We start from the raw sequence: 123,612 nt of genomic DNA on the forward strand, positions 1-123,612 counted from the left end.
ATGTGGGACATGGAAATTGTGCATATTTATAGCTAGAGAGATCATAGGGCTAAAATTTCTTAATTAATAGGTGTTAAAAAGGCATAACAACATCTCCAGTGGAGAGATGTAAATTTGAGAATGTAAATGGGGTTTTCTACTCTATTGGGAGAGAAGTAAATTTGAAATCCAATTTAATTTTCTTTTTTAATTTGCGGGACACACCCAAAAAAAATGTAACAAAATATGTATATATAAGTTTTTATTTATATTTTTTGACCATATGTATATTTTGCATCTCTCCATTGTAGAATTTTAAGGCCAACCAAAAATACAAATACACATTTAAAAGTATTTTGCATCTTCTAGTGGAAATGCCCTAATAAATGGTAAGGAACAGAATCTCAACATTCAATGCTGTTTATGATATTCCTTAGATTTGGTCAAAAATAATGAAACGAAAGCAATTTCATCCTAATATTAGGGGATTTTTGGGTTTAATTTGAATCCGGTGTCTCATTATTTTCTTTTTGTTATTGAGAATCAAATTTGCTTCTTTAAGTAATTGAATACAGTAAAATGTTAACTAAAAAGAATGAGGTGTACTTTGGTGTAATAATTAATATGAGCAATTGGTAAAATAATATTTATCATAATGCCATATTGGCTGAAGTTGGATAACTGAAAATGTTGAAAACATAATGTTTGTGGGTTATGGCTAGAAGGAATTTTGCTTCAAGTTACATAATTATTTATGCTTTTTAAAACTTTATTTGCCCTCATTACAAGTGTGCAAAGAGGAATATGCCAACAAGCTTCTAGGATAAACGAAGCCTAGCGACTTGTTATTGTTCATCAGCGTCTTGCACTTACGAAAATTAACCGAACACCGAAAGAAGGTTTACAAGAAACTCAGGGACTCTAAAAACCAAATCTGCAGTACTTTGGTTTGTAGATTTTTGTATATAAAAATAATGTATAAATGGAGCGGATTTGCTAGAATTGTAGACGAAGAGATAAACAATGAATTGATGATATCTCCAACTTCGCAGAATAAATACAACTTTATAGAGATTGATATATCTCTTCAAATGAGTCATGCCCATTCGAAAATACCAGCCACAAGTAACTGGTCATGGTGTTACGATTTTACCCTACACATGGCGGCATCCTATTGGCCAAGGTTTATAGAGAGAATATTCTCCAGATATTAAATAGAAAATAATATCTTGAGATAATGGTGTAAATATCTCTAATTGGTTTAAATAGGGATTACTTACTTGAATAGAGGTCAATCTTCAATTGGGAATGTATTAAAGATAGGATTTGGGTAATTAATCCTTAAATGCTTTGACTTTTCCTTGTCATGGGCAGGTGAGTTGTGGGCAGTCATATTTAGTTGCTTGGACCTTCAGGGGTGTTGAGCTGCACATAGGATTTTATGAGAAACTTGCCCATTTAATAAGGGCAATCTTGTCTTTCTCGAGCAAAAGTCCACGTTTCCCCTCTAGAATTTTTGGGATTCTTTTAAGCTCCACAAATGCCACCACACCTGGTGGGCTACATTAGAAAAAAGACGGTAGGTGTATAAGTCCCAAGCTGCATGGGTGTGTAGAGTTGTTTCCCAATTTCATGTAACTTGGAGGAAACCAATTGCCACAACACCTATTTAATTCAACCTTAAGCAGAGGATTAAATAAATTTGGAGAACAATCTTCATCCCAACAAGGTATTGAGAAACCACAAAAAAATTGTTCCCCTTGCCCTAGCTCTCTTCTTCTCTTACCCTTACAAAGAGTAATTTCTTGTTGTTACTCTTCTTCTTCGTGCTGCACCAAATTAAGAAGAAATTGAATTTTTTCTTCTTCGTCTCAGGTGGTGTTACCGCGGGGCAGTTGTTGAGGGTGGTGCAGTACGTCGGCTGGCAGGGGCCAGAAGTTGACTCGATATGGGCCGATGAGATAGCGTGGAATGGGCCACGACTTGGGCTACTTCGATCAGTTAGGGCCAAAGACGGTTACGCAGCTGAAGCCACTGCTTGAGGTGTTAGGGCATAGTACGGAGAGAACCACAATGCTTGAGCTCTTTCTGGGGGCTGAATCTGACATAGGCCCGTCAGGTATACTGGATGTTGTGAAGTAGCTGAGGTCTCACCATATGTTGCTTGACGGCTCGAGCAAAGATGATCATTAGTGAGCAAGGTGAAAAACGTACTGGGCGCAAAGCTGGGCAAGCCGCGAGGCTCTAGCCCTTCTATATTTGGGCTTGGTAGGGCCAAAGGCAGACTTGAGCCTGCTATACCGTGGAGGGAGAGAGAGAGAGAGAAAGGAACGGGGTGTCATCTCTCTTTCTTGTGACTTGGGCTACGGTCTGGGCTTCCTAGGCCAGAAATTGCATGGCTAGGGCCACAGCTTGGGCACGAGGCGTTGTACTTGTCAGGCTGGGCATGGGCATGTGCCATTAAAAAGAGAGATGTGGGTCATGCCCATGTGAGTCAAGCGTCAGTTGGAGAGAAAATGGGACCAGGTCATGGGGCCTGGCATATGTTGCTGAAAAGCTTGTCATTGATTTGACTTCTTTCATGTGGAAGAAAAAGATTATTGAGTCTAAGCTTGTGAAACCTACTGGTCCAAAGGTGGCCACGACCATTGCTGAAAGGATTATCCAGCGAAATGTTCGGTGGTGGCCCAATTGACTGGGTTTATATCGAAGCACGCATCAAGAGCTAAGTCCGGTTCGGCTTCTAAGAAGCTCACCATTATAAAAAGTGAAAAGGTGGATTATGTTGCTAAGATGGCACCTGGGCCCGTTCCTCCTTCTGCTGCGATTGATTCGTTCGCTGAGAAAATAAAGTCTGCTTGCATAGGTAGTTGTGAGATATCCACCGAGTCTGGTTCTGAGGAAGTTCCCAAGGTTACTAAAGGCTGACCTGCTTGAGGACGTCGATGCATGTGCCAAGTTTGTAGATAGCGTTGGGAAAGTTATCCGCTCAGACTTTTTTGTGAAGTGTCCTGCCTACTCGAAAGGCTCCTCTTTGCATGCTACAATGCAAAAGTCTTTGATCCTGGTAGCTGAGTCTATGTGCTTTGATTAGGATATTATTAAGTGTGATAAGCAAGTCGAAGTGGCATTGATAGCTCAACTTCGCTTGGCTGCTGAAAATATCATTCAATGCCTCTGCCTCCACTTCTGTGTAGCTGGAGACCGTTCATCAAAAGGTCGTTGAATTGAAAGATAAGCTTAATGTAACTCAGGCGATGTTGGAAGCTACAAAGAAGGAAGTCAATCATGTTTTACCAATGGTCAATGACCTTGAGCATGTCAATTCGGAGCTACTATCTACTTGTTTTTCCAAGGACGAGGAGCTTGTCTTCATAGATGGTGAAGTGTCTCATCTCAAGGATGTTTCCAGTAAGTTTAATTCTAAGAAAATGGATTTGCAAGGTACGTTGTCTCCTATCGAGAACCTGAAAAAAGAACTGGAGAAACTGCAGGATGCTCACATTGGGCTTGTTGAAGGGAATGCGCAATTAGAGAATGAAAGGGCCGATCACGAAGTGTCGCTTGCTTTCTGTTAAGCTGATTTCTACAACCTTGGTTATGTAGTCCATCTCCAGGGTAGGCTGTCAGATTATGAGTTTTTCAAGAATGACTATGAGACTTACTTCATTTCTCTAGTTGATCTGCTTGACTTCTCGTTTGAGGTTGCCTTTGGTAGAGCAACCGAGGGTCAGTCTGTCCAAGCAAGGGCAGCTGAGGTTGAGCTGATGGAAGCTTCAGCTGCTGAGAGTGGTATGGCTGCTAAACGCGTGGCAGTCGAGGAACTAGTGGTTGTGCAGGCTGCTGATGAGTAGTCTTTTTAATTAGACTTAGGAATTTTGTTCTTTTCCTTTTTGTTTGCTTTGTTTGAACTTTGTCGACCTTCAAGCCAGTTTATCAATTTGCTAGAAATTTAATAAACAGTTTTCCCTACTTTCCTTTATCTTTGCTATTTCACCATGTCTTTTACAAAACTTTTTCCTTGGATGGGCGACTGGTCGAGCTGTTTTGACAAAGCAGTCAATCCCATGTCGTCACTTAGGTTTTAGTTTTGGCTTCGGGGCTTCCGGTGCCTTGCCTGCTCAAGGCGACTTGCAAAACTTTGTCGTAGAACAGGCTACTAGGTTGGCTATTTTGATGAAGCAGCCAATCCCATGTCGTCACTTTAGGCTTTAGTCTTGGCTTTGATGCTCAATGAGCTTTACCTGCACAAGGAAATAGGCAAAATTTCTAACTTATAAAGTCGGCGGCCAGACACATGCTTTTCGTAGAAAGCAAAGGAGTCCGCATAGCTATTATAATCGTGAATCTCGGCTTTAGCGATTTCACGAGCCTTGGCCCTTCTGGGGCATGTTGCGAAATTTTTCTTATAAAGCTGGCAGCCAGACACGTGCCTTTCGTAGCATGTTGCGAAATTTTTCTTATAAAGCTGGCAGCCAGACACATGTCTTTCGTAGAAAGCATAGAAGTCCGCATAGTTGTTATAGTCGTGAATCTCGACTTTAGCGACTTCACGAGCCTTGGCCCTCTCAAAGCATTTGTGAAATTTTTTTAACTTATGGAGCTGACCGTCGGACACATGTTTTTCGTAGAAAATAGAGTAGTCTATATAGCTATTATAGTTGTACATTTCAACTTTAGCTCTTGCAAAAACTTAAATAATAGACCATCGGTCGAAAACACTGCTTTTGAATAAATAGACGGGTCCACATAGTTATAGTAGGTATAACTCTCAGCTTACAAATTGCCTAGTCTTGCTAGCCGTTGCGTCGTCGACCGAGCTTTTTACTTACAAAAGCAGACGACCCACGTGACCACTTTAGGTATTAGCCCTGGCTCTCGGAGACGTTTTAGGCTTAAGTTGCATATGAAATCACGATTCAGTGGCCATATTCTTCCGAGCTACTGGTACATTGATCTTCTAAGATGCACGTAGCTCGATATGAATCTTTTGGGCTGTAATTGTAACTGATTTCACAAGTTGCTTAACTAATGTTGCAACACTTTAGAGCCGAGTTACGTTCATGAGGATTGCACGTCATGGGCAGACAATCTAGTCACGTGAATATTTCATGGGCTAGGATCTTACACTCAGCATCTTTTTCGGTTAAAGACCCAGGCTCCCGTAGAATTGAATCTTTTAGTCGACTCAGGCTTTTTGGAAAAGACTATTGTGGCCAATTCTGAAAGTGTTCTAACCCAAGCTATCGAAAGCCTTTAGGGTATCTGAGCACTCTAAAACCCATCCACGTCTGGATGTTCTAGAGCAATTTAACCCCTGTTCATGAGAAAGTGGACCCATATGGGTGTCAAGGAAGTAGTTTACCCTCTCGTGACAGAGAGCAGACCCTCGGGGAATTAGTTTACCTTATCGTGTTGGAGAGCAAAACCATATATGTGTTAGGGAATTAGTTTACCCTATCGCACTGAAAAGCTAACCTATATGGTGTTGGGTAATTAGTTTACCCTTTCATGTTAGAGAGTAGACCTAGATGGGTGTCGGGGAATTAGTTTACCCACTGGAGAGCATGGAAGAGCATACTTAGATAGGTGTCTAGAGATTAGTTTATCCTCTTGCACTAGACAGCATGGAAGAGCATACCCAGATAAGTGTTAGATGATTGGTTTACCTTCTCACACTAGAAAGCATGAAAAAGCATACCCATATGGGTGTTGGGGGATTGGTTTACCCTCTCGCATTGGAGAGCATGAAAGTTGCCATTGTGAGTACAGCTGAGGAAAGCTGGACTGCTGAATGACTAAAATAATCCTTAGTTTGTAAGGTTTTGTTCAGCAATCTGCTTGAGATTTCAAAATGCTTATGGAACCCACCTAAGGGTATAAGTAGGGAATGTCATGAACTGCTCCCTAACTTGATCCAATAATTGCGTCATCCTTGGATGTTTCATCGTGTGCTCCTTATAAGCTTTATTGGTAATTAGCTGTGAATCTAAATGGATTGCAAATTCTTCACCTCTTAAGTATTTAGATAGCCAGAGGCTGATAATAAGGCCTTGTATTCTACTCTGTCATTAGATGGTTTGAAGTTTGGGATATTGTTGACCTGATCGGCACGACAAGAAGCCACGAAGCATGGGTTAGCATAGTGGGGAGTCGCGGGACAAGTTTGTCATGGTTGGGAGCCGTTGTGCATGAAAGGCGCAGCTGGGAGCAGCGGAACTAAGGCCAACTGGGGCCGTGTTATGTACGGCAAAAGGCAATACTCAACTGCAGGTATTAGGCCATTCTAGGGCTGAGTTACTCTCAGCGGGATGCAATGCTCAACTGCAGACATTGGGCTACTCTGTGTATGGAATTGTCTAGGTAATGAGGATAAGGCGTGTTTTTGATCCCTAGTAGTTGGAGGAACTCTCCTGCAAATTGGGTTGATGTGTCTTTTTAGTGCTCGTCGACCCCTAGCATGCATTCTGGCTAAGTTAATGCGTTCGTCGAAATGTTCACTATTGTCTAAGCCATTATCATCACGCGTTTGGATCGTGCGAAATACTACGTCATGATGATGACTGCATGCATCTGAAGCTACAGCTTGAGCTTCGTCAATGGTTTCAATGCGCTAGAATTCATGCAGCTACTTTGCTAAAAGCCTTTGTATTTCCTTTTGGATTTACCTTTGCTGGGGCAGCGGAGCCTTCAGTTGCCCCCAGTGTTGACCTGCTAGCTTGTGTTGCTCTTCCGTATGTCTTATTCGATTGTCTCGTGGCTGCTGTGCACGTGGCTTATTTTTTACTGGTGAATGAGCTGCTCACTGTCGTGTTTGGCAAAGCCTGCTAGTTCAACTCGTGCTGGACTGCTTTTGTGCTCTCCTCGGTCTGTCTTGCAGCTACCAACTTTGGTTCCTCGCATGAGGATTTCCTTATGTGTCTAACCTAGTGTGTATGCTTTGCCTAGAATGTCTGGAGTTCTTGTCGGAGTGTAGACCCAACCTCGAATGCACACTAACTCATTAGCCAAGTAGGGAATGAACATTTCTCTGCACACTGACGCAGGAGAAAATGTTTTCCTGAAGGCCAAGCTGAGAGTGTACACTACTCAAATGCACAGTTCGTGACATGCTAAGTGATTGCTTGTTGGGATGTCGTTGGAATGAGTCATGATCATCTACCCTTGCCCCTTGCTTTGAGACACCTCATCTAGGGTGCGCTACATCTCAATGCGATCAAAGAGCTGATTCACCAAGGTGGTCTGATAAGTGAGGGCGATGGTTAAGTCAGTGACTTACAAAGGTAGATGATGTTGATCATATGGGTTGCAAAAATCTGGATGATAGGCGTCTCCATGTGTGGTGGAATTTTGATGGACTATAAGTATGAAATTCAAGCCTGGAGCAGGCATTCTTGCTAAAACATGGGGTGAAAATATCCTTGGGTCAATTGTCAGGTCAGTGGTCAGAATCGGAATCACCTGAATTGGCCTCGAATTATACTAGGTCGCAAGTTGGGTGGCCAGAGCGAATCACAAGGCAAGCCAACCTGGCTGGATGGACAAAGCACATGTGGGAGTTCACTGGACTCGCGTATATGGTGGCTGGCCTTAGGCCAACGCTTGCTCCTTGTGAGCTTGGGCTCAGCTGGAAAAAGCTGGGCATGGGCCGCCTGATAAGATCATATTTATGCGACTTTGTTATCTTATTTCTTTGCATTTACTTAGTTAATTTCCATTTATTATAGTAATTTAAGTTATTTTCTTATTATTGTAGGTCAGTTCGTAAAGATGACAATAAATAGTCAAATGGAGCAATTTGGAACAATTTTGGACTTGGACTGGATAGCATGCGTGGATAGTTGACAAGCTCATATTTATATATATTTTATATCAAATTCACTTGTCTTTGCTTAATTAGTTCTTTATATTTTTGAGCTATTTACTTTGTTTTTGTGTTTTGTAGTATTTGTCAAGCAAAGAAAAGAAAAATAGCACAAGTGGGATTTTAAGTAACAAATTCGTCAAAACTGCCTGTGCACATCAACTGACTTTGGAAGCAAGTTGCGAACAACTCAAAATGAATTAGAGAATGAGCCTTATATGGTTAGAAAGCTACGGATGTCTATTTTCTAGAGCATTTCATGGATTGTTAACACTGAAAGATTTCCAAGAGGTTGAGCAGTTTGTGACTGACAAGAAAGCATTGAAAGCAATAAATCCAACAAAACTAGCAACCAAAACTAATGCAGCCAAGAACAAGCCAGCTGACACCTATTCAAATATCAGAGGAAATGGAATTAAAGATGAGGATTAAGAGGGAGTTATTGGCATAAAGGCTACCCTAGGAGTTACAATTGTTTCACCATTTCCTCCCATTTATTGTCATTACTAAATGGCTATTAGTGGGTGAGTTAAGGAGAAGAAAGTGATGCAGCAAGAATTGGTTTAAAAGTAGTGTTGGGGAAAAGGGAAAATGAGAGCCTTAGTCGATTTTTTTTCGGTTCTATTTTCTCAAACTTATGTCTATCTTTTGTTTTAACTTAAGGATTGTGTAACTAAATTTTTAGTAGTTAGGGGCTGTTTGAAGCCCCGAATATGATTGCAAGTTTGTTATGACATTTCATTTGAATTACTTGTATGAATGGATGAAAATTGATTCACTACTTGTCTCATTGATGAATTCTTTATGTGTTTTCTATGGATGCATACTTAGTAAGCATATCTAGGATTCTAATGCTATGAATATGTGTGTGCCTACCCTTGTCGAATGAGGACCTACATATGTTCTAGAGTAGTACTTGTTAATTGCGATTAACATGTGAACCAATTTCTAGGATAAGTAAGACAACGCCAGTACTTACGATGCCTTGTGATGACTCAAACTCTTTTCGTTGCTAATGATTTCTACTTGTTAAATCTATGAACACACCATTCTAAATTGCATGTTAGGGACTAAGTTAACTTGAAAACGCCATTCTTTTAACATACTACATAAGAAAGAGTAATAGGTTGAGTTCTAACATTGAGCCAACTTGAGCATCTTCATCCGAAAATAAAAGGAATTTGAATGAAACATAACATGTTTGTATAATTATTTGGTGGTGGATAGCAATTCCCCTAACTCGTTTTTCTTAATTTGTGAACTACTTAAAAATCTGTTTTTGTCCTGTTTTTGTTCGATTTAATTTAAATAGAAAATCAACTCCAAAAATCCCAAAAATTTGTGTGAGTGTAGCTCTGTGTGTCTAGTATCTGCATATAAAATTTCGTAGACTTTAGATAAGTGTAAGTTGGTCTATTAATTATTTTTTGGTGGCTGGCCAGTAGGGACAGCAGCCCAGTTTTTGTGACATTTTAAGTAGTTAGATAAAACAATCTTCTACGGGAAAGACCTTTATTTTCATATGCTACAATTGACAAATCTTATTGTTAATAAGGAAAATTAATAGGACATTTGTGTGCTACTTTGTGGTGTGCTTTTAATCCTATCAATAGTATATGGGCTGGATGTTTTTGGTGTTTAAAAGGTGTTAAACATGTTTTTGGTGTTTAAGAGGAATCCTACTTGGAGAGAAACATTATCTTATCATATCTTATCTTATCACCAACTGCAAGGAAGAATCCAAATCACATTCCAACACTTTTCACATGTTTCTTAGAGTCCTAAAATAATTCAAAATGCCTAATCCCTTTCCTCTTTGGATTTAGTCTCGCCCTATATATATAAAGTGTCCTGTTGCGTTTGAGGAGTGTGCCACACCTACCATTCATCTATTAAAGTTGCTAGAATTTTTAGAGTTCTTTCTCTCTTTGTTTTACGTTTCAATGTTTATTTTAGATTGCTTTTCAGTTATGATGAAGTTTCTTTTTAGCTAGAGGTGAATTCAAAGCCATAATCATGTGTTTTATAGAAATTGATTACATCCAGTTATTGTTTCATAAAACATGAATGCGATTTACTTATCTGCTTTATAGAAAACTTATTCTTGTATGTTTATTAAGGATGCATACTTAGTTTGCATGTAGGGATTTGATGCTAGAATATAAGGGAGTTTCACCTAATCGTAATGAACTTATATTTGTAAGTAGTAAAAGTCACTAGTCATAATTGAGTTAAGTAAATCCTTGGCAAGAGTATCATGCTTTTCATAGTTATGAATGCTTTGTCAATGCTTATGATTTTCACAAAATTTAATGATCTTCGAGATGTATCTCTATCATGCCTTTCATAGTTAGGGAACTTGAGAAGAATAATTTGATTGCGTCACTGAGTCTAATTCAATGAACTTAGGAAAATTTGAGAGTTAGTGTTGTTCATAGTTGATTTGGGGCATTGTCATTCATGGTTTATAGGAAGAATAACTGGAAATCGATTTGCATGCATATGATTCATGTGTGAAGAAGAATCCTTTAGCTATCCTTTCATCCATATTTCATTCATAACTTAATTTACTTGCTGCCATTACTTTTGTTTTAATTAAATTCGTCCAAAATCCCCCCAATCATTGTTTTGTTGTTGGTTTAACTTAGTTTTCAATTTATTAATTTTAATTTATGTTGATTAGCATCCCTTCTAATCCTCGGAATCATACGATCTATACTTACTCGTACTACGATTTCATAATTTATAGGGTTTAATTTGTATGTTAGTTTCTACCACATCACCGCCTACCCGTGGACTCCTCCTACTAGCTAGGTTATTGCCTACTCTTCACGATCCTAGGCTGCCATCGCAGCGAAGTGGGCTTGGTTCTGGGCCTGATGTGCGGCAAAGGTGGTTGCTGCAGTGGGTTGGGCCTCTTACCTTGGGTTTGCTGTGGCAGTTGCCACGTTGTGGGCCTTCTGCCCTTGGGTTGTGGACTCCGGCTTGGGCTGCTGTTGCGGTGGTCTTTGTCGTAGGCTACAAGGTGGTGGCCGTGGCGGTGGTGTGGCTCTACAGCGGTAAGGTTCCTTTTGCCGTCACGTTGAATCTTGAGGATCACCATTGTGAGGCTATGTCCTTGGCTCCGCTTTCCAATCCAAATCTTTGTACGTACAGGGTTTCATTTGTCGTGGTTTCTGTACTTCCTACCATTTTATCCTTTCTCCAAGGATTGATCAATAAAATTTTCTAGGAAAACTTAATTGATACAGCGTGTGAGAAATTCAATGTAACAGAAAATTCAAGAAACCAAATGCGAGTCTTCTTCGAGTATTTGAATCAGCTCTCAATGAAAGCACCAATATGTCAATGTAAATTTCCACCATCTTCAATCTTGATGAAAATGCACCTGCAAAATAATCAACACATTTGATCAAAGACCTAAACCTCACGCGCCCACGAGGTGAGGGGGTTAGGCCAATGGATCTTCGATGCCTAAGTTATTTTCTCTAAAAAGTTCAAGTGTTTAGGGCTTTTAGGGGTAGCAAAAGCTTACTGAAATTTGGTAGAGATTGATGTATATATAAGGAGTGATTGGCCATGGTGTTAGGACTTTGCCCTACACATGGTGGCATCCAATTAGCCAAGGTTTATGGAGAGAATATTCTCAACATATTAAATATGAAGTAATATCTTGAGATAATGGTGTAAATATCCCTAATTTTTTTTTTTAAGGGAAAAACGATATTCATTAAAAAGAGAACACGTACACAGACATGGAGGATAGGGTGCATACTGGGCCTCGATAAAAACCTTGACGGGGATTTCAACCCGAACATAGGGAAAAAGAGTGTCCCGCACATTCAAACAAAGATAAATAACTTCCAAAAAGTATAATCAAATCAATTATTATCTAGGACAATCTTCCAACAAATCATCTATAGTTAAATCCGGCAGATCTTCAAACCACACCATCTCAGTATCACTACCAATTCCAGCGTGTGCTAGTCGATATGCCACCTAATTGGCTTCCCGTTGAACATGGAAAGCTCTCACCTTGGGAAATGAAAGTAACAACCGCCTAATGTCATTGATAATTGGTCCCATAGTGGACACATCCTCTTCTTGTCTCTTTATGGCAGCGAGAACAATAGCAGAATCTTCTTCAAAACACACAAGCCCCCCATCTAAGATCAACTCATTGGCAAATAATAGAGCCCTTCTAGCCACCAACAACTCCACCTGTAACGGAGAGGCAACATGTGCAATTTGGACCGAGAGTCCAGCCATAAACTCACCCTCTTGATTCCTAAAGACGACCCCTACTCTACCTTTCTGTGCACTCTTCACCCATGCACCATCAAAGTTGCATTTCACCCAAGTTGGAGGTGGAGCATTCCAACTTTGCAAGCTATTAGTCCGAGGCTCCTTACGTACTTTATGGCATTGATGGTAGGACGCAAGCCACTCCTCCACCCTAAGAAACACCTCCCTAGGTGTTGTTTGTGTTCCTTTCCAAATCAAATCGTTCATAGCCTTCCATAAGCTCCATATAATCATCAACATTAATTAGAAAACTAATCAAGAAGAGAATAAGCCAAATGAGCAATCCAATATTTTAGTGTCATACCTTCGAGTTGTCCTACTCTTAACCCTAGTGTAGAAAACCAAACGGCAGCCGCCAAAGAACAATCCCTTAATGCATGCTCGACTGTCTCTACTTGGCCCCCGCACACTAAACACTCATTCACTACCAAAATACACCTTCGTTTGAGCTTTCGTCGAGTATGCAGAGCATCCAAGCAACCTCTCCACACACAAATTTTCACTTTCCCAGGAACACATGCATTCCATATATTCTTCCATAACACCATGTCAGCCACCTGCAATCCCGATGACCCTTCCGTTACCCTCACAATAGTAACATCCTTCCTTGCTAAATGGTATGCACTTCTAACCGGGAACTTACCATTCTTTTTGAAGTGCCACACTATATGGTCTTCCACATTCCGTGAGCTTAATGGTGTATTCAAAATAAATTCAGCTTCCTCCGGACAAAACACTTGCTTGACCCATAAATCTCAATACCATGTGTCCTCCAAAAATAAATTATTAACAGTGGCCTCACTATTCCAGCCCGCCAGGATCATACTCACAACCTAAAAGAAATTTTCCGGGGAAGCCAACCATCTTTCCAAATCCTGTTAGTAGAACCACTCCCAACTTGCCATCTTATGCCCTTACGAATCACGGTTCTTGAAGCGGCAATACTCCTCCAATGCGTTTGTAGTCACACAATCACCAAGAAATCTGAATCTGGAAAGTATCTTGCCTTAAAAACTCGATAAGCAAGTGAATCTTGCTTGGATAGGAACCACCACGCCTGTTGAGCAAGTAGTGCAATGTTAAACGCGTACAAATCCCTAAAACCCAGGCCGCTTTCGGATTTTGGCTTACAAAGTGTTTTCCAATGCGTCCAATGGACCTTTCTTCGCCCTGCGTCCCCATGCCACCAAAACTTAGCCACTAACTTATTTAACTCATCATAGAAAGATTTGGGAAAGATGAAGCATTGCATGGAATAAAAGGGCAAGGCTTGGGCAACTATTTTGACTAATATTTCTTTACTTGCACTACTCAACAACCCTCATCTCCAACCATTTAGCTTTTTCCACAACCTTTCTTTAATATAAGCAAAGGTCGTTTTCTTCGCTTTTTGAAAGAAGACCGGCAATCCCAAATATCTATCATAGAAATCCACTTTACAAACGCACAAACAATGAGCCAATAATTGTTGATCCACTGGAGCTAAGTTAGGGCTGAATGCGACACAACTTTTAGAAAAAATTAACTAATTGCCTTGAAGCCCCTTCATAGATTCTCAACATGTTCTTAATGTTTTGACACTCCTCTAGTGTTCCTTTAGCAAACAAGAAACTATCATCTGTAAAGAGAAGATGACTAATACTTAGCGCTTGTCGACATACCTTAATACCTTGAATTTTACCAAGATGTTCCTCCCACTAGAAAAGGGAAGAAAGACCTTTGGCACAAATAACAAAGAGGAAAAGTGATAGGGGATCACCTTGCCGTATACCCTTTCAAGGATGAACATAACCTATCGGTTCACCGTTAACTTTAAAAGAATAAGTCACAGTAGACACGCAATTCATAATCATTTGAATTCAAGTATTTGCATATCCCATTCGCCACATAACTGCTTCCAGGTAATTCCATTTGATTCTATTGTATGCTTTACTAATATTGAGCTTGAGATCCATCACATCATTCCAACTTGAATTGCGTTTGTGCATGCAGTGGGCTATCTCCGCCACAACCAAGCTATTATCGGAAATCAGCCAACTAGGGACAAAGGCACTTTGAGTGGGTGATATAATTTGGGAAAGAATGAATTTCAATCTATTTGTCAAAACCTTTGCCGCAATTTTATACAAAACATTGCAGAGGCTTATAGGACATAACGAAGACATCTCTGTAGGGTCCTTCACCTTAGGGATAAGAGTAACGTGGGTGAAATTAATCTTACACAAAATACATCTGGAATGTAGCATAGATCGAATAACATTGCACACATCTGAACCCACCAGATCCTAATGTTTCTGATAAAACACCGGGGACATGCCATCTGGCCCCGGGGCCTTGGTTGGGTGCATTTGAAATGCCGTTGATTTTATCTCCTCATCACATATTGGACGTATTAAATCTTCATTCATCTCCTCGGAAACCACTGGTATTATATTAGTTAGGACCTTTTCCATGCCATCCCCTCCCTGAGACTCAAACAACTTTGAAAAATAATCCACCACTATTCTCTCCATCCCATTTTTGGACTCTTGTCACACTCCATGTTCATCATTGAGACCGAATAACTAGTTCCTCCGTTGCCTACAGTTAGCACGTTGGTGAAAATACTTCGTGTTTCTGTCACCAAGTTTTAACCAATTAGCCCTTGCACGCTGACGCCAAAATGATTCCTTTTGTTCCAGGAGTATGTTAAGCTTGGACATAAGAGCTTTCTTTTGCCCAATTGTCTCATCCGTAAACGGTAAGCCCAATAAGCTCGTTAATTAATCTTTAATTTCCTTAATTTCTTGAGGACCATGAAGCACATTTTGTGTTCCCCATTTCGAAAGCAACATTCTCATCGCTTTTATCTTCTCAGTAACTTGGAATAATGGTAAACCAGAAACCTCAGTAGCCCACCCTTGAGCCACTACATCTCAACACCCTTCCACGTTATTTCATCCATCCTCGTAACGAACTGTTTTTTCCAACTATACTTATGTTTACCGCCCCAACTTATTAAAATAGGAACATGGTCAGAGGTAGATTTGTTCATATGCGAGACCATATGATTTCTGAATAAATCCATCCATGATTGTGTTGCTAGGGCTTTATCCAACCAGACATTGATTCCACCATCCTTTATTGTGAACCATGTAAATTTATTGCCACTGAAACCTAGATCTCGAAACTGACACCAAGTAACCACTTCTCGGAACCTATCCATTTGTCTCTCACTACGCACATACCTCCTTCCTGCTCAGTTGCTAAGAGGATTTCATTAAACTCTCCTAAGCAAAGCCAGGGGCCATCAGACGCCTCACATAATTGATCAAGAAGCTGCCACGACTTATAAAGATCTTGAACCCTTGGAAAACCATAAAAACATGTCGAACGCCAATAACCATTCTCACCAATGCCACCCACATCTAGGTCCATGTGATTATTAAAGTATGAACAAAGTCCTAGATTAGCCTTTTCCTTCCAAAATACACACAAACCTTTGGACCTACCCCAACTGGCAACTGGAAAACTTCTAACAAATTGAAACTTAGCTCTTAGCATTTCCATACAAACTACATTACTCTTAGTTTCACAAAGAAAAACAATCGTGGGATCTTTATTAAAAATTAGACACTGAAGCACCTGAACTACACGAGAGTTCCCCAAGTCCCCTGCAGTTCCAACTCAAGCAACTCATTGATGACGGCAGGACTGATCCTCATTAATCGCCGCTGACAACATAGATGAAACTCCACTGCGAACCATTCTACGCCGAGATAATGATCCATCACTAACATTCTCGTCTTCACGAATACATCTCTTGCCCAAGAGGGTATTAGCACTACCATTTGAAAACGTCTCTCTACTCACGCTAACCCTCGTATTTTCACTTCATCTTTTGCCTGCACGATGCTGCTTCTTTTTTCGCCTTAAATTTTGTTCAATAATAGGCAACAAACTAAATGGATCAAAGCCTAAAGGATTAGCTTCCATAATTATGTTAGGCACCAAAATACTCAGCCCACTTGCTTGTTGGTTTGTAGGATTTTGGCCAAAGTCCAGCTGGGAAGATTTGGTTGGTCCCCCTCAAGGAAATCTCCCCATTAACTAAATAATTATGGGCACTGACATTCCCCACTAATATACTAAGAGTGATGGATGTTCATCCCAAAACTAATGGAGTCATTAACCATTGGGACACCAAATAAATGAGGCATATGTGGGGGTGTTGACCCATACCCATCTAAAGCACATCCCCACTCCTGTGCACTCAAATTCGAAGTCTCCATTCTAGGTGAATCAATACCGAGATTAGAGTAATTGGGGGGTTCAGTTAATCCTCTTAAATCCCGCTCAGAATCCTCAGTGTCAACTATCTCATTCAAATCAGGCAAATTGAATCTTTCATTATGTCTTGCCATACTAGCTTCAGCATCGATTCTACCGTCATCCATCGCAGACCTCTGTCCTTCACCATCCTCTATCTCCGACTTAGACAATGGGATTGGTACCTTCGGATATTCATTGCCTTCCTCGAGCAAGGTAGCACTTATTGACCACCATTGAGGAGAATCTAACCCAAAGCGTTTACCTTTTGGTTGTCGATAATCTGCACTTAACACATCCTCTTGAAACCAACAACCATAGGGTTTCGCCAAATCGTCATCATTCTTCCCTTTGAACCTAGCACATTGATCCTCCATGTGATCCACCATGCCTAGTAGTTTATCGTAACGCACCGCCACTTCCAACACCTGATCTTCTATCATCAACCTTAAATTGTGACAAATGGCTTGGAGATGTCAATTGCAGTACGAACCCGCAAGATACTCCCAATCACCTCTTCTCTCCTATTTTGTTCAGTCACCACGTAGGTCCCCAAACTATTCCCTATCAGTTGACCCATCTACCGAGACATATACTGGAGGGGTAAACCCTTAATCTGCACCTAAAACTCTTGGTAGCTTAACGGAATCATTGAGGGATGAGTAAGATCATCGGCTTCCGCCAGCACCAAAAGGGCTCTATCAAATAACCATGGCCCTCCCTGTAGCACTGTTGTTCTATCTCGTACATTGTCGAACCCAAAGGAGAATAGATCTTGCTCCAATTCTACAATCGTAACCATCACCTTCAGTCTCCACAGAAATTGCATCTGTTTTTTAAATCTCTCCTTGTTATAGTATTTATGCATTAGAACTCTTCCAACTAAGAACATTTTGGAAGAACGCAACAACGGACCAACAATGGTCGATTTCTGCAATCAAATCAGAAACCTGGAACCTTCGCCGTCTTTGGCCGCCTATAGAAAAATCTCTCCTAGAGCAAGCCCTAGAGAAAAAAAATTTCATATCCCTAATTGATTTAAACATGAATTACTTACTTGAATAGAGTCAATCTTTAATTGGGAATGTATTAAAAATAGGATTTGGGTAATTAATCCTTGTCTTTCATGCTTTGACTTTTCCTTATCATGGGTAGGTGAGCTGTGAGCAGTCATATTCAGCTGCTTGGACCTTTAGGGGTGCTGAGCTACGTGTGTATATGAGAAGTCTACCCATTTAATGAGGCAAATCTTGTTTTTCTCAAGTAAAAGTCCACGTGTCGTCTCTAGACTTTCTGAAATTCTTTTAGGCTCCACAAAGAGTTGTTTATTTTCTGAACAATATAATGGCCATTAGATTGAATTACATACAAGATCAAGGCCATTATTTAACTACCAAAAAGTACCAATTTGGGATACATCTTTCTGCATAAGTTCTAATCGGTGGCAGCCAAATAAACCAAGTGATGGCTGCCAATTATTCAAACGGTGCTGCAACTTGAATTTCAAATTCAACGGTTACCAACGTAACCATCTCACCATTCCAATTTCGTTCCTCCCCAATTTTAATCATGTTTCGAAAATCATTCCTACAAAAAAAACTTTAATAGTGCATAACTTGCCATTAAACCATGATAAGTAGCACTAACACTAAAAACTTATCATATGGTAGGCTTCAAGTATAATTTTCTGCCATAAATTTAGGATTTGGATCCTCTCCAGATCCCCTCCCTGAGGATCTCGGGGATCAAGGCACAAGGACCGTTCATCAAAGATTGTGTAGCCACAATTAAATGTTTTTTATATTTTTAAAAGTAAAGCATTCTCGTTTTGCGTAAAAAGCATTTAATTGCAGCCGCACGATCTTTGATGAACAATCTTTGTGCCTTGATCCCTGGGATCCCCAGGGAGGGGATCCGGAGAAGATCCAAATCCATAAATTTATATTCAAAGTTCTTACGGTTAATAGACACCATTAGATTCATTTAGCGGCCTATGTTTTTCCTCTTTTTCTCCGACTCTTTTTCCTCTATGATTTCACCTATTGCTCCCAAGTGTTGGTCCGGACCATTTGTAGGTGAAGTGGACAGGATCAAGAGCAGGTATTGACAGTAGCACGGAAGGAATGAGAAAGGAGTACGGGAGAAGCAGAAGTGTAGGATTTAGGATTACGTTTTCTAGCTAGGTTTTCTTTTCCTTTTCGGTTTTTTAACCCCTTCAATTGAATAAAAATTTCTTGAGCGTTGAAGATCATGTGGTTGTCCACCACCTTAACTGCCACATGATATAATTGGTATAAGAATAATTGTGATGTTCACCCTAGTGAGGGTTTAATCTCCACCGATTTCGCTCATTCTTTACGTTATTTAATAATTTAACCCACTAACGTTAAGATAAAATTGTAATACAAATGATTAGGTGCTTGATTAATTTGATAACTCTAACGTTGTGGTTTTCCATCCAAAAGGACATGTTGATTAGGCGTGATTATGTGAATTGTCCCGAATGAATAGAGTGAGATGGCCTCACCCTAGCTATATTTGTGGGAAACGTTCACATGACTGACAAATGTATTAAATTTTCTTTATCACAATGCAAAAATTCTTAAATGTTTTAGAATACCGGATATTCTGAGTGTTTCAACCGTTAAATCTTTATTTTTTTTATTTTTAAACAAAAATCTAACGATTATAACACTAAAGTAATTGGCACCATCAGAAATGGCATCAAATCATTCAAAAAGTTTCTCCAAAACAAGAAAGTAATAAATAAAAAATAAAAATAAAAAAACCTAAAAACTAGCAAAACCATTTTGGAAATGCAAGTTGTCACCTTTGGTGCTGGAAATTCTTACATGTCAGTGATGTCACTATATGTATATCCACATGTGCGTATAGAAAGATGATTATTTGGTACTTCCCCAGCTAACAAGCCTAACATGATTCTTAATGGGAAATTTTATTTGAGCTTATGCAACTTTTTTCTACATCTAGCTTACTCTTCACACCTATATTATTTTTAACTAAACTATCAATATCTTTTTAAACCTAAATTTACTACCTAAATTACCCTCATCACAAACCCAATTTGATAGGTAAATTTATCTTTACACCCATTTTCAAAAAGTAAAACATCTAAATCAAAGCATATGTTTTCTTCAGGCCTAAGCAATCTTGTAATTCTTCAAGCCCTTTATAAGCAAAACGATATTGAGGGATTGAAAGAATTGTTTGAGGAATGGGATCCATTTGCTTTAGTTTTCATATGAGGTTGGCAAATGTTGCTATATGCGGGTAACTCAGTCAGGGCATGCATGAAGAACCAGAATTGATCTTTGCAAGTGCCTGTAAGAAGACTAAAGGGTCTTTCATGAAAGCTCGGGAAATGCTCATGGCTCACGCCTTGAATACCCGTAAGGTGGATTTGGTTGTAGCGAATTGGGAGCTGCTATTTCGGAAAGCAAGAACGAGGAATTGCATCCATCCCCATATACCAAAGTTGCATTTCTCAAGTATTTTGAGGATGAGAAAGATGTTGACGGTGCTGATAAATTTTGTGAGATTCTGAAGCGTCTAGGTTGCCTCAGTTGCAATGAGTATTATTTGCTGCTTAAGACTTACATAGTTGCAGGAAAATCAGATCTTGAGATGCGCCAAGGATGGGACATCGAGTGAATTTTTTCTTTGAGTTCATAAAATAATTAAAATAAAATAAAAACTCATAAATCGATTCATACTTTAGTTGGAAGATCAAAAACTTCAAAATCACTATCTATTTGTCAAAAAGAGCTTATTTTCTCTATGAGAGCGTATTAAGATTTTAGCCAAAATAGGACATAAGAGAAAGATTGCATAATAGTAAGATTTGATTATTAAATGTGGGTTTATTGATACATTTTAGTTTTCTTGTTAATTTTATCTTATACTTTATAGTAATTGTGCAATAGGATAAAAAAGACACTTCACATTTAAAATTTAAGTTAAGTGTAGAAAGAAGTTATATGAATTCAAATAAAATTTCTTTTTTTAAATACGTGATCTGTTTACTCTGCTGAGAATTTTGACATCTTTCAATCGAAAGAAAACTAATTTCACGCCCGATGGGATGCCAACATTGTAGTCGATACTCGATGGACTAGTTCAATTAGCCATTTATTTCGAGCACGATGTATTTTGGTTGGAGAAACTACCGGATCTCGTTCGGACGCCCTACTTGTAAATTTTAATATTTTGTTAGTAATAAAATGCTACCGTTTTTGCTTAAAAATAGAAAGAAAACTAATTTTTATTCGTTAATACGTGAAAGAATGTTTCTTATAGAATATTCAGCTGTACATGACCATCAACAAAAACCAATGCTCAACCAAAAATTCATCAAAAATAATTAATAAATTAAACACATTTGCCAACCAATAATTGACACTGCACGAACAAAAGAACTACGTACTCCACACATATAACAAAATCAGCATTCTTGCGCTTTGAGCATTATCTCGGATTATCCCTTTCTCCTCCCCAGTTTTTCCAGTTTTTGGTACTAATTTCCAGTTTCTGTACGAATCATGCAATCTCTCTCTCTCTCTCTCTCTCTCTCTCTGTATACATATACATATACATATACATATACATATACATATACATATCCTTTTTGAGAACTGTTTATTCATTTTTTTTCCAGAAGTTCATTTTCCTGAATGTACATTTTTATTATTTCGTTTGGAAAAAATTATATTATTTTCCTCATCATTACTTCGCATTTGGAGTAGGAGGAATGATCATATTCATATACAGTTGATTTCTACTTAAAACTTTTTCTTCTTCTTTTTAAAAATCTTAGGGAAGACTTGCGGTCTGAAACAGTGCATTAATTTGTCAATTAATTAAGAATATAAACTGTTAGGTAGTGAGGAACCAGAGGATGTCAACTACAAAATTATATCTTAATCTTCTGTGATTATTTCCATGTTCCTTCATGAGATTCCTAGGGCAATTCATACAATTCGCCCTAAATTATGACTAAATGCAAATACCAATATCAACTTCATTTCTATAAATTGTTGCAGCATATTGTTAAGACCTCACTCCACATTAATTTCAAGACGAAACTTTGTAGCTATGCCTTCTTCTTTGCAAAAGATTTCTCAATCTGTCGAAAGGTAATTTACTGGTTCTTAATTATTTGTTATGGCTTAATTAATTTTATGAGATATTTTTTTTTTCTTAATTTCTTTTTTCGTTTTCTCGTTGCAAATGTAGTCGCAGTTCGGATGAAAAGTACGCTGATGTAAACTGGGATGAGCTTGGATTTGGAGTAATTCCCACTGAATTCATGTACATCATGAAATGTTCCAATGGAGGTGAATTCTCACAAGGCCATCTCACTCCCTATCGAAACATTGAGCTCAGCCCATCTGCTGGAGTCTTGAATTATGGACAGGTAACAATGGTACATTTTGCATGCTTTGTTGCTAGCTAGGTAGCTTATTCAGTCAAATTCCATTACTGTCGTGGAGAAATGTTATCTTGTTAAACTGTGAATATTGACCATTTGTTAAGTAGATTCCTGCCAAGATGCCTCACTCATATTCACTTTGCAACAACATAATATTATTAGACCATCTCCAAATGAGATGTCAAATCCTAAGTGGAGTGTCACACAATCAAATGTGAAAATAAGAAGAAATTCCAACCGATATGTCAATCCTACATGGATTGACATATAAACTTTTGATGTCAACTTTGACATATGAAAAAGTTGATGTCAATTAATTTTTTTTCATTATTTTATTGTATGGGTCTTATAAATCCACCAAATATAAATCTTGAAAAAGTCTGACATTGTCACCAGTCATTAAATTAACATTTGACATTTGTTTTTTGATATCTTCGTTGAAAATGCTCTTCTGTTATTACGCTATGGAACTTTTGGTGACATAAATATGTGCATTGCGGTTTTGTCAGGGTTTATTCGAAGGTCTTAAGGCGTACAGGACAGAAGATGATCGATTTCTGCTCTTTAGGCCTGAAGAGAATGCTTTAAGAATGCAGATGGGGGCAGAGAGAATGTTAATGCCATCACCATCTACTCAACAATTCCTGGATGCTGTGAAGCAAACAGTCCTTGCCAATAAGCGTTGGGTATTCACGTTTTCACTTTAGACCTTACACTCTCGAATTCACAACTCGACTAGTTTACATGTTCAACATAATTGCAAAGAAGTATTCCCAATGCTGAAATCTGTTCTTGATCTCTCGGATATGTACATGTACAGATACCACCTCCAGGGAAAGGAACGCTGTATGTTAGGCCGTTGCTCATTGGAAGCGGACCTGTTCTTGGCGTGGCACCGGCAGCAGAATACACATTCCTCGTATTTGCTGCTCCAGTCGGTATTTATCACAAGGTGTGGTTGAGCAAAACTAGCTAGAGCTGACTAATTGCATACACAATCATGATAAAGGGTACTTAGTTTTTTGGTTTCTGTGCATTCGATAGGGCCCAAAAGGCCTGAACTTATATGTCGAGGATCAACTGCATAGAGCTACTCCTGGTGGAACTGGAGGTGTCAAGTCCATCACCAACTATTCGCCGGTAAGCATAACTTCTTAGTTTTCTTGGTCAAAATATAAAAAATTTCGATGTTTCAAGCGCAGCAGCATGTACCAAAGCAAGTCACAGCTTGAAAGTAATATATCATCCACACATAAAACTAAAATAATGAATTTACTCCTACTAATCTTGAGGTATACGCATTCATGAGCAACATTTTCCTCAAAACCATAAGAGGTGATTACATTGTCAAACTTCAAATAACATTGGCGGGATGTCGCTTTATTGTCAAAGAAACCTTCTGGTTGTTTCATGTATACCTCCACTTCAAGATCTACATTTAAAAATGTTGTTTTCACATCCGTATGATGTACTGTAGATCAAAATGAGCAAATAAAGCCATGACTATTCTCGATGAATCCTTCTTCGAAATCGGAGGGAAGGTCTCATGGTAATCAATGCATTCCTTTTTAGTTGAACCCTTAGCTACAAGTCTAACTTTATATCGTTTAATACTACCTGATGCATTTCTTTTAGTCTTATAGACTCATTTATATCCAATAGCCCAAACTTGATTTTTAGCCATAGATTCCATTTCATCTCTCATGGCATTATACCAAAGATTAGAGTTTGGTCCATTCATGACTTGGAATGTAGATATCCTTATCTCTACTCCCTATCTTTTTGTTTTGTTCATTTTGAGCAGTAGGTTCCACATGAGCTTGTTCTTCAAGGAGTGGTTCCACTTGAATGGGTTGTATTTCAAGAGTATTAATTGAATGATTCTCTTGAAAAACAACCAGTTTTCCTTTTCTCGTAGAAGACTCATTGGACTCATTAGTTTCCTCAGTTTATATATTACGAGCAGATTCACTCCCACTGAGCTCATGATCTACAACAAATTTAGCATTTCTAGCTTCAATAATCCTTAAGATGGAGGGAGACTTGAATTTTTGATCATGCTCCTTATCATGTCCATAAGTATGTAGTTCCCTCTTTCGGCTACACCAGTTTGTTGCGGTGTGTGCCAGGCATTGTATGGTATGCAATAACACCTTCTGCTTCAAGGAACTTAGCAAATTGACCCGGCATTTGTCCCCTTTCTGTGTACCTTCCATAAAATAGGGTCATAAAATAGGGTACAAGTTGATTGAGTTCAAACTGTGCTTTTGGGGTTTGTTCTGTAGGCTTACCTAGCACAACAACAAGCAAGGGCCAAGGGGTTTTCTGATGTCCTATTCCTGGATTCTGTGACCGGAAAATACATAGAGGAGCTGACAGCATGTAATATTTTCGTTCTGAAGGTAATGTTAATGAATATTACTGCACTTTTACTCCACAATTCCAATTCGAAATCGTAAAACTGCTTCGTTGTTGCAGGGTAATGTTCTTGCAACTCCAGCAGTTCATGGAACTATTCTTCCTGGAATCACTCGTAAAAGCATCATCACCATCGCCCTCGATTTTGGATACCAGGTTATATTATTACTCTTCATTCTTCATCTAGAAAGCCTATCAATAAGCTCTTCATTCTTATAGTTTTTGTATAACAAGATTTAATAAGAGCATGCATGGCTTTCTTCAATCAGGTCGAGGAACGTGTAATTCCGGTGGAGGATTTGCTTGAAGCTGACGAAGCTTTCTGCACAGGAACTGCTGTTGTTGTCACCCCAGTTGGTGCTGCAACTTATCAAGGCAAAAGGTACGGAGATAATTGAACTTGTTTCTCTTTTTTCTCTTGTTTTTTGGTTTTCTGGTTTAATGTCCGGATGCCACGACGTTGCGTTTGCAGGGTTGAGTACAACACAGGAAAAGGAACACTCCTTCACAAACTGCGTGAAACCCTAACAGGAATCCAAACAGGGCGTCTGGAAGACAAGAAGGGATGGACCATGGAGATCAATTGAGTTTTCTCCTCCGTCTATAGATCGAACGTTCCAAATCCGAATAGTTAATCTGCTCTTCTTTTCATTTTTTTTCTTGGTTCAACCTTGTTGAATAATTTGATGGTGTAAACAGAACTAAACCTTGCTCATCCTGCCCCTATTTTAATAAAATTCCGGAAAAAACCAGCTTTGTATGATCTCATCGTAATAATCCGGTAAACGGAGCACGTTCAAAGTGGGCTTAATGGGATGGAATAACTTTCGGGTGGTTAGAAAGACTTCTTAAAACAGAATATATAAGACAAGCAAATATAGAACATTACCATTTACTCTCAATGCCGCAGTTTGGGTGGCAAAGCCATCAAAGCCATGGCCGGAATTTTCCTCGTGTTCTAACCAAAGTTGCCTCCTGCGGATGCAACATTATGTGGTTTTCAAAAATGTAGCACTGAGAATAAGATGGGATTGTGCTGTGAAAGTTGAAATTTCAGATGAAAAATAAGGGAAAAATCTCAACATGAAAATAATTCATTAATTTCTACTTCTAATGATGTTTAGCTGCTCTATAAATAAGTCATTCCAACTATCTGTTAATCCTGGCAAGCACCAGTGCATGCAATCGTCGTGCTTCTTTCCCCCGGCAGTGGATGGATGGGCATCTGCTCTGAACTCACTCATGTGGGTTATGTCCAAAATCTGGAAACTTGATCCTTTAAGGGCCTTGTAGAGGTGTTGATTCGCCAATCGTGCCTCCACGTTTGTACCATTATTCTTCACTGAGAAGAGTTCTTCAACCTGGAAAACAAACCGTAATGTTATACAAGAGCTTAATTGAAACAACACAAAGAAAGTAAAAGGTGTTTGTGCTAGGGTACAAATCATAACATTCATTTTGCTCAAAAGCAAATACAGACATAAGATCCATTCGGGTTATTATAGCATCATGCAACTCACCTGCTCTACCGACAAAGGCTTTAGCCGGTTACAAGAGCCACCTTGGTCCCAGTCACCCCCTTTAAAATGTCTAGGTGATTGAGTACGAAACAATTTGACTGCACCTGGTTTCGTTCTGTTCTCCACAAGCATTACCTACAATGAACGAATCCATCAAAAACATGATCACCATAATACTCCTCTATATTTCTCATGGAACATAAAATTAAACAAATTATGAAGCTTTTTATCTTAAAAAAATTGTGTACCATGTGGTTCAAAACCATATCAAGGCCAACATTAGGGAGCACTGGAGGAACCACGGGCTGACCCTTTTCAAAAAAAAGCATGGGCGACTTTGTCGGGTCAAACTTTGAAGGAGCCCACCACCTGTTTATTCATAAGAACCAAAAAATCAAATGACTAACTTTTCACATTTAGAATTTTACTGCTTCTGGTATTTAAATGGCCGCTTTTTATGGTCCTCTTGAAGATAGACAAATAAGGGTTGGTTTCTGTTCCTGTTGTGCTTGGTATTTACTTGGAGAATCAATTAGATAATAGAAACTTTAATTCCTGATCGCCTCGTGGGAAAATCAACAAGCTTCACGGAATATTTCAAATTGCTTGATCTCTTCTATCTTACTAGTAATGTTTTCCTACATCAAAATTCTTCTCACTCGCCATCGATATAAGTAAATTGTATCGTGATTATCAATACCAGGCTAAATGATACATATTACTTACTGTAATCACATTATGAAATTAAAAAGAAGAAGTAATTTTAATCACGTAATAAATGTATCCACCACATTTACAAAAATCTTGAATAAAAAAAATTAAAAAAAAATAAAAAAAAGAATAAAAAGAATTACCAGTGCCCTGTGTTAAAGATCAGAATGTCATGAAAGCTTAGAGCTTCTGCCCATGTCCCATCTGGAATGTCAACATCAACTCTATAGCCCTCCTTATATCCAAGAGATTCCAGCTCCCCACCATTAGCATCGGCTGACCACCTGCATCAAACAAAAGCATAAATAGCCTAAGTGCACAAATAAACAGACAAACATCAGAGCTTCACATGTGTGAGACGTCATTCAGTTCCCCATCGTTTCATCTAATTAAACAAACGCTTAACCATCACATAGCTGCAGACGTAGCTTACCTACCATAATGTGCCAAAAGATTTGTTCGATGGTATGCAAGGGTGAGATTATACTGAAGAAATGTAAACCCGCGATCAGCACCAGCTGGCCGCCACTTCTTTACTTCACTTGACGCTCGTTTCAGAGAACAGAAAAGCGAAACAAACATATTGCGGTTCAATGAATCACCAACGAACCCTGCACTGTAGAACATCCATAAGGTTTCCATACATACAACCTAGGATTCAATATATATTTATTGCTCTACCACAAAGTCCTTCAAATCATCCTATCTATCGCATTTGATGTGGCGTTTAAACTAAGTACCAAATGCCGGTCTATCAGATATCCTTAAAAACTAAAACGTTGGGTCCATTAGAATTAAGCAGCTAAGAAAACAGAGGCCTGCATTCAATCAAGTAATGTAAATTTCAAAATTCAGGATTTCAGTATGTTTATCTCTTGCCCTAGCTTCAGATGCCAGATTTTCTCACTCTTTCTCAGCAACCAAACAGACAATAACTTCACATGACAAATAAATAACTTGAAACATATATAAATAAGAGAGAGAGAGAGAGAGGAGAGAGAGAGAGTACCAATGCTGGTGTGTCTGTACATCTTCAGAAACCGAACCGGATCGAACGGCGGTAGATCACAACCCTTGGGCTTCCATCTCCACTTGAGTAGTTCCCGACCGTTGGATTTGCCGCTGGAAATGCAATTCCATCCCTTGAATATCTCCTTGCAGGTATTGTCGTACCTCAGAGGGGAATCCGGGTCGTGGATCCATTTTCCGTCGGAGTAGTCACACGACCCGCCCCGACGACTCGGGTCGGATCCGTCAGTCTTTCGGAATTCGAAGCTCGCGTTATGCGGCCGCGGAGGAACGGAGGTCTTTCGAATGGAGGAGAGGACGAGGAAGATGGAGACAAAGCAGACGAGGGAGAGGAAAGGGAAGAGTGGGACTTTCCTCGTCTGGTTTTGCTGTTGAGAGTGTTGCTCTCTGGAGGCCATGCTTTCACTCTCGTGGATGACTTTTGGCGCAGGTTTTTAGCCCCAACCGCAACTTATAAAAACACTTCTCCAGCAAAAAAGACAATATTATAAAAGCGCTTTGTTGCTCGGTTTTTTCTTGGACGGTTTCTTGCAAAAGCACTTTGGCTTACACTTCGGAGCACTTCTATTAAAATGTTTGTAGTGCTTAAAAAAAAGGCACTTAGAAATACTTCTAGTAATGTCGCAAGCAATTTTGAAGGCCTAAAATCGTTTTTAACTATTTTAAAATTATTCTAACCCTCATAAAAGAAATGTCAAACAAGCCTTTATTGACGATTTTACATTACTTGTTTGTTTTTGGTGCCAAAAATAAGGTAAACATAAGACGAATTGGGAGTTTTATGAAGTGACAATTTTAAGTTTCAAAGTAAAATACGACTAAGTTTTATTTTAGACAGCAAATGAATAACCAAGTTGAAAAGATAAACTAACTCAATTGTTAAAAATAAAAAGACAAATCCGTACACTAATAAGTTTTAAGGTATTGCCATTTATACACCTATTTTTACTTCTCACGTACCTTTATCAATTTTCGTCAGATTGAATGAATTGAAGATCAATGACAACAATTAACAAGAGTATAAATAAAAATGAGTGTGTGAATAACACTATTCTGAGTTTTATTCACCAAATAATATGGCAGTTTCTCAAAGTGAAATGATTTTCACACCCTTTCCCAACCTCTACACGCTCCTCTTAATTTATATTCCTTGATTATCCTTCAATTTATTCAATCCAAATGTGTAGACACATGCCCTTTTCAAATTTAAGTAGAGTCTGGATGTGGTGAATCTGGACATCAGTTTTTTGGAAAATCATTGGATGACATTCATTCATGAAATATTAAATTGATCACGACGAGATTATTTTGTGTTTTATAAATGTAATGAACAAGATCTAGAGTACTAACATATCTTTTACTGCAACAACAGGAAGAAGGAGCAGCAATGTTGAGGAAAATAAATACATCACGTCAAAGAATACATAGTGAGGATGTCATACCCGAGCGCACAATTTGGCTCTGTACTTCCTTTCAACATAAACTTACCCTTCGGGCGCTGAAGACGTTTCGTACTCGGTGTTTTTACCAAGAGGCTGATAGAGCAAAGATGCAATTTTGTGATTCTTAATGGTATGACTTGAGGTGGAAAACTTGGCACGTAGGTGTGTAAGATCTCTTTAGTGAAGCCTGTTCAAACTTCTTTGAGGCTACTTCGTTCTCTTCCAAGCTTGTTTGAACAAAGTACCTTATCCACCATGACGAGCTTCGCAATTTCGCCTTTAAAACAAAATCGTTGCGTCATTCTACTAGATTTAAGTTTTGTATGAAAGGAGGCTAAACTTGCCACAACCATACAGTGATACAACCAAAGCAAGAAAATGAAATTGAGAATCAAAAAAGGTGTTGCACCAACAATTGTCATCAATGTGTATGAGAAGTCGCAATATTATTAAACATTAATAACTTACTGGACGGCCAAATTTGGATGGCTCTGCAACTTTAGCTTTATGCTGACTTGGATAACCTATAAAAGGAAATGACACGTATATAAAAAATCAAAGAGAACAATAACTGTCATGTATGATTTTGCATAATCGATCAAGGGCCGGGCCAACTAAAACATTATGTTTAGATTTTGGTTAGGAAAACAATACGCATGCACCTCTACCAATTAAGTTCAAGTATTAGCTTCTACTAATTGATTGTGAATAGCAATCCAGACAAGCACCATCATTATATCTCATTTCGGGTGTGGTGGGGGTTCAGTGAGAAATTTTTACCTGTAAATATAACAACACCATCAGCAGATACCCTCGCCAACTCTGGAAGAGTTCTGTTGAGGTACTTCGGAGACAAGTAATCTAATGCATCCGATGCAATTACAAGAGAAAACGATTTTGGCCGGTATGGCAAAGGAAACTTTATATCAGCAGCACGCACAATGCCTTTGTTCACGAGACTCTTGCAACTTGCATCAGCATCTTCTAAGTCATATGGCTCCACACCCCAGGCTTCAGTATCCACCTCTTTCAGTAATTTAGATACCACTGAACAGGTTTCAGGGCCCACATGCAACACCTTACGCATGCTATCACCATACGCTTTCTTTAGTATAGGTATTGCTCTCTGAACTTCAAACGTACACGAAACACCACCTGCATGTAAATATAGAGATTTTCAGACTGTAAAATAGTTTTTCTATCTGGAAAAATATGCTGACAGTACAACACAAAAATTCAGAGAACTATCTCTCACGGCAAAAACTTTCTAGTACTTATAAAAAAAAATAAAAAAGAAAAACAGTAAGAATTTCTCATGCATGACATTATCATAGTCTCAAACAACTGAGATTGTGAACGCAAATTGTCTGAACAGTTCAAAAGATTAATTCTGCACAGCCTTGTTCCTGTAGGAGCAAAAACTAATACAGGAATCTAAGGAATTATACCTAGAATACCACAGAATTGGACATGCTCGATAATAACACAGTTCAAAGACGTTTTCTACGAAAGGTGAGTGATGGAAGGTAGACAAAAGAATGGATCATTAAATATACCTTCAAGTTTAATTACAGCCTCCTTAGTGCTCCGGCCGCCTGTAATTCAAAACCATAATTATTGAGAACAAAAAGGAATGTAAAAAGTACAGGGTTGGTTGCTCTCAGACTGACTTACTCAATTGAGCTGAGCTTTTTTAGAAGGAAAAGGAAATTGCTTTTTCAATAAACCTTACTTACAAGTAGAAGTCAAAACAACTACTAACCTGACCCGCTAAAAGTGTAGAAGACGAGAAGAATTGCACCCTGAAATTTAAAAGTTAGTCAGTATTTTAGTAAGAAACTAGACCTGTTTGTGTAATAGGGTTTAGTGACAGTATTACTACTAGGATTCAAAGATGCGTGGACACATTTTAGTCTTCTGTTTGTGACTGTTTTCTGGATATGCTAGGATTACACCATGGTCTTAAAAACTCATGATGAACTGAAAGAACAATGGTGATAGAAAGTACCACAAGCACAAGTCCTATGGACAGTAGAGGTGAAGAGCGTGCTTTGGATTGCACCGCACCCACAAATGGTATACTTCCACCGTCACCAATGCGTCTAGAAGGATTTACTGGCCTCCTCGACATGACTTTAAATACTTTAGACTAAAAATCCTGCAAAAGGTAGCAAAATTTGAAACAAAACTTTCATTAGCAGTGTTTCCAAATGCCTTCTGCCGAAACATTTTTCTAACTGTTTTCTACTCATTGATCTCAACTTGTTCACATAATCCAACTAAACGGGCACAATAAGATCTACTGGCTTCCATATCAACACGAAATTCGCATTCAAAACATCAATTTCGAACGCATACACATTGCAAACTGCCACCTCCTAATCCAAAATTATACACAATATTGCTTTCTCACATAAATCTACCCACAACCCATTACTCAATTCAGTATTATCAATCAAATAGTTGCATAATTTTAGCAAAATTCCACAGAAACATGCATGTTTCAGCTCAAATACTTGCAAATAACACCAACCCATTAATCCAATCAGCTACGAAATTAGCTAGAACTCAAAAACACAACATAATAATGCAATCTTCAACCCAAATAACAAAAAACAATTCAATTTCGATCGAATAACCAGTGAATTAAGCTACTCTGTGGATGAAATCAGTCGGTTGCATTCAAAGAAACGGATCTAGAATCCGAGAAAGAAAAGGAAAAAGCAATGATGCGAGAAGTAAACGGAGAGAAACCTGGGGAAAATTCAGCGGGAAAATCTGGATTAGGAGATCTAGAGCGCGATTCAGATCTGAGAGATGGTTTTTTCTCTCTTTAGCTTGCAGGGTCCTGCACACGGCAAGTCCATCTCTACTAACTAAAAGTAAATTTAATAGAAGAAAATAAAAGTAATTTAATAAACACCGACGCTATATGTGCAAGTGGAATTGCATTTTATTCTCAGTTTGCTTAATTTTTGCTATAACAAAGTGATATTTATTTGCACAAATATTAATAAAATAATCTATTTTTTATTTATTGACTTTCAAGGGGGAATGAAAAGGAGTATCACAAAATAAGCATTTCATATTGAAGAGAGGTTTTCAACCGGCGTTTAAAATATTAGTGTCGGTGGAAATATCGATAAGCAAATTTGTGAAAATATCAATGGATATATCATATATTTATTTCGACATTGATTGCCTTCTATGGAAATAATGGAAATTTACATGGAAATTTAAAATTATTTTTTAAGGAATGTCTTATGGTCATATGAAGCCACAACGCATGTATGAATCAAGAATTAATGATTAGATACTGTGTAAACAATACGTATGTGATATGTGAAATGAAAGACTTCCTTATAATGACAAGTAATAAAATAAAGCATTTCACTAGAAACAATAAATTATACATACTTTAATTGAAATTTTCATCATGAAAGCGGAATAAGTTTTATTGAAGTAAACTAATACTATAAAGAAAGAAATTAAAAAAATAAAGAATGCATTGGCTGTGACATTCCGTCCCGAAACGATCGAAATGTATATGTGAAATGACATTTTTACCCCTAGATCGTTTCTTTTACGTTATTGGTTGTTTTGTGTGGTGTTGGCAAGTGTTGGGCCACACACACACACAGTCACTCTCCCTCACCCTCTGCTGCTTTTCCCTGTCTCTCTCTCTCTCCCGAGTCCTCTATCATTCCTCTTCCTTCTGAAAACGTACGGGCACACACCAAACCCACCAAACCTTAGCAGATCAAGGGAACTAAGGCCATAATCGAGCTCGTGAGGTCGAGGGGAGCACGATCGTACCATTTTCAGGTAAGGTTATCACCGTATTCACGTTGTTTTCACAAGGTCTGATTTGAGTACTATTCATGCAAAAATAATGTAGCACGTTTTTGGGATTTTGAAGCTCGTAGGTAGCTTGGTGGTGTCCCAAGGAGCCTCGGAGTGCTTTGTTGGACGAATTTGGACGTCGGGATCGCCCTGTTTGAACTTGGCCGGTTTTGGAGGTTGGTGACAGGTGAGATTTCGTAGGTTTTAACTCTTAAAAGTTGTATGGACGTGTTCTACTAGTCTTAGGCTTCATTTTGGTGTTAAAATCGTGAAAAACGGTTGAGAAACGAGTGAGAAAACACGAATTGTAGGTTTTTCCAGTTTCCGGCGGCGGCGACGGCGCCGGAGGTTAGCCGGGGAAGGAGACGGAATATTCCGTCAAATCTGACAGAATATTCCTGGCGCCGTTGACGGAATCCGTTAGAACTAACGGAATATTCCTCACAGCGTCAGTTGACGCCGTCCGTGTGCACCGCACGTGCCTGTGCGTGGCCGGCGCGTGTGGCCGTGCCTTGGCTGACGCGTGGGGGCGCGTGCGACGGTGGAAAATTTTTCTAAAAATATGGGTGTGATCCTGAGGTTGTGTAGAGCACGTTGGTTTATTCAATTGTCCATTTTGAGCAATGTATGAGAAGTTATTACGAAAGGAAGGTTATGTGCTTTAAAATTAACGTTTTTATAGTATTTTCGCATATAGGTGAAACGTATCCCGAGGACGAGCGTGCTCACTCGAGGCAGGGGGGCTACGACCCTTCCACATACCAGTGAGTGGGCTTTTGATTTCCGTACATACCTATATACATATAATTCCCAGAAATTAATATAAATGCTTACTAGTTACATGCCATTCCTTTTATGTTATTGATTGATGTGCATGGTTAGTGGCATATATGTTGGTTTACATATTCATTCACATGTCATATATATATATATATATTAGTGCGGTGGAGGCACAGGTAAATGTCAGGTAAGCGTTATTTAACATTTGCATTAAATAGTGATTAGAGGTGCTTAGAGAGCTCATAACCTGCACCCCCGGTGTTAGTGCTTCTGCCCAGAGTAGGGCACAGTCCTTCACGTGTTGTTCACCTCCCGCACCATACGCTCAGCTTGGATCCAAGTTAGGTGCACAGTCCTGTCGTACAGACCACTATAGGTGGTTCCGACTCGTAGGTGACCCGCGATTATTCGCACAGCCTTCACGTGATCGTAGCACTAGAGCGTTTATATATGTTACACCCAGGCCTGTCGTACAGACCACTTTAAGTGGTTCCGACTCATGGGCAGGTTCAGTTATCTAGTTTGAAATTTGAGCTCTAGATGCAGCCGTACAGGTCACATTAGGTAACTCCGGCTGCCAGATTATATGCTATTGATGTGATTTATATCTGAGCACTTGCATTTCATTCTGAGGTTCCGACATGGCATATTATGGAGCATGATTGGCATATCTATATATACATGCATATGTTTATTTTCTGGGAAGTATACAGGTTTTACGGCGAGGGGTTAGAATATTGTTTTTGAAATGGTTTTTGAAAAGCTTTGTTTTTGCCCACTCACGCTTTTGTTTTGCGCCCCTCCAGGTTCTAGTTGCTAGCAGGTTCGGTGGTTTCCCAGAGGGCTTTCCGGCATTTCTGACAGACACTCACCAATGTAGGGTCACCTTCGGGTGCACTGTTGTCGTATCATTTTAATTTGGACTGCTGTAGACTTATTGCTCTGAACTTAGCGTCTCACTTACACTAGCACTCATTACTTTTATCGTTTGTATGCTAGTTTTTATTTATTCATACTTTTATATTATTACTTTATTAGCTTCCGCACTGTGCACATGGCTACGTCACTTCCACGTGACGGCCAACACGCCCTGATCTCGGTCGGGGTGTGTCATTGGCTCATGGATATTTCCTACAAACTTTTTGCAAATTGTCTACAAACACTAGATATTTCCTAAAAATATCAAAAATATCGTGGAAATTGACTGATTTCTGAAAATATCGTGAATATAGGGTGAAGTTACTTCACCCCCTCTTTCCATATCGTTCCTTAAATTTACGAATATTTCCGTGAAAATATCAGGTATATTCAGAATATTGCAAACGCTGTTTCCAACTAAGTTACCTTAGTCAAAGCTAGCGATTTTTTACCAAGCATGTCTTCAATGGTTGAACATGCGTCTGTTTGTAATGTCACAATATGTTATGTATAGTTTTAGTACCCAGAGTAATTTTTATTGCGCAAATTTTAAATTGTTCCAACTTTAGTGTATGAGAGCAAAAGTTAAAATTTTTTCTTTTTCTTTTAATTCCTTTTTCTTTTTCATAATTTTTAGATTAATTTTAATACTTTATTTTCAGAATAATGTGAATGAAAAATGAAAACTAATGAGGGCAAGGTTAAAAGTTTGAAAGTAAGTAATAAAACAATAAAAGAAAATAAAAGCTAATGATAAAAACTTTAAAATTTTGAATTTTAACAAAAAATCATGTAACAACTTTATTTAATAGTTATGACAAAACCTAACTTAAACTAGTCCAATCAAAGTCGCCCCAACCCAAATAACCTAATGAGTTTCCAGTTTTACTCCTGACAATTTTTAATTGTTCCGTTTGTTAGTCTTCCATTTTTGCTACTGTAGTGGAAGCTTCACCATAAAAGAAATACATTTCTCTTCTTCTTTTCTATTTCCCTGCAAATCTTTGTAATGAAATTGATGCTACGGTTGCAAATTTTTGGTGGGGACAAAGAGCTGGTGAGCGAAAAATTCATTGGGTTAGTAGGCAAGTTTTGGGAAGGCCGAAGCAGAAGGGGGAATGGGTTTTCGTGACCTCAAGGCATTTAATCTTTCTCTATTGGCAAAACAAGGGTGGCGTTTATTAATGGAGCCTGATTCTTTATGGGCCCGAGTTTTGAAAGACGGGTATTATCCTAATTGCTCTTTCCTTGAAGCTAAGAAAGGTGAGCTTCTTGGGGGTGGTCTAGTCTCCTGGTTGGCAAAGATGTTATTGCTTCGAATTCACATTGGCAAATCATGAGTGGGAATCAGGTTCGTGTTTGGGTGGACAGATGGATCCTGGATTTAGAGGGGGATGTCCCAATCCGGCCCCTGGAGTGGTGGCTGACCCAAATTTTTTGGTGACATCTTTGATCAACTTGCATACTAGATCGTGGTTAAAGGATGAGGTCGAAGGTAGGGTGGTTAAGAGGGATAAGGAGGCAGTACTTGATGTTTTTATTGGAGACCCCCGAGCAAAATGACTGTTTGATCTGGCCGCATGAACGTAGGGGAAGATTCACGGATAAATCGGGATATCATCGACTTTTCGATTTGAATCGTCAAAGTTGCATTTCGCGGCCCTTTTCTTCTATGGTGATCAACTCGGGTGTTTGGAAGAGGTTATGGTCTTTGGCTTCCCACCCCTCCCCCCACCCCACCCCCCCCCCCCCCCCCCCCCAAAAAAAAATTAGGCACTTTATGTGGAGAGCAGTAAGTGGGGCCATTGCTACAAAATTGAATTTATTTAAACGTAGGTGTGCTCCTAATCCTTTATGTCCCATTTGTCAATCTCAGGAAGAGTCTATCGAACATATTTTGCTTCTATGCCCATCGGTGGATAAAGTTTGGTTTGGAGGTATTTTGGGTTTGAGGATTGATAAGGCTGCAATAACTTCTTTTGGACGTGGCTTGATGGAGTGTGGTCCTCTCCTTTGGGGCATATTGAGGATAAGTAAAAGGCTTCTATATTGCTTTTGTGTGTTGGTCAGTTTGGAAGGCAAGGTGTAATATGGTTTTCAATTTTAAACTTCCTTCCCCTAGGAAGACTATCCTTGCTGCTTCAATGGCGTTGTCTTCTTTCAATAAGGCTATTCCGGATAGGGGCATAATGCGAATCTTGACGGTTGAGATGTCTATTACCCCTATGTGGTCGCCGCCTCCTTTGGGTGTTTTTAAAGTTAACGTGGATGGTAGCTGTCATGTTGTTGATAGAGGTGGTCATATTGGGGTGGTTATTAGGGACTCGACGTGCCGATGTTTGGCGGTGTGCAGGAAACAAATCCATGCAGCTTCTGTGTTAATGGCGGAGGCTTTAGGGATTTTGGAGGGATGCTTGATTGATTTGAGATGGGGCTATGAAGATGTTGTTGTTAAATCGGATTCGCGGAACCTCATTTCCTAGTTAAATGGGAACATTGGGCAGGGCAATTGGGAGGTTTTCCCGATTCTGTTGGAATTTTGTGGAGCAGCTAAGGCTTTCATATCTTGTAGTTGGGCTTGGGTGCCGAGAGCCTGTAATGGAGCGACATGCTTTGTAGCGTCACATGAGGGTGCGGAGATGAGCGACATTGTCTTGGTTGTAAGACCCCCATCTTCATTTGTTCGTGCGCTAAGCATGAGGGTACGGAGATGGCCTCTTTTGATTTATGTTAGGATGAGATTAAGGTGACTTGGGGCTTGTTCCAAGTCTGTGTTTTCTACCTTCTTCTCATTGTGTAGTTCTTGTTGGTCTCTCTTGGCCTTTTGCTTCTTTTGTCTTGCCCTGGTAATGTTATTCCCAATTTCTCAAAAAAAAAAAAAAAGAAAAGAAAGATCAAGAGAAGCCTCAAAATTGAAATTTGTTCCCCTTGTAAGTTTTCAATTTGTCTTCTTCTTTTTCATTTGAAAAAGGAAAAAAAAATTGATGTGCTTGGACTTCGAAGGAATCGTCTAGGTCGCCTGAGACGGGCAATGGCCTACTCCTCCGCCTCCTATCACGTCAATTGGATTATAGGTTTCTTACTTTTGGCTTATACTTTGGTGGTGTTTCAGATAACTTTCAACCTCTTGGGAATAATGGTTCTTGTCAACTAGTTGAATATAGGAATTAATTTGTTCAAACAAAGAACCTCAAATCAAATTTGTTTCTCATAATTTATACTAGCATAATTGAATTTTAGGAAACAAAATCATTTTGCGCAGATTTTCAAATTTATAGAGATGAGAGAGAGAGAGAGAGAGAGAGAGAGAAAGTTTAACGCCATTGTTGGACGGAGTTAAAGTTCTTGGCTTATTATTTCAATCATAGAATAAAAAGCCATGTGGTTGAGGTGTGTGTTCCCGCCACCTCAAAAAGTTTCTCACAATTAGCTATTAAACTAATTTATGATCACTAGGCTTAAAAGGGGAGTAGGATTCTCTCCTCTTAATCTCTCCCCTTATCTTCTCTCTTATTTAAACAGTTACGATTAAGTTATGTCAACATAATTTAATTTATATACTATTTTTGAAAATGAACCAAAATAACCCACACTATTTCATGAAGGGAACAAAATAAACAATATTTATGAAACTACAGCAAAATAACGAACACTATTTCTCAAACTGAACCAAAATAACCCACACTATTTCTTGAACTACAACAAAATTACACACTATTTCTGAAAACTAAACCAAAATAGCGCACACTATTTCTAGAACTACAGCAAAATAATCATACTATTTCTTAAACTGAACCAATATAACCACACTATTTCTGAAAATTAAGCAAAATAAACACACTATTTTTGAAACTACAACAAAATAACCACAATATTTCTGAAACTGAACCAAAATAGCCCACACTAATTTTGGAACTAAAGCAAAATAACCAACACTATTTTTGAAACTGAATCAAAATAAGTGACACTATTTCTTGAAGTACAATAGTGATAATACCAATGTTTAGTTTAAGAAATAGTCACTGTTTAGTTCTACAAATAGTTAGTGTTTAATTATAAAAATAGTGGTTGTGCCAGTGCTCAGTTCTAAAAATAGTGGTTGTGTTCAGTTCTAAAAATAACGTTCAGTTTGAAGATTTTACATTTTAGAGACTTTTCATTTGTTTATAATTGATAACTTTGTTTATTTATGGAAATATTTTAGCTATTTGCATTTTTTTTTTTCCTAGAAGAATCTCAAAGTATCAAATTTGTATAATTAACCCAAGAAAGTAAACATGACAAAAGTTGAAGGGGTTACTTATAGTTCAGAAAAAAGTATAACAAAGAGAAGAAGAAAGAATTAAGTTCAAACAAAAGTAAAAACACATTCGAAAAAAAAAGTGAGGCATTGCCCCCAACCATGACTAAACAAGTGGGTTCGCTTCCAAAAGCTTCCATTATAAGTAATATATTTAGTTTTTGGAAATTGTGTAGAGGAAAAATGAGAGTGGGAATGGTGGATGTCAGAGAGGGAAATAGAAGTGGGGATGGTGGACACCAGTTCATTACTTTCATGTTTAATAAGTTTGGAAAAAAATTATTTATTGTGTAGGGTTTTTAGTTCAGCCCGTGAGTATTTATGTTTGTAGGGCCTGTAATATAAATAGTTTTGTTGTAATGATTAAATTTTAAGTGTTTTTGGTTAAATAATAGTTTAGGGTGATAGAAAGAAAAATGGTTTGAACGTATGACGCAGTGAGTTAAAAAGAAAGACACTAATCATTAAGACAATTAGCTAAGTGCACCACCCATGTTTATCTTTTTGCCACTTAGTAGTATGGTTCAGCGACATTCTTCTTCACTTGTACGTGAGAAATCTTAGGTTCGAATCTTGTAGATGTCGAGTTCGAAATAAATTTATATTCTCACCTTTTAGTGTAAATATATCATTGTATAAAAAAATAAGCCCAAAAATAAACCATGATAAGCATAAAGATAATAGGCCATTCAAAAATCATTTTTACGAAAGTATTAAGAAGAATGCCAACAACAACTCCCTATTTGCCTTTTTTCACTCATTGAGATTGAAGGCGTTTTTACGTACCTATAATCAAAACCAAAGGACGGAGTCGGATTCTGATTACGAAGATCACGATTGCAAGTTACTATTTTGTTTACTAAACATTAGGGAAAAAAAAAGGGAAATAAATAAAAATGGGCCACTTTCTTGTTCTTAGGACCAAAATAGGACAAACCGGTTATACACACTTTATGCACACCATGCACAAAAGAGAAATGACAAAAATACCCACATTTAAATAGTAAAAGCTTACAACTGATGGCGTCATTTCTCTTAGCATATTCGAGGAGAGGGATGTCGGGAGAGAGTTTTGAGCCTTGGTTTTTTGGTTGAGCACATGTGTGAGCTCTGATTTCGAAGAGGGGGGAGTCGAGAGAAAGCTAAGAAGAATGAGCTCTGGGTTTTTGGGTTGAGCTAAAAACTGTGAGCTCTGATTTTGAACACAAGGATGTCGAGAGAGAGCTAAGAAGAGTGAGGTCGGAGTTTTGGGGTTTAAGCTCAGATCTGTGAGCTATGTGTGTTATTCTTCCATAATCAAACACAACAAAGTCTTTCATACTTAAAGATAACACGTTTGTATTGTATTTCCCAGTTTGGCCGGAAAGTTTCCATTTTTTCCGACCACTAAAGTTACAGCATATATATTTCAGCACCCCAAGTATATGCTCAGTTTTGGAGGCTGCTAAGGTAGGGTGTTTAATTCCAAGTTCCTATACCAAGATTTATGGAATATATGGGTTGTTTATAGAATTGAATTAATATTTAGAAGTTTAATCAGAGTTTGTGTTTCATGTTAGGGGCTATAGGTTGTGGAAAAAGCTTGATTTTAAACGTTGTAGAATACTAGGTATGTTCCAATTTTTGTTTCAGGTGTCCAATTGCCTAAAATACTGAGTATGCTCCAATTTCATAATTTCAATTGTGGGGTCATTGTTGTTAGTTGGCCCGAACATTATTCGAGATTTTTTTTTTGTTGGGAAGCAATTTACCCTAATACCCCGTCTATCACAAATTCTTGCCTCCGTCATAGAATAAATAAAAATTGTTTGGAATATTCTCATTATAAACTAAGCGGGTCTGATGTTTTTACAAGAAATCACTAGCTAACCAACCTCCTTGTGAATTATTCTCATATACATATGGCTCTAAAAAGGTCATGTTTTCGTAACATAAGGTTCCTTTTAATACTGTTTCTAGGTTAATACTAGCCGATCCAGTCAAATTACTGAAGGCGACAACAAACTCACAATAAAGTTAAATTAGATGAGACTAGCATATAAGTTTTTTTATCTTATTATGAGTATGTAGTCCCACGTACAGTCGTACTCAAGATTTTCTCGGATTTCTTTGTATTTATTTAATATAAAACTGAATAAAAACAAAGTGGAAAAGAGATGGGAGATTGAATCATGTTTAGGTTGTCCCATTACTTAACAATTTAATCCCCATTAATCTTTATGAGTCAGCAACATCAAACATGTGATTAGCGTAAGACACCAAAAACAATGACAATGCCTCTCCCTCTCTCTCTCTCTCTCTCTCTCTCCCTCTCTCTCTCTCACAGCCAGCAGCTGCATGCAGGTTTTGCTTACGTGGACCCACCAAATAGAAGACGAAGAAATGAAGATGATAACGACACAAATCTGCTGAGAAGTTGAGACTTGAGATCAAAGCCGCATATTCCGTATCAAAATATGGTATGTATAAGATTCGAATCTAAATCCTAAATCCTCATTTATAAGTAAGCAAAGATATGTCAGTAAATCGGAGAACCACCTAAGAGCCGTTAATAAGAATTCCACGACCTAAAGCCTGACACGCTTTATCAATCAAATGCCTAATTGATTTTATGGGCGAAACAATAGGTCTCAACCCATCAATCAGAGAATGCTATGTGTATCACAACCAATTACGATCACACTCAACTCTACTAGCATAAAAGACCACGACGCTCTTGAATTCTCATTCATCTTCTAACTATAATTTAGACATCAAATTACTTAACATGTCAATTCATTGGTCTTCTAGCACTTGACTCACACCAAATTGGTGTGACAAACCTAACATGTCAATTCATTCTTGCTTGCAAAGGCATCAAAATAATTCTCATCCCCACGCCCTCTTTTACTATATATTTTTTTCATTTAGCATTTCAACTACAGAAGAGCGTTTTAGATATAACCGTCTAACATAAAGTAAGAAATATATTTAATAAAATACCTTTATGCAATGAGTCAATTTTAGATATAACCGTCTCTATTTTTTCTTACAAAAAATCTAAATAAGGAAAATTTGAGTCGAACTTTGACCTCAAGTGTAGGAGTAAAATGCTTTCAACCATCGGAGCTACAAGCCTACAATCCACACCCAAGCCATCTGAAAAACCATTATCATCAATTTCTTGTTTAAACTGTTGCTTGTTATTTAAGGATCATAAAACGTTTTATGTAAATTAATTAATAGTTATTTGATAAAAGTAAAAATAAAATACGAAACGTGAAAAGAAAAGAAAAAATTATCAAAGTGGATGAAAAAGGTGACGCTAAGACTGTAGTGGTATACGTTCCCAGTTCCCACCATTCTTCTGGAAACTCCCCTCTCTCTCTCTCTCTTCTTTCTCTCTCTAAATTGTTGAGTGGGCGTTCGGTCGAAGAAGCTCGAGCAATTGGCAATGGAGGTTCTTCTCTGAGAGGGGGCGATATCGGAGCTCTGTTTTTTTCCAAATTCGGAAGCTTTCGAGGAGGAGGAGGAGGTAGCTATTGAATCGGTTGATTGCGAGCTGAGGAAGAAGAAAAGCTTGCAGCTTTAATGGCGGTGGAGTACGAGTGTTGCACCAGCGGATTCTTCATTCACATAGTGGTCATCGTGCTGCTGGTGATGTTCGCGGGGCTAATGTCCGGCCTCACCTTGGGCCTCATGTCCATGAGCCTCGTCGATCTCGAGGTCCTCGCCAAGTCCGGGACGCCGAAGGATCGCAAACACGCCGGTATGGCTTTTGATTTTGAATATTTTTTTTTTTTTTTTGAATTTTTGTTATGTTTCATTTGGAATTCTCTGCTCTGTTTGGCTGCTGGGAAAATGCGAGAAAAGGAGGAAAGAAAATGGTGTGGGACCCTATTTGATGTTGATTTCTAATAGTTTTAGAATAATCTGGATTGGTGTTTTTGTTCGATTTCGATTCGAGGTTAAGTTGATTGTAAGGAGCTGCAAATGATTGTTTTGAATTGGATTGTTCCGCTGTGGAAGTATTTTGCCCAATTATATTTTGGTAATTCCACTTCCACTTGTTGAAATATGAAACTTGCGTTCTCCATTTGCATGAAAAGTGGTGTTTTGAGAGGAGAAAGGGTGTGTCAGTGTTGGAATTAATGAATGAAAAGTGATTTGGTGAGAACTAGGGCCCGTTTGGGATTGTTTCTCGCAGGGGTAAAAGCGCTTTCTGACAGCCGAAAGTGCCATCTCTCATGATGATTAATACTGGGGGTTTTTTTTATTTCTTTTTTTGGTTTAATGTCTTGGGTTTTCATGACTCTGAAATTTAGTCGAAAGATAAGCATGCACCTACGGGAAAAGAACGATTTTGTGCAAGGGGTTTTAACTTTGTAAAGATAAATTCCATTGTACTAGCTTTGTTTGACATTGATGTGTACAATGCGGTTTAACTAATCATTTCGTCTCTCTATGTATTTTGTTTGTAATTGCAGCCAAGATATTACCAGTTGTCAAAAAACAGCATCTGTTGCTTTGCACTCTGCTGATTTGCAATGCTGCTGCGATGGAGGTACATGTTATTGATGTTTATTGGAAAAGATACTAATTTCGGTAAAATAATAATGAAAGGAAAGACGATTTTGTAATCTCTGTTCCTTCTCTCAGGCACTCCCCATTTTTCTTGATGGTTTGGTGACAGCTTGGGGTGCAATCCTCATTTCGGTGACACTGATTCTTCTGTTTGGCGAGGTAAGTGATATATGCCATTTTGTTTGTATCGTAGGATGGCCTATAACATAGATAGTTGAATTTTGTAAATCTGACTTCAGCCAGTATGTTTTCATTTTCTTAGTTATTTATGATCTGAACTAACTGGCTCTTTGAGGCAACACTTAGAGGGCATATCCACAACCCTAGATTGATGTTCATTGGTCTGCTCGAGAAAAATTACATTGAGAACACAAAGTTACTTTTAATATCGCTGTGTTGATATACCATGTTACATTTATTTCTGAAGTCAGTGATGATATCAAACATGGCATGTGCGTGCCACTAACTTCTGTTCATCTGTGTCTGCAGATTATACCACAATCTGTTTGTTCCCGATATGGTTTGGCTATTGGTGCAACAGTGGCACCATTTGTCCGTGTTCTTGTTTGGGTCTGCTTTCCGGTTGCATATCCTATTAGCAAGGTGTGATAGATTTAGCACTTACTTTTTTCTCTGCAATTTCTTATGCCAGCGGCATGAGTTCAACTCTCTGACTATTATGTTCTATCCAGCTATTAGACTATCTGTTGGGCCATGGACATGTAGCTCTATTTCGCAGAGCTGAGTTGAAAACGCTTGTAGATATGCATGGTAATGAGGTACGTCTGACAGCTCTCTTAAATTGAATTGTCAACTGTCACATAACTTCATCATTCTTCAGTAATTCTTTCGTTGGGTTCGTTCTTCTCACTTCTGTTATTAGAGTACTTACTACCCGCCTCATAACCATATATGACTGTCTTGTTCTAGGCTGGAAAAGGTGGAGAGTTGACACATGACGAAACAACCATTATTGCAGGAGCACTTGAACTCTCTGAGAAAATAGCTAGAGATGCCATGACTCCCATAGCTGAAACTTTTGCAATCGATATCAATGCCAAGCTTGACAGGTTTATTATGCTTTACACATTATAGCAAAAAAGTCAACTTTCGTTGGTTGTATAATAATGTTTTGATTTGCAACCCTAAATGCTGCTTATCACACAGGAATTTGATGAATCTAATATTGGAGAAGGGGCATAGCAGAGTACCGGTTTATTATGAGGAGCCTATGAATATTATTGGACTCATCCTGGTAAATTTTTAACCATGCCCTTTTCTATACCTCCCAAGTTCCCAACTTGCTGGTTAAAACCAGTGTAAATCAGAACTTACTTGGCTTAAATATCTCTGTCAACTTTGAGTTTGAAATTATCTGTGGATAGGCAATTTCTAGGACATGTTGAAAAGCTGTGCTATTAAACTTAAAACAGGTTACTAAATTAATTGTAATCCAAATTCATGTTGAGTTAATTAGTGCTTAAATTTTGAGCATGATAAACAAGTTAATGTATCTTGTTTTCTGTTTTCATTCCATTTGATTTATCTTGATATTAGGTCGCTATATTTTTCTTTGTAACATACTTCTCTAAACTATTTAAATTCAAAATTTAGGTAAAAAATTTGTTAACGGTGAACCCAGAAGATGAAGTGCCTGTAAAGAATGTCACTATACGCAAGATTCCAAGGTATTTTGCGTTGTTTGAGGTCATTTTTGTTGTAATATTAATTGCAGTACAAATTTATGATGATTTACATAAATTGGTGTCGTACTCTCATTTGTTTGATAGGGTTCCAGAAACGTTGCCCTTATATGACATATTGAACGAGTTCCAGAAAGGTCACAGTCACATGGCTATTGTTGTTAGAAGGTGCAATAAGAACGCGGAGGAGACTAATGGCAATCTGGATGACAGTAAGTAGCTGCTTCCTACTGTAGAATGCCTTGAAAAAATTTCCATTGGTAAAAATTTTCCACCCGACACCTTCAGACTCTATGATCGGACTCTATTTTTTTTTGTGAGACTGATTATAACTGTTCTCTATATCTCTCTCAATAGATCCAGTGAAAGAAGTGAAAGTCGATATTGACGGTGAAAAGCCTCTTCATGAGAAGTTGAAAAGCAAAAGATCACTACAGAAGTGGAAGAGCTTTACAAATACAAACAGTGAAAATAATTCATACAGGAGCGGGTCCAGAAGCAAGAAATGGACAAAGGAGATATATTCAGACATCCTGCAGATTGATAGCGAGCCACTCCCCAAGCTCCCTGAAGAGGAAGAGGCTGTTGGCATCATAACAATGGAAGATGTTATCGAAGAACTTTTACAGGTACTAGCTCTCGCTTTAAGCACCATTTCTATTTTTTGTTGTATCCACATTCTCTTACGAGGCTTTATATCCTGACATCAATATTCGTTATGTAGGAGGAGATTTTCGATGAGACTGACCATCAGTTTGAGGACTCATAACACTGGCATTTCTTGGAAGCAGGTCGTCTCCTTGCCGTACATATTACAATGGAAAATTAGTTAATTTGTTTGTCATTTGTGTCTGTAAGTGCTGAAACAGGTTTGTTAGAAAACTCTACTAAAACCGTATTAAAAAGTCATATGGTTGAGAAGTTATTAGACGAATGTCAAAACTTTCTCCATGCAAAGTTCTGAATATTTTGAGTTTATGATGGTCGTCTTTTGAGTGAACAGGCTTTTCAGATGCTCGGGTAGGCAACACACGCGCATCGCATTGTAGGGTTAACAGGATTCGAGAAAAATATGCACCAATTCCGTACAAGCCAGAGAATTCTTCTCAGATAAAGCGCCTCTTAAGTATGGTATTTATTTGTATTTTCGTCCTTCCTCTTCTTCTCTTTAGATTTTTCCTTGGATTTGTGCTTGTTCGGGCTACCAGACTTCACCTTTTTTGATTTCTTCCTCTCATCGTCATGCTCCTCTTCGGAAGGATAACACAAGTTATGTGAAGGCCTCTCTGGTCCATACGCACGGCGTTCTTGTATACTGGGCCTCTGCAGCTGCTCTTCCTGGGAGTCCGAAGAACGGGGAAGATAAGGACCCTTTTCATCCATCCTTGACCCAACAGCACCTCTGCCACGCTTGACTCTTGTTATAGCAAGAAAATCATGCTAATTAGTCATATATTCTCTCGTACACGGGGAGTGGCGAGGAGCGAGAGCGACAGAGAGGGTTACCTTGAATGTAAAAATTCTTCGAGTTCTTCGTCTCCTAAACCATTCTCTTGCCTTGAATGGCAGCTCTCGTATTCTCTTTTCCTTGACGAGCAAGAAGGACCGGCACTGTCATCTGTGACGGCATGTCCCTTACCACTGCATCTCGGAGAGTTGCTATCTCCGCGACACCTGCTCTCAGCCTTGTTCCCTTTCAGCCTATTGTCCAATTCCTTCTCTTTCTGCCGGAGTCGCCACATTTCATTCACTTCAACAACTCGATTTGCTGGAGAAAACAAACAATAAAACTTGAGCTCAATGACAGCGGTCACCAAACAAGTAAAACATGCGCACCTTCCTTTCTAATACAGCAGTATAGGAACTGACCTTGTTGCACACCACGAACAGTAGCACTGAGGAAGCGTGAATTCGGCCGGAACCTTGTTTTAGGCTGTTGAAGATAAGCATGCACACCTTCCTTCTCAGCTTGACGCCGCAATTCAGCGGCTTCTCTCATAAGAATTGCAGCTATTCTGTTCTCCGTCTCTAAATCCATCCAACCCTTTTAAGCAAAGAATCTTGATCAATACAGCTTCGGAATCACAGTGAACTTGACTATTAGTTGTAAACTTGAGAGAGCCACAAGTAAACTTTCTGAATGAGGGGAGCCATTCACGAACGGAAGGAGAAATACAGTCATGTCAACAACCTATTGCTACATAACCAAGGTACGAAAGCGTGTTTACTAACATTAATATTTTTACGACTATTTTGCCTTAAAGATTATGTTCCTAAACAGCTAAAGACATAACAAAATTCCAAATTTCAAGTTAAACGATATTCGATCTGAAGTGTAAAATTTCATGTCAAACAAAAGTAAATTTCATGTTCAACTAACAAATTGAGAGTGCAGACCATTGATGAAAAACCATCTACCCTCCTTAAGAAAAGCCATTGAGAAAATTAAAAACATCAATCTTTTGGAGTCTCTGGTATCATAAACTAGTTCAAAAACTTAGTTCTGGACACCTCTCTCTGATATCATAATGACTACAAAGCAAATTTGAAAGAAGCTAATTCAAACCTTCCTCAAACACAGATTTACGATAAGCAAACCGGGGACTTCCGGGGGATACGAGCTGGGATTCCCAGAGGTTAACCAAAGAATCAAGCAGGTATATAGCAAATGAAAGCATAATCTGGAAATATGTACTCTAAACTGCTAGTGCAGAGCAAGTCACGAACGCCTAGTTATCGCTATAATGTAAAGTGAAGACACAGCTGAAGCAGATTACCGAATGGAAACTCTGTCGTTATGGCACTTTATTAGCTCCTCAAACTTTCTTTTGGATGTCCTCAACCTGATACAACCAGTCTTTCATTAATTCAGGGAAACTTTGAATACTTGGATCTAACGGACGACATGACATAAAACCAAGTGCAGTTGCGTTCTAAGATTCATATAGCCGACCTCATTTAGCGGGGTAAGGCTTTGTTGTACTGAACCAAACTAAAAATTATGCAGAAACATTCAAACTAGAACCAAACCCAAACGAGAATTCTCATCGCAACGCAGACCAACCAGAATTACAAACTTTCCATAAAACCAAACAGAATTGGAGACAATCCAATGCCAAATTTGAAAAATTACAGAATTCCACAACAGACTAATCAGAATCACAAAATTAAGAAGAAAATCAAGCTAAAAAAGAGGCTTTTGAAAGATGAACATGAAAAAACCTCGTCTTTATGTTCTTGATCAAAGTGGTGGCCATCAGAAATTCAAATCAATCGAAACTGCGAACTTGAACTTATGCTAACGAAACCCTAGAATCTCATTCCTACTCTTTCCAATAATTTCGTCTCAAGAATCTCAATATTCAAACAAAATGCTCAAAGAAAATTATTTGGAAAAAAAAAAATAAAATAGTGGCGGCGTGTTACCCCGGTGATGGCGTCGTTAGTAGTGTCTCGGTCCGCTGCTTCCGGCGGTGATGGGAATCGAAGTCGGGTGTGAGAGAGAGAGAGAGAGAGGAGAGAGGAGAAAGGAGTCTTTTTCCCTAAACGCAAAAGGAAAGCTAATCTTTTATTAGGACCAAAATACCCATACGTTCTCAAACGAGACTCTTCTGCTTGCTAGCAACGCCGAGAGGTAACCAGAAATATCCAACTCGAAGCTCACACTTGTCTGCGATTCTTCAAAATCCAAAAATGTCTTCTTCTTCGCTGTTGCAGACTTCGATCTCGTCCTCTTCCTCCGCTTTCTTCGCCAACCACAACTTGACATTCAATTCCAGGTATCAATTTCCCGGCTTTCGTCTCCTTTTTCCCTCCAATTTTCTCAGCCGCCAAACACATTTTATCTCTCATAGCTCACGTTGTTGTCACTGTTTTGCAGAGCTCGGAGTGTCTCGCTTCCAGCAAAACACGTTGGCATCTGCAAATGTGTCGCCACTCCGCAGGCAGAGAAGACCGGTCTCTCTCGCTCTCTCTCTCTATCTCTCTCTCTCTCTGTTTCCTTTTTCTCTGAATTTATTGATTCAATTTAATTTTTAACTTAACAAGTCTCTCTTTTTTGAAATTTTAATGTGAAGAATACAAAACCCAGGTGTCCCGGAATGCCAACATAGCCAAACTTCAAGCTGGGTATCTCTTTCCAGAGGTTTGTGATGATCTTTCACTTGCTGGGTTTACTGGGTTTGGGGTTTAGTGTTGAGTTTCCTAGCTGGGTCTCTCAAATATGGCATTGCCCTTTTGATTTAGGGTGTTCAAATGTTACCGTATCGATTTACCTAATCAGCATCTCTAATATGATCCTGAATAAAATGTTGGGTTTTTACATAATCAAGAAAAGCTAGTCATTGAGTTACTCTAGTGCCTAAATGTTAGTGCTTTTTGTGGTTTTTACGTATTTTTGGCATATGCTGTACTCTATTCATATATCGATTGCTGTTTCCCGGTTGATTTGTGATTGTATATTACATTGATTGTATAGGTTGCTAGAAGAAGAGCGGCGCACTTGAAGAAGTACCCCGATGCACAAGTGATTAGCCTTGGGATTGGTGACACCACTGAGCCCATTCCAGAAGTTATAACCTCTGCAATGGCAAAGGTACCTTTTATTGTTACTTGTACATTATTGTGGTATCCCAGCCTGGTGGAAGAAAAGAAGGGAACTACAAAGTCCCGTTAACTGAATGGATCCTGAATTAACCACCTTGGCGCAGGTTTATCAATAACCCTGACACTGTTCATAAGGGTGTGGGGTGAGAAAGTTAGGGTTTGATTAACTTGTCTTTAGAAAAACTAGATAGAATGCATTCACTCTGGTGTTCTTTAATTATTGAAATTCTCCTATCGCTTTCACTGTTCCATTAATAAGAGCAAAGTTGTGTTTCGGTTGATTGAATGTATGGTTGCAACAGAAACAGCATACATGTTTGTAAATGTGTAAAATTATTCAAATGCTGATCAAGGAATGGAGCTAACAGAATATAATCATCCCGCTACTTTCAAACTAGCACAACAGGACCACCACAAATAAATATTTCCTCCTTAAATGGTTGTTGATGTTAGTTTCTTTCGTGTTACTATTTCTATGTAAAACTTTCCTGTTTACTTTTGTTTCTTTGAGGGAGATTAACTTCAACATAACCAACCTGAACGTTAATGTGAAAGTACTCAAAGAATAAACCCCGCCCCCTCTCCTTTTTTTAGATTCTTGATTTTTTATTATTGTATGATTCATTTAGCTTTTGTTCTGCTAGCCAACTAAGCCAAGTTCATTGTTAGCGTAAACTGAGCTTGTTTTGGTTGAAGCAGTCAAGTAGCCAACCTTTTGATTGAGGCAAACCAAGTAATATAGTATAGTGGCCGGCAATTATTCTCAGATCACATACATTAGATTATCTTGTTCTCATATGTTATCCCTTGAAAATATAGGCTCTTAATCCACATCAAGAAATGTTATTTTCTGTGAAATGTATATATATTTATTTTTGTGGTATATTATCCAGGTATTATGAGCATCTTTATGTCAAGAATTTATACGCATTCTACAACATGCATTATATTTGTATTACCTTGAAAAAAAAATGACAACGTGTAGCACATTCATCAGTTTTTATGTCTTTCTAAATCCATATTGTTTCTGATTTGCAGAGAGCACATGCTTTGTCTACCCTAGAGGGTTACAGTGGTTATGGACCTGAACAAGGTGAAAAGGTATTTGGCCTTCTCATTAGGTTTGCTAGTTGACGGGTTTTTAAGTTATTCTATGCAAATATATCCTCCCATATAAATAACATATAAATATTAGGGATAATGAAGACTAAGACAAATTGTTAATCTGTTCAGCCACTAAGAGCTGCAATTGCTTCTGCATTTTATGACAACCTTGGCATAGAGGAAGATGACATCTTTGTTTCTGATGGTGCAAAATGTGACATATCCCGCCTTCAGGTTTCATACTTTCTACGTATCGTAATTTTTATTTTTCCTATGTACCTTGCTTTTATATTTTTCATGTGCTTATACAGGGTTTGCCTTGTTTCTACCGTGGTAGGTTGTTTTTGGGTCTAATGTCACAATAGCAGTGCAAGATCCATCTTATCCGGTAATTCTTGTTCTTATTCTTTAGTTGCATGTTTATCTTGTCCTGTCTCATCTCTCTTGCTATTATTGTTATGTTTGGTAGGATTTTTTTCCTGTTTTTAATGTACAGGATTACATTCTGTTTAAAGATTTTTGGACAAAGATTGGGAAAAAGAAAGATCTATCTTCTGTTAATGTTGTGTTAAGTGTTCACGTACTGTTTGAAAATTAGGAGAATATTCTTTTCTTATTTGCAGGCTTATGTAGACTCAAGTGTTATTATGGGCCAGACTGGACAGTATCAGAAAGATGTCGAGAAGTTCGGAAATATTGAGTACATGAGGTGTACTCCTGAGAATGGATTCTTTCCTGATTTACACACTGTGTCTCGAACAGATATCATATTTTTCTGCTCACCAAACAACCCTACTGGTTCTGCTGCTACAAGGGAGCAACTGACACAACTGGTACAGTTTGCTAAGGATAATGGGTCAATCATAGTATACGATTCAGCATACGCCCTGTATATGTCAGATGACAATCCTCGCTCAATCTTTGAAATCCCTGGAGCCAAAGAGGTAATCTATAATTTGCATATTCGCAAGGCTCTTGATTCTTTGTTTTATTGAAATCTAGTTCATGTTACGCTTATATCTATGAATATGCAAAATCTAATTCATGTATTGTGTTTCTGTGTGGCCATTGCTAGGTTGCACTTGAGACATCATCGTTCAGTAAGTATGCTGGATTCACAGGAGTTCGTTTGGGGTGGACTGTTGTTCCAAAGCAGTTGCTCTTTTCAGATGGATTCCCCGTTGCCAAGGACTTCAACCGCATCGTTAGTACTTGCTTCAATGGTGCATCCAATATATCACAAGCTGGTGGTCTTGCTTGCCTTTCACCAGAAGGCCTTAAGGTGTGTTCTTATGTGTCTTGATTCATTGGTAAAGTTTCAAATTTGAAATCCGCCTGCATCTGTTACAAGCTATGGTTACATTTGTTTGATTTCTACTCTGTTAGGCCATGCGCGAGGTGATTGGTTTCTACAAAGAAAACACAGAAATAATAGTGGAGACATTTGAATCTCTTGGCTTTAAGGTGTACGGAGGGAAGAACGCACCCTATGTGTGGGTGCACTTCCCTGGCCGAAGCTCATGGGATGTATTCAGCGAGATTCTTGAGAAGACTCATGTGGTCACCACACCTGGGAGTGGTTTCGGATTTGGGGGTGAAGGTTTCGTCAGGGTTAGTGCGTTTGGCCACAGGAGTAATGTATTAGAAGCCTGCAAAAGATTCAAGCAATTATACAAGTAATCCAGAGATTAGCATCCGCTGTCTACTATATTTAGTCCGAAGATAAAATCGACAGTGGCCTCCGTTTATGTTCAATGTTGTGTGCTAGTAAGTAGAAAACTCAATTTCAATGTCATATTGGTTTCTGGATTCTCTTAGGAATGCAAAGCATGTTTCAGCTACTGCAGTAACACTATGTTTGGATGAAGAAATTTAAGATTACTAAGAAATTTTAAAATGACAGAAATTGAAATTACGGGATTTTATTTTCTAGAATTTGTGAATTTTCTTGTTTGGTTAACCTAAAAGAATAATGGAATTGAATATTGAATTTGTTATTTTTAAACTTTCAATTATAGAAATTGAAAAATGACGCCTATTTATATAAAGTTTAAACTTGGGAATTGAAGGTCCTAAATTCCAAGTTTTTGTTTTCAAGCTGAAATTCTAAATTTTATATGTTTATGAATCCAAATAAAGGAATTAGTGCATGTTAATTTATAAATTGATTTTTATTCAAATTTCAAGTTTATTTTCCTCATCTAAACATAGTGTAATTGAATAATTTTGCATAATTTTTTAATTCGTTTCGGTAATTCTTTTAGCCGCTTTTATAGGTGCAGTTGCCCTGGCTTTATGTAATGTTTCAACAAGATTAGATGCCTGGTCTACAGTTTGCATAAATAAAATTGCTGATGGTTCATCCTCTACCAGTCGTTCAAGATCAACTATTTGGAGGTCTCGGGTTTGAAACTCGTTCTTGGTGTGAAAGTTAGACTTGTGGCTAGAGGAGGTTGAAATGCCTCTATGAGTCTTCCCGGTTTTCGGAAGGGATGGATAATGGGGGCTAACTACCAGTTAGACCTAACATTCGTGTCGTGTTTCTCGTGTTCGTGTCGTTTTCGTGTCATACACGATAGCTTAACGAGTTGTGTCGTATAATACCCGTTAACATAAATGGGTAATATAACCCGACTCGAAATCAACCCGTTAATATTATCAGGTAATATGACCCGACCAGTTATCCGTTAAGAAAATTATATTTTAAATCAATAAAAATGAAAATGAAAAGCATAATTTGACCCAAAAAAATGTAAAACATAATATTAAATTAGTATATACATACTAAATTTCGGAGTTGACTCCTTCATGAAAGTTGTAAAGTTTTTCATTACGAGTGATTACATTTTTCACACTTCTACAATTATTATTATTAATTTTGCACTAAAATAAAAAACACCGTTCATGAGATTTGGAGGGTTTTAAAAATCTAAACGACCAACTTTTATATCTTTCAGACTTGTACATTAATGATTATGAATTTTGTTTATTTTGAACTCCCTTAAAATACTATTCATGAGAGTTTGTATTCAAACAATCATATGCCCAACCTCAAAGTGTAGAGGATGCGACTACGAGCGTTTAAATATTTTTTTTCATATTTTTCGTACATGTAAATTAATAATTATAATTTTTTTAATGTGTTTGGTATTTTTAAATTATTTGATATTTTTATTTTTAATGTGTTTTATGATTTTTAATCTCAATCTTTGCCTATAATATACTATAAAAATAAATAAATAAAACTTAAAATTTAAAATTTATGTAAAATAATAATTAATAAACAATATATACATATTCATTATATTTATTGTATTTTATAGTAAGTTTTTTTTTGGTAGTTTAAAAAATTGAAATCATCAAAATCACTTTTTTCTTATCATGTCGAAATAAGTTACCAGCGTGTCACTCTCGTGTAAGCCTATTAAGGATCCGTTATTAACGTGTTATTATCGTGTGACACGATAATGACCCGATTAGTTAGCGTGTTGACTCGAAACCTTTTATTTTCGTGTCGTTTACTTGTTGTGTTAACGGGTCGTGTAAGAAATTGCCAGGTCTACTACCAGTTGTCCCTTACAAAAAATAAAAAAATAAAAAATAAAAAGGTATGAAAGCTAAAGAGAGAATGTTGTTATTGTAACAATGTTGGTTTTTATGTTGGGAAGTGTTATTGGCACTCCAAAAATCTCATTATACACTCATCATAAGTGTATTTTTCTTTTCAAATATAGAAAATTTAGAGTGTAGAATGAGATTTTTAGAATACCAATAACAATTCCTTTTATGTTGTGTAATGTCATATTAGATATTATTTGTGACGAGAAAAAATTCAACGAATTTTCAGGATAATATGTATAGCCGATGATTCTATGTGCCGTTCCGGAGTATCTCCATGAAAACCAGAAAAGATTGGATTGCTTGCACCCGAGGATGCTTCCAACTCCGGGATCTCAGCTTGCTGCTGCAAACATGAAATTAAGTATAAAATTTAGGGCCAATGTTGAAGAAAAACACGATTCGGAAGCCTAAAGTTTAAACAAAATTCCCATGCACCCAATAATTGGAGAGTAGGTTCCCACATTATTCGATCTGTTTATTGAATTTGGTCCACTCTCAAGTCACTGGGACCCAACTTTGACATTGAGAAGGTATTGAGGGGGTTGTAGGTGGCAATTAATTGAAAAATTGATCGTAAACAATTTTTTATATATTCACAAACAATAATAGAATTCTCTACACTAAATTTATTTAAATTCTAGGACAATGTTTGAATCCAATATTACGCCACCGATTTGTGCACCAAGGCCATTGAGTGAACAAGTTCTAGACCATTAAATGATTGTTAAGATAACATTCAACCATCGTTGATAGATAATATTGTGATTTGTAATCATAACATAATAATTATGTATTAAGAGTTCATCGGAATTATTTTCCTGTGTACGATAAATGGGATGCAAATCATATCCCTAACCCGGAAGCAAAACGCATGTGTTGATCCAATTAAAAGTCGTAATGGGATAAAGACGGGTTAGTGGTTTTTTATTTTTTTTATTTTATCAAACGATAGATTTTATTAGATTAGTCAGCACACAAGAGATAAGCTGAAATTATGCTGACAGTTTAGATATGAAACCCATCTTTCAAGAAAATTCAAAGATGTCTTATTTTTGAAAAATTCCTAGGTGGACGGCTAAAGGATATGGCAGATTGGTCACATCAAGTCATTTTAGCAGAGTTTAAGTCCAGCAGGATGATATCCACAAAGTTAGAATAGCAATTGGACTCTACACGGGTGTCACGCTGCGCCAAGCAAATATATGTCCCTAAATATTCAAGGTTGCAAAAATTGAAAAAAATAACCTTCAACTTGTTGTGGTCTATATTTAACGGGAGAGGAGACTGGCAGCACAGAGAAAATAGAGAGAGATACGTTTGTAGTGTTGTATAGCGAATTGTTATTTTCCCTACACAGTGCCTTTATTTATAGCAATAAGAGAGAAGAAATCATTTTCCTCCAAGGAGTACAAGTCCTAACAGATAGAATAACTAGAATGAAATCTAATATAGGATTTACACAATCACACTTAAACAAGAAGTTTATAACACTTCCCCTTGAGTGTGTAAATACTCAAGTAGATTTGGCATCATGTAGAATTGACAAAGTCGACTCGTCGACACTGATTTTGGGGACATGCTAGTCTCAATAAGGTAAGAACTTGCATAAGGAACTAAATCTCACAAAAAACCCTAAGGTTATGGAAAAAACCGAGTAGGGACAAAATCTATAGTCTAAGGAAAAATACGCGAGTAATGCAAAGTCAAATGAAACGTCTATGGGACATCATCAGGGATATGATCAACCCAAGGTGGGTGTCTCGTCAAAACCTCGTTATGTAGTAAAAACCCAGTGGAAAAAATACTCCTAATTGTAAGGAAAAATAGTACATTAAGATCAAGCAAGTATACTTCAAGATACTCCTCCTGAGTTTGACACAATTCCAAAGAGAACTAACAATGTTCCAACTCATAAAGTTTATGCATACCAATTCCTTGAACAAGCTTATGAAATGTCGCATTAAGTAGTGATTTGGCGAAGAGGTTGGCTAGATTGTCTTGTGAACGGATTTGCGTGATTTCAATCTTTTGATGCTCTTGTTGTAGATGTGAGAAGAAGAACTTTGACGCAATGAGCTTGGTGTTGTCTCATTTGATGTAACCCTTCTTGAGTTGTTCAATGCATGTTGCGTTGTCTTCATAGATCGTCATCAGGACATTAACGACGGGGTAAAGATTACAGGAGCTTTGAATATGGCCCACAACTACTCTCAGCCAGAAGTATTCTCGAGTTGCTTTGTGTAGGGGGAGAATTTCAGCATGGTTAGAAGAAGTGGCAACTAAGGTCTGTTTAGTTGACCTCCAAGAGATTGCAGTGCCTCCAATAGTAAAGACATAACCCGTTTGAGAATGCATCTTGTGCGAATCAGATAAGTATCATGCGTTAGCATAGCCAACAAGGTGAAAATTGACTAGAGATAAGGGGGTGCGGCATCATTTAAGGATCCATAGGGATAAAACAAGCCCAGATCTGTAGTACCCTTAAGGTTATAGAATATGTTTTAACACCAGTCTAGTGTCTGTGTGTTGGTACATTATTGTATCTTGCCAAAAGATTAACAGCGAAGGAGATGTCAGGTCTAGTACATTAAACTAAGTACAATAAAGTGCCTATCGTACTTAGATAAGGAACTTCAGGCTCCTAAATCTCTTCATAATCCTGCTTCGGGCGGAATGGATCTCATTTTTGCATCTAGCGATCGAACGACCATATGATTACTCGAAGGCTTCGCTTTATCCTCGTTAAAGCGGCGCAACACCTTTTGGGTGTAGTTCGATTGATGTACTAAGATTCCATCTGAACGGTGCTCTATCTTGAGACCGAGACAGTATTGAGTCTTTCTTAGATCTTTCATCTCAAACTCCAACGTTAGGTGCGCGACAATTCTCGCTAGCTCTTTAGGAGTTCCTGTTGGAAATGTGCCCTAAAACCAATCATATGATGATACTTTACGGACATTTCAAACTAATGTAGTTTAAAGGGCAAACATTATTGTTTGAGCCGTCTCATATAAATGTTATATGCTTAAACGATAAGTCCAAGGAATATGTGATTGGAAGAATGCGATCTAAAGAAGTTAGATTCATGAGACCATTCTTTCGTTGACACATCCTAAACGTTCCTGATCATAGGATTGTCAATTGGGCATTGACAGTCCGTTAAGATCAGTACGTGCTATGTCTTCTCTCAGGGAGAGTGACTAGTCTCGAGTCATTGGTGTGTGTGACATCAAGACAAGTACGTAGGTGCTCAATAGAGAATGAGTTCATTGAACACGATCAACGAAGAGTTCTCATATTCATGTCACATGAGAACTCATGGTTGGGATAATGCAAATTAGTCTTTTGACCTGAGGCATCACAGTTGTCTTGTGGTTAGGTCCTTAATCTTTGATTATGTCAACGTCACTCTATCAGGGTGTCCACGGCATCGTTGGGGTTAAGCCACTTAGCCATGGAGGCAAGTGAATGCGCAACAAGGGATCTCTAACCTTCAAACCGTTTGAGGGAGAATACTCTATGATATGATTTGGAATCTCTGGCCAGAGTATGAATGAAATGTTGGAATGCGTTCCAGATCACATTCAAGGTAATCATATAAGCACAAGATTCACATTGGATAGTAGACATGAATAAACTATCAAACCAAACAATGTGGTCAAGAGTATTGTATTAGAGAAAGACCGTATTGCATTTGTAATCCTAAACTGAATAGGTTCTCCACCTCTTCTGATTAGCTTGGGTAACCATGATATGCTGCTAGGTGTCACTCATGGTTTGTGGAAGCCCTAAAAGTGTATTATCATTAACGGGAGAATTGAAAGTAAGTTTCAATTCACAATCGATTTGAAAGAGTTTGAATCGCCCACTGCCTCGCTAAAAGGAACCTAATGGATCGTACACCGTGTAAGGTAGAGTTTGAAGATTCAACGGAGATGAGTAAGAATAATTAAATGGTTTAATTATTTATGGCAAGGATTAATTAATATGATTATTAATCAAACGAATAAGTTCGTTGAAGACCTCGGGATATTTTTGGACCTTAAGGCCCAATGGGCTTCGAACGTCAAGCCCATTGACTTAAGTTGTATGACAACTTAATGAATAATGATTCACAAAGGCCCAAATAGCCCAATTAATCCCCATAGGCCGACCATTTAGAGGAGGGTAGTGAACTTGGCTTAATTGCAAGTTTGCCACTCCATTGTGAGGTGGTATAAAGACATCTTTATAGCCATTTCATCCTTAGGGTTTTCTAGGGAGTAAAGATGAGAACTTGGAGACTTAGAGGTTCTCAATTTTGGGAACTTGGAGAAACCTTTTCATCCATCCAAATCCATGGATCCAAGATGCAAGGAATGAAGACCCTCTCTTTGGGTGATTAGCCTTTGCTTATGCAAAGAGGAATCTACAAAGGTATTGATTTCTCAACTCACTTTATTTTTGAGTTGAGTCTTGATTCACCTATCTACTAGGCTTTGAATTTCATGGGTAAATGTTTTGTTTTAAGTGCATACAAGCATGATTCCGCCTTTAATATGTTAATTGCATGCTATTGATGTTGCTTAAATGAACATGTTTTTCACAAATTTTCCTTCAAGTGGTATCAAGAGCCTAAGTCTAGTAGTTGGTGAATCCTTTTGGGTTTTGTAGTTCATAGTTTATGATTTGAATGTTGTAATTGTTACAAGCTTTATTCTTGCTTCTTTGAATGTAAATTTTGTTAGAAAATTTGCCATCTCAAATGTTGTAGATGTAGTTCATATGAGCATGAATAGTGGAACTAAAAGTTGGTGCCAAGTGTTTTGGGAAATTCGGCCAAATCCAAAGGGTGATTTTTTGGGTTCATGTTAGGCTTGTTAAAATGGTTTTAAAGTGCTTTTTGGAACCCCTAAGTACCCTAGGATATTAACCCTCTTTTGAGTTGTGAAAATTTGAGTTTTGATGAAAGAAAACATCCATGGAGCTATTATGAGTTTTCATGTATGTTCTTCATATTTCTTGAAGTTCTTATCAAGAACAAAAAGTTTTGAAGTTTTGATTCAAAAGTTTTATGTTTTACATAAAGTTTTGATTATTAGTTGATGGGTGATGATTATGTCAAAGATATAATTTTGATTATTAGTTAATGGGTGATGATTATGTCAAAGATATAATTTTGAATATTAGTTGATGGATGATGTTTGTTGGTAAGAAATAATTAAATGTTTTTAATTATATCAAAGGTATATTTTCTTTTCAAACCATCCCCACCATCTTTAATCTCACCCACCAAAATCCACTTACAAAATTCTTTTTATCAAAAATCTCTATGTTACTATCCTATGGCCGGCCACCCCTATAGTGGGGTGCTTTTGTGCAATTAAATAAAGTTTTGATACTTTTGTGTATTTGTATTTTGACCCAAAAGTTTGTGTTTTTTTGCAAAATGGCCCAAATAGAATGAGAACAAAAATTGTTTTGTCTCTTTAATGAGAATTGGATTTTCATTATATTTAGTTCCATTTAAATCAATTCTATGGATACAAAAACCAAATGAAAATGTTGCATTCAAGTTTAATTAGTTAAAGCGTTGATTAATTAAAGAAAGGGTGATTATGAACCTTAGCCTACGATAATTGAGCTATGTGAAAGGCCGTTTCAAATTTGTTTGAACCATGGGAATGTGTAGATTAAATTTTGGTTGTAATTTGATATGATCAATTGTTGTAAAAGAGCATAAGCTCTTCTTTACTTTAAAGTAATTTGATTTGATCAATTGTTGTAAAAGAGCATAAGCTCTTATTTACTTTGAAGTACTCCTTTCTTGTTTTATTCGATATGCATGAAATTGGAGTAGTTGGGTCCAACGCCGAATAAGACAACACGCCTTAATGTGATTAAACGCGTAACTAAAATCAATCACCATCCCTAGACCGAGATTCAACACTAGGCTCGTGTTTGAATCGAATCAAAAGTTCATAGTCATCCTAAGGCCCTAAGGCAACTATATAGTCCATCAATGAATGCAAACCTTATGTTAGTAGTATCATATACTCTTGCTTTAAAAACCGTTTTAAAAGCTTAGTGGGAGTATTATATACAACTAAATCAATCAAATGGACCAATAGTTGTAATAGGACCAAAATGTTTTAATTGGATTAAAATGTATATTTATATGTAATGAGACCTAAAACCCTCAACAAATCAATATTAAGTTGATAAGCGAGAGATGCTTTGAATATCTCTTCGTGGCCTTCCACCGTGGTAGGCTCCAATCGTTTGTGACTTGTAAACCGGCTTCACCCTATAATGGGGGAGTACAAAGTGCATGCTTACATTCAGGAGGAGTCTATACGCATATGATGAGGTGAGTGTAGACAACGAGTATGGCCAACATGATATAATTCTGAGGTTGTGCTTGAACCTCTACATAAACTAAGCATGGTGGGAATAACTTAACTAAGTGCAATGGTGCCAACATGATATAATTCTGAGGCATTCATTCTCTAGAGGCCAAACTAGATGGGTAATTACAAACGTTGTAAATGAGTAAAGCGTTATTCTCTCATCATTATTTTTGCTAACCAACATCGTATAATCGTGAGGTGGGCTTGGTAATAGTGAGCCTCCCATACCCTACTAAGAGTTTCCTCCAAAACTCTCGAATTCCGATGAGGGATATGGAATTTGCCAAAAATAGTGGGTGGTGCTATTTGATTTAAAGACCCGAATCAAATGGCTTAAAATCAATCAATTTATATTCGTTATGTATTTGTTTACCAATATATTTGCAAACGCTATCCAAAACTTGACAAAGAAAAACCGAACGCTTTAATTTCCGGACTTAGTTCTACAATCACATAGATTGTCTTTAATGGCTTGTAGATGTAACTAAGTAGTCTCATCCTCACAATCTTCCTATTGATAATGTATCATTGGAAGAATATGTTAGATAAGTCTAACATGAGAAAGACAACACTCTTAATGTCATAATTCTTCAAATACAAATTGTTGTATGAAGAAATAAGAGTTGCTTTGAACAACCCTTAATCAACACAAACTTTAGTGCTTGTCTCTTTGTTACACGAATAAGGAACTTGAGAAGTAAGCACAAGGGCATGGACACTTTATGTGCCATGATTCTTCACTTACAAATTGTTGTATGAAGAAATGAGAGTTGCCTTGAACAACTCTTGAGAGTTTGTTATTATGTTTAGAACATAATGGTTGGTTGACAAAAATAGTCCATTTATATGGACTTATGATGATTTTGAATCATTGAGTGTTGAAGTGTTAAACCACTTAACGAGACGGAAACTAGGCAAGGACTTTACCTTTGTGTCCCTATCCTAATGGTTCACTAAGTTTATTGTAAACTATATAGTGAACAATAACCGCACGCTCTCCAAATCGTTTGATGTGTATAACACATTTGAAATGAGTTTCAAGAGAGATAGTGGGAGTTTAGGGACCATGACTATTGTAGTCAAAAGCGAAGTCAAATGAAGAAGGCAAAATAACTCCAAGGGAACAAACTTTCTTTATGAAAGGATGGACATTGGAAGGGGTATTTGCAAGAAATGTCTTGCAAGTGTCAAGAACACACCTTTCGAAGATGTTGTAAAATGTTCTTGAAAAGTTCACAACAGTTGGTTCTTCTACTTGAATACATGATTCTATATTAGTAACTATGTTTTACAATGATGTAAAAGTGTGCTAATAAGAAGTAGAAGATTAATGAGAGAAGAGAAAGTACTTCACATTCCAAACGTGAATCGAATATAGATCTCTGCGAAAGCGGATTGTACTTACTTCCTCATATGAACTACCAAAGAAATTGGAAAATACTAAATATTGTCTTTACATTCCAATTTTAAGGAACTTAAATCCGTCACTATAGTAGAGATGGATGAATGTTTTGTTTAAAAAAAAAAACATTGTTCTTTATTAATCAATAATTAGATTATTGTAATCTAATTGGTTGTCTCTATAGTAGAGATGATGTGGTAGTTTAACTGTTTAGAATACGATGATGCTTAAAACCCAAAAGGTTGCAAGGTAGTGACTAATCCCAACTGAGTTGTGATACCTCTAAAACATAAGTTACGAGTTGGTCATAGATGGATGCTTTGGATCGTTAGATCCGGATCCAATACCTTCTTGTTAAAATTGTATAGAGGCGAAATGTTCGAATCTTTATTCTTTTGGAAAGAAGAAAGAATCACAAAGTTGTTGAGGTTGATTCACTTAGATGTTAGTGGCACTTGTCCACAACATAATACTACTCATGTTGTATGACATTCACCGAAGATCACTCTCGGTTGGACTATAGTTTATTTTGAATAAACACAAGTCCGAATACTTTGCAAAAGGTTTCAAAGAATTCAAGAAATGTAAGTAGATGAGTAAGACGTCTAAAGTATTTACCTCCTTAGATTTGATCCAAGGAAAAAGTAACACTTTAGATTAATTTCCTTGAAAAATATCAAGGAAAGTAGCATCGTAAGATAATGTATTTCTCCATTAGGAGAAGAATGAACATAAATAAGATTTAGTTCGTTGGACATTATCAATTACCCATATATATATATACTTCTAAGACATGTTAGTTGTAGAGATCCATCCATCATGGATCTTAGCAAGCTAGTGGGAGCCATAAACATCTTATGAGAAAAGATCAATTGTTTGATTTCTCATAAAGATGTAAATGAATCTTTTGTTTACTAGGTTTACAAAAGATTAGTGGGAGTTGATTATATTCCTAAATTAGAATATATATACATGATATATATTAATTTTGAAAATGAAAGGAATTCTTCATCGTTAAAGTTATGACTTTAAACATTCTATAATGATAGAATGTATATGGGAGACATAGTCTATATACATGGGATGGAAATCTATAATGATAGATTTCAAGATATAATTGGATTATATCAATCCCTAAAATAGACAAGAGATGCTAGGAAGTTTCTCATATGATGATAAACTTCAATTAGAATGACAATTCTAGTGAGACTAGGAAGTTGTTCTTCTCAAAGGGAATGTACCCTTTGACTCCCAAAGAAATAATGCGTAAATAGAATCCTTTATGCATACGCAGAAAGGTAATTTATGTATTTCATATTGTATGAAAACATTGATATAAGTCGTACCTAGAACGGTACAAGATGATATCAGTGCAAGCCCAGGATCAGAACCATGGCAACTGTCAAGTGAATCCTTAGGTATTTAAGAAATACTAAGGATGGATTCCTCAAGAATGAGGAAGAATTAGAGTAACGTAATGGAAGCGTAAATGTATTAGATTATGAATCTAATCCATCATAGAATATCTCTTCATTATGAATGAAGTGATAAAGAGATATCTCTTTATTATGACTAAAGAGATATTTGGGTGGAAACATTAAAAGTAAATGACTTTAATGTGTTCCATCATATATGCAAAATATATTGCCATAGAGAAGCTTACAACATTGTTGTTTGGATGGGAAAGTTCATTCATGAACTCTTCATTCGGTTCCAACCAGAAAGTGTATGACACTAATGGGGCGATAGCTCAAGCCAGGGAATCAAGGTCTCATCAAGGTCCGAACTCAAATGAGAGACTGAACCACATGATTGAGAATCATGTATAATGGTGACGTCGTTATTCTCAAAGTTGCTTCTATGGATAACATATAGATATCCATTGCTTAGGCCTACTACTCAGCCATTTATGAAATGAATTACAGAAGAGGTATCATCAATGATGACTAAGCTGATTGGCTCTAGTGCAAGTGGGAGATTGTTGGAAATGTGCCCTAAAACCAATCATATGATGATACTTTACGGACATTTCAAACTAATGTAGTTTAAAGGGCAAACATTATTGTTTGAGCCGTCTCATATAAATGTTATATGCTTAAACGATAAGTCCAAGGAATATGTGATTGGAAGAATGCGATCTAAAGAAGTTAGATTCATGAGACCATTCTTTCGTTGACACATCCTAAACGTTCCTGATCATAGGATTGTCAATTGGGCATTGACAGTCCGTTAAGATCAGTACGTGCTATGTCTTCTCTCAGGGAGAGTGACTAGTCTCGAGTCATTGGTGTGTGTGACATCAAGACAAGTACGTAGGTGCTCAATAGAGAATGAGTTCATTGAACACGATCAACGAAGAGTTCTCATATTCATGTCACATGAGAACTCATGGTTGGGATAATGCAAATTAGTCTTTTGACCTGAGGCATCACAGTTGTCTTGTGGTTAGGTCCTTAATCTTTGATTATGTCAACGTCACTCTATCAGGGTGTCCACGGCATCGTTGGGGTTAAGCCACTTAGCCATGGAGGCAAGTGAATGCGCAACAAGGGATCTCTAACCTTCAAACCGTTTGAGGGAGAATACTCTATGATATGATTTGGAATCTCTGGCCAGAGTATGAATGAAATGTTGGAATGCGTTCCAGATCACATTCAAGGTAATCATATAAGCACAAGATTCACATTGGATAGTAGACCTGAATAAACTATCAAACCAAACAATGTGGTCAAGAGTATTGTATTAGAGAAAGACCGTATTGCATTTGTAATCCTAAACTGAATAGGTTCTCCACCTCTTCTGATTAGCTTGGGTAACCATGATATGCTGCTAGGTGTCACTCATGGTTTGTGGAAGCCCTAAAAGTGTATTATCATTAACGGGAGAATTGAAAGTAAGTTTCAATTCACAATCGATTTGAAAGAGTTTGAATCGCCCACTGCCTCGCTAAAAGGAACCTAATGGATCGTACACCGTGTAAGGTAGAGTTTGAAGATTCAACGGAGATGAGTAAGAATAATTAAATGGTTTAATTATTTATGGCAAGGATTAATTAATATGATTATTAATCAAACGAATAAGTTTGTTGAAGACCTCGGGATAGTTTTGGATCTTAAGGCCCAATGGGCTTCGAACGTCAAGCCCATTGACTTAAGTTGTATGACAACTTAATGAATAATGATTCACAAAGGCCCAAATAGCCCAATTAATCCCCATAGGCCGGCCATTTAGAGGAGGGTAGTGAACTTGGCTTAATTGCAAGTTTGCCACTCCATTGTGAGGTGGTATAAAGACATCTTTATAGCCATTTCATCCTTAGGGTTTTCTAGGGAGTAAAGATGAGAACACAAACCTCCCTTTGCTCTCAAAGAATTCGGCCAATCTAGAGGGGAAAATCTAGCAATCTTACTTCCTCTAGGTCACTCATTTCTTCTTCAATATACCTTGGTGTGGAGACTTAGAGGTTCTCAATTTTGGGAACTTGGAGAAACCTTTTCATCCATCCAAATCCATGGATCCAAGATGCAAGGAATGAAGACCCTCTCTTTGGGTGATTAGCCTTTGCTTATGCAAAGAGGAATCTACAAAGGTATTGATTTCTCAACTCACTTTATTTTTGAGTTGAGTCTTGATTCACCTATCTACTAGGCTTTGAATTTCATGGGTAAATGTTTTGTTTTAAGTGCATACAAGCATGATTCCGCCTTTAATATGTTAATTGCATGCTATTGATGTTGCTTAAATGAACATGTTTTTCACAAATTTTCCTTCAGTTCCGATGAGATTCATGTCATTGACATATACTGCAACAATCGTAAAATTGGAATGTGACTTCTTAATGAACACAGAAGGGCATAGTTCGTTGTTCACAGATCCTTGACTAGCAAATACTCACTTAAACGATTATACCACATTCTTCCGGATTGCTTCAAACCGTAGAGTGATCGCCTTATCCGAATTAAGATCGTGCTCTAGGGTTTGGAAATATTTACTCTAGCCTATGTAAGTCCTTTGAGAACTTTCATATAAATTTTTGCATCAAGATCCCTATAGAGATATGCAGTTACTACGTCCATCAGCTGCATACTCAGTTTTTCGGAAACTACCAAATTGATAAGGTAGTGAAAAGTAATCACATCCATAACGAGTGAATAAGTTTCGTCATAGTCAATCCCGGGGCGTTGTGAGAAGCCTTGTGCAACAAGACGAACTTTATAATGCGCAATTTCGTTCTTCTCATTACGCTTCTGAACGAAAACCCACTTGTAGCCAACGGGTTTCACATGTAGAGGAGTAGGAGCTACAAGTCCAAACATCTTATGTTTTGCAAGCGAATTGAGTTCGACTGGGATTGCTTGTTTCCAGTTTGACCAATTGGTTTTACGTCAACATTCATCAATGGAACGACGTTCAATGTCATCGCTCAACATGATCTTAGTAGCTACTGCATACGCCGGAGGAGGTTGCTTCATTAGATTTTGCAGCGATGTGGGGTGTTGTATGATTGGTTATTCACAAGTGCATTTCAGGGTTTGACATTCAGACGGCCGAACCACTTTTATCGTAAAGATGCTCATTTCTTTTGAGTATCTTTGTCCCTACATCTTGATTCATGTTCTGCGTGGTTATATTTTCACAGATATAGTTGAAGCGGCCAAATTGGGTGTAGAAGATTGAATTTCGTAGCCAAAGACATAACCTTGTCTTCATGTTTCAGAACCCAAGGTTGAGTGTGTTCCTCGACCGAAGTTGCTCGATGCAAAATTCAGCAACGCATTTCATCACCACACCACCTTATCCATCTCGTTCATCCGACTAAGCTTGGTAGCGAATTATTTCATCTGCATCAACAACCATCCACAGATGGACGTAGTTAGCTCACTAATTACTCGGCCTGCGAGTCACGTAAGTCTTGTAGTTTTAGAGTCAAGGAGATGAGAAAGATTAAACTCAGGACACAGTGGGTTGAAATAAAGTCCCTATCCACCACTTGCAGACGTCAACATAATGACGGGAGAAAGATTGCACCATTTGATGTAATATTGTTGAAGCATGACCAAAAGGAAAGCATTTATCAAGGTGGTTGGTTTCTCCTTTGCATGTCCATATGAGAGAGAACAAAATTGCACTTATTTTTCTTTTTATCTAGTGATCTGTAGCTTTGTGATCTCCAAATTCCTAAACTGGCAACAGCATGCTCCCAATCCTCCTCGCCACTCCACAAGAGGAGAATACTGGTCTCTCTCTCTCTCTCTCTCTCTCTCTCTCTCTCTCTCTCTCAAATTTATTCATTTAATTTGTTTTCGAACAAAATTAAATATTGAAATTTTTTGTTTCTGTGATGTGAAGCTTACAAAACTCAGGTGTCCCGCAATGCGAACATAGCGAAACTTGAAGCTGGTTATCTCTTTCCAGAGGTTTGTGGTGTTGTGATGTTCTTTCACTTTCAAATGTGGCATTGCCCATTTGATTTACCTGTACAACTGTTAATGCCTTGGGAATGTGGTTTTATGTGGTTTTGGATTTATGGCTGGACTGTCGTAGTAAATATTCGATTGGTTTTTCGGGTTAATTTGTGATTATATATATCGTTTTGTTACGTAGATTGCTAGAAGAAGGGCTGAGCACTCGCAGAAGTACCCTGATGCACAAGTAATTAGCCTTGGGACTGGTAACACCACTGAGCCCATTCCAGAAGTTATAACCTCTGCAATGGCAAAGGTACCTTTTATTGTTACTTGTATATTATTGTGGTATCCCAGCCTGGTGGAAGAACAGAAGGGAACTATAAAGTCCCGATTAACTGAATGGATCCTGGTTTAATCACCTTGGCGCATAGTTTATCAATAACCCCGGCACTGTTACAAGGGTGTGGAACGAGTGAGTAGGGTTTGATTAACTTGTTGTTTAGAAAAAAAACTAGATAAAATGCATGCACTCTGGTGTTCTTTAATTATTGAAATTCTCCTATTGCTTTCACTGTTCCGTTAATAAGAGCAAAGTTGTTTTTCGGTTGATTGTATGTATGGTTGCGACAGAAACAGCATACTATATCTGTAATGGTGTAAAATTATTCAAATGCTGATCAAGGAATGGAGCTAACAGAAAATAATCATCCCTCTACTTCAAATTGCCACAACCGGACCACCACAAATAAATATTTCCTCCTTAAATGGTTGTTGATGTTACTTTCTTTCGTGTTCCTAGTTCTATCTAAAACTTACCTATTTACTCTGTTTCTTGAGGGAGATTAACTTCAACCTAACCAACCTGAACGTTAATTTGAAAGTACTTAATAAACATGGGTTTGCCTCTACTTCTATTTTTTTCAGACTAAATTGAAAGTTGCTCTCTTTTTCTGGACAAAATCTTGAGTCCAACTGCTTTATCTTGTCTATAGCCTTTCCGGGTTGCTTTGTTGGGGTTGGCTGCTAGAGCCCCTGTTTATTCTGACATGGCTTATATCGCCTGGCTATGACATCTTTCCCATTTGACTTTGCCCTCGTGGTCCAGTTTATCAAGAATTCTTGTAGCGTCTGATACAAACTTAACAACTTGAGCAAACAGTGGTTGATCATTCGGATGAACAGGCTTCTTCATAAAGATTGACTCTAAACAATCTCCAAATTTCCTGCATATACATGATGAGTTAAATATTATTGAAGATGTGATAATAAATACTATCTTCACATACAACTGATCATATGCCGTACCATCTCAACTAATTAACCATATGCCGTGCCATCTCTAAATTAGAGATTCGACAAGTTATGGTTGGTTAAGATGGTACAACAATTTAGATTTCAACATCTGGTCAACAGTTAGCTACTAATCACACTGATATTATCCCCACTTAACTACATGCACATCTCAGCGGCAGGTGCTGGGTTCTATCACAAAAAACCATGGTGCAATTAGACGTGTATTCAACAAAAGTTGTGTAATCAATGAAAAAAAAGAAAGAAAAGAGACTAGAATATAAAGTTCTTCTATAAATAGCTTTTGAAACAGCTTTTGACTACCTATTTAAATAGCTTTTGAGTTCGTCTTTTGAAACAGGATGACCCCTTTGAGAATGAGAATGTCAAGAATAAAATTCTGTCATTGTTGTCTAACATTAGGTTGATACTGATCAGGCACATCATGCATATTGGGGAGAACACGGATTCATTATCCAGAAAGATGTTACTGCATTTGTGCGTGCATCACTACTGTAATGATTTTGTTGAGAATATATCAATAATTTGTCGGAAAATTTGGTTGGTCGCAGTTAATATTGATTAATATCTATCTTACATGGATGAATCTCGACGTACATCGCTAGCTAGCCCTAACTGTGCAACAGCATTTTAATACCAAAATCGATAGTTGGGGTTTTCTTCAAGATCTATCCATGACCAGTCCCTAGGAACGTACGTAGTTACCAATGGCAAGTACTCGTCCATGTTCTTGCCAGCTGACGGTTGTATAATTAATTGAATACTTATTACGTATTACTTGCACCACAAGTTATTTGACTTCAAATCTAGAGTTTGTGTCATAAGCGGGATACTAACCGAGTCTTATTTCTTTTCTATGCCTTGTAGGCTAAGGACTTGGCATATTTCTTAGTGAATGCCAACAATCCATAATTAATCCTTTGAATAAAAGCCGTTTCCAACTAATTTATATTGAACTGCCCTGTTTACAAACTTACAGAATGAAAGCAAATTAATCTACAAATGAAACTTTAAATTGATCGTAAATGTAAAGAATCAACTGAAAACACATACATCTAACTGTAAGACAAGGCTGATGAATCACTTGGGAAGTGATCGAGCGAATAAAGAGCGTTGGGCTGGAAACAGAGCTCGTCGGACTGAGTTTCTATGTTGTTCCGTTGAGAAGGACATCAGTTGGGATGATACTTCAACTGATAATCTTTTTATTTTTATTTTTTTTTATTTTTTTATTTTTTATTTTTATTTTTTTTTATAGATTTTTGACCTTTTATACGATTCATTTAGCTTTTGTTCTGCTAGCCAACTAAGCCAAGTTCATTGTTAGAGTAAACTGAGCTTGTTTTTGGTTGAGACAGTCAAGAAGCCAACCTTTTGATTGAGGCAAACCAATCCTATACGCATTCTAAAACATGCATTATATGTGAATTACCTTGGAAAAAAAAAAAAAAGACGTCGTGTAGCATATGGTTGTTGGTCAGCTTTTATATGTCTTTCTAAATCCATATTGTTTCTGATTTGCAGAAAGCACACGCTTTGTCTACCCTAGAGGGTTACAGTGGTTATGGAGCTGAACAAGGTGAAAAGGTATTTTGGCTTCTCATTAGATTTGCTAGTTGACGGATTTTTAAGTTATTCTGTGCAAATATATCCTCCCATATATAATATTAGGGATGATGAAGACTAAAGGCATATTGTTAATCTGTTCAGCTGCTAAGAGCTTCAATTGCCTCAACATTTTATGACAACCTTGGCATCGTGGAAGATGACATCTTTGTTTCTGACGGTGCAAAATGTGACATATCCCGCCTTCAGGTTATTTTACTTTTTATTTATAGTGATTTATTTTTTCTCAAAATTTTCGTGTTCATCGTTTGATAAGTATGACCATACTTGTAGTACTCTGTTGTAGGTTGTTTTTGGGTCTAATGTTACAATGGCAGTGCAAGATCCATCTTATCCGGTAGTTTTTGTTTTCAGTCTTAGTTGCCTGTTTATCTTGTTCAGTTAACTCAATGCGAACTGTTCAGATACCGCTTTAAATTAAGTAGAAGTTTCTTTTCTTTTCTGCAGGCTTATGTAGACTTGAGTGTTATCATGGGCCAGACTGGACAGTATCAGAAAGATGTTGAAAAGTTCAGAAATATCGAGTACATGAGGTGTACTCCTGAGAATGGTTTCTTTCCTGATTTATGCGCTGTTTCTCGAACAGATATCATATTTTTTTGCTCTCCAAACAACCCTACTGGTTCTGCTGCAACAAGGGAGCAACTGACTCAACTTGTACAGTTTGCTAAGGAGAACGGGTCAATCATAGTATACGATTCGGCATATGCCATGTATATGTCAGATGACAATCCACAGTCAATCTTTGAAATCCCTGGAGCTAAAGAGGTAATATGCAATCTATACTTTGCATATTTGCAATGCTCTTGATCCTTTCTTTTATTGAAAATTTATGTGCAGCTGCCGGCTATATCGATCACTTGTTTGTTAGAGATTAATGCTACTAGGAATAGTTTGCATATGTGCATTGTACATCTGAAATTTCCTTAGCCTGTCATTGCACCTTTCATAAGTGATCCCCATTGTTCTCTGTTTCTGTGAGGCCACTGCAGATTGCAATTGAGACATCATCGTTCAGTAAGTATGCAGGATTCACAGGAGTTCGTTTGGGGTGGACTGTTGTTCCAAAGCAGTTGCTCTTTTCAGATGGATTCCCTGTTGCCAAGGACTTCAACCGCATTGTTTGTACTTGCTTCAATGGTGCATCCAATATATCCCAAGCTGGCGGTCTTGCTTGCCTTTCGCCAACAGGCCTTAAGGTCCGTTCTTATGTGTCTTGATTCGTTGCTAAAGTTTCGAAGTTGAAATCCGCATGCATATGTTTTTACAAGCAGTGCTTACAATAGTTTGATTTCAACTCCTTGTAGGCTATGCGCGAGGTGATTGGTTACTACAAGAAAAATGCTGAAATAATTGTGGAGACGTTCGAGTCTCTTGGTTTTAAGGTGTATGGAGGGAAGAATGCACCCTTTGTGTGGGTGCACTTCCCTGGCCGAAGCTCATGGGATGTGTTCAGTGAGATTCTTGAGAAGACTCACGTGGTCACCATGCCTGGAAGTGGTTTCGGACCTGGGGGTGAAGGTTTCGTCAGGGTTAGCGCGTTTGGTCACCGGAAAAATGTATTAGAAGCTTGCGAAAGATTCAAGCAATTATACAATATTTGATCCGAATATAAAATCGAGACTTGCCTCCGTTTATGTTCAATGTTGAACGAGGAGCCGTATGAGGTGAAAATCTCATGTATGTGAGTAGCAAACTTAAGTTCCATTTCCTATTGATTTGTGGATTCTGTATCTTAGGAATGCAAAGCATTTTTCAGCTGCTGCAGAAATCTTTAAATTCGTTTCCATAATTATTCTAGCTATAGAGAGTGAAAAAATGAATTTTTATTTTCGTTAACCATCAATTAACACAACTATTAACTTCTAATTAGTGGAATCAAGATAGATGTGTCTATGCTAACAGTTATCTTCTTTAAAACCGGTACAATTGGTGGCGAACAACGATTATTCATTCCACCCATTCCGTCCCCGAAGGAGGAAGCTAGCTGAGAATTGCACCCTACTCGTCACCTCAAACAGGAGAGTAAGAAGCATTTACAACTTAGTTTCTTTGCAAAAACATCAAATGATCCTTTTTTTTTTTTTTTTTTTTTTCTTCTTCTTCTGATGATGATGTGCTTGAGGGAAGTGAATTTGTTCTTGGAAGTATACTATACCAAGTGTCGCCGTGCTCTGTAATGCCTACTAGCGAAAACGCTCGATCTGCACCCACGCACCTCAAAAGACAATACGAAATTGCTCAGGATATGTGATAGCATCTACTATACGAGGAATATAAATGAACCCCGTTCTTGAAATTGGTCAGATACCATTTTTTAGCTTCTAGAAAACACATTGTCAAGTTATTTGTAATTGTTTTGAAATTATGTCAATTTATATTTTTTGTCTGTTTGAATGTCTAATTCCCATTAAATTGATGAGGTTTTTCTCATACTCATTATGTCATCAATTTTAATAAATAATTATATAATCAATCAAGACCGAAGATACAAATTAATATAATTTCAATGCCTTGCATTAAAACTTTATATATCTTTTTTTATTTTTTTTATTTTTAAATCATTACAAACTTGATGTGAACCGTAGTTAGTCTTAAAAAGCATACGGTTGTGGGTTTAGTCTTCTAGCAAATAAATAAAACATATTATAAGCGTATTGTACAATACATATGTACACACGAAATTTTTATACACAATTTATCATTGGAAAAAAATATACACTGATACGCATTGTTACACATGTTGTGGATTATCCTAGTGGTTTTCAACCCATTACATTCCGAGTTCAACAATGTTGTGGATTATCGTAGTGGTTTTCAACCCATTACATTCCGAGTTCAACATTTTTTTAATCACTTATAATAAAAAAAATAAAATAAAATGTGCATTTTTACATATTACTAAATAAATGAAAATTTAATTTAAAATTTTTGTAATGGGCCTCTCTCATTGTATTATCATAGGAAAATTGACACTTGATAAAATAAACCCACATACTTTTTACATACTATATGAGTCCCGTAATTTATGGCTAGTTTGGCGGGTAAAACTCCTTTACGGTTGAAATATAACACTAACATTCTTTGAAGTTTTAGTTTACACTCACATAACCCCTTCAGGGCAAATTTGCCCTCGTTATTAATTATATTTAAAAAAAATGAAAAACCCTTTGAATAAATAGAATAAAAATTCAAATTAAAATCTTACATTAAACAATAAAAAAGAATAAAAAGAAAATTAAAGAAATATTGTTATCTTTCTTCCTCTACCATGGACTCGGATCTTCTCCAGAATTTGGCATAAAAAAGTTCAAGGTTTCCAACAACAACTTGCATTTTGTGAGGAAGATGCTTGGGAATTTGACGGTTTTCATATTTTTTTTATGACGGAGAGTGAGGCCAAGCTTGTGGAGAGGCTAATTGATCGAAAAACCGAGATGAAGGAGTAACTTCTTGTGAGGATGGCTAGAGAGGAGGTGAAGCATGATAAGAATTTTCATTATGTTGTGGCGAATGCGGAGGGGAGGCCCTAAACCCTACGTTGATTCTTAAAAAGGTTATTTATTTATTTTTTAAAGTAATTAAAAATGAGGGCAAATTTGCCTTCATGAAAATATTAGAAAATATTTTAAGGTGATGTCAACCTTAAAGGGGTTATGTGAAAGTAAACTAGAACCTCAAGGGGTATTAGTGTTATGTTTCAAATGTGAGGGTGTTTTGTGAAAACATGATAAACCTTAGGGGGTGTTAGTGTAATTAACCCCTAGTTTGGCATTAATTTGCTTTTTAAAAATACTTATTTTGCTGTGCTGTGAGAATAAGTAGTTGTAAAATAAAGTTATTGAGTGTTTTGTAAATATTTTTTTTTTTTGATAAAAGTGCTTTAAAAAAAAGAAAAAAAAAAGAAAGAGAGTGTCTAGGTATTTGGTAAATTTTTATATAAATTGATGTGAATATGTTAAATGACTAAAAATGTGTTTAATGTGATAAATAATTGTTGATAAGAATAATGTAGGAACAATGATTGTAATTTTGTAAAATATATGGGAGTATACTTGTTATTTGAAAATTCATTAATTAGACACTGATTACCATGCTTTGCGAAAGACCTTACTTCTACTTTTCTACTATCAATGACAACAGTTTTATTTTTTTTATTTTTTAAAGAGCTTTTTTTTTGTTTTACTAAACAAGTTTGATGTTCCAAATTTTTTAATAAAAATGTTTTCTTTTTTTTTTTTAAAATACCACAATCTTGTCATTCAATACTACGGACCGGTAATACTAAAACAAAAACCACAATCTCAAACCAACTCTTACTAAGACCATCTCCAATGGAAAGAGCTAAATGTCCAAAAGCCAAAAAATGACCTGATTTCTCAAAAAAAAAATCCTCTCCAATTGATGATTGGGCTATAATTCTATAAAACGTACCAGACTATTATTTGGCCAAATGTAGCCCTCCTCTTGGCCCCTTTTTGGGGCACAACTCCTTAGTTATAATAATTGATTCAAACTCAACGGCTAAATTTGAAAATATCTAACGGAAGTTTAATTATTAATCAATAAATTTAAAATATAAATTTAAAACTAATAAATTATCGAGAGAACTGTGTTTAGCCCATCTAGTTAGATATTGTATATGAATATGACCTAACACTGATCATATAAAAATAATTTTTTACAGAGTTATAATTCTGAAATAAACTATGTTTAGCTATTTCGGTTGGACGCTATACAAGACAAACTTTTGTGATTTTGAGACAAACCCTTGAGTTTTAATTTAATTTGAAAATACAATTTCCACGTGCTATATTTTGAGTGGTTGTGGTTGACGCTGACCTGGAGTCCCAGGGATACGAAAAATTATTCTCCACTGCCAAGCCCGCCTCTTGTTTTCCCCCTCTTCTTCCTCTGCTTCTCTTTGGTTGCTGCTTCTTCCTCCTTTAGCTTGTCTTGCTTTATTTCTTCTGATTCTCTCTCTCTCTCTCTCTAAAATCCCAGAACAGTCTTGGAGTTGGAGGCTTTTCCTCTGTTGGGTTTTCTTTCAGTAATTCAAAGGGCCAAAAGGTATTCCCTTTTCAGATTCTTCTCTCCCAATTTCCTTAGGGTTAATTTCGATTTTCTTATGCTATTTGCAGTGGTGCTTTTTAGGGTTTAACTATTTGATTTCACAGATTCATTATATATTCGTATTTGTTAACTTGGTTGCTTGATTCTAATGTCAATTTCGTTACAGCAGAAATGAAATTTCTCTACTAATTTCAGCATGGAATTTTTGCTTTTGTTTTTATTTTTGTTGTCTTGATTGTGGTTATCTGATTGATTAATACTCCATGATATATTGAGCAATATCGCGCGGCTTAAAGAATTTCGGATGTGTTAGCGGGTATTGTTGTAGTCTGAATAATTCTAATCAAATTCCATTGCTCCTAAGCTAAGGTCCGAATTTGTAGCATATAAGGGAAGGTTTTGCAGATACTTGCTAACTATCCGAAGCTGGATATCGAGGTCTTTAAGCTTAACATTTTTTGTATTTTTAGCATCTGCTTGGAAAAGGTTTCAACTTTAATGTCTGTCTGTATGTGTTATTACTCGTCACTGATTGACAAGAACAAGGATTAAAGAAAGTCATCCTTTAAAGTTTAAACTGAAAGGGGCAGGTTATAAATTACAGCTGAGATGAGTCTCTTTAATTAAACATTTTTTTTTTCACTTCAGGGTTCACCATGAACAACCTCTCTTCTTTGAGAGCCCTGGACTCCAGTCCACTCGCCAGCCCCCGCTCCTTTGGGCCCCATCACCACAGGCCGATTCTCCTCCAGCGCCCGAAAAATGCCGTCGTATGCTCGGTGAAGCCCTCAATTGCCACCCCATCGCCTCTAAGTGTTGACGGGTCCCCCAACCAGGGGATTAATCGAATTGAGTCACTGACCCAGGTCTCCGGGGTGTTGGGCTGCCAATGGGGTGATGAAGGTAAAGGAAAACTTGTCGACATCTTGGCCCAGCACTTTGACATCGTTGCTCGTTGTCAGGTAACATAAAATCTCGCACTGGTGTAGCCACATTTTGCTGTTTTCTCATGAGTTTTATTATCTTCTCAGGGTGGAGCTAATGCCGGACACACCATTTACAATGCAGAGGGAAAGAAGTTTGCACTTCACCTTGTTCCCTCGGGTATTCTTAATGAAGAAACTCTTTGTGTTATTGGGAACGGAGTTGTGGTGCATCTTCCAGGGCTCTTTAAAGAGATTGATGGCCTTCAATCTAATGGAGTCTCCTGCAAGGGAAGGATATTGGTCTCTGATCGTGCTCACCTGTTATTTGATTTTCACCAAGTAGTGGATGGACTTCGAGAATCTGAGCTTGCTAAATCTTTCATTGGCACTACCAAGAGAGGTATTGGACCTTGTTACTCTAACAAGGTTATCCGAAATGGAATTCGAGTGAGTGACTTGAGGCACATGGATACTTTTCCTCAGAAGCTAGATCTTCTATTATCAGATGTTGCATCAAGATTCCGAGGTTTTGAGTATGGCCCCCATGTGCTCAAAGAAGAGGTTGAAAAGTACAAGAGATTTGCTGAGAGATTGGAACCCTTCATTGCTGATACTGTGCTTGTTGTGAATGAAGCCATCTCTGAGAAGAAAAAGATTTTGGTCGAAGGGGGTCAAGCAACAATGTTGGATATTGACTTTGGAACTTACCCCTTTGTAACATCCTCTAGCCCGTCAGCCGGTGGGATTTGCACTGGTCTCGGAATTGCTCCCAGAATTTTAGGTGATCTGGTTGGAGTGGTAAGTAGGTGTTACTCTTGTAGTTGCAGAATTTCATTTTCATTTGACTGGTGTAGTCGTTGTCACCCTTGGCCTGAATATAGTTTTATTTTTTCGGGTTACAGTATATAGGTCTTTTAAATTATTGTTTCTAGTTATTTTCTTCTTGCCTATACATTTTGCTTCACTAATGGAATTGTACAAAGGCCAATTAAGGTGGTGTTGTAATGTTGCTAACTTGAATTTTGTCTCTGCAGGTGAAAGCGTACACTACAAGAGTTGGTTCCGGTCCTTTTCCCACAGAAATCTTGGGTCACGGGGGTGACCTCCTTAGGTTTGCTGGTCAGGAGTTTGGCACAACCACTGGCCGCCCTCGTCGTTGTGGTTGGCTTGATATAGCAGCACTGAAGTATTGCTGTCAGATTAATGGCTTTTCTTCTCTCAATCTCACCAAACTTGATGTTTTGTCTGATCTTCCCGAAATTCAGTTGGGTGTTGCCTACAAACAGATTGATGGTACCCAGATCAAATCGTTCCCTGCAGACCTTCGTGATCTTGAGCAACTAAAGGCATGTCGTCACCTCTCCCCTCTATTTAGATGTTACCTTTTTACTGAATTTTCGTCGCCTACTTATATTTTGATATCTAATGTTCATGTTTAATCTTGTTGGTTTTACTGCTTTTCTATGTTCAGGTGGAATACGAAGTATTGCCTGGATGGAATACGGATATTTCTTCTGTCAGAAACTACTCTGACCTTCCAAAGGCTGCACGTCAGTACGTGGAAAGGATAGAAGAACTGGTTGGTGTACCCGTCCATTACATTGGCGTCGGCCCTGGGCGTGATGCACTCATTTACAAATAATCTTCACAATATTTCCTTGAGATTCCAGATGATTTTCAGACCATCACAAGAAGTAATATGAAGCTTCAAGTCTCGGAGGAATTCATTCCCTTCTATGTTGGGAAATTTTCAATTTTACTTTCCAGATTAGAACTAGTTTTTCAAGGTTATGAGCTTGATGTAACACCATATCCACCCGAGGCCACGCGAAATCTATGTCGTGTTTAACCGTTGGGGGATTTTTTGTTTCAGTTGCATTGCTTGTTCATGTTTCGAAGTCTGTTAGCTCTTGTTATCTACTCAGATTTTCAACAGTGACCCTCCGGGAGAGCGGGAGCAGCAGGCTTGTTTTTGCTATGCTTGACACCGGGGCAAAGGGCTTTTCGCGCAATTGGTTAAAAGCATTCACCCCTGCATCTTTTGGAGCGAAATTTCCTACACAAGGAAATACCTCCACAGATTCATTGACTGCAATCCTCAAGTTCGTCAAATTAAGGGGCGTCCATGAATGGTCTTTCTCCAAAGCCTTGTCTAGGTGGGGTACTTGCTAGATATGCTCCGACGCTCAAGTCAGTTATATTCTCTAAGGAAAAATAGGGGAAGATTGAGTTTTTCAATCGCATGTGGCCATGAAATTATATTCTCTAAGGCAAGCTAAAACTTTAAGCACTTGCTAAGGCCAAATTTGTGGAAGTCACTTTTCTAAGGCCAAATTTACTGAAGGTAAATTTAGCAAAGCCTCCATTTCGTTCGCCTAACTTACGAATGCTCTACTAGCTTTCTTCGTGTAATTCGTGAAAGTACTCTTTTGCACAATGACATTCTTTGCATATGAAAGCCTACTCACACTCTGGCATAACCTTTGCATAATTTACACGGTTCGCATAACTTACGAACAACACTTCTTGAGTAATTTGCACCCTAAAGCTAACTAACGTCTTTGCATGACTTACGAATGCTCTGACATCTTCACACTGATGCATCTTCGCATAATTTACGAGCGTAAACTGACATCTTCACAAAATTTAGAAACGTGGACTAACATCTTCGCATAATTTACGAACATGGACTGTCACCTAAACCATAATTTACGAAAGTCGACTGTTGCATAACTTGTGGAAGCCGTCCATATGATAAAACCTGCATGAGTGAATGTTAGGCAATAGCAGTAGCCAGAGAAGGCTTACATCCTAGCTTGATGTCGGGAGATGAAAGGTTGGTCGAAGAACTATTTTATTAACTTCATGTTGGAGATCTTTGATTGTGATTTCTTTCTTAGTCTTATTAAACCTTTCCAAGGTTGTGCTAAGAGAGATTTTTGGATTTGGCCGGGGTTGGCTAGTGCCGGATTCATCAGAAGAAACTAATTTCTTAAGTTTCTTAAGATAAAAAGATTTGAATTCAGGGTCATCGACTTTGCTTATTAATTCGATAAAAAGATCTTCTTGTTCTTGCTTATTAAGCACTGAGATTTTATTACAGCAAGCATCGGTACATCCTAGCTTCATGTCGGGAGACGAAAGGTTGGTCGAAGAACTATTATCAGAAGAAGATAATTGCAAATCGTCTTCTAATTGACTATTGTCTGTGTTCCTGAGTTCTAAGACTTGGATTAACTGAAGTTTCTCTTCCTCAGAGATCTTCAACTGATTGATAGTTTTCTTAACACGACAATCATTGGCGTAATGGCCATACTTGCCACACTTGTAGCAATTTCCTTTTTGTTTTGTGTTTTTAGAGTGGATTTTTCCAAAGGGTTTCCTCTTCCACTTGTTGGATTTGGGTTTTTCGTAAAACTTATTAGTTTCAAAATGTTTATTTTTGGATTTGTATTTATTATATTTGGGATAAGATTTACCTGAGTACTTGTTGGAGTACTTATGATAAACCTGAGATTTTTCTTCTTGTTGGCAGGAGCAATAGGAGGTAATCCATATTGTTCACAGAACGTTCCTAGCTCATACTTAGCAATAGATTTGTCTTTATTAACTTGTTTTGAAAATTTCATATCGATACACATTTTCAAGCCCTCATTCTGAATAATATTTAATTATATTTCCATAAGTAAGGGTATGATATAGTATAATACCTTCTTCGTTAACTAAGACACTTATGATTTTGTGTGCAAAAAGGTTTGGTAATCCGTTTATAAATTTTTCTTTCCAAAAAGGTTGATTACTGTCTTCTCTGAGCATGACTCTAGACATGAACACATTTTTGTACCATCTAAAGTCACTTAGAGTTGGACATCTCAAATTGCTAAGTTGATCATGTATCCTGGAGGTAACATTACTAGGTATTCCTATGAAATGTCTCTATTATTATGAAAAGCAATGTATTGACTGCATCTGGGACTCCTTGTCCAATTTGCTCGTCAAAGATTGGTATTCCTTCTTCATCTTTTTTAAAAGTATTTTTTATTTCATTTCTGGATTGCTCAGTGAGATGTTTCTCCCACCAGGAATGGAGCATTCCTGTAAATCCAGTGACCAAAAGGTTGACAACTTGTGTTTGGCTGAGATTATGATTGGTAATATAGTTATTAGCAACCACAAAGATATGTTGAAGTTTGTTTATGAGTTCTTATTCTGACAAACTATCTATATTCCATTCATAGAGTTTATTAGAAGAGACTGATAATTGATTTTGGATATTTTTTTCCTCGAACTGGATATCCAACGGTGTTGGCCTGGGATACCAATTTTTGGTAAGGGATGTTAGGTTGACTCTTTTGTTGGTAATCTTTTTGAGTTCAAGATTTTGGAAAGCTTGTTCAACTTTTCAAATAAAATCTGAATCATCATCTAACTCAGACGAGGATGAAGATATTCTGATTGGGATTGACTAGAAGGATATTTTAAGACATGAACTGTCTTTTCTTGTTTCAATTCTGTTAACATTTGATCAATTTTCTAACTCGTGGAGAGTGTTTTTAAAGCTATTGCTTTTGAAGAAGATTCTAGGAAGTTAACCAGGGGTTTTTCCCTTATTAACGATTTTGGCTGAGAAACTTTGTCAATTTTAGTTTCAATTTTATCTAACTGTTTTCCAATGGTATGGAGACTCTGGTTAGTAAAATTGTTTTGTTCGATGATTGGTTTTACTCATCTTTCTTAGGAAGCTTGAAAGGAGTAGCTGGGATTTGCTTATTAGCAGTTGTGATAAGAATTGTTTCTTGTGGGGGATGACTAGAAGAGACAATAGTTTTGTCTTCTTTAAGCCAATTTTCTTTAGTTATTACTTCCAATTTCTTTTCAGATTCGTAATACTTTTCAACATAATCGAAGAAAAGTACTTCAAATCTGTGGGTTTGCATAAATTCTTTCCATTTTTTATGGATTTCTAATTTTTCTTCTGTTGTATATTTATTTCTGAAAATATTCCTTCTTGGAATATTCTCTTCAGCTTCAATATCAGCATTGAGTTTTTTTCTATCTGGTTTGAAAGGTTTATTTAGAACTAAAAGTTGATGATGAATTTGACCTGCGTCAAAATCAGATTCTGTAGGAGAAGTTTGTTCACCCTGATCTTGGGTTTGGGGGTTGGTAAACCAGATGTGTAACCTAAGAGGTTGCTTCTATTGATTTTAGCTTGATGTTGATTAAGTCATTTATTAATTCTTGCTGGGTGACAGACGAACTGGAGGCTCCGACCTTTAATTTTCTGTAAATATTTTTACTTGAAACCTTGGGGATGTTCCAATCTCCAAAGTCGACACTATCATCAGTTTGAAAATCAAGTTTTTGTTCTTCATTAACAATATCTGGTATAGCACCTAAACTGGATCTAGAGTTAGTGCTAGCCATTGAATTAGATCTAAATAATCCACTCATGAAATTCACAAATCAAGCAAACAAAATACAGAAAACTTATACTCATTCACCTTCCTCACGTATTCACTAAACCCTTTCCCTGCTCATATGCCTACTCATGCCTCTACTTGGGACTTATTGTTTGGACCACGTCTTACTGTTTGGTTGGAGAGTTTAAACAAACAAATTAGAGGACTGAGAGATAAGATAAACTGTAATATGGAGGATAACTAGGGCAATTTTAAAACAAACATTGTTTTGATACCAAATGAGGCGGAATATCTAATGATAATAATGATGAGGGCAATTGAACCAAGGGCAATGATGATTAGAATTGAATGAATTGTTAATTGAATAATTGGAAACTTAATGTGTAGGATAACCAGGATTAAATATGCCATTAAACCAGCTGTTATAAATGAATAAAAAGAATTGTACAAATGATTGATCTGTGTTTACCTTGAACTTTAGGTACTTGATGAATTGACCGTGTGTAAGAATTTAATGCCATTCAAAATTAGTTGTTATGAAAATATTCTTCATAATGAAAATAATGAATTCAAAGTAATGATGCAGATATAAATTGAAAATAAGTTTTATTGCAAAACTTACACTGGGACTTACAATTAATTTATTGACGATTGAGTCAACAAATAAGAAAATGACTGATGAAAAGGATATTGGTACATGCAGGCATCCTTGACATTTGAAAATTAAAAGTGTTTACAATTTTGATTTCTTTGGGTACAGTGTGAACTCAAAGAAAGTTTTTACTGAGAAATTGTGGAAATTCCAAACTCCTTTTTATTTTATTTATTTATTATTTATTATTATTATTAGTTTTATCTTCTTTCGGAGTCCACTTCTTATAGACTTGGAAAAAGGTCTTGGATGACTTACTTTTACTATTGATGAATGATGACTTGCTTTCACTATTGATGAACAGTGAAATTTGTTGGAATAATTGCTACTTTAATTGTAGAATATGGATGATTAAATGACTCCAAACTTTGTCAGAATCATTGGTGGGAACGTGCTGGCTGACTGAATAATTTCATGCTTTGTCGGAATTATTGGTGCGAATTGTCTGAACACTTTACATGGTGAGTTTGGAAAGATTACTGAATTTTCACATGGTAATTGTTCTAGTGTTCACATGGTGACTTGACATGATGATTGAAGTTTTCACATGAATTTATGTAAGTGGATCCTGGTAATCGACCCACTTAGTTGACTGTGTTTTTTTGACTCGTTGACTTTGCTGGTTGCTGTGAGGATGCATATGAAGATTCAGAGTGTGAAACTTCTTCTTCTTCTTCTTTAGTGTGGAGCATCGCTGCTTCTGCAAGTAATTGTTGTGCTAAATCTTTGAGTTGAGTGATTTTATTCTTATTTGAGCCTAATGATTTAGAAGATTTGACTGTTTCTTTGAGGGATGAGGATGGACTAATGTTTGATAATGACTGTTCCGGGATGACTGTCAGTGCTGGTTATGCCGGAATGACTGGAGATGGAGTAATGGGAAATTCAATGAGGACCTTTGATGATTGAATTTATCCCACCACTTGACTGACTTCACCTGTTTCGACTTCATAATTCCACTTCATAATTGCCCTTGGTGCAATTCTAATCATCATTGCCCTTGGTTCAATTGTCCTCATCGTTATTATCAATAGATATTCCGCCCATTTGGTATCAGAACCACGTGAGTGGTAATTGAGTTATCATCTTTATAATCACTACATTATGTTCATCATTCAAGTTCTCATTTACCGTTGATCTTATTTGTTAACTTTCTAAGTAGGATTATTTGCTCTCAACCCAAACAGTAAGGCAAGTTCCAAACAACAAGTCCATAGGATTGGCATGAGCGGATTGCATGAACGAAGAGAGAGTTTAGCAAATACGCGAGGAAGGTAAAGCCAATAAGATTTTTGTATATTGAAAACTTGATTTTGAGCATTATTAGTGGATTATTTAGATCTAATTCAATGGCCAACACTAGCTCTAGATCCAGTTTAAGTAAAATTCCAGACATAGTAATGAAGAACAAAAATTAGAATTTCAAATAGATGACAATGTCAACTTTGGAGATTGGAATATCCCCAAGGTTTCTAGTAAAAACATTTACAAAAAGAAATGGTCAGTAGCCTTTTTTAGAAGTGAACATCACGTTAAAACAGTTGAAAAAGCTTATGTTCTTAGTAAAGAACATGAAACTTGTCAGTTATTCACACTAGAACAAATCAAAAATCATAGAAAAGATGGTTACAATTACATTCACATAGGTCTTGTCCAAATAACAGTCAAGGCCTTAACAAGAAAAGGCCTCAATACCTCTATTTTGTTATGCCTCCGAGATGCAAGATTCATTGACTTCAGTGATAGTATTCTTGGGATGATAAAGTCAAGTCTTTACAACAGGCCAATTTATTTTGATTGTTTCCCAGATCTCACAATAAGTCTTTCAGATCCCCATATGCTGAAAGCACTCACATTAAACATAAAAACTTCAGGGTACCAAGTCCTTGAAGGAGTCCAACCATTAGCTTTAATTTTTAAAGTCTACTACAAAGTCACAGGAACAAACATGAATTTCCAAGCCTTAGTTAAAAATTCTAGAGACCACACACTCTTGATACAAACCAATCAAGAAAACGCAAACATCAAAATACCCATAACTATCAAATGGTCATATATCAGTCTACCTTCAGATTGGTGTTTGATTAATGAAAGTAAACCAGTAAGCATACGAAATAGCTTAGTCAACCTAGACAACATAGAACAGTATTTTAATGAAATAGTTAAAATCAACTTTAACCCTCTAGCCAAAAAATCTAGTGTCCACTTACACGGGTTAGCCCAGTCACACAAATCTTTAGAACCAAGTAGGAATTCTTTTTCTGGATCCACATCAGCCGATATGGTGGGTCGAGATCAAGATTTAATTAATTCCTTAGTTAATAGATCAAATGTTACAAGAATTAAAACAAGAAAAAATAGTTAATGTCTTGCGTCATCCAGAAGAATCTCAAGCAGAAACAACTTCTCCATTATGGGATTCAGAAGGTGAAAATGAAACGAGTTCAATTGGAAAAGTAGAAGAAGCTTTTCAAAATCTTGAACTAAAATGAATTACAAACAAAAAAAGTTAACTTGACAACTCTTACCAAAAATTGGTATCCAAGGCCAACACCTCCGGATATTCAATTTGAGGAAAGAAACATCCAAAATCAATTCTCAGTCTCAGTTGATAAACTCTATGAATGGAACATAGATGGATTATCAGAATAAGAACTTTTGAACAAATTACAACACATCTCCATGGTTGCTAATAGTTATATTACCAATCATAACCTCAGTCAAACCCAAGTTGTCAAACTTTTGGTCACTAGATTTACATGAATGCTCCATTCCTGGTGGAAAAATCATCTTACTAAACAATCCAGAAATGAAATAAAAAATGCAGTCAAAAGAAAGGAAGAAGGAACACCTATTTTCGATGAACGTATCGGAATAGGAGTCCTAAATGCAGTCAACACATTACTTTTCACTATCATAGAACATTTCATAGGGACACCTAGTAATGTCACCTCTAGGACTTATACTTGATTATGTCGACCTTCCTGGCCTTGGGTTTGAAGCTAGGCATATCCTTAGATTTTAGAGATTTTCTCTATCTTTTCGACTTGATCACAATTAAGGTGAAACTAGTTTCTTTAAACCTAGGTATCGCAAGAAATTCTTGTCATTAGATCCCTCGAGAGCTAGAGATTGGAAGAACCGCTCTCTTCTGATTTCAGGGAATTGGAAGGTTACTAAGCCATCTCAACTGTCTATCCCTTCTACTTTTGGTCCTAAACCTGGTATATAAATTTACTTAACTTACCATGAGCTTCTTTTGCAGCTTTATCAGATGACCCAGAACAAATAATCCTGAAAGGCCGGAAGTGTTGGCTAAAAAGGTTTGTGACGAGGAAGGTATGAAGCTCTAGAGAAGTTGTTGAAACTCTTAATTAGATCACCTCTCTCTATGACTCTATCATTTACTTCCCATATTGTTTGTTCGATCGGTCGTTGTCCATAGACCCTTTACTGAAATCTTTCTTCACTCTTGATATTGAGCATCGATTCAACGCAGACACTTCCATTCTTGTGATAGACTCTCAAACGGATGGTTCAAAAGAAGGAGACGAAAAAGAAGAAGACAAGGAGATAGGGCAAATGGAAACAGACTCTGACCCAGATTATTCTTCCGCTATGGCTTCACCGCTTCCTGACATTCCCTCACCCATCTATGCTGCATTGCCTCCTCATGACCTTCCAATGCCCAAAATTGCAGGGAGGTTGAATAAACGTCATTTGGTGGTGGATAGGCCCAAAAAGTCTAGGTGTGGTATGCCGACTATTTGCGGCACGACCCCAAGACCCATGCAATGGCGGTCAATCACTTTTACCTTCAGCTCGGTCAGTGGCAATAGTTCTAATAATTCATCTCAAGCTTAGAGGCCTGAGTTCAGTAAAAGAGACAGAAGTTTTGTCAGTCTTGGCAATAATCTATGGACAATGCAAGTGCTGCTACTGTTGTAGCTAGAGGCTTGACTCATCCTAATGACGCTGGTCACTTTGAGGTAATGCTTGATGACGATCTCGACTCATATAAGTCTCATTGTCTTCTGAAGGTATTATCTCATTCTTGGTATATCTTATCATTCCTGTAAGCTTTAACTATACCGTTGTTTTCAGATGGCTGCACTCTAGAAGGAAAAATCAGACAGACTGGCTGCCAGGTTGGAATCCCTCAGCTTTAATTAGTAGCAGGTCAGGGATTGCTAAACTAAACTTCACGAATATGAGGAAGAGATCACATATTTAAAGGGAGCTTGAGTTGTTGCGACGTTTGAAGTGCATCGTGCGAAGGAAGAGTTGGCCGCAGTAAAACTAGTGAGGGCCACTAAGCGTGAGATAAACACGAAACATATACGTAAGGAGATGGCTTCCAGCTTCAGATTTGGTTGGGTGCAAAGCCAGCAGCGTCCTGAACATCTATTTGTAACCGATCAGATGTATACAATAACCACATGGGGATTTAGGTTGGTTGATATGAGTGGTACAATGGTTTGTCACTAATAGCGCACCCATTTCGGGTTCAGGTTTTGGAGGCTTTCTGTCTGGCCCTCATTTTGGCGCTCAATAGTTGATGTGATCACGCGATCTATTCTCATGGGCTAAAAGCCCACTTATGTTTGTACTTACGTTGTCCATACTTTTACTTATTTTATCTATTATATCTTAGTATAATTTTTGCTTGTAAGTTGAGCCTTCGCCCTTCCGTTGCCCATGCCTTTTCTCACTGTTCCTTTCAATCTTTAGCTTTAAATAAATGAGAGTAATATATTTTATCCTTAAATTTGAGTTTTTATACAAGGGATTAACTTATCCCGGTAAGATGTGATCATCTTAGATTTTGAATTCTTGTTTCTAGTAACCTTGAAATGTCTCTATATAAAGAGGTGTTGAGGGTAAGTCGGTAGTACCTGAGTCTCATGGCTAACAATCGGAATGTGAAACTCCATATCTGGCTTTGTGCTAATGTTCCCAAAAAAAGGAGCTCTCCTACACGGAGGGGTTCCAAGGGCTTTAAGAATGTTATCGAGTTATGTTCTAGTTCTTTTTCTCGTTCGCCAGGGATGGCTTCTCACTCTTTTGAAGTTCCTAACACCTTTCGTGAATCCACGTACTGGTCTCAAGCAAGGTCAGGTGATGCAAAATGGGCTCTTGACTCAGTTGTCGATGGAAGGATTTCTCTGAGGATGGCTTATGCAACTCGGGCTCTTGACTTTGTTGCTGATAGAAGGGTATCTCTGGGGAGGAGTTATGCAACTCAGGCTCTTGACTCAATCTCTCATTTTCCAGACCTTTATGCAAGAGATGAAGTGGATCCTTTTCGTGCACCTCCCCTTCACCACCTGCGTTTCCCACGATGCTTTGACTACTCCCTATTATTGGATGAATGTGAAATTCTGAAGGGATACTTGCAGCATGGCGAACACCAAGTGGATCATCTCAAAGGGAAATTAATGGTTGCTGATCGTACCGTGTTCGCTGCTCACTCAAATGGCATACATGATGGTTTCAAACAAGGCCTATGCTATTTCAACTCCAAGGTTAAGGTGACATTACCTTCCATAAACCCATCCCGTTATATTAGATTTAATCTTTCTTGTAATAAGTTGGGCCCTTAGGTCCAACTGCTATTAGAATATCTAGTAGTGATGTTGCCCTTATTTTCACCCTCTACTAGGATGACCAAAATGACTAGTAAGTTTATTTCTTCTTTCATTCTCATCTTTTATTGGATTATGTATCCAACGTCCAAGAGGTTTTCCTCTTGTTAATAAAAGATATTCCCCTATATGGCTAGGAAAAACAATGTCCCACTGCTTGAGCTTTTATTTTTGCACACATAATGCCCTTTTTTCCTCTGCAAACACACGACATGTTCGAGGAGGAAAATTGTTCTTTGCAAAAATTTATTAATTCGCCCTTTTGTTATCATTCTTAAACCATTCAACCTTGAATTATTCTCTTAATCGGGTCTTTACCTATTAGATCTTGGATTTTTGATCTTGGTTGGGTCTTCACCAATTTGACCTTGAATTTTTTACCTTAATTGGGTCTTCACCCTATCGATCTTGGGTTTTCTTTTCCCACTCGATCTTTGGTTTTCGATCCTTATTGGGTCTTTGCCCATTCGATCTTGGGTTTTCGATCTTGATTCGATCCTCAATCTTTAGCCTTATATTTTTGGCCTAGGGTGTTTGGCTCTCAATCTTTGGTTTATGCTCTCAGCCTTAGACTTTAGTCGAAGATTTGAACAAAGTGCAAACTTTATTTATCATACAATAATGAGATGTTAATAGACATCTAGGGATATGCCCCTTGATATGCAATGAAGACAAAAAGGGATTCACCCTTCAACATTGTTGGAAACAAAAATTTAAATACGTAAAACATAAACATGGAAAGCTAAACGTGGTACTTTCTCAAACGAATTACGTTCCAAGGGCACGACACATATCGACCTATTTCAACATGCTTGAGCTTATAAGCTCATTTTCCAAAGGTTTGGGTCACCTCATATGGTCATTCCCATATGCGTCCAAGCTTTCCTGCATTCAAAATTTTCATGTTTTCCATAACCTTTCTCAATACCCATTCACCTATCTTGAACCTTTTTGACTTGACCTATTTGTTGAAGTAAGTGGCAACTTGGTTATGGTAGTTCACAAGTCGTGGTGCGACAATCTCTCGCTGTTCCTTAACTAAGTCGAGGTTATGGCCTAGCTGCTGATCGTTCTTGCCATTTTCCACAACTAATGTTCTAATCATAGGTAGACTGACTTCTGTGGGGATAACCACTTCAGTGCCATAAGCGAAAGAGAATGGGCTTTCACCTGTTGGCTTTCGTTTTGTGGTGCAATAAGCCTATAATACATTGGGGAGTTCTTAGTGCAATTCTCCTTTGAGCTGTTCTAACTTTTTCTTAAAGTAATTGAAAATTGTTCGATTTGTCTTATCCGCTTGGCCATTGCCCTAGGGGTAACTTCTGGAAGAGAATTGTAATGTGATATCTTGTAATGTGATACCTTTCTCTATACAATAACTTCTAAATATTCGATTATCGAATTGTGTCCTATTATCTGTTATAATCGCCCTTGGTATGCCGAACTGGCATATAATGTTCCGCCATACAAATCTTACAGCGTCATCTTGTGTAACAGAAATGTACGCTTCTGCTTCTACCCACTTAGTGAAGTAGTTTGTGGCGAGAAGGACGAACCTATTATTCTCGGACGTCCTCGGCAATGGGCCTACAATGTCCATGCCTCACTTTGCGAATGGCCAGGGTCATACGATTAGATTGAGTTATTCGTCGGGTTGTTTAATAACCAAGGCATATTTCTGGCACTTATCACACCTCCTTACATACTACTCCGTGTCTCAAGCCATGTACAACCAGAAGTAGCCTTGAGTTAATGCTCTATGTGCTAAGCTTCTTTTTCCGGAGTAATTCCCACACATTCCTTCATGTAATTCTCTTAGGACCGATTCTGATTGCCTTGGATTTAAGCACCTGAGGTAAGGTCCTGTGAATGACCTTATATAAAGCGTGTCGTTGACTATTACATATCTTATTACTTTAATTATGAGCTTTCTTGCTTTTACCTGATTTTATGGCTGGATTCCTTTCGTCAGGTAGTTTACGATTGGCATCACCCAATAATCTTCATTTTTAACTTGAGCTCGCTCTATCTGCATCACATCTGGTTCCACTATCCTAATACTTGGAGAGTGTAAACGTTCTACTTTGGATTCCCGTAGGTTCTCTTGCGTAGCTGACGCAGCACACTCTAGCTGGTCTACTATCTCTTTCATCTTTTTAGGTATCTACTTCAGTTTAAAATATTGACTCTATTCGCCAGCCCTAACTAGATGCTAGTATGCCTCCATCCTCGTGTCTTTAGTCGTGTACTCTTCAATTGTTTGGCCGACTATGAGTTGTGAATCACTGTGCACGGTAACATGACTTATCTTTAATTGTTTTGCAAGTTAGAGGCCTAATATTAGGGCTTCGTATTCCGCCACATTATTTGATGCAGGAAAATCCAACTGGACTAAACACTTTAGGTCTACCCCTTCAAAGGAAATTAAAATGATCCCTGCCCTGGCTCCTGCTTGTTTGGATGACCCATCCACATACATCTCCCACTTGGTTTTGCTAGGGTCGACTTTCATAATTTCCTTGCGTTCACCCTGCAAACTTTCACGAGGATAACACTCTATAAGGAAGTCAGCAATTACTTGACCTTTGGCTGCACTCCAAGGCCAGTACTTTATGTTGAAAGAACTAAGTTCGATGTCCCACTTTGCAATTCTTCCTGATAGGTCTGGTTTAGATAAAATAGCCTTGATCGGTTGATTAGTTAACACCATAATGGTGTGTGCCTCGAAGTACTGACAGAGCTTATTCTTTGTGGTTACTAAGGCCAACACCAACTTCTCAGTGGGTAAATACCTCTTTTCTGCATTAATTAAACTTTTGCTCACGTGAAATATGGGTTGCTGAACCACGCCTTCCTCTCTGAATAACGTAGCACTTACTGCCTCTTTGCTTACGGCCAAATACATGCATAATGGCTCCCCTTGTTTGGGAATAGTCAACAACAATGGGCTTGTGAGATACTTCTTCCACCGTTTGAAAGCTTCCCTTTGCTCATGCCCCCACACATCTCATTTCTGCTTTCGTATGTCTAGAAAAAAAGTTTGCATCAGTCAAATGATCATGAGATGAAGTGTCTAAAGGAAGCAATTCGCCCGGTTAACAGTTGGATGTCTATAGGTGTTAATGGATCCGGCATGTTGCACAAGGCTTCAACTTTCGCTGGTTTTGGTTCAATTCCTCGTTTGTTCACTATGTGCCCTAAGAACTGACCAGATGATACACTGAATGAACATGCACATTTTGCTGGGTTAAGTCGCATGGGATATATTCTCAATGCGTCGAAAATGTTGTGTACATGATCGATGTGTTGATACCTTTCGATGCTTTTGACGACCATATCATCAATGTACATCTCTATTGTATTTCCAATTTGATTTTTAAACATCTTGTTCACTAACCTTTGATAAGTCTAGCCAGTGTTCTTAAGTCTGAAAGACATTATAGTGTAACAATACAATCTGTGCTCAGTGATAAAAGCAGTTTTTTCTTGATCTTCAACCGTAATAAGAATTTGGTTATAACCGGAATAAGAATCTAAGAAAGACAAAGTGTACCCGGTCGTAGCATCCATTGTCTGGTCAATCTGGATTGGTGTAATCCACACACACGTGCCTTCTATTTCTTTCCCACCACGACGACGTTCGAAACCCAAGTTGGGCATCAAACATCATGAATGAATCCAACTTCAAAGAGTTTCTCACCTGTTGTGCTGATAATCTGATTTCGTTATGGTGTAAATTTCCTATACTTTTACTGGTGTGGAGGACAACTTATATGAACGCTCAGCTGGTGACATGTCACCTCCAAGTCAATCCCTGGCATATCCTTATGAGACCACGCAAAAACATCCATGTTGCACCTAAAAAATTTTAGCAACTCTTCGACTTTTGCATTCAATTGCAGACATATTGAGATATGAATGCTTCACTAAGCTCCGTGAAACTTCCGATAGACTTTGGTTTCAGTTGTTTGAACCAAGTTAAAGATGATCCCGAAAGACTTGAGGGGAATAACTTGCATAGGAGGGCCTCGTCGTCTCCTTCAATTTTCATCTGCTGTTGGAAGTGGTAAATGTGCTCGACGAGGTCAGTTGTGCCTTCAAACAACTTGAACTTTGGTTGGGTGAACTTGTCAGGTTTCTTAGCTTTCATGATGTCTTCTGTGAATAGCGATTTACAGATTTCTATGGCTGCTTCTAAGGAAAGTTATGATGAGGTCTGTGGCTTGTACCCCTTTACAATTTTTTTCAATTTGCTCTCACAGATCGATGTCTTTTACCTTCTTCGATTCTTTTTCCTTGTGATCATCTTTGCCCTATTTTTTGTTACCTCAATGCGATTGCTGGATGACGCTCTATTAAAGTTGTCATCCTTATCTTCTTCTTCTGCACGCTGTCTCTTGGTGCTAGTCACATATTCCATTGCGTTTCTTGCATCTGCCTTCTTCAAAGCCTCTTCTGCTTTCTTTTTTGTTTCATGCAATTCCTTCGTTAGCTTTCTAAATTGTTCCATGACAAGACTGGGTTCACTGTTTTGGGATTAAGACCTCACATGCACTGATTGAGTCCTTGCATCTCTGGAAGGATTCAGAACTTCTAGTGTGGATCCAGTCATGTTTGTAACTTGATTTTATTTCGTTCCCATAGATGGAGCCAACTATTGGAGTGAAATTTCTTACACAAGGAAATACCTCCACAAATTCGTTGACCGTAATCCTCACGTTCGCCGAATCCCTTGCAAGAGGCATCCACGAACAGTCTTTCTCCGAAGCCATGTCTAGGCGGGGGAATTCGTAAGAGATACTCTGATGCTCAAGTCAGTTAATTGAATTTATGTTCTCCAGTCTAGGGTTTTGATTGTGTATCTTGGTTTTTGACTCATCTCCATATTTATAAGACTACGATGCTTGGAGAACAAGTACCACGACATGTCCTTCTCTCCCTCTTCCTTAGTGGTCCTCCATAGTGGAGGTGGTTATCTACCTCTTTCTCCCTTTTCTGAACTCTTCGTGCAACGTCTGACACGTTTCCCTTCCCATGCGCGAGTGAGAAGGAGTCAGCATGTTTCTTCTTGTCTTGCACAACATCATCTCTTTGGAAGGTTGGTATTGGCCCATGAGTTGAAACCAGATTTTATCCTCCCACAACACCCAAGGTCTCAAGTTTGATTATTCATTCTGCCATTATCGGTTGTATTAAAAACACTGTTCTAAAAATCCTCGCTTAGGCACTAGGTGGTTGGCCATCCCCTCATTTAGTCCTTAGGCGTTTGAAAATTAACAAAGTGCGCTTAGACTCGGTTAGGCGCCCGCCTAGGCGTTTGCCTAGACACTTGCCTAAGTTGCAACTCTTACTTAGACAAAAAATCGATAACTTTTATTTTTGCATTTTATTTTGTCAATAAAATGTAAGAAACTTATTGAATACTTGGATAAACACTCATTATATGCTTGCTCCCCATGTTTATATTATGTTTTAATACTTTATAATTTATATGTCATTTTATTTTTCAATTTATAACCCAATACAATTATGTGTGCTTTTTTTTTTTTTTAAAGAATAAATAGGCACACTTATTTATACAATATATAATAAATTTATTTAAATCTACTTAGTCCGACCAGGCCTTCACCTAGGCTTTGCCTAAGTATCTAGGCACTAAGCCCCAGCCCGCCGTCCGACTAGGTTCTACCGTCTTTTAGAATCTTGATTAAAAATAAAATTAAAAATTAGGAAAGTGTGTAAAGAAATAAGGCAGAGAAACCATCCAACTTTTCCATTGCAACATATTTTCCATTACACAGCTACCATTTACAGTATCTGTGAACTCAAAATACAACAAAACTGTACATCCATATACGGCTACAGCAAACCAAATGAAAAATGAAGCTGATGTAATCTTCTGTACTGTGATCGGGACCAACTCATGGGGTTAGGCATGCTAGCAACTTTCCGCAGACTTGCCGTAGCTCGACCAAAGGATTTGCCAGAGTTATACTCGACAGTGTCGATCTTGCTTCTACTAATCTTGGTGATATACTTTCTAAGATTGCATCATCACTAGCCATTAGATACCCCATTAGCTTTGCAATTGCCATCTTTTCCTGAAGAACAACACACGTCTTCCGCTCAGTATTCGAGGATCATTAATATTTAATACCAAGGCATAAAGACACTAACTAATAAATTAAAGGGTTTTTATTTTATTTTATTTTATTTTATTTTATTTATTTATAATCACAAATGATCCCTGAAATTGACCCTCACTATCAAGAAGATCCCTGAAATTGAAAATCAGTCAATATAGTCCCTGAAAATAGGTGTTGCAAATTAATGTGGTCTTTCCGTTACAATTCTATTAAAAATTCCGTTAAGTGCTTATGTAAGACATAAATGAGTCCCATAAGTAATTTTTTTTCTTACAAATGATCCTTGAAATTGACAAACGACATCAAAATGGTCCCTGGAATAGACTTGCAACATCAAAATGGTCCCTGAAACTCAAAATCGATCAAGTAGTCCAGCAAGTAAGTGTCCCAAATCCATTCCGTCATTGTTTTGCCAAAAATTATGTTATGTGCTGATGTGACACATAAATGGATCACACAAGTCTCTAATTAAATTTAAAAAAATTACAAATAGGTTTAATAATTTTATAGTTAATAAAAAATTGTGAACCCAAAAACCCAGTCCTGCAATCACCTCAATTCCCAGTCCACATTCCTCTACCTCCTTCGCTGTCTATTCTATAAAAAAAAAAATCTCAATACACCCATCTTTACACACTCTGACACCCTTCACCGAATTGAACCTGGATTGAGATCACATTTGGTGACGACTTGGCTGATTGACAACAACTTCTAGGACATCACTGTTAACATTTAGGCGATCAATATCCTCACAACCTTAATTTTGGAGGGCGTGTTCGGCACTTCCCTAGTGGTCTGGTGACTCAAAGAACGGCGATGTTTGCCTTGAGATAATGAGGTTATAATCGAGGTGCGTCTATTGTTGGTTGAAAACTATTCCCAAACCCCCTCTTAGGTCTTGGTTAAGCCTTGTACGTTTGAGAATTTATGGAAGGGATCTCTCTTCGGAGTAGGTCCTATAAGAAAAAAAATTCTATTGTGTGAAAAGGTATTTAGAAAACTTTTTTAATTAATTATTAAACCCACACTAGCACATTACAAAAAATTTTACAAAATTGTGGCAGAAGGATCATATTGATTTGCGACATCTATTTTCAAGGACTACATTCATCGATTTTGAATTTTAGGGATCATCTTGATGGTGTGAGTCAATTTCAGGGACTATTTTGTAATAAAAACCCGTAAATCTTGTGGTGGCCCATTTATGTACCACATCAGTACTTAACGGAATTTTTAACAAAATTATGATGGAGTGATCACATTGATTTGTGACACCTATTTTTAGGAACTATATTGATTGATTTTCAAGTTCAGTGAACATCTTGATGGTGATGGTAAATTTCAGAGACTATTTGTGTTAAAAACCCTTGAATTAAAATTGTGTCCGATACCTTCTCCGACCCTTTTCTAAGTGCTTTTAATGACACTTCAAGGAGATGATCAGTTGAGTAAGGAAGAACTGTGGATTTCAAATGGTACACCGATGAAAAGAGAACCTCAATGCAAGCAGCTCGGATCTCCGGGGAGGTGCGTTGGCGGCGGAAGGAGGAAAACGGAGAAGAGGAGTAATTTGTTGTGTTTCTTAAGCAAATTTGAAATGGTGCTGTACCGATGTGAGGACTAAGACAATTCTCTTTTGAGCCACTTCCTCCCGCGCTAATTACCCTAAGTTCCTCCGAGTGCTACTGCACAAGGGACCTAGCTAGGGTTGCAATGAGAGGGTTGATGGAGATGGATGATCAGGTATAATTCAATCAAATATTCTTTATTTGGAATTTGTAATTTGATTATAATGCGATCAAGTAAAAAAATTAAATAATCTTATTGTTAGGCTTTTTATATTAGCATTCCACAAAATGTTGAATGCATTGGGAAATTTGGAAAAATAACCAAAATTAGAACTTTATATAGAATTATAGTCACCTTTTTAAATTTATGATAATTATAACTAAAATCTAATATAAAAGTACTAATACACCCTTATGATTAAAACTTTTTACTAAACAAATCCAAAGAAATTCAAAACCTGACTTCAGCAACCTAGACAATTCCAACCCTCTCAAAAAGCTCAAAAGCTTAGCCTATTTTTGATGAGAAGTTTTATTAAGCTCTTGGTTATTTTTCCATCTGATATTAACAGTTACTTTTCTAAATTTTTCAAAAATCCCAATCTTTGTCATCTTCTTCCCATCCCAGCAAAACCCAGAGTTTGGAGCCTCACACAATGTTACAATTTGTTTTTCGAAGACAATCATATCATTTATTCAAGGTAACCACTAAGCAGTAAGCTCTCCCCCTTTCTTTCCCTTTTGCATTTCTCTTTGTTGAAGATCAAATTGGATTTAAGTACAAGTTAAAATCAAATTGGAATCTGATCTGTAACAAGATTTATAGAAAAAGGATTGTCCCTTCTGTAGATCAACTGTTTGCGGAGTTGATTTCCAAAAGATAAGGTGTTGGAATCAGATAATACCAAAACGAGTTTTGTGGTTACATCTCTATTCTTTGCAATGGTGGACGTAATTGCTTCCCTCATTGTCAAAATGGTATATTAGTTTTTTTATATCAACTTTTGGTTCTAATTATAATAAAATTAAAAGGATGGTTATAATTCTATATGGGGTCCAAATTTCCCGAATGCATCCTACATTAAAATTTAATATTAAATAACTTATTTACCCTATTATGCAATGACAATTTTGACCTTATTAGGTTAAAAAGAATAAAAAATTTCTAAATACACCCCCAAATTACTTTTAGTATATTATTTATCTTCTTCAACTATCAAAACCCCTCCCACCCTCATTGTTGAATCAAACCCTAACCAATGAAACTACAAACATGTTGATTGAGAAAAAATATTTTTGACGAATGAAACATGAAATCGATGTTTCGAAAACTTCACATGAGGTAAGAATTCGTATTTTTCATTGTTTTAGTGATTTCAACGATGTCAATAATTATTTAATCCTACTTTTGCTGCATTATTTAAGCTTCTATGTTCGTATTCGTCTTTTAGGAATCACATGGATTATATGAACAATTAAAGACCTAAAATTACCACTAAATATTAAAAGCAGACGCATATGGGTTTCAATGGTGGAATTGCAAATAAACTCACATATGCCTTAAATCCTAGGTTGCATCTTTTGTCAAAATTCCAGTCGGCATTTTTTTGTCCAAATTAAAAGTTTTATTGATTAAAGCATAAGACGATGCCTCCCTTTACCGATTAAAGCATAAGACTAATATTGATATTGAGTTGTATGATTCTTAGCAAATAATTAAGGTGTATGATTCTTAGTAAATAAATGAGGATTTGATACAAATTTTTGGTGTATTTAAACAGGATAGCATACAAGCCAATACCTTTACAGGGGACATTAAGGTTGCAACAACAAGTGTCGTCGATTATACAAATGCATTTAATACTGACGAGGTAACTATTTTTAGTATATTATTAAACCCTTACAAATGGTTAGACTTTATTTCTTGTATTCTATACTTTTTTTGGTCCTTCAATTATAATTAGATTTCCAAAGTCTTTAATCTATCAAGGATTCTGTAACGAGACTCATTACTCAATGTGCATCTGTGAATTTCATGGAAACTCTTACATTCTTTTATGCAGCATAGTGCATTAGGTTCATAATAAGGAACATCATATAGGTTGGAATCTTAGCATGTCTGCAAACATTTTGTTAGTGGCAAATGACAATGATTCTATATGTACAGGTGTTCTAAAGTATAAATGATTTGCTTGATTGGACTCGCACACAAGAAAAAAGGAATAATATGGTTATTGTCATCAATGGGTCTGATGCAGGAAGGGTTGACCAAAGGAGGAAGAGAGCTCGAATAACATTTTCTTATGAGAGACATGGCTAGTATCAATCCATATTGAGGAAGTCTGATATTAATGACCAAAATTCTAATGCAAATAATAATAAGAAGAAAAAACTCAAGAATACTGGTACTAAAAAAATTCAGGTGCCCGTTTATGTTGAAAGGAGTAAACATTGGAGAAGGAGATGAATGGAAATTGGAGGTTGAGTGTGGGGTGTATAACCATACTTATTTATAGTATCTTGAATGGCATAGAGTCATAGCTCCCTTTCATGCATTCTGGCGGCCTCTACGCATCAATATATGAGACAATTCCCTGAGGCAATAAGGCAACACATTACTATTGTGATTAATGTCCTTGGAGATGATAATTGTGGATATGGAGTCATAGCTGAGGTAATGGGATTTGGTCATGATTCATGGCCAAGGGCACATAAGGACCAATTGATAGAAGTACGTGGTTGCCCATTCCTATATGAGCAAGCTTTTGGTTGGAAAGAGAGGCATGCTAAGATTGACCCAGCACTTGACTATTTTGAAGATTCATATGCATCGGAACTCTATTGGATGAACATGCCATATATGGGCCATTTTATAGCTTCATGTTGTGTAGTCGTGATTTTTTTTACTGAAAATTTAACTTTCCCCCTCCAAACTCATTTTTTCTAGCCTCTAGCCCATCATAAAATATTTATTCGAATAAAACCCAATGATTAGGATCCAACTAAGCAACTTACCAAATTAAGTACGTATGTCCATTTTTATATTTTTTGGATCCCTAATATACCCCTTCTAAGCTAGTATGGAAAGTTCTTGTAATTTTGTTTTAATTGATCACGTGCATTGAATTTGGCAAGGCCTTGTAGCCATGAAATATGGGTCTAGATAGAGGAATTAATTTGGAATTTTTTTTTTAATTTCTACAATAAATTTCAATTTGAATATACCTAATTTAGTGTTTATTTTCAACAATATCTATTGTTTAATTTTATGAAAATAATTTACCTACTATGAAAATTAATTTTATGAAAACAATATCAATTGTTTAATTTTATACCTACAGTATAATTACATGAAAATAGTTTACTTACCATGAAAATTAATTTTTTTGAAAACAATATCTATTGTTTAATTTTATGAAATAATTTACCTACTGTATAAGTACATGAAAAAATTTACCTACTTTGAAAATTAATTTTTTGAAAACAATATCTATTATTGTTTGATTTTATGAAAATAATTTACCTACTATATAATTACATGAAAATTAATGTGCCTACTTTTTAAATTTGTGACAAAATTAATTTACCTACCTCTTTTTATGGTATTAGTATACATAAATGTAGAATATATGTCCGTATATATTTGATCTAATTAGATTTTGGATTGGAGGAGTTCACACAATATAAAAAATATACTAAACAAATTAAATGTCTAGCAAAAAGAAATGTATAAGAGATTTGGTGGCATGATTTTGTAAATAAACACAAATTCATGGACATCTTTTATCTAACATGACATCATCTTTAAAATTTGGGTTTTATTTAGAAGTTATAATATATATGGGTTTTTGTCTAGAGTTTAAGAGTTGCAAGGGTTTAAATCTAAAGAACCCTTTTTTTTATTCCGTTTGCAATGTCTCTCATTCCTACCTTTATATATATTAGGAGATGAGGCCACTAATCTTCTTGACATTGCTATTGGTTTAGTCAATGACAGTCACTTTATACAGGTACTAACAGTTGACTTACTTTTTTTGCAACATGAAATGTTGTTTTTGAAAACTAATAGACTCCTTTTGTTTTGTACTACTACCTTTGGCACTAGCACATCCCATGCCACCAGTTGCACAAAATTGGCATACTCTTGGAATAAATAAGCTCGACACCTTTACGCCAACTACCAAGATAGTGTGGAACGATTTAAGCCATTACTAGGTCTAAATAATGTAGCCACCAGCTAAATGATATGCCTTGATTTAGAAACTGAACTGAAACATATTGAGTGCCAACGAGAGTACATTTTAAAAAATAAGGCTTTTTTTGACACGCCCCAACCCTGATATTGCTCCAATACCAGGATAGACACGTGTTGGCCGACACCCGAGGGTGACGAAAGCCATTAATTGATACAAAAGTTAAGAATAAGAAATAAATGAGGGTTATGAATTGAAATATAATGAATTAACAATTTAGGAACGTGTTGAATGAATAAAGGAGTGGGTCCTACACCGAGACGACTCGAAGATGCCGATGTTGAAGTGCCTTGACGCCGGGATTGTATGCCTCGATTCTAAGATTTGAATGGGGGCGCAAAACAAAGGTGAATGGACCAAGTTTATATACATACATAATACGAAAACAGTTGTGAACATACTAAACCCCAAGGTTTAATAATGAAAACTATTAGCATAATAAGTGATAGGTTTACTGAAAACCTTAGCATGCTAAAAACATCTCAAAAGCATATCACGGAAAAACATCACGAAAATCAAAATATCAATCATCTCACAGATCGTCTCGTAAATGTGGTGTGCTGCTAGTAAGATCACTGAATAAATATAACTCCCGGCCCTATGCCAGCACCGTGGTCTTTGTGCCCGCAGCCAGAGATTACCAACTCCTAGCCCAATGCCTGCTCCGTGTCCCCCAACCCATAGCTAGGGATTATTTCTCCCGGCCTAATTGCCAACACCAGATCCTCGCCCCAGATGGCATAGTGTCCACTAGGTATGCACAAATAGTTACGCCTCTCATAAATAACCTCTTCATAGTATAAAGTCATCCATCGTCTATACTATAAAGAGGGTTTCTAAAACATGTTCTAGCATCCTATCGTCATCCATCAGATAGTCTACCAGTTCATGGTTTTTATAGAAAATACAATATATTAAAATATAGCTCAATATAGGCCAACAATTAATTCCTTACAAAATAACGAGACGATAATCAACATTTCAATAAACATGCTTAACATAAAATCAATCCATAAACTAGTAATGCATGCTTTTCATTTATGAAATTAAACTATGAAATCATGTAATTTTAGAAGGGGTCCACTCACATTACTCAGTTGCCGAAGAGCCATGCAATTAGCGAAGACGGAAACGCCAGAATCCCTAAGCACATAAAGGGTACATTTAGTCAAACTCTATTCAAACGACTTATTTTGGAAAAACAGACATTGGAAACGGGTTCAGGACGTCAAAATTAGCCTACGAAGGTCTCGGACGAAAACTCGAAAAAATCAACGAAAAGTCAACGTTGACCGTTGACTGGTCAAAGTCAAAGTCAACGCTTACCGTTGACCAAGCCAAAGGGTCTTGGGCTTAGGGTTTGGATCTGGATTAGGGCTTAGGTCCTAAAGCCCAAGGGTTTAGGGTTTTGCTACGCAGGCCGAAGGCCTGTTTTGAAAGGGTTTAAGGGGATCGGGCTCAAGCCCTTAATAGAAAATGGCCCAAAAGGCCCTAATTGGTTTAAAACAATTGAACTAAAATTAAAATAAAAAGGAAATGGGTTTGGGTTGGGCTCGGCAAGAAAGGCCTAAAGGCCTTGGCTTTGGTGGGTCACCGGATTCCAAGGAAGAAGAAGGCCGGATTTCGGCCGGAGAATTCCCAAGCTCCGATGGAGCTCAAATCTCAACCAAAACATGTCATTCAATATACCAAATTGAAGCCCCGAAGGTAAGGAATCAAAATATACCCTTGGTTCCCGTTATCATGGCAGGAGTTGGTCGAAAAACAGCCTAGAATCCATGGGTATCCGCCGGAAACTGGGTAAGATACAAATGGATATAACTTCTTCAATACTCAACAAAATTGGGTGAAACAAAAAGGAAAGTTGTAGTACTCGATGAGACGAAGAGATTGATACATGAAGAGATTGATACCTTACACGCCGGCCAATTCACCATGGTTTGGCCGGAAATTGCCTCGAAAGGGGTTGTGCTTGCCGTACAACTGGGAAAGTATCCCCGAACTGGTTCTTCTTGGTTTTGACGTCCAAAGCAAGTACAAAAGGGTTACTTTTCAACTAGTGACAAGGGAAAGACGATCAAAAGGGTTTAGAACTTGCCGTCATGATTGGAATTCGAGAAAAGACTTCGAAGCTCATCCTCCATACCGGAGCTTGGTAACTCTTTCACCTTCGTCGAGTTTCCATGATGCCGGAAGGGAGTTCAAGGATGGTGGTGTTGTTTGTTGGTGAGAAAAGCCCTCGGAGAGAGCAGGAGATGGAGAGAGCCGGGAGGGAGAGAGAGTTAAGGGAGGGTGAGACAGAGAGTGACAGAGAGACAGCGAGAGTGAGAGAGACATGGAGATCGGGGAAAAAGAAAGAGAATGGGAGTTAGGTCTTTGCCACGTGGCAGCATGGGGGAGAAGAGAAATCGAGATAAAGGGTCCGGATTAGATTAGGATAAGAACCAAAAAGAAATTTTCAAAAACCTTTTGGGGAAAATATGAAATTTACAAAATAATTGGGGGTGGGGTGTAACATTTTTTAATGGTGATTTTCAACTAGGTAGTGGTTGTAGAATATAGTATGGCCATATTCTTCTGGGAGATCATGAACATAATGCAGAGTGGGGCCAAAAGCCATGGCCCCCAAAAGTCCTACTTAATCTCATAATTCAAGACTTAGCACTTATGAATCTTATAATTTAAAAGCCATGGCCCCCGAATTGATTGCAGAGTGAGTCAATGGCATTCATAAGTTGCTTTCTTGCACTATACTAAGATGCTTTATTGCAGATCAACTTGGTTTGGACAAAATATGCATAAGAAAATGGATACAGCATGGTAGCTTTGAAATTATTATGATTATTATTGAAACGTTCAAATGAATCTAAACATTTTTCAAATCATTCAATTTGAAATCCAGCGGCAACTAAACGTTCAAATGGTTTGAAATCATTTGGCAAACTAAACGTCCAAATGTTTATATTTAGTCCTTAAAATAAAAAATCAATGTTATAGGATTTGTGAAATGTGGGGTGTATAGAAAATGTGGGGTGTATATAGAAAATGTAAGGTGTATATTGAGAATGTGGGGTGTGAGGGTATTACAGGGAAGTACATGAAGTGTATTAAGATAATTTTTAATTGAAAAGTAAATGTGGGGTATATGAAATATGTGGAGTTCATGCACCAATTTATGGGATGTTAATATAATAAGCCTATTCGTTACAAGTATTTATTTATTTTTTTTTAACATTGGAAGAGTTTTCAAATTTGACTTCCTACAACGAAAAAAGAAGTTAAATTGAATTGAAGCTCTTTGTAAGGTTGACATGTGATGTGAACAATTTTATGAATTAGAGTTAAGTTCAAGTAAACCTCATCTATAATTTGAGAAAATCTTAAGGTCCAAGTCTCAATTTGTCATTTTATATTAGGGAGAGAAGGGTCCAAATTGGATCAGTTTTACCCCAAAAGCATGACCAAACCAATTACAGTATAGTGATTTGATTTGGTTATATATACTACGATTAGTTTGGTTCAAGCCATCTGGGCATAACATAATCGTTTTTTTATTTAACATATTTTTGAATTTTTAATCCCAATTGCGCAATATATATAACTTTTTGCTAAATATTTTTAATTTTCTAGTACATTTAACCATCCTAAAATTCAGTAGGGAAATTTTATTTGAACTCATGCAACTTCTTTTTATACCTAACTTACCCTTTAAACCCTTGTTATTTTTAATTAAAGAATTAATATCGCTTTAAACCCAAAATTATTATCTAAACTACCCTCCCAAACCCAATTCAAAATGTAGATTTATTTTTACACCCATTTAGAAAATAAAATCTCAAACTAAATAATTTGATGAAGTTTCTACTTGTTTATGAATCTTCTTAAAACCTAACACTTTTAAATTTCTTGTTTTCTTGATATTCATCTCCCCGTGATTTTATTTGCATGTAGGAATAATAGATTTTCTTGAGCATAAGAAGATACTTCAAAGGTTGTGTTTTTAAGGAAACTCGAGATCAAAAATCTTGTCGGTCCTTTCTCTCCCCTCCCACCTTGAGCTCTTTGAAATAGAGCTTTTAAGGCTGGTTTGGTATTGCTGTGCTGTGAGAATAAGCAGCTGTGAAATAAAGTAATAGAGTGTTTGGTAAATTTTTTTGTAAAAGTGCTTTTGGAAAGCAATATTATAGTATTTGGTAATATTTTATGTAAAACAACTGTGACTGTGTGAAATGACAAAAAAGGGTATAATACTAGATGTGCCATTACTTTAATTTTCTTAACAAATAAAAGTGAATTACTAAATATACTTTATTTTTAAAAGAAATATATTTATAAACTTTTTCTTAAACATATAATCCAATGTTTAATAAAAAATCATAATCCAACATTTAACAAGAAATCATAATCCAACATTTATGCTGCTTCACGTTTTCAGTTTTTTTTCAAAGCTCATTTTTGCTGTTTCACGTTTTGATGCGAACTAAGTAAGCACACAAATTAAAACCCTCTTGTGACAATTGTAGTATATGAATAAGTAGGGATCGTTCTTAACCGGGGATTAGGAGGGATTGCAAAATCAATTGGATATTGACTCAAAAATGTAAAATGAAGTTTGAAACACTAAACTAGACTCAAAGAATGCAAAACTAACAATAAAAACACTCAAACAAATCAAAAGACTCAAAACAGCCCCAAAACACTCAAAACTGCCTTAAAATCACTTTCTGGGCAGTTTTGAGCACTTTGACAACTTTGGACGAATTTGGGTAATAAAATGAATCAAAATGCTTAAAAACACAAACTAAGACACTTTCTAACTAAATTGGACACTAAAGTAAAGGGGGATTGAGGTTTTGACGAAAATAAATTAAAAGCACAGATTGTAAATTTAAGGCAGATTCTAAATATAAATTGAATGAAATTATGGATGAATGCTAGCTAGAAGGTTCTTCTCCACACATGTCACACTTGCATACACTTTGATTTTCAGTTGGTCTTTCGATGAATTATGAAACTCAACACTTCGGGTTAATTAGGTCCGCTTAAATTAACCGTCAAGTTTTCCTTAAGTTAATGAATTGGATGGGTTAGCGCAACGCAATTCAAAACATTCTCCAAAAGTCCTTTACGTGAAAAGCACAATAAAGATACAATCACAGATCATTAAGCATCATGAAAACTATAAGTGTTGACGAGGCATTCGTTACTATGATGAGCATGAAACTGGTGCCAAGAATTCATTTAAAGCGATTGTTTATAAGCAACCTCCACTACTTGTGAATATAAGTTCATAACTATTAGGTGAAACTCACTTATATTCTAGCGTCAAATCATGCATGAACATTAAGCGTGCACTCTCAATAAACATACACAAACAAGTTATCAATCAAACAGTTAAACGAATTGAATCCAACATTCATGAAATTCCAACCAAAAGTAATCAATTCATATTGCAAGCATAAACATGGTTTCGAATCACCCCCTAGCTAACTAGGGGGATTTAGCCTCTCATGTTCACAAAAAGAGAATTACAAATGAATTTAAACATAAAGCACAAAGGATTGATTACACCTAGAACGCCCAACGAATCCACGTGAATTGGTGCGCGTCGAAGCTCCTCTTTCCTCTTCTCCTTGCTGCGGCAGAGATGGTGTAGGGGTGATTTTGGGATGAGTTTCTGGTTTAGGGATGGTTTTATGGTGGTTAGGTGGTGCGGCAAGGTGGTATGAAGATGTGGAATGGTTTAGGATGGTGGCTGCAATGGTGGGAAGGCTGCGGACAGGTTAGAAAATGGGTGGAATGGGTGGTTTTTGGGTTATGGTGGCTGCGGCACAAGGGAGAGAATGGAGGGAATGGTGGCTGATTAGTGTTAGGGTGAATGTGTAGAATGAATGGGAATGAATCTCGGCTGCAAGGTTGTAGAACTAGGGTTATTAGGATGAATGGCTGAGATGGTTTTATGAATTATTCGGGTGAAAATCAATGGATGGGGACTTGCGGTTGTTAGGTTGTTGTGTGATGGAATGCACGGCTTTGGGAGAAAAATATGAGAGAAGTGACGGCTTAGGGGGGCTATGTGAATATGGCTGATGAGAATGAATGAGAGATGAATGAATAATGCTCTAGGGTTAGGAAAAAGATGCGGCTGAGATTGTTTTGTGGCTGAATAGAATGAATGGATGAAACAAGAGGCTCTAGGGTGGACTAATAGGTGCGGCTGGAATGTGGAACTAGGGTTTTTTGAAATTCCAAACCTAATTTATTTTTGGTTAATTAAAATTCACCTAAAGGCTGCTAGAATTTAGGAAATAAAACCAGAAATTAAAGGGAATGGCTTTATAGGTGCGGCTTGGTTTAATTTAAGAGAGAAATAGGTTAAAATTCAGAAATAAAAGAGAAAGTGGCTGCAAGGTTAAAGGCTAGGGTTTAGAAGCATGGAATGGGCCTAAAATGCCCCCCTTGCACGGCAAGGGAAAGGAATTGGGCTAAAGCCCACGACAAAGGGTTTTAAGGGCCCTAGGGCCTTCGTTTTGTGTTCTAAAGCGCCTACAAGGACTTCAAAGTGGCTAGAAAATACGGACGTTTAAGATTAGGAAAGGTTACCAAAACGGGAAACTTATGGTTAACTTTCCTAAAATAGGAAACCTTGTTTGAGTAGGATTCCTCGTTTTGGTAAGAATTCATCGTTGGAGTAGGAATTCGTCGTTTCTTCAAGTCTTCAACTCATTCATTCCTCTTTCGCTCCAGAAGACTCCAATTTGCATCTTCTTGCACACTTTGGCCTTATAATCTGAAAATACACAAAAGTGGCCTTAAACACTAAAACAACTAAGTAAACACAACATAAATGCACGAGAACAAGCTAATTAAGTCGCATGAATATGCTCCTATCACGTTTTCAGCTTTTTTTCACCCAAAACTGTGAAAATAAGCTGTTTTTAATTGTTTACCAAACACCTTTTTGAGCTCAATTTTTTTTTTTTTATACTCACTTTTTATAAAAACAGCTGAGTACCAAACTAGTACTTAGTCCCTTGTCTCCTCCTAGTTTTGAGCTCTTTAGTGACACAACTTTTTGAAAATTTTCTCTGAATTTTCCTACCAATTGCTTCACTGCATCTTATTTAAGTTTCAAATTTCCAACTGGAGCCTTATTACAGCACTATGGCATCTCCTGTGTGTGCATCTTATTTGATCTTTTTCATATAATCCTCATAGTAAAACAAAGGCCTCAATTTTCATGGGCTAACAACTTATTCATGAAAGGTCAGAGAGCACGGTAAATAATGCTTGTTTAATATGGGAGGACAAACTAGCACGTCAACAAATTGTAATGCCAAAGAAACAGTTTTATCTTTCTAATATGACAAACAATTTATTAGTACTTCTACCCATAGAAAGGGTTTAGCATCCAAGAAATTTGGTGTCTGCAACATCTATTAGGGTTTGAGTCGGAATGAACGTAGGATAAACAAGAAGTGATGGTAGGTTTAATTATACGGTGTGGGTTTATTGATAAATTTAAGTTTTATTATTAATTTCATATTGTACTTGATGGTAAGCCACTAAGAGTAGCACATGTGCAAAATAAAGTAGTACTATAAAAACAAACATGTAAGTGATCGGTCCGATTTGGTTGAGGATCATTTACGAAAAATAAAAACCGGCTTTGTTTTTGGTCAAAACGAAACTAAATTGGTCATCGAAGCTTGCATCAGCTATATTGATGCCCACCCTTTTTTTTTGCTAAGAATTGATGCCCACCCTTTATTGATATGGTAATTAAGTGCTAATTTGGAATTGCCGCGCTCTTTTAAAAATTTGATTTTGTTGTACTTTATGAATAATTAGTTGTAAAATAAAGCGGTTGGGCGTTTAATAAACTGTCTTTTAAAAGTATATTGAGTATGAAAAGTATTGTAAAAGCATTTTATATAAAAAAAAAAGGTAATATATAATGAAAAAATAACTCGCGAGTGAGGGTGGTGGTGATGACAGCGGTGACAAGGGCAGTGGTGGAGGTAGTGGCAGAGGCAATAGTTATGGCATCAACAAAGGTGGAGGTATGATGGTGGTGCTAATAGTGAGGTGTGGTGGTTGGGGTATAAAGGTAACAATGGTGATAAGGGCGGCGATAGTTGGCAATTATGGCTGTGATGGTAGCGTTGGCAAGTATGGATATGGTGGTGATGGTGGTGGTGGTGGCAACGATGATGGCAACGGTACTAGCAACAATAGTGATGGTAATGGTGGTGGTGGCGATTGTGATGGCTGTGGTGGCGGCAACGGGGGCGATGGTGGTGGTGGTAGAAACAGGTGTTTCCACGACTCTACCGCCCAGTCAATTCTGTTCCTGATAAGCTCATATTTATATAAATTTTACATCAAATTTACTTGTCTTTTCTTAGTTAGTTCCTTATATTTTTGAGCTATTTACTTTGTTTCTGTGTTTTGTAGGATTTGTCAAGTAAAGAAAAGAAAAATAACACAAGTGGAATTTTAAGTAACAAATTCGTCAAAACTGTCTGTGCAGGTCAGCTGACTTTGGAAGTAAGTTGCGGACAGCTTAGAATGAATTAGAGAATGAGCCTTATATGTTTAGAAAGCTACGGATGTCTATTTTTTGGAGCATTTCGCGGATTTTTAATATCATTTATCTAGAAGAAGTTATGGCCATTTTAACATTGAAAGGTTCCCAAGAGGCTGAGCAGTTTGTAACTGACAAGAAAGCATTGAAAGTAATAAATCCAATAAAACTAGCAGCCAAAACTGATGCAGCCAAGAACAAGCCAGCTGACACCTATTCAAATATCAGAGGAAATGGAAAATTAAGTGGGAGTAATGGGCATAAAGGTTGCCCAAAGAGTTACAATTGTTTTAGCATTTCCTCTCACTTATTGTCGTCACTAAATGGCTGTTAGTGGGGTGAGTTATGAAAAAAAAATTGTGGTAGCAGAAAAGAAGAAAAGGGTTGCAGGTTGCAGCGGCAAAGAGTGAAAAAAAAGGTGGAAAAAAGGAAGGAAAGCAAGGAAAAAAGGTAAGGCTGCTGCGTTGGGGAAGGAAGGAAAGGAAGGAGGAAATCTTGGCATTATCTTCTTTCGGTTTTATCTTCTCAAACTCATGTCTTTCTTTTGGTTTTAATTTGAGAATTATGTGTAACTAATTTTTAGTAGTTAAGGGCTGTTTTGAAGCCCTGAATATGATTGCAAGTTTATTATGACATTTCATTTGAATTACTTTTATGAATGGATGAAAATTGGTTCACTACTTATCTCATTGATGAATTCTTTATGTGTTTTCTACGGATGCATACTTAGTAAGCTTAACTAGGATTCTAATGCTATGAATATGTGTGTGCCTGCCCTTGTCGAATGAGGACCTACAAATGTTCTAGAGTAGTACTTGTTAATTGCGATTAACATGTGAATCAATTTCTAGGATAAGTAAGACAGCGCTAGTACTTACGATGCCTTGTGATGACTCAAACTCTTTTCGTTCTTAATGATTTCTACTTGTTAAATCTATGAACACACCATTCTAGATTGCATGTTAGGGACTAAGTTAAGTTGAAAACGTCATTCTCTTAACATACTACATAAGGAGTAATAGGTTGAGTTCTAACATTGAGCCAACTTGAGCATCTTCATCTGAAAATGAAAGGAATTTGAATGAAACATAACATGTTTGCATGATTATTTGTTGGTGGATAGCAATTCCCCTAACTCGTTTTTCTAAATTTGCGAACTACTTAAAATCTGTTTTTGTCATGTTTTTGTTTGATTTAATTTAAATAGCAAATCAACTCCAAAAATCCCAAACATTTGTGTGAGTGTAGCTCTGGGTGTCTAGTGTCTTCATATAAAATTTCGTAGACTTCAGATAAGTGTAAGTCGGTCGAATAATTATTTTTCGGTGGCTGGTCAGTAGGGACAGCAACACAGTTTTTGTGACATTTTAAGTAGTTAGATAAAACCATCCTTTGCGGGAAAAACCCTTATTTTCATATGCTACAATTGACAAATCTTAGTGTTAATAAGGAAAATCAATATGACATTGGTGTGCTACTTTGTGATGTGCATTTAATTCTATCAAATTTTTGACGCCATGTTGCCAGGGATTGTTATTTCTAATTACTTTTTTTTTTTTGTTGTTTTCTTTTCTTGTCTAATTAATGTTTTTATTTTTGTTTTTATTTCAGGTACTCTTCGTAGTATATGCATACTCGAAGGTCCAAGAGCATTGATCTAGCTTCCTACGATCCTGAGGTTGAACGAACACTTCGAAAGCTTCGAGGAACAATCAAGCAGAAGTGTGCATCAGTGTCTTTACCACCATCTTCTCCACCACATTTCAGTTCGGAAGACAGGGAAGAATCACAAGAAGGCATGGCTGATAACCGTACTTTGAGGGAGTTAGCAACGCCAAATACGGATCAACAACCATTGTGCATCACATATCCAAATGCAGAAGGAGGATTTAAGCTTAAGTCTGGCATGATTCACTACTTGCCTAACTTCCAAGGCTTCTCAACAGAGGATGCCAACAAGCATCTCATGGAGTTTCATGTGGTATGCTCGGGAATGAGACCAGCCAATGTGGATGAGGAGCAAGTCAAGTTGAGGGCATTCCCATTTACATTAGAAGTAAATGCAAAGGAATGGCTTTACAATTTACCTTCGGAATCAATGAACACATGGAACCAGGTGAAGTAGGCATTCTTGGAGCAATATTTTCCGGCCACAAAAGCTGCAAGCATAAGGAAAGACATATGTGCAATCCGACAACAACATGGAGAGCCCTTTGGAGATTACTATGAGCGATTCACACATTTGGTTGCATCTTGTCCTAATCATCAAATTTCAGAGCATCTTTTCATATAGTATTTTTATGAAGGATTGTGTGGTACTGATCGTGTAATGCTTGATGCAGCAAGTGGAGGAGCATTCATGGACAAGACACCAACAAATGCTAAGGAATTATTAAAGAACATTGCTAGCAACACACGACAATTTGGAAGGAGAGATGAGCTACCTCTTAAGAAGGTTAACGAGGTAAGTGCTAACTCTAGTATTGAATTACAATTAGCTAACTTGATTAATCTTGTGCAACAGGTTATGGTGGCTCCAAAATAGGTGTGCGGTGTATGTTCAATGATGGGACATGCCACAGATATGTGCCCTTCGTTAATGGATCAAGGTGGTTTTGAGCAAGCTAATGCATTAGGAGGGTTTCAGGGGCAACAAAGACAAAAGTATGATCCATACTCCAACAACTATAACACGGGGTGGCACGATCATCCACACTTAAAGTGGAACAATCAAGACAACGGACAACAATCTGTTCCCAACAACTATAACCGTCCACCTGGCTTTTTTCAAGCAAGATCGCAGACACAATTTCAACCTCAACAACAAGTTCCAAGTAAGTCTCTTGAGGATTTAATTGCATCTTTAGCTAACTCTACTCAATCTCATCAACAGAAAACAGACAAAGCAATTGAAAACCTTGAGCACCAAATGAGCCAGTTAGCAAGTTTGATGGGGCAACAATATCAACCAGGATGGTTGCCTAGCCAAACCGTGGTGAATCCAAATGCGGAGCAGATGAATGTTGTGACTTTAAGGAGTGGAAAACAAGTTTTTGAGCAGCCAAGGATACAAAAAAGGACTAGAGAAGATACAAATGAGCAAGGGGAGCAACAAACCAAAAATCTTGAGCAAGATGAGGCTTCAACAGAAACTGAAAAGTTTTCTAAAGATACAAAATTGAGCAAAAAAGATTTTGATAAGGTAAGTAAAGAAGTTCAAAATTCCTTTAATTCATATGTCCTTATTCCTTTTCCTCATAGGTTTATGAAGAGGAAACTGATAAGGAAATCTTGGATACTTTCCGAAAAATCCAAGCGAACTTACCTCTTTTAGATGCCATAAAACAAGTGCCCAAGTATGCAAAGTTCCTTAAAGAGCTTTATACAAACAAGAGGAGATTCAATGATCAAGAAACTGTGGCATTAAGAGAGGAAGTATCAGTTGCTTTGCAGCAAAAGCTACCACCAAAGTTGAAGGATACCGGTAGCTTTACCATTTCATGTGTAATTGGAGGGAAAGAGTTTGGGAGAGCATTGTGTGATTTGGGGGCATCCATCAATTTGATGCCATATTCAGTGTATGAATCACTAAACCTTGGAGACTTGAAGGAAACAAAGGTAATAATGCAGTTGGCATTGTTCAAATAGATATCCCAAAGGCCTATTGGAGGATGTACTTGTGCAAGTGAATGAGCTTATTTTTCCCGTTGACTTTTTTGTTCTTGAGATGGAACATGACCCTATGCTTATTGCACTTCCTCTTATATTGGGAAGACCATTCCTTAGAACGGCGTGTACGAAGATTGATGTCTACGATGGTACTTTAACCATGGAAATTGATGGAGAAAGCGTCAAGTTCAAAATCTTCAATGCTATGAGGTACCCTAGTGATTTTGAATCTTGTTTGTCTATTGATGCATTTGACTATTTTGTGCAAGATTGTTTTAATGATGGTGTGAGACAAGACAATTTAGAGAAGGCGTTAGTGCATAGCATTACACATGGAAAACTTAATTATTTCGAACACATTGAAGAAGAATTGATCCAGATAGTGGCAGCCCTTGAGTTTCTTTCACCAATTCGTGGTAAGTCTTCTTCCTATTTTATTTCTCTTCCTACTTCTAACAAAAAAATTCTTCCGTCTGTGATTCAGGCACCCAAATTGGAGTTTAAACCGATTCCTGAACATTTGAAGTATGCATTTTTTGGAGAGGATGAAACATTACCGGTCATCATATCGTCACAACTCACAGCAGAAGAGGGTGAGAAACTGATCTAGGTACTGAAGGATCACAAAACTGCCATAGTTTGGAGCATTGCAGATATCAAAGGTATAAATCCAGCTACATGTATGCATAGGATTATGCTGGAGGAAGGTGCAAAACCTACAAGGGAAGCTCAACGCCGTTTGAACCCACTCATGATGGAGGTCATCAAGAAAGAGGTTATCAAGCTTCTTGATGTTGGCATCATATATCCTATCTCGGACAGCAAGTGGGTGAGCCCTGTTTAAGTAGTTTCGAAGTGATCCGAAGTCACGGTTGTTAAGAATGAAGCTAGTGAGCTAGTGCCTACATGTGTGCAAAATAGTTGGAGAGTCTGTACAGACTGTCGGAAGATAAACAACACCACGCGCAAGGATCACTTTCCAGTTCCATTCATTGATCAAATGTTAGAAAGGTTAGCTGGTCATTCTCATTATTGCTTTCTTGATGGATATTCTAAATATAATCAGATTGCAGTTGCTCCGGAGGATCAAGAAAAGACGACTTTCACATGTCCATTTGACACATTTGCATATCGGAGGATGCCGTTTGGACTTTGCAACTCCCCCCCCCCCCCCCCCCCGCCACATTTCAAAGGTGTATGGTAAGTATCTTTTCTGATATGATTGAGAAAATAATTGAAGTGTTCATGGATGATTTTTCAGTTTATGGTGATTCTTTTGATACATGTCTACATATTCTGTCCCTAGTTTTAAAACGTTGTCAAGAAACTAATCTGGTCTTAAATTGGGGAAAATATCATTTCATTGTTTCGCATAGATTAGTTCTAGGTCATATCATATCTGAAAATGGAATTGAAGTTGATAAATCTAAAGTAGAACTTGTTAGTTCTTTACCTCTCCATACTACTGTCAGGGAGGTTCGTTCTTTTCTTGGACATGCAGGTTTCTACCGTAGGTTTATGAAGGACTTCTCAATGATTTCTAGACCCTTGTGCCGTTTGCTTCAAAAGGATGTAACATTTGATATGAATGAAGAGTGTGTGGTAACATTCAACAAACTTAAGGAGTTGTTATCCACGACTCCTGTGATCATGCTACCAGATTGGAGTTTAGCTTTTGAGTTAATGTGCGATGCTTCTGACTATGCTATCGGTGCAGTTCTAGGACAGCGTGTCAACAAAGTGCCATATGTCATCTATTATGCATCACGAACACTCAATGATGCACAGTTGAATTATTCAACAACAGAGAATGAGCTTCTAGCTATTGTATTTGCTTTAGAAAAATTTAGATCTTATCTGATTAGAACTAAAGTTATTATGTTTTCTGACCATGCAGCTATGAAGTGTTTACTCACAAAAAAAGATGCAAAACCGTGACTCATTCGATGGATACTTCTGCTTCAAGAGTTTGACTTGGAGATCAAGGATAAGAAAGGAAGTGAGAATGTTGTAGTAGATCATCTTAGCAGACTTGTGCACTCAAATATAGAGGAAGATCTCATCCCTTTACGTGAGAGTTTTCCGGATGAGCAATTGTTTTCATTAAAGGTTACTGACCCTTGGTAAGCAGATATTATCAATTACAAGGTCACCAAAAAGATTCCGGAACCGCCAAATACTATGAGTGGGTTGATCCTTATTTGTGGAAATATTGCCCTGATCAATTGATTAGAAGGTGCGTCCCTGAATCTGAGTTTAAATCTATTCTAACTTTTTGTCATTCTTATGCATGTGACAACCATTTTGGAGCAAAGAGGACAGCCCTTAAGGTGTTAGAGAGTGGTTTTTATTGGCCTAGTTCGTTTAAGGATGCGTACGAGTTTTGTGCAACATGTGATCGTTGTCAACGAACAGGTAACTTGGGCCCAAGAAATCAAATGCCACAAACCCCTATTTTGATTGTTGAGATCTTTGATGTGTGGGACATTGATTTCATGGGACCTTTTCCATCTTCAAATGGTTTTCTTTACATTTTATTGACTGTGGATTATGTTTCTAAATGGGTGGAAGCGAAAGCCACCAAAACTAATGATTCAAAAGTTGTTTCAGATTTTTTAAGACTAATATCTTTGCAAGATTTGGGACACCTAGAGCAATCATTAGCAATGGAGGGAGTCACTTTTGCTATAGAACATTTGAAGCGTTGCTTAGGAAGTACAATGTCACACATAAGGTGTTTACACCTTATCATCCTCAAACTAGTGGTCAAGCAGAAGTATCGAACTGTGAGGTGAAGCAAATTTTGGAGAAAACTGTGAGTCCTAGTAGGAAGGATTGGAGCATGCGCTTGAACGGGCATATAGGACTGCTTATAAGACTCCTATTGGAATGTCCCCATTTCGATTAGTTTATGGGAAACCATGTCGTCTTCCAGTAGAATTAGAACACAAAGCTTATTGGGCGATCAAAGCCAACAACATGGACATGAGTGTTGCCGGACAGCAGAGGAAGCTTCAATTGAATGAGTTAGACGAAATTCGGAATGATGCATACGAGTCTAGTCGAATATACAAGGAGAAATCAAAGGCATTTCATGACAAGATGATATCAAGGAAGAGCTTTGCCATTGGACATAAAGTTCTTCTATTTAATTCTCGCCTTCGGTTATTTCCAGGTAAGCTTCGTTCTCGATGGGTAGGTCCGTTTGTTATAACTAATATTTTTCCTCATGGTGCAGTGGAAATCCAAAGTGCAAAGACCAGAAACGTGTTCAAAGTGAATGGACATAGACTCAAACCATATTATGAGTTCTTTGCGGAGCATGATGTGGAGGTTGTACCCCTCCAAGAACTAGCTTCCCTTGAATGATTACTCTTGGTACTGTCCGGCTGCGGATGTAAAAGCAAGTGCTTATTGGGTGGCAACCCAATATTTCTATTCATTGTCTTTTTTATGTCATTTTCAATTTTTCCTTTTTTTTTTCCTGAGTTTTCTTGCGTGCTACACTAAATTATTTCTTTTCTTTGTAGGAATATTTGGTTATGTCCACCCTTGGAGTTTATTGCAGAATTGAAGTTTGGGGGTCATCATTTGATTTTACTGCAAATTGGGGAAGTTTTTAGTCCAAATGCTTTATTTTGTTTCTTACAATTTTATTTTATTTTTATTTTATGCATTATTTGTTTTCTGAATTGGGGATAATGTCCAGTTTAAGTTTGGGGGGTAAGGATTGAAAAAAATGACCAAATTGAAAATTTTCGTCCCTTTGACTAAGAATTGGTTTCATTTGTTTCCTTCTTCTTGTTTTTTGTTTTCTTAAGTTTTGTTGACTCTAAAAATAAATAAATAAAAAACCAAAAAAAAAAAAGAGAGAGAAAATTCTGAAAATGAAAAAAATCTAAAAATAGTCTTATTTTCTTTATTGTTTTGAATTAGATTTTTGTTAGTTTCCCGACCCAATGATATAATTGGATTGAATTTGAACCACGGTGATCAAGAGCGTAGTAAGCATGTATTGTGTGAAATTCCTTATTCTCTTGTTAGTTTTGTACATGTTTAATCATCTTTGAAAAACCAAAAGCACATAGCCTTGTTGATGTGAAACTAAAGCATGTGACTAACATCTCTAGAACTTGCGTAATGATCTTTCGAAATGTTTGTCATTGATTGCATGAACTTGAAAAGAATAGAGGCATTAGGTTTATCACCATGGCCCAAATAAGCATGTTTCCTAAAGAAAAATGATATCATTAGATTGCCAATTTAAGCTGTATATGTTGAGCACTACAAGAAAAGTGGGCTAAGAACACAATTGATTTGTGTCCTTTTCAATTTCATTGAGCACAAATACATATCTGTGCGTTTTGAGTATCATTGAACACAAAACTATTTTATATGTGCTCTCTAAGCAAAAGGAACACTGGTTTGTGCCGAAAATGAAGTGTATTTGTGCCTACTTGCGATGTCACCTTTAAATGTCAGAAATGAGATTTGTTTATTAATTTACGGAAGCACAATAAGAGTTTTCATGCTCTCCAATGTAATATATTTAAATTAAAAGTAGGTTTTTGTGTCCATTGCTTTTACTTTTTCCCATTTTCAGTTCTTTTACATTAGTTCATGCCTTTCCTCTCTCTCCCCCCTCTTAAACTCTACTCCTTGTCCTCCGCAGCAGTCTTCCATTCTTCCTCCCTCCCCCTGTCCCTCCTCTTTCACGCAACAAAGCCGCTGTTCACCCGTCACCAACGACCGTCTAATTATACCTCTAGAATCTTCTTGTCGTCCTCTTTCCAACTCCCAAATTTGTTTCTCCAAATTCTTAGCCAAATTTCCTCAATTTCACATCTAAGCAACGGTGATCGTGGGCTTTCCTGCCAATTTCCGGCAAAGGCTGCCGGAATTGGACCTCGATGCAAGAGGTAAAAATGATCTCTCTTTCCTCTTCCTTCTTTCTCATCTATCCTTCTCCCTACTTTCATCTTCTGTTCTGCCTCCCTCAGACTCTCTTTCTCTCGCCTCTATCTCTGTCTCCGACTCCCTTTCTCTCTCTACCTTCCTAGATTCGGTCCATCTCTTTTCCTTTTCCCGATCTGGTGGTTTTTGATGAACCAACCAAAGCATAACTCCTAGATTCGGTCTCTCTCTAGTTCTCTCTTATTTGATTTGATTTTCAAAAAATATATAGATCTATTTGATTTTTCTTTCCTACTATTGTCTTCTTCAAGCTACATTGATCTGGATTTGATGAAGGAGAATCTTCGTGTCAGAAAGATGTGGGCAAGCAAAAAAGAAGGGTCGCTGGAGGCCGCCCTAGAAACCACCGTTGCCATCTTCACCATCGAGGTAAATTCTCCTTCTTCCCAAACTTTCCCTTCAATTTTCTTTCACTTTCTCTGTAACCAAACGGACAATTCAATCCATAAAGTTTGTATCTTTGACATTATTTGTGTTTTCAAATCGTTAACAATAGCAGCTTTATTACAAACACTCGCCGAGGACTTGCAGGAACTTCATCGGGCTCGCTTGCAGAGGATATTATGACAGTGTAATTTCACAGAATCATCCAGGTTTCATATTTTCTGCTTTTGTAGTGTATATAAATATTAGATATATATATATATATATATATATATATATATATTTTACTGACGGTTAAATTGGAATTGGGGTAGGATTTCATAGGGCAAGGTGGTGATCCCACCGGGGCAGGAAAGGGTGGCGAATCCATTTATGGGTAAAAAAACAATTCCCTTGAATTTACCCATAATGTATTGAAATTTGCTTTATTTTTTTTTTACCCCCGATTTTAATTAGATTTGAGAACCATAGTGAAGAACTTGTTTTGTATAATGAGTTTCAGGGAAAAGTTAAGAGGACGAGATAAAACAAGAGTTGAAGCATATTGGAGCTAGCATCTTATCGATGGCGAATGCTGGTCCGAATACAAATGGAAGCCAGTTCTTTTTCATGTTGGCACCGTGCCCATCATTGGATGGTATGCTAATTTTTACCCAGTAATGTTAAAAGACTGTTTTTTACTACTATATGTGCAGTATCTGATTTTTTGTTTTACTTAATCTGCATAAAAGTGATTAAAAAGCAGTAAGCGTTTTTGCCTTAAGATGGTATGTGTATCTTGCGTATAATGTGGTTTGGTGGACTTGTGACCTGTTGACTTTAGAAGTTATTTGCATGAGACATCAGTTCATCGCTCTGTGACCTATTAAAATATCTGGAGACTGAAAAACAGTTCTTGCTATAATACCATTTCTTTGTGATTTTGCTATGAGGATTTTACGATTTGACATGCACACGCAATCTGAATATAGTTATGAGCTGTATTTGTGTACGGGAATCTTTAGGCTTTAGTTGACTTTCAGGTGACTGTAATAATCTACACCATCACCATTAGGATTCTGTTTAAGCTATAAAGTGAGTAAAGTAAAACTCCTACCCGTTTCTTGATTTCGCGTTCTTATGAAAGATTTTGACTATGTATGTTGAACACGAGGTTGTGAAGGTATAAAACCAGCTCCCTGCACTGAATAATTAAAAAAAAACCTCAGTGTATTTCAATTTTGTGACTCACGTGATTCCTCCCAAACTTGATTATCTGTATGCCCTGAATTTTCATGTGCCTTACTAATTGATTGTGATTTAGGAGTACAAATTTGTAGTAGATTTAGAAGTGGTAAATCGCAGTTTAGCAGAGGCATTTGTAGATTCAAATATCAATGTTTGTTCATTAGTTCCCCTAAGCATCACACATTTTGCTTCTTGTTTTCTAGTTTGCTCAACTTTGTCCGTTGGATCAGAAAGATATGGCCTTTGCCTTAATCCATTTGATGAAAATTTTGCTTCTGTTATTACAGAAGTTTTTTCAATTTATTATTTTTTTATGACTTGTTATTTGTATATAATGTTTGATTTTGGATTATACATATTTTTACAGGATTGACGGGAATATATTGTGTTGTAGAGGTGTACTTTACCTTCGTGCTATTTCTCATCTTTGTAAGTGGTTAATGTACCATACATTAATAAGTTTGGTTTTTATTTGCTTGAAATATATACAACATTATTGGAGGTCCTATTAATGTTTTGCTCTTATTATGTATAAAATAACTATTTTTTTATTTTTTATGAAACTTATATTTACTAAATTTCTTTCTTTTCCAGGAAGAGGATGAACTTCCTTCTACAATTATGGTTCACAGTGTCGATATGGATTTGCTTCCTTGTCTTGTTAAGGTACATTGGACATTTAGTTGTACCAATGGTAAAATGTTCTCTTTTTTGTTGGAGAAAATGAAACTCTTATTGTTATCATATATGTGTAGAGCTAATGAATTCTCAATGTTGATTGGATGTCTGGGTAACATCACTGGAAATATGTGATCCTTTCCCTTTTTCATTTTTCCTTTGGTTTGGATTTCAGGAAGGTGATTGCATAATCCATCGAGCTGGGAAAAAGGGTAAAATCAGTTATGGGTGGCTATATGTAGGAATGCATGGATACATTGATAGGAAAATCTAATTATTTGTTGGTCTTTTATCTTGAACACTTGTAAAATGTTATTTATGAGGAATATTTATGTAGTTTCATTATAGACATTCCATTTCTACTATTGGATTGCTTTTTACAGTCGAGACTGCCATCTTTGATTTTATGAAAATTTTAAATTTTTGGTTTTATTTCAAAATTTTACATTTCTATTTTTTTTTTTAATAGAACCTACTGGGCACAATAACAAAATAGTGCAAACGTGGATGGAGAAGGTCATCTGACAAGTTGTCAGAACAAGGACACAAAAAGGCCTTTATTTGTGCCTGCCTCTTTGAGCACCAAACAGTCTATTGTGCCCTTTTAGTAATGGTGACGCCCATAGAGGGCACAGACACAAAGATGGTAGCTGCAGTGTTGCTATTGGTCTATGAGCACAATTGTTGGTGCTTTTTGACCTCAAAGGGCACATATAATTTATTGTGCGCAGTGCTCATTTTTTTTGTAGTGGAGCCTTTTATTTCTTATCACCATATATGTCTACCTTTATACCTTAAACATTTTTCCTTACCCTTTCCAAGCTAGCTAGTGAGCAATGTGAGATTGTCTTATGAGAAATGTTTGTGAAGTACTTTGAAGGAGTTTGGCAAAAGAATAAGTGTGGGGGTGTTTCATGTTTGTATTTAGTTATGTGCGAAAATTGGTTCAAAAAAAAAAAAAAAAAAAGAAAAATTGTATACAGAGCAAATAAAAAGTTTAGGGGTGTGATTGGAGGTATTAGTAGAGTGGTTGGAGAGCTTGAGTTCGTATAAATCTCAACAAGAGAATTGCTTGCAATGTAGCTTGGAACTTGTGTTTACCTATCCTTTCATTTCTATAACCCTCTCCCTAAGCCTCATTATATCCAATAAAAGTCCTCTTGATTTTAGTTTTGCAATTATGATTGTGGAGATGAGATCTTTATGCAAGCTTATGGTAGATTGTTCACATTTGATTCTTTGAGCGAAACACGTTAAACTAAACATATGTGTGATTGAGTGTATGTCTCGTGAGAAGGTCACTAGTTTGCATATGGTGTTTTAAAACCAAACTTGAAATTGCATTAGCATGGCTATTACACACACTACACTTCAAGGATGATTAAAAGGTCGCTGTTAACATTTGAATAAGGAAGATGAGCTTGGATTAGCTTGTTTGGTGCTAGCTAAGGTTCTTGATGATTTGTTTTCTTGAATGAAATTCTATGAGGGTCACATTGGGGGAAGCTAATGTTTTTCATGTTGCTACTTTTTCATGTTTTCTTTGTTTTACTTGAGGACTAGCAAAAGCTAAGTGTGGGGGTATTTGATAAGCTCATATTTATATAAATTTTACGTCCAATTCACTTGTCTTTTGTTAGTTAGTTCCTTATATTTTTGAGCTATTTACTTTGTTTTTGTGTTTTGTAGGATTTGTCAAGTGAAGAAAAGAAAAATAACACAAGTGGAATTTTAAGTAACAAATTCGTCAAAACTGCCTGTGCAGGTCAGCTGACTTTGGAAGCAAGTTGCGGACAGCTCAGAATGAATTAGAGAATGAGCCTTACATGCTTAGAAAGCTACGGATGTCTATTTTCTGGAGCATTTCGCAGATTGTTAATATCATTTTTCTAGAAGAAGTTATGGCCATTTTAACACTAAAAGGTTCCCAAGAGGCTGAGCAGTTTGTAACTGACAAGAAAGCATTGAAAGCAATAAATCCAATAAAACTAGCAGCAAAAACTGACGCAGCCAAAACAAGCCAGCTGACACCTATTCAAATATCAGAGGAAATGGAAAATTGAGTGAGAGTAATGGGCATAAAGGCTGCCCAAAGAGTTACAATTGTTTTAGCATTTCCTCTCACTTATTGTCATAACTAAATGGCTGTTAGTGGGGTAAGTTATGAAAAAAAAACTGTGGCAGTAGAAAAGAAGAAAAGGGCTGCAGGTTGTAGCGGCAAAGAGTGAAAAAAAAAAGGTGGAAAAAAAGGAAGGAAAGAAAGAAAAAAAGGCAAGGCTGCTGCGTTGGGGAAGGAAGGAAAGGAAGGAGGAAATCTTGGCATTCTCTTCTTTTGGTTTTATCTTCTCAAACTCATGTCTTTCTTTTGGTTTTAATTTGAGAATTATGTGTAACTAATTTTTAGTAGTTAGGGGCTGTTTTGAAGTCCCGAATATGATTGCAAGTTTGTTATGACATTTCGTTTGAATTACTTTTATGAATGGATGAAAATTGGTTCACTACTTGTCTCATTGATGAATTCTTTATGTGTTTTCTACGGATGCATACTTAGGAAGCATATCTAGGATTCTAATGCTATGAATATATGTGTGCCTACCCTTGTCGAATGAGGACCTACATATATTCTAGAGTAGTACTTGTTAATTGCGATTAACATGTGAATCAATTTCTAGGATAAGTAAGACAATTCTAGTACTTACGATGCCTTGTGATGACTCAAACTTTTTTCGTTCTTAATGATTTCTACTTGTTAAATCTATGAACACACCATTCTAGATTGCATGTTAGGGACTAAGTTAAGTTGAAAATGTCATTCTCTTAACATATTACATAAGAAAGAGTAATAGGTTGAGTTCTAACATTGAGCCAACTTGAGCATCTTCATCCGAAAATGAAAGGAATTTGAATGAAACATAACATGTTTGCATGATTATTTGGTGGTGGACAGCAATTCCCCTAACTCATTTTTCTAAATTTGCGAACTACTTAAAATCTGTTTTTGTTTGATTTAATTTAAATAGAAAATCAACTCCAAAAATCCCAAAAATTTGTGTGAGTGTAGCTCTGTGTGTCTAGTGTCTTCATATAAAATTTCGTAGACCTTAGATAAGTCTAAGTCGGTCTAATAATTATTTTTCGGTGGCTGGTCAGTAGGGATAGCAACACAGTTTTTGTGACATTTTAAGTAGTTAGATAAAACAATCTTTTGAGGGAAAGACCCTTATTTTCATATGCTACAATTGACAAATCTTAGTGTTAATAAGGAAAATTAATAGGACATTTTTGTGCTACTTTGTGGTGTGCATTTAATTCTATCAGTTCCACCACATATAAAAGAATTTATTAAGTTTTATTAAATTAATACTCTTATTAAATTAAGAGTCCTCTTATTTATTGCTTAACTTCAAAGTGAAACAGTTTTTAGTGAAAAAAACACAATGCCAAAAGGGACCTAAGTTTGTTGAATTATAAATTTAATCTAATGTTAATATAGTATTTAATTATTGACTTTCTGTTTAGTACAAGCGATATTCTATATTAATCTACGTCAAAGTGGAGGAAGAGAGTTTCGAAAAGAAGTCCCTAACTACCACCAGGCAATCCACCCACACAATTCATTGTTAAATCTTTGTTTCTTTTTCCCTTTCTCTTACATGAAGCTGAGATTGCACCGAAAAACCTATTAACAATAAGATAATGATCTAACTTCTTATAAGCTCATACGGAATTTAACTTTCGGATGTTAAACACCACCTCACGCGCCACAACATTTCCCCTTTCTAACTTACATCACCACCTAAAAAAACTTG

The 123,612-nt window shown here is 37.2% G+C and overlaps 10 protein-coding genes and 1 pseudogene across 15 annotated transcripts; 7 read left to right on the plus strand and 4 right to left on the minus strand.

The window, feature by feature from the left end:
* Nucleotides 1-11,842: 11,842 nt before the first annotated feature.
* LOC125472935 lies at nt 11,843-12,355 on the minus strand. Its single transcript, XM_048575032.1, has one exon. It carries the CDS (start codon nt 12,353-12,355, stop codon nt 11,843-11,845), a length of 513 nt encoding a protein of 170 aa, XP_048430989.1.
* A 9,412-nt stretch (nt 12,356-21,767) lies between these two features.
* On the plus strand, nt 21,768-25,069 carry LOC103938255 (branched-chain-amino-acid aminotransferase 2, chloroplastic-like). The gene is made up of 8 exons (XM_009348260.3): nt 21,768-21,890; nt 22,415-22,591; nt 22,726-22,857; nt 22,950-23,045; nt 24,191-24,307; nt 24,384-24,479; nt 24,593-24,705; nt 24,796-25,069. Exons 1-8 carry the CDS (start codon nt 21,783-21,785, stop codon nt 24,908-24,910), a joined length of 954 nt encoding a protein of 317 aa, XP_009346535.2. The 5' UTR covers nt 21,768-21,782; the 3' UTR covers nt 24,911-25,069.
* Nucleotides 25,070-25,354: 285 nt separating this feature from the next.
* LOC103938254 (protein trichome birefringence-like 13) lies at nt 25,355-28,137 on the minus strand. The gene is made up of 6 exons (XM_009348259.3): nt 27,564-28,137; nt 26,988-27,165; nt 26,698-26,838; nt 26,092-26,212; nt 25,844-25,978; nt 25,355-25,684 (listed from the first exon to the last, which is right to left on the minus strand). The coding sequence occupies exons 1-6, from the start codon at nt 27,979-27,981 to the stop codon at nt 25,421-25,423; spliced, it is 1,257 nt and encodes a 418-aa protein (XP_009346534.2). The 5' UTR covers nt 27,982-28,137; the 3' UTR covers nt 25,355-25,420.
* A 734-nt stretch (nt 28,138-28,871) lies between these two features.
* LOC103938253 (probable pectin methylesterase CGR2) lies at nt 28,872-31,934 on the minus strand. The gene is made up of 7 exons (XM_009348258.3): nt 31,780-31,934; nt 31,034-31,183; nt 30,788-30,827; nt 30,582-30,620; nt 29,806-30,180; nt 29,494-29,549; nt 28,872-29,302 (listed from the first exon to the last, which is right to left on the minus strand). The coding sequence occupies exons 2-7, from the start codon at nt 31,154-31,156 to the stop codon at nt 29,150-29,152; spliced, it is 786 nt and encodes a 261-aa protein (XP_009346533.2). The 5' UTR covers nt 31,157-31,183; nt 31,780-31,934; the 3' UTR covers nt 28,872-29,149.
* Nucleotides 31,935-36,710: 4,776 nt separating this feature from the next.
* Nucleotides 36,711-37,049, plus strand: LOC103938263. Its single transcript, XM_009348268.2, has one exon. It carries the CDS (start codon nt 36,711-36,713, stop codon nt 37,047-37,049), a length of 339 nt encoding a protein of 112 aa, XP_009346543.2.
* Nucleotides 37,050-42,161: 5,112 nt separating this feature from the next.
* LOC103938249 (DUF21 domain-containing protein At2g14520) lies at nt 42,162-46,258 on the plus strand. Of its 4 annotated transcripts, XM_048575016.1 has the most exons (12): nt 42,162-42,614; nt 43,333-43,409; nt 43,505-43,588; nt 43,919-44,032; nt 44,122-44,208; nt 44,360-44,499; nt 44,597-44,684; nt 45,044-45,117; nt 45,220-45,344; nt 45,490-45,761; nt 45,857-45,923; nt 46,136-46,258. In XM_048575016.1, exons 1-11 carry the CDS (start codon nt 42,437-42,439, stop codon nt 45,899-45,901), a joined length of 1,284 nt encoding a protein of 427 aa, XP_048430973.1. In that variant the 5' UTR covers nt 42,162-42,436; the 3' UTR covers nt 45,902-45,923; nt 46,136-46,258. The 4 variants fall into 4 exon arrangements, with proteins under 4 accessions (XP_048430973.1, XP_009346527.2, XP_009346528.2 ...); XM_009348252.3 differs by lacking the exon at nt 46,136-46,258 and having other exon boundaries at nt 42,163-42,614; nt 45,857-46,110; XM_009348253.3 differs by lacking the exon at nt 46,136-46,258 and having other exon boundaries at nt 42,164-42,614; nt 45,496-45,761; nt 45,857-46,110.
* On the minus strand, nt 46,031-48,693 carry LOC103938250. 3 transcript variants are annotated; one of them, XM_048575019.1, is made up of 5 exons: nt 48,559-48,693; nt 47,910-47,975; nt 47,002-47,329; nt 46,639-46,900; nt 46,031-46,549 (listed from the first exon to the last, which is right to left on the minus strand). In XM_048575019.1, the coding sequence occupies exons 3-5, from the start codon at nt 47,168-47,170 to the stop codon at nt 46,255-46,257; spliced, it is 726 nt and encodes a 241-aa protein (XP_048430976.1). In that variant the 5' UTR covers nt 47,171-47,329; nt 47,910-47,975; nt 48,559-48,693; the 3' UTR covers nt 46,031-46,254. The 3 variants fall into 3 exon arrangements, with proteins under 3 accessions (XP_048430976.1, XP_048430977.1, XP_048430975.1); XM_048575020.1 differs by having other exon boundaries at nt 46,639-46,882; nt 47,002-47,176; nt 48,559-48,634; XM_048575018.1 differs by having other exon boundaries at nt 47,002-47,176; nt 48,559-48,634.
* Nucleotides 48,694-48,774: 81 nt separating this feature from the next.
* On the plus strand, nt 48,775-52,761 carry LOC103938251 (LL-diaminopimelate aminotransferase, chloroplastic). The gene is made up of 10 exons (XM_009348257.3): nt 48,775-48,911; nt 49,013-49,089; nt 49,209-49,276; nt 49,610-49,726; nt 50,776-50,838; nt 50,971-51,075; nt 51,179-51,229; nt 51,465-51,785; nt 51,917-52,123; nt 52,228-52,761. The coding sequence occupies exons 1-10, from the start codon at nt 48,826-48,828 to the stop codon at nt 52,519-52,521; spliced, it is 1,389 nt and encodes a 462-aa protein (XP_009346532.1). The 5' UTR covers nt 48,775-48,825; the 3' UTR covers nt 52,522-52,761.
* A 14,568-nt stretch (nt 52,762-67,329) lies between these two features.
* LOC125472922 (LL-diaminopimelate aminotransferase, chloroplastic-like) lies at nt 67,330-72,361 on the plus strand. The gene is made up of 9 exons (XM_048575011.1): nt 67,330-67,490; nt 67,603-67,670; nt 67,858-67,974; nt 70,497-70,559; nt 70,683-70,787; nt 70,885-70,935; nt 71,046-71,366; nt 71,591-71,797; nt 71,906-72,361. The coding sequence occupies exons 1-9, from the start codon at nt 67,448-67,450 to the stop codon at nt 72,200-72,202; spliced, it is 1,272 nt and encodes a 423-aa protein (XP_048430968.1). The 5' UTR covers nt 67,330-67,447; the 3' UTR covers nt 72,203-72,361.
* Nucleotides 72,362-75,476: 3,115 nt separating this feature from the next.
* LOC125472939 (adenylosuccinate synthetase 2, chloroplastic-like) lies at nt 75,477-78,495 on the plus strand. The gene is made up of 5 exons (XM_048575074.1): nt 75,477-75,668; nt 76,319-76,633; nt 76,703-77,395; nt 77,632-77,943; nt 78,069-78,495. The coding sequence occupies exons 2-5, from the start codon at nt 76,328-76,330 to the stop codon at nt 78,237-78,239; spliced, it is 1,482 nt and encodes a 493-aa protein (XP_048431031.1). The 5' UTR covers nt 75,477-75,668; nt 76,319-76,327; the 3' UTR covers nt 78,240-78,495.
* Nucleotides 78,496-117,811: 39,316 nt separating this feature from the next.
* On the plus strand, nt 117,812-119,839 carry LOC125472914 (annotated as a pseudogene).
* The last annotated feature ends 3,773 nt before the right edge of the window (nt 119,840-123,612 follow it).

This window comes from the organism of the source record quoted next, unplaced genomic scaffold (genome assembly GCF_019419815.1).
Source record: "Pyrus x bretschneideri cultivar Hongxiangsu unplaced genomic scaffold, Pyrus_bretschneideri_v1 Contig77, whole genome shotgun sequence".
Lineage (NCBI taxonomy): Eukaryota > Viridiplantae > Streptophyta > Magnoliopsida > Rosales > Rosaceae > Pyrus > Pyrus x bretschneideri.

Coding starts and splice junctions, on each gene's coding strand:
- LOC125472922 (XM_048575011.1), top strand. CDS start 67,448: ATGCTCCCAATCCTCCTCGCCACTCCACAAGAGGAGAATACTG. Junction 67,671..67,857: donor CTGGTTATCTCTTTCCAGAG/GTTTGTGGTGTT, acceptor TTTGTTACGTAG/ATTGCTAGAAGAAGGGCTGA. Junction 70,936..71,045: donor TGCAAGATCCATCTTATCCG/GTAGTTTTTGTT, acceptor TCTTTTCTGCAG/GCTTATGTAGACTTGAGTGT.
- LOC103938254 (XM_009348259.3), bottom strand. CDS start 27,981: ATGGCCTCCAGAGAGCAACACTCTCAACAGCAAAACCAGACGAGGAAA. Junction 27,166..27,563: donor GTACAGACACACCAGCATTG/GTACTCTCTCTC, acceptor TCTACAGTGCAG/GGTTCGTTGGTGATTCATTG. Junction 26,213..26,697: donor ATCTTTAACACAGGGCACTG/GTAATTCTTTTT, acceptor ATGAATAAACAG/GTGGTGGGCTCCTTCAAAGT.
- LOC103938249 (XM_048575016.1), top strand. CDS start 42,437: ATGGCGGTGGAGTACGAGTGTTGCACCAGCGGATTCTTCATTCACATA. Junction 44,685..45,043: donor ATATTATTGGACTCATCCTG/GTAAATTTTTAA, acceptor TTCAAAATTTAG/GTAAAAAATTTGTTAACGGT. Junction 45,118..45,219: donor ACTATACGCAAGATTCCAAG/GTATTTTGCGTT, acceptor TTTGTTTGATAG/GGTTCCAGAAACGTTGCCCT.
- LOC125472939 (XM_048575074.1), top strand. CDS start 76,328: ATGAACAACCTCTCTTCTTTGAGAGCCCTGGACTCCAGTCCACTCGCC. Junction 76,634..76,702: donor ACATCGTTGCTCGTTGTCAG/GTAACATAAAAT, acceptor TTATCTTCTCAG/GGTGGAGCTAATGCCGGACA. Junction 77,944..78,068: donor GTGATCTTGAGCAACTAAAG/GCATGTCGTCAC, acceptor TTCTATGTTCAG/GTGGAATACGAAGTATTGCC.
- LOC103938253 (XM_009348258.3), bottom strand. CDS start 31,156: ATGTCGAGGAGGCCAGTAAATCCTTCTAGACGCATTGGTGACGGTGGA. Junction 30,181..30,581: donor GGCTGTAATTAAACTTGAAG/GTATATTTAATG, acceptor ATTTACATGCAG/GTGGTGTTTCGTGTACGTTT. Junction 29,550..29,805: donor TGGTGTTGTTATATTTACAG/GTAAAAATTTCT, acceptor TTCCTTTTATAG/GTTATCCAAGTCAGCATAAA.
- LOC103938251 (XM_009348257.3), top strand. CDS start 48,826: ATGTCTTCTTCTTCGCTGTTGCAGACTTCGATCTCGTCCTCTTCCTCC. Junction 48,912..49,012: donor AACTTGACATTCAATTCCAG/GTATCAATTTCC, acceptor ACTGTTTTGCAG/AGCTCGGAGTGTCTCGCTTC. Junction 52,124..52,227: donor TTTCACCAGAAGGCCTTAAG/GTGTGTTCTTAT, acceptor CTACTCTGTTAG/GCCATGCGCGAGGTGATTGG.
- LOC103938263 (XM_009348268.2), top strand. CDS start 36,711: ATGGCGTTGTCTTCTTTCAATAAGGCTATTCCGGATAGGGGCATAATG.
- LOC125472935 (XM_048575032.1), bottom strand. CDS start 12,355: ATGAACGATTTGATTTGGAAAGGAACACAAACAACACCTAGGGAGGTG.
- LOC103938255 (XM_009348260.3), top strand. CDS start 21,783: ATGTACATCATGAAATGTTCCAATGGAGGTGAATTCTCACAAGGCCAT. Junction 22,858..22,949: donor CAGTCGGTATTTATCACAAG/GTGTGGTTGAGC, acceptor TGCATTCGATAG/GGCCCAAAAGGCCTGAACTT. Junction 24,308..24,383: donor GTAATATTTTCGTTCTGAAG/GTAATGTTAATG, acceptor TCGTTGTTGCAG/GGTAATGTTCTTGCAACTCC.
- LOC103938250 (XM_048575019.1), bottom strand. CDS start 47,170: ATGGATTTAGAGACGGAGAACAGAATAGCTGCAATTCTTATGAGAGAA. Junction 46,901..47,001: donor TGTTCGTGGTGTGCAACAAG/GTCAGTTCCTAT, acceptor TGTTTTCTCCAG/CAAATCGAGTTGTTGAAGTG. Junction 46,550..46,638: donor GAAGAATTTTTACATTCAAG/GTAACCCTCTCT, acceptor TGCTATAACAAG/AGTCAAGCGTGGCAGAGGTG.